General features: G+C 39.9%; 2 protein-coding genes and 1 long non-coding RNA gene across 7 annotated transcripts; 2 read left to right on the forward strand and 1 right to left on the reverse strand.

Moving 5' to 3' along the window:
• Window positions 1–70,279: 70,279 nt before the first annotated feature.
• LOC107818612 (ribonuclease S-6-like) lies at window positions 70,280–72,297 on the forward strand. The gene is made up of 2 exons (XM_016644653.2): window positions 70,280–70,714; window positions 72,187–72,297. Exons 1-2 carry the CDS (start codon window positions 70,280–70,282, stop codon window positions 72,295–72,297), a joined length of 546 nt encoding a protein of 181 aa, XP_016500139.2.
• Window positions 72,298–73,536: 1,239 nt separating this feature from the next.
• LOC107823653 (membrane-bound transcription factor site-2 protease homolog) lies at window positions 73,537–107,821 on the reverse strand. 5 transcript variants are annotated; one of them, XR_012703221.1, is made up of 11 exons: window positions 107,503–107,821; window positions 107,347–107,412; window positions 94,671–94,737; window positions 94,425–94,523; window positions 93,763–93,866; window positions 92,581–92,728; window positions 92,394–92,474; window positions 91,840–92,292; window positions 91,330–91,647; window positions 80,190–80,308; window positions 76,359–80,091 (listed from the first exon to the last, which is right to left on the reverse strand). XR_012703221.1 is itself a non-coding variant. In XM_075239746.1 (10 exons), exons 1-10 carry the CDS (start codon window positions 107,601–107,603, stop codon window positions 73,647–73,649), a joined length of 1,599 nt encoding a protein of 532 aa, XP_075095847.1. In that variant the 5' UTR covers window positions 107,604–107,819; the 3' UTR covers window positions 73,537–73,646. The 5 variants fall into 5 exon arrangements, 4 of the variants coding, with proteins under 4 accessions (XP_075095847.1, XP_075095849.1, XP_075095848.1 ...); XM_075239746.1 differs by lacking the exons at window positions 76,359–80,091; window positions 80,190–80,308 and adding an exon at window positions 73,537–73,808 and having other exon boundaries at window positions 107,503–107,819; XM_075239748.1 differs by lacking the exons at window positions 76,359–80,091; window positions 80,190–80,308 and adding an exon at window positions 74,867–76,352.
• A 19,628-nt stretch (window positions 107,822–127,449) lies between these two features.
• LOC142173351 (uncharacterized) lies at window positions 127,450–129,037 on the forward strand. Its single transcript, XR_012703115.1, has 2 exons — window positions 127,450–128,047; window positions 128,755–129,037. It is a non-coding gene; the product is annotated as an uncharacterized LOC142173351 (long non-coding RNA).
• The last annotated feature ends 15,142 nt before the right edge of the window (window positions 129,038–144,179 follow it).

Below are 144,179 nucleotides of genomic sequence, written 5' to 3' on the forward strand. Positions count from 1 at the left end.
GTTTTGATCGTGCAAGCGAGTTTGTATGATATTTTTAGACTTGTATGGATGTTTGGTTTGGAGCCTCGAGGGCTCCGATGAGCTTCGAACATGTATCGAGATGGTTTTGAACTGACAATGTATTGTTGGTGTTGATGGTGCTCAGTTATCGCAATTGCGAGCACCAGCCTCGCTACTGCGAAAGTGACATTGGGGGCTCAGATGTCGCAATTACAACTACCCCTTCACATTTGCGAAGTCAGCAGGAGTTTAGCTAGGTTCGCATTTGTGAACAATAGTTTGCTTTTGCAATGATGTCCAGTTTGCAATGGTGAATCCTCTTCTCGCAATTACGATGATGCATGAGGTTGTCAGGGTTTGCAAATGCGAGCCCTGGTCCGCAATTGGAAGGGCTGCAGTTGGTACAAAGGGCTGGGAGACGGGATTTTCAACACATTCTCTCATTTTTAGAGCCCTAGACTCGGTAGGAGGCGATTTGGAGAGGGGATTTTCATCTAAAACTTTGGGTAAGTGATTCTAATCTGTTTTTGATCATATTCCATCAATATATCTTAGATTTTAACATCAAAATCATGTGAATCAAAGTGAAAATTTGTGAAACCTTGTCAAATTTTTAAAAAATAAGAATTTGAGTTTTGAGAGTTGATTCGGACTCGAATTTTAAAACTGGCCACATATATGAACTCGTGGGGTCATGGGTAGTCGGAATCTACCATTAGACCCGGGTTTTGATCCCGCGGTCCCCGGGTTTGACTTTGGTTGACTTTTAAAAAAAGTGTAAAGATCTTTGCTTTATCAATTCTAATTGATTTCCATTGTATTGTTTGATGATATTAAGTCGATTTTTGGTTAAATGTGAGCCGTGTGGAGGCAAAATTTAGGGAAAAAGTTATTTTCGGGAGTTGAATTGGAATGGTTGATGTAAGTATCTTGCCTAACTTTGTGTGGGGGAACCACCCCTTAGGATTTTTATTGATTGTTTCATTTATGCTATGTGAAAGTCATGTACGCAAGGTGACGAGTGGGTACACGGGTTGTACGTAGTATTTGACCGATTTAGGCTACTTAGACTCTTTTCATGCTTTAGTTGAATTGTCATATCACGTTCTAAATTCTCATAGTCAATCTATTCTTACTTGTGTTAGTCTAACCTTACATGCCTTAAATGATTTCGTTAACACTTGTTCTACATCCTAATTGATAAACTGCTCTCATGCTTTAGTTGGACTTTTTGCCTCTTTTATCGTTACATGTTATCTCTTGCATTGTTGATTATCATTATTTGAAGTTATTGTTCATGTTATGTCTTTCATTATTGATTATCATTATTTGAAGTTATTGTTCATGTTATCTCTTTCATTGTTGATTTCCATTATTTGAAGTCATTGTCACACGTTATCTCTTCCATTGTGAGTTAGTCTTATTTAATATTGTTGTTATACATTATCTCTCTCATTGTTGATTTATTGGTGTTGAAGTTGTGAAAGCCACTGTCACGTTGAGGCTAAATTGTTATTGCTGAGACATCTTTCTTTTTGAGCATTTTACATTCATTGTTATTGTTGATATTCTTGTACATGTTGTGGTGGAACCATTGGCTATTGTTGTAGAAACATTGATATTATTTATTGTTGGCAAGTTGTGACCAATGAGGACTTGTGGTGCGAGTTGTTATTGTGATGTTATACTGATGCGCATGCGGCAGTATAAGGCTTGGAGTTAATGTGCATGCAGCGGTATAAGGTGGGACTTATGTGCGTGTTGCTCCTAGGGGAACTACGCGAAGCCACACGGCTTCATAAGGTGGGCCAAAGTGCGTGTAGCTATTTCAAAAAAACTGTTTCAAAACCTATTTAAATGACAGACTCACGCGGTAGTATAAGGAAAGATTATGATTGAAATTGGAAAATGTGAATACGAGGCAGTACCTCGGTTGATTCTTGATTTATACGAGGCGGTACCTCGGTTGTGATTCTTATTGTACACGAGGTGGTACCTCATTGTGATTCTTGTTGTTTATCTTATCTTGCAAAGAGTTTTGGTGGGAACATTTCTTGTTGTTTTGTTCTCCCTTGTTCTATCAGTTGTTGTCTGTATATGATCATTGTGGTTCTCTTTAATTTCTTCATTTATGTTATTTCCATGCATAAATTCTGGTATTAGTTCATGTTATTATCTTGTTTCGTATCAGTTATTTCTTTGCCCTCTATTATTATTCGTTCTTGTGTTTTCATACTGTTTATTTATATCCTAGTAGGTGTCTTTACCTGACCTCGTCACTACTTTATCGAGGTTAGGCATGATACTTACTGGGTACAGTTGTGGTGTACTCATACTACTCTTCTGCACATATTTTTGTACATATCCAGGTACGCCTGCCCTTGTCGGACGCTAGAGTTGATTTGAGTATCTGCTTTTGTAGACTTCAAAGTATACCTGCTCTACGTCCGCAGGCCTCGGAGTCACCTTCCTTATTCCTTATTTCCTGCTATATAATAGACATGTTAGTTCACTCTATAGAGCTTATGACTCAGTTCCACCAGTCTTGGGGAGTTTATTGGTGAGATTCTATTTCTGAAGATTATATTTGTTTATCAGACTTGTATTAGTACTTTCATTAATTATTTATGTCAAGTTGTTATTGAATGTCAGTCTTACCTAGTGGTAGAGACTAGGTGCCATCATGGTATCCTACTGAGGGAAATTGGGGTCGTGACAAGTTGGTATTAGAGCTCTAGGTTCATAGGTGTTACGAGTCATAAGCAGGTATGTAGAGTCTTGCGGATCGGTACGGAGACGTTTGTACTTATCTTCGAGAGGCTACGGAACTGGTAGGAAAACTTCACTTCTTTGATTCCTTATTGTGCGAATTGGTTGACTTCGAAAACTGAATCTTTGACTTTCTATTCTCTCACAGATTGTGAGGACACGCACTGATGGATCCAATGATCAGACACTTGTGCCCCCTACTAGAGCCGTGAGAGGCCGGGGCCAGGACAGAGGCCGAGGAGGGGCACGTGGTGCAGCTAGAGCACCTGCCCGAGCTGCGACAGAGGAGCCACTAGTAGCTCCGGTTGGGAACAGGCACCCGAGGTGCCTGTTTCCACCCCATCACTTCTGGAGACCCTCGCACAGTTCTTGAACATGTTTGGTACTTTAGCTCAGGTGGGGTTGATTCCACTTGCTCCAGCCACATCTCAGGCTGGGGGAGGAGCTCAGACTCTCACGGCCCGTACCCTAGAGCAGCGGGTCCATGTTGATCAGGTATCAGAAGTTATACCAGTACAGCCTGTTGTTCCGGTTCAGCCCGTAGTTAGGGCAGTAGCATCTGAAGAGGAGTAGCTTAGACCTTAGAGGTTCAAGAAGTATCACCATCATACTTTCAGTGGTTTGGATTTAGATGATGCACATGGTTTTCTATAGGAGTGCCACTATATTCTCTTCACCATGGGTATTGTGGAGACGAGCGGAGTTGCTCTCATAACTTTCCAGCTATCGGGAGCAGCATATCAATAGTGGCGAGTGTACGAGTAGGGTAGCCTAGCTGATGCAACTTCACTTACATGGACTCGATTTCAGAGTTATTCTTAAGAGAGTTTGTTGCTTAGACCCTTAGGAATGCATGGCGCACAGAGTTTGAGCAGCTGCGCCAGGGTACTATGACATTGTCAGAGTATGCATTCAAATTTAGTGACTTGTCTAGACATGCACCCGCCTTGGTTTCTACAGCCAGTGAGTGAGTCCATCAGTTTATCGAGGGACTCAACTATGGTATTAGATTCAGCATAGCCCAAGAGTTAGAGATAGATACCCCATATCAGCAGGTGGTATAGATTACATGGATGTTGGAGGGTATGCGAACCCGTGAGAAAGAGGACAGGGAGACCAAGAGGCCTCGAGGTACTGGAGGATTTAGTGGTAGCCACACCGCAGCTATAGCCTGTCATGGCAGAGGATATGTGAGTCATCCAGTTAATTCAAGACTTCCAGCTTCTAGTGGTGCTCCATTTATTCTGAGATGTTAGGTTACACACTTTGCTTAGCCACTTTCTAGTGCACCTCCTGCATGGGGTGCCTTCAGCGGTCAGTCCAGCCGATTAGGCCCGAGCTAGTCCCAGCATCTATGCCCACCGAGAGCTTTCTTTGAGTATGGTGATACCTGCCATATGGATAAAGACTACCCCCAGACTCAGAAGAGGGGACCTCCATAGACTACTCAGGCTCCACGGATTCAGTCAGGTCCACAGATTTCTCAGGTCATGATTGTTGCCCCAGATGCCGCTCTACCCACACAGCCAGCTAGGGGTAGGGGAAGGGCTGGTAAAGGTCGCTCTTGAGGGGGAGGCCTGGCCAGATTCTATGATTTTCCGTATAGGACGGAGGCAGTCGCTTCAGATGCAGTCATTATATGTATGGTTCCGGTTTTCCATAGAGATGCATCAGTCTTATTTGATCCGAGATCCACTTATTCATATGTGTCATCTTATTTTTCTCCGTATTTGGATATATCTCGTGATTCTTTGAGTTTTGTTATTTATGTGTCCACGCATGTGGGAGATTCTATTGTTGTGGACCATGTGTATCGGCCGTGTTTATTTGTTATTGGTGGTTTTGAGACTAAAGTTGATTTATTGTTACTTAGTATGGGATACTTTGATGTTATCTTGGGCATGGACTGGTTGTCTCCCTACCATGCTATTCTGTATTGTCACGCCAAGACTGTGACGTTGGCTATGCCAGGTTTGCCACGGTTAGAGTGGAGTGGTACATTGGATTACGTTCCTAGCAGGGTTGTGTCATTTCTTAAGGCTAAGCGAATGGTTGGTAAGGGGCGCAATGCTTATCTAGCCTTTGTGAGAGATGTCGTGTTGATTCTCCTACTGTTGAGTCAGTTCCGTTAGTGAAAGACTTTCTAGATATATTTCCAATAGATCTTCCGAGCATGTCGCCCGATAGGGATATCAATTTTGGTATTAACTTATTGTTGGACACTCAGCCCATTTCTATTCCACCATATCATATGGCCCCAGTGGAGTTGAATGAGTTAAAGGAGCAGTTGCAAGAGTTGCTTGATAAGGGTTTTATTCGTCCTAGTGTGCCATCGTGGGGTGGTCAGGTTATCATCAGCTAAAGATTTGGGATCTGGATATTCTGAAGACTGCCTTTAGGACTTGGTATGGTAACTACGAGTTCCTTGTGATGTCATTTGGGCTGACCAATGCCCTAGGAGTATTTATGCACCTGATGAACAGTATATTCCATCCATATCTTGATTCATTCATCATTGTGTTTATTGTTGACATCTTGGTGTATTCCCGCAGCCGGGAAGACCATGAGCAGCACCTGAGGATCGTGCTCCATACCTTGAGAGAGATGAAGTTGTATGCAAAATTCTCGAAGTGTGAATTCTGACTTGATTCGGTGGCGATTTTGGGTCATGTGGTGTCGAGTGAGAGGATCAAGGTAGAACCAAAGAAGATTGAAGTAGTGTAGAGTTGGACCAGACCGTCTCCAGCTACTGAGATTCGGAGTTTCCCTAGTTTGGCCGGGTACTATCGTCGTTTCGTAGAGGGTTTCTCATATATTGCTGAACCTATGACCAGATTGACCAAGAAGGGTGCTCCTTTCAGATGGTCCAAGGAGTATGAGGCGAGCTTTCAAAAGCTCAGGACTGCTTTGACTACAGCCCTAGTGTTGGTGCTGCCTATGCGCTCGGGGTCTTATATTGTCTTTTGTGATACGTCACATGTTGGCCTTGGCACGGTGTTGATGCAAGATGGTAGGGTGATTGCTTACGCGTCTCGACAGCTGAAGACCCATGAGAAGAATTATCTGGTCCACGACTTGGAATTGGCAGCTATTGAAGATCTGGCGGCATTATTTGTACAGTGTCCCTTGTGAGGTCTTTACCGACCACCGGAGTCTATAACATCTGTTCAAACAGAATGATCTTAACTTGCGGCAACAGGGATGGTTAGAGTTGCTTAAGGACTATGATATCACTATTCTATATCATCCTAAAAAGTCCAACGTGGTGGTCGATGCCTTGAGTTGAAAGGCGGAGAGTTTGGGTAGTTTAGTATATCTACCGGCAACAGAAAGACCACTAGCCCTAGATGTTCAGGCCTTTGCTAACCAGTTTGTTAGATTGGATGTTTCAAAGCCCAGTCAAGTTCTTGCTTGCGTGGTTTCTCGGTCTTCTCTATATGACCACATCAGAGAGTGCCATTATGACGACCACCATTTGCTTGTCCTTAAGGACACGGTTCAGCACGGCGATGCTAATGAGGTTTCTATTGGGGATGATGGTGTATTGCGGATGCAGGGCCGGTTATGTGTGCCCAATGTAGATGGGTTGCAAGAGTTGATTCTTGAGGAGGCCCATAGTTTGCGGTACTCCATTCATCCAGGTGCCGCTAAGATGTATCAGGATTTTAGACAGCACTATTGGTGGAAGAGAATGAATAAAGACATAGTGGAGTATGTAACTCGGTGCCTAAATTGTCAAGAGGTGAAGTATGAGCATCGGAGGCTAGGCGGGTTAATTCAGAGTCTTGGGATTCCCGAGTGGAAATGGGAGTGTGTCACCATGGACTTTGTTGTTGGGATCCCATGGACTCAAAAGAAATTTGACGTTGTTTGGGTGATTGTTGATAGGTTGACCAAGTCGGCCCATTTCATTCTAGTAGTGACTACCTATTCTTCAAAGCAGCTGGCACAGATCTATATCCGCGAGATTGTTCGACTTCATGGTGTGTCGATATACATCATCTCTGGTCGGGACACGCAGTTCACATCGTGTTTCTGGAGAGCTGTGTAGCATGAGTTATGCATACAGATTGAATTGAGCACAGCATTTCACCCACAAACGGACGGGCAGTCCGAGTGCACTGTTCATAAATTGGAGGATATGCTCCATGCATGTGTTATGGATTTCGGGGGTTCTTGGGATCAGTTCTTGCTGCTTGTGGAGTTTTCCTACAATAACAGCTACCAATCAAGTATTCAGATGGCTTCTTATGAGGCCCTATATGGGATACGGTGTCGTTCTCTAGTTGGTTGGTTTGATCCGGGAGAGGCTAATTTATTAGTCACAGATTTGGTTCGAGATGCCTTGGAGAAGATCAAGTTGATCCAGGATCGGCTTCGTACAGCCCAATCCAGACAGAAGATTTATGCAGATTGAAAGGTTTGTGATGTTGCATTCATGGTTAGAGATCGAGTCTTGCTCCGGGTTTCTCCCATGAAGGGTGTAATAAGGTTCGGGAAGAAGGACAAGTTGATCCCTACATAAATTGGACATTTTGAGATCCTTGTGAGGATTGGTGAGGTGGCCTAAAAGCTAGCATTGCCACCTAGTTTGTCTGCGGTTCATCCGGTGTTCCATGTTTCTATGCTCCAAAAGTATTATGGTGATTTGTCTCATGTTTTAGATTTCAGCACAGTCCAATTGGATGAGGATTTGACTTATATTGAGGAGTCGGTGGCTATCTTGGACAGACAGGTCCGGAAGTTGAGATCAAAGAACATTGCGACCTGGGAGATCAAGCATGACATGTGGAGTCGTTATCCTCATCTATTCATCAATTTAGGTATGTCCTTATGCACGTTTGATGATGAACGTTTGTTTTAAGAGGGGGAGAATGTAACGACCCGACCAGTCGTTTTGTGTAATTGCGCCCCGTTACCACTTTTTATGCTTCACACATATGTGTTTATGATTTTATGATTTGTGGGGGTGGTTAGTTTTGTTCCGACAATCTTTCGGGTAGATTTGGACCCTTTGATTTTTGACTTAGAAGCTTAAAGTAGAAATATTTACCAAACTTTGACTTTTGTGAAAACGACCTCGGAACAGTGATTTGATGGCTCTAATAGCTTCGTATCATGATTTAGGACTTGGGAATATTCCCCTAATTGATTTCGGAAGTCCGTAGGTTGATTTGTGTTGTTTTGCCAAAATTTGGCAATTTAAAATTGAAAGGTTTGACCGTAGGTTGACTTTCAGCTATCAAGTTCGGAATTTTATTTTTGGACTTGTAATAGATCCGTTATGCTATTTAGAACTTGTCTACAAAATTTGATACCAGTTGGAGTTGATTTGATAGGATTAGGACGTTTAGTTGTAATTCTAGAGATTCTTGAGCCTTACTTTGAAATTCATGCGTTTTAGAGTTCAACTCATACTTTTAGATGTTATTTTTGTGTTTTGATCGCGCGAGCGAGTTCGTATGATGTTTCTAGGCTTGTGTGGATGTTTTATTTGGAGCCCCAAAGGCTCAGATGAATTTCGGACATGTATTGAAATGGTTTTGAACCGAAGATGTGTTGATGGTGTTGCTAATGCTCAGTTATCACAATTGCAAGAACCAGCCTCGCAATTGCAAAGGTGACAGTGGGTGCTCAGATGTCGCAATTACGACTACCGCTTCACATTTGCAAAGTCGGCAGGAGTTTAGCTAGGTTTGCATTTGCGAACAATAGTTTGCTTTTGCGATGATGTCCAGTTCGTAATTGCGAAGCCTCTTCTTGTAATTGCGATGATGCATGAGGCTGTCAGGGTCGCAAATGCGAGCCATACATTGTAATTGTGAGGGTTCGCCAATGCAAACCCTGTGTCGCAAATGCGACAACTGCAGCTGGTAAAAAGGGCTAGGAGACGGGATTTTCAACACATTCTCTCATTTTCAGAACCCTAGACTCGGTAGGAGGCGATTTAGAGAGGGGATTTTCATCTACAAACTTTGGGTAAGTGATTCTAATCTATTTCTAATTATATTCTATCAATACATCTTAGATTTTAACATCAAAATCATATGAATCAAAGTGAAAGTTTGTGAAACCTTATAAAGTTTTTAAAAAATAAGAATCTGAGCTTTGAGAGTTAATTTGGACTCAGATTTTGAAAATGATCACATATATGAACTCGAGGGGTCATGGGTAGTCAGAATCTACCATTGGACCTGGATTTTGACCGGGCGAGCCCCGAGTTGACTTTTGTTGACTTTTTGGGAAAAGTATAAAGATCTTAGCCTTGTAATTGATTTTTCTTGCATTGTTTGATGATATTACGTCGATTTTGGTTAGATTTGAGCCGTGTGGAGGCGAAGTTTATGGGAAAAGCTATTTCCGAATGTTGAATTGGCCTAGTTGAGTTAAATTTCTTGCCTAACTGTATATGGGGGAATCACCCCCTTAGGATTGGTATTGATTGATTCATTTGTGCTATGTGAAAGCCTTGTACGCAAGGTGACGAGTAGGTGCACAGGTTGTACGTGGTATTTGACCGGCTTAGGCTATTTTGATTCTTTCCATGCTTTAGTTAAATTGTCATATCATGTTGTAAATTCTCAGAGTCAATCTATTCTTACTTGTGTTAGTAGCCTTACATGCCTTAAATGATTTCGTTAACACTTGTTCTACATCCTAATTGATAAACTGCTCTCATGCTTTAGTTGAACTTTTTGCCTCTTTTATCGTTATATGTTATCTCTTGCATTGTTGGTTATCATTATTTGAAGTTATTGTTCATGTTATGTCTTTCATTATTGATTATCATTATTTGAAGTTATTGTTCATGTTATCTCTTTCATTGTTGATTTCCATTATTTGAGGTCATTGTCACATGTTATCTCTTCCATTGTGAGTTAGTCTTATTTAATATTGTTGTTATACATTATCTCTCTCATTGTTGATTTATTGGTGTTGAAGTTGTGAAAGCCGTTGTCACGTTGAGGTGAAATTTTTATTGCTGAGACATCTTTCTTGTTGAGCATTTTACATTCATTGTTATTGTTGATATTCTTGTACATGTTGTGGTGGACCCATGGGCTATTGTTGTAGAAACATTAATATTATTTATTGTTGGCAAGTTGTGACCGATGAGCACTTGTGGTGCGAATTGTTATTGTGATGTTATACTGACGCGCATGCGCGGTATAAGGCTTGGAGTTAATGTGCATGCAGCGGTATAAGGTGGGACTTATGTGCGTGTTGCTCCTAGGGGAACTACGCGAAGCCACACGGCTTCATAAGGTGGGCCAAAGTGCATGTAGCTATTTCAAAAAAACTATTTCAAAACCTATTTAAATGACAGACTCGCGGTAGTATAAGGAAAGATTATGATTGAAATTGAAAAATGTGAATACGAGGAAGTACCTCGGTTGATTCTTGATTTATACGAGGCGGTACCTCGGTTGTGATTCTTATTGTACACGAGGTGGTACCTCATTGTGATTCTTGTTGTTTATCTTATCTTGCAAAGAGTTTTGGTGGGAACATTTCTTGTTGTTTTGTTCTCCCTTGTTCTATCAGTTGTTGTCTGTATATGATCATTGTGGTTCTCTTTAATTTCTTCCTTTATGTTATTTCCGTGCTTAAATTCTGGTATTAGTTCTTGTTATTATCTTGTTTCGTATTAGTTATTTCTCCGCCCTCCATTATTATTCATTCTTATGTTTTCATACTTGTTATTTATATCCTAGTAGGTATCTTGACCTGACCTCATCACTACTCTACCGAGGATAGGCTTGATACTTACTAGGTACCGTTGTGGTGTACTCATACTATGCTTCTGCACATATTTTTGTGCATATCTAGGTACGTTTGCCCGTGTCGGATGCTAGAGTTGATTTGAGTAGCTGCTTTTGGAGACTTAAAGGTATACCTGCTCTACGTCCGTAGGCCTCGAAGTCACCTTCCTTATTCCTTATTTCTTGTTGTAGTTTCATTCAGACAGTGATGTAATAGACGTTTTAGTTCACTCTGTAAAGCGTATGACTCAGTTCCACCAGTCTTGGGGAGTTTATTGTTGAAATTCTATTTCTGAAGATTATATCACTTTATCAGACTTGTTTTAGTACTTTATCAGACTAGGTGCCATCACGACATCCTACGAAGGGAAATTGAGGTCGTAACAAAATCTGAACATACGACTAAGTCTAAAATTACCATACGAACCTATTGGAACTATCAACTCCCGGTCAAACCTAGAAACTCTCCCAACCTTCAAATTGCCAACTTTCGGCAATTAGTGCCAAAGCCTTTTAGGAACCTCCAAATCTAAATTTGAACATACGTCTAAGTCCAAAATTATCATACAAACTTATTGGAATCATCAAATCACCAATCCGAGACCATCAACTCAATAGTCAAACCTTGGTCAATTCTAGCAACTTAAGCTTTCGAAATGAGACTAAGTGTCCCAAATCCATCTCAAACCTTCCCTAAGCCAGACCAACCCTCCTCGTAAGTCACAAAACAACAAACACATATGAGGAAAGAATCAAATAATGGAACGGGGCTCAGATACACAAAACAATTGGTCACGTTGTTACATAAATTTTGTCGGGCACTTAGCCCATATCTATTCCACCATATTGTATGGCACTGACTGAGTTGAAGAAATTGAAGGAGTAATTGCCATACTTGCTTGATAAAGGATTCATTAGACTGAGTGTTTCTCCTTGGGGTTCACCGTGGTTGTTTGTGAAGAAGAAGGATGGTACTATGAGAAACTGCATTGATTACCGGTAGTTAAATAAGATTACTATCAAGAATAAGTGTCCATTGCCTTGTATTAATTATTTGTTTGATTGGCTTCAAGGTTCTAGGGTGTTCTCTAGCACTGACTTGAGTTCGGGTTATCGCCAGGTGACGATTAGGGCTTCGAATATTCATAAAAAAGCTTTTAGGATTCATTACGGTTACTATGAGTTCTTGGTGATGTCATTTGTCTTGACTAATGCTACAGTAGCATTCATGGATTTGATGAATCGAGTTTTCAAGCCTTATTTTGATTTTTTTAAGATAGTTTTTATTGATGATATCTTGATTTATTGTCGTAGTAAAGAGGAGTATGAGCATCATTTGAGAATTGTACTTCAGACTTTGAATGAAAAGAAACTTTATGCTAAGTTCTCTAAATGTGAGTTTTAGTTGGACTTAGTTGCATTCTTGTGTCACATAGTGTAGATAGATGGTATTAAGGTTGATCCTATGCGGTTTAGAATTGGCATAGACCTACTATACCTACAGAGATTTGGAATTTCTTGGGTTTTGCAGGCTATTAGTATTGTTTTATTGAGGGATTTCATCCATTGCAGCTCTAGTGGCTAAGTTGACTCAAAAGGTGTTCCTTTAAGATGGTTTGATGAGTGTGAGGAGAGCTATCAGAAGCTCAAGATTTCTTTGATTACAGTCCTAGTATTGGTGTTTCCCACAGGTCCAGGGTCATGCATGGTGTGTTATGATGTTTCATGAATTGTCTTGGTGGTGTATTGATTCGAGATGGTTGAGTGCTTGCTTGTGTGTCACGACAATTGAAACCTCATAAGAGAATTATACAGTTCCTAATTTGGAGTTGGCAAATATTGTGCATGCACTCATGATTTGGAGACATTACTTGTATGGTGTGTCTTGTGAGGTCTATGCTAATCATCGTAGTCTTCAACACTTGTTCAAGCAGAAAGACTTGAATTTGAGGCAGCAGAAATAGCTTGAGTTGCCTAAGGATTAATTTATCACTATCTTGTGTACCATTTAGGTAAGGCAAATATGGTAGTGAATGCTTTGCATAGAGAGGATAAGAGTATGTGTAGTTTGGCATTTATTCCAGCTAAAGAGTGGCTTTGGTTATGGATGTTTCATGCCTTGGCTAGTAGATTTGTGAGATTAGATATTTCTAAGCCTAGTAGAGTTCATGTGTGTGGTTGTGTAGTCATGTTGATTTAAGCGCATTAAGGCTCATCATTATGATGATCCCTATTTTCTAGTGCTTAACGACTTAGTACAGCAAGGTGGTGCCAAGAAGACTGTCATTGGAGATGATAGTGTTATGCGACTCCAGGGTCAATTCTGTGTTCCTAATGTTGAGGGTTTGAACAAGTTGATACTTATGGACGCTAAGAGTTTGTGATATTCTATTCTTCTAGGTTCTTCAAAGATGTATCATGACTTGAAGTAGCACTATTGGTGGCGGAGGATAAATAAGGATATTATTGGGCATGTTTCACGGTGTTTGAATTGCCAACAAGTCAAGTATGAACATCACAAACAAGATGGTTTGACTCAGAAGATAGTTATACCGAAATGGAAGCGGAAGCGTATCATTATTGACTTTGTGGTAGGTTTTCCATGTACTTTGAGGAATTATGATGTTATATGGGTCATTATAGATAGGTTGACCAAGTACACGCACTTCATACTAGTGATGACTACTTATACTTCCGAGAGGCTAGCTTAGATTTACATCCGGGAGATAGTTCGTTTGCATGCCATACCTATTTTTATCATTTCAAACCGGGATACTCAGTTCACATCTCTCTTTTTGGGAGAGTAGTATAGTGAGAGTTGGGTAGAAAGGTAGAGCTTAGCACTGCTTTTCACCTACAGGTTGATGGTCAGATTAAGTAGACTATTCAGATTCTTGAGAACATGTTGAGAGCCTGTGTGATTGATTTTGAAGGTCATTGGGATCAGTTCTTTGCCTTGGCAAAATTTTCTTACAGTCACAGTTATTAGTCCACCATCCATATGGCTCCATATTAGGCTTTGTATAGTAGGGGGTATCGTTCTCCTAGTGGTTGGTTTTAACCTGGTGAGGCTAGGATGTAGGGTACAGATTTGGTACAAGATTCCTTGGAGAAGGTTAAGCTAACTCAGGAGAGACTTTGGATAGTTAAGAATAGAAAAAAGAGTTATGTTGACAAGAAGGTTTATGATATAGCACTCATGGAGGGTAAGAAGATACTTCTGAAATACTCACCCACGAAAGGTGTGATGAGGTTTGGGAAGAAAGGCAAGTTGAGTCTGAGGTTCATTAGCCCGTTTGAAGTGTTGGAGAGAATTGATGAGGTGGCTTATAGGCTTTCTTTGCTTCCTAGCTTATGTATATATAGAATTTTATATTTTTATGCTTCGGAAGTATCATGAGGATAAATAACATGTCTTGGACTTTAGCGCAGTGCATTTAGATGAGAATTTGACATATGAAAAAGAATCTATAGCTATTTTAGACAGATAGGTCCAGAAGCTAATGTCGAAAGGGATCGCTTCGGTGAAAGTGCTTTGCAAGGGTCAATTAAGAGAGAAGGCTACTTGCGATATAGAGTCAGATATACGGAGCAAAATTTCTTACCTTTTTGACAATCGAGGTACATTTCTAACCCATTCAAAGATGAACATTTATTTAAGAGGTGGAGAATGTAACGACTCAATCGGTCATTTTAAGTTTTAGAATCACATTTACCGACTTGATACTTCATGTAGGTTTATTGATATTTTATGACTTGTGGTATAGGTGGTTCGTTTCCCGAGAGGTTTAGGCTTGATTTGGACACTTAGCTCCTAACTAGAGGCATTATGTTAAGAGAGTTGACCAAAGTTAAAATTTGGGCAAACAGGCTCAGATTGGTAATTTAAAGGTTCCTATAGGTTCGTATGATAATTTTGGACTTATACGTACATTCTATTTAGTACTCGGGTGGCTCGGTGTGATTCGGACATATCTTGTGAAAATTGGAACTTGAAGAATTTAAGAAAGTTATTAATTTCATTTGAATCTTGATTCTTAGTTGTGATATTTTCGGATGTGCTTTAAGACTTTGGAAATGTTTGTGTAGGATATTCAGACTAGCTGGAATGATAGGGCAGGGTCCAGGTGACTCAGGTGAGGTTTGGGAGTGTTCGGAGGATGATTTAGAAATGGTAAAACTTCAAACAATTGTAGTCATACATTGGAGCTAAGGAGAACGCATTGTGTCCCCTCTTCGTTGCAACCCCAGAAGCGGACGCTGATGGGAGACATTGCGTGCACTATGGCGACAGTCTCCCGACAGAATTTTAAAATTTTTGCTTTTTCTTATATAGCCTCATTTTGTACATAAACTTTATTTTATTAATTTGTGAGCTACACAATACGGATTTGAGAGATTTTTGAAGGAGATTTCAAATACATCACTGGATTAAGGAATCCTAACTTAGACTTATGATTATAACTTAGATCTATCATTTATTTTGCTTCTAAATCAAGGAATCTAAAGGACAAAAAGAGTATTTTTTACTTTACAGTTAAGAAGATATATTTTAGAGTTTTGAATATTAATTTGAACTCGAATATAGAAACACTCGACATATTTGGACTCGTCAGGTTGTGGGTCAGTGAGATCTAACCTTGATCTCAAGTTTTGACCATGTAGGCTAGCATTGACTTTTTGTTGACTTTTGAGATTTAAGTAAAGATTGAAGCTTCATCCTTTGGAGTTGATTCCTACAGCTTTATTTGACCTTGTTGAGTATTCTTAGGCTAGATTTTGGGCATTTGGAGGCAGGGGATAGAGAAAAGGGCATTTTTGAAGATTAAAGCCTATTCCGGATAAGGTAAGTATCCTGGTTAATCTCGACTTGAGGAATGTTTTCCTCAAATAGACTTATATGTTTATTTATACATATTTGGGGATGACGTATATACGAGGTGACGAGTATATATGCAAACACTGGGGTTATACTATATTTGGGATAGATTTTAGATTCTTTATTTATTGTTTTGACATATGTTCTTCTTATAACATGTTCTATTTGTTGGTATAACTACTTGAGCATCCTTATACATGCTCGAGATCATATCTAAGAATTTGATTCCTTATTACGGCATGATGGACTATTTTGTATGTCGGATTATATGTCATCCTCGTTGTCATACTTTGTGCGCACGCCAATATATTTGTATACTTATCTCTCTATCCATATGCATACATGCTTATTTCTTGTACATAGGCATACATCCCTGCATATAATTTCTGATATAGACTGAGGTTGGCACGATGGAACAATTCGTGCGGTTTGATGACTGATTCTGAGATATTGATGATTGATTATGGAGCTATGATGCTCAGGCGCATGAATTTGGATTCATCTCTTTTGAGTCACATAACCCATTGTATATTGGATTGTGTGTGCGCGATGATATTAGACAGAGGGAAGGTGAAGGCGTTGGGAACTGGGAAGGTGTCAATTGAGATATAGTTTGAGTCTTGATCATGCATAGACATTCTAGACTTATGCAGATTCGGTGCCTTGATTTGTGCTTTTGATCAGTTTTATCTAAAAGCATGCTTCTCATCTCCTTCTTGATTGTGTAAATTATTATTTATATTTGTTGTTTTTTGCTTATTCCTCAATTTCTTGTACATGCTTATGAACTGAACATGTCATGAAAAATGAGTATCTTTGTCAAAAATCTCGCCACAAATTTGTTGGGTTTCGATTTGATTGTGTAAATTATTATTTATATTCGTTGTTTTTTGCTTATTCCTCAATTTCTTGTACATACTTCTGCATATTGTTTTATATGCATATCTTGGTATTGATCTTAGGGGTGCCTAGGAACTGGTTTTGGAGACTTCCTTATGAGGCGTTGTGCTTAAATTCGTAGCTTATAGAGTTTCCTTCTTTTCTATTCTACTATTTTCTTGTTCCAGACAGTACATTCATATTTGAGACTCAGTTGTATTCTACTTAATAGCTCATGACTTTGTACTATTATATTTAGAGATTGATATAGTACTTTTCGCATCTAGATGTTGATTTTAGACTTATTCCTACTTTTATCAATATTACATCAGTTGAATATTGTATACGGGTGAAATCGGGCCCAAAGGATGCCTCAGTTTACAATAAGGTAAATGGAGCAAGAGGCGTGATGACAAGGGACCGGAATCGAGGCAAGGATCCCCTCGAGCCTAGATCCGGGCAAATCGCCCGAACTTGGGAGTTCAGGGCCATGACCCCGGGTTCAATTCGAATCCCTAAGGCATCGTAGAGCACTACCAGGCAATCGAGCACGACCAACAATAGGCTGTGATATCCGTGACTAGCCGGACATCACGGCATGGATCTCGGCACGTATCGGCAGGAATCTGGTGATTGGTTAAACAGAAGAATTTTACCTTTTATGAAATTGTATTTAGAGTAGGACTCCCCTACTATTTAAAGAGGGGTCTGATTATTCATTAAGGATATTGTGACATGTATATCAAGGTAATATACTATTATTTTCTCTATTATTTAAAGTTCTCACTTTTGTTCATCAGTGCTCAGTTATGGTGAGTCCGGGATCGAGGGAAGATATTTCATTAAGGCTGTTATTGATTCCGGAACCTCCCCCCCCCCCAAGCGGTTTGACAATTTATTATGTCATATATCTGTTTAATCTAACGCAATTTATTGTTTGTATTGAATTAATTTGTGTATCGTTAAAACCACTTAGAAATTTAATTGTTATCCGTTTTTTAGGGTAAACAGTTTGGCGCCTACTGTGGGGCTAAAGATAATATTGTCAATTTGATACAAATTTCCATAACACATCGTATTTTACATCATAACACATCATATTTTCCATAACACATCATATTTGAGCTTTTACTTTCAGGTCAAAATTTAGAATGTCGAACTCTCAATCTGCCTCTTTGAACGTGGATGCTGATTCTGGCCTCCATGGAGAGAACAACAATGTGGTACCCAGTAACGAGGTGCCCCCTGTCGACCCCAACAGAGTTCTAGCCACGGACCCGATCGACGCTAACTCATATGTGGCCATCAATGCAAACTTGCCTACCGATCCTGAGAACAGCATCCGTGGGAGAGTCCGATCGGTGGCCCAAAATACACACGGCGGCGAAGGTGATGGGATCAACTTGCGAGTAATCTTCGAAATGTTGTAGGCTCAGCAAGCAGCGATAGCCCAGTTGCAGAACCAGAGTCGCGCTCCCCATCAGAGTCAAGCCCGATCCATCTCGGGAAAGAACTCACAGAAATGAACCAAACTTAGAAAGGTCGAGTGAAGCTGAAACTGGACCAACCCCGAGATCATAAAGATGCTTGAGGAACTGACAAAATAGGTGGAATCGGGAGAAACGAAAACATTGAAGATAATGACTAGAAACCTACAATTCCAGGGTCGACCAAATCCCAAGAGCACCACCGATATTGAAGGGCCTGGATTCTAAGAAGTTTGTTCAAAAACCTTTCCCTCCGAATGCAGCTCTGAAACAGATCCCAAAGAAGTTCTGCATGCCCAAAATTCCTAAGTACAAAGGAATAACTAATCCAAATGAACAAGTGACCTCCTACATGTGCGCCATCAAGGGGAAAGACTTGGAAGATAATGAGATCGAGTCCGTCCTACTGAAAATGTTCGGAGAGACCTTGTCAAAAGGAGCTATGATATGGTATCACAACTTACCCCCTAATTCTATTGACTCATTTTCTATGCTTGTATACGCCTTTATGAAAGCTCACGTCGGGGCCATCAAGGTCGAGACTAGGAAGTAAGACCTTTTCAAAGTGAAGCATAGAGATAACGAGATGCTCAGGGAATTCATGTCCCGGTTTCAAATAGAACGAATGGACCTGCCTCCAATCGCGGACGATTGGGCCATTCAGGCCTTCACCCAAAGATTCAATACTCGAAGCTCATTGTCTTCATAGCAGTTGAAGAAAAATCTGATAGAATACCTGGCGGTAACTTGGTCCGACATCCATAACCAGTACCAATCAAAAATCAAGGTCGAAGATGGTCAGCTCGGGGGCCTTTCCGGGTCCGTTTATCCCGTCAGAGCTAGTGACAGATCCAAAAGAGACATTGATCGTGAACCAATATCGAATAAAGACCGGTATTAACCATACAATGGAGATCGAATGGGTAATGGGTCTGGACGAAACTCTATGAGAAGCAAAAGAAGAAGCGACCGAGGTCAAAAATAATCGGGGACTCATGAGAAAAAGCAGTTTTGACAGACCTAAGAAAGCACTGAGGTTATCGGAGTACAACTTCAAATACACCAAGTGGCCTCGACCTTTACAGTCTGACCCTGCCCAAAGGGACCCCAACCTAATATGTAAATATCATGGCACTCACAGCCACAGAACTGAAGACTGCCGACAACTAAGAGAGGAAGTAGCCCGGTTATTCAACAACGGACACCTCCGAGAGTTATTGAGCGATCGAGCCAAACATCATTTCACTAATAGGGACTCCAATAAGTAGATCAAGCAAGAGGAACCTTATCACGTCATTAACATGATCATTGGTGGGGTCGACGTCCCCCATGGGCCGAAGTTAAAGCGCACCAAAGTGTCCATCACAAGGGAAAAACGGACTAGAGATTACGTGCCAGAAGGAACTGTATCTTTCAACGACGAGGACGCTGAAGGCATCGTACAACCACACAATGATGCACTTTAATGTCGATACTCATAAATAAATCTCGAGTTAAGCGTGTGTTAATAGATCCAGGTAGCTCGGCCAATATCGTCAGATCGAGGGTCGTAGAACAGCTGGGTCTACCAGACCAAATTGTGCCTGCAGTCCGAGTTCAAAACGGATTCAACATGGCATGTGAGACCACTAAAGGGGAGATAACCCTACCGGTGAACACTGCCAGAACCGTTCAGGAAATAAAGTTCTACATGATCGAAGGAGACATGAAATACAATGCTCTATTCGGGAGGCCATGGATTCACAACATGAGGGCAGTACCCTCGACACTTCACCAGGTGTTGAAATTCCCAACTCTAGGGGGGATTAATACAGTTTACGGAGAGAAACCGGCCATAAAAGAGATGTTCGCGATCAGTGAGGTGGTCCCGATATCTGCACTCTCGACACCAAGAAAGAAACCAAATAGCAATCACTGATATTGGTCATGACCGATCCAAAAAAACAGAGACGGGCGAAGATGATGATTACGGAGTTCCCAGGTCCTTCATAACCTCTAACGATTCCGATATGAATAAGTCAATGATTGAGGAGCTGGAGCAAGTTATATTGATCGATCACCTACCCGATTGGAAGGTATACTTGGGCACGGGGTTAAGTCCCGAGCTCAGGACAAAGCTCATTGAATTCCTTATAACTAACATAAATTGTTTCGCCTGGTCCCACCTTGACATGACAGGGATCCCGCCGGAAATAACTACTCACAAGCTAAGCCTGGATCTGAAGTTTCACCCGATCAAACAAAAAAGGAGGCCTCAGTCCGAAGTCAAGCATTCATTCATCAAAGACGAGGTATCTAAAATCCTTAAAATAAGCTCCATTGGGGAAGTTAAGTACCCGGATTGGTTAGCAAACGTAGTAGTAGTCCCTAAAAGGGAAAATAAATTAATAGTGTGCGTAGATTACAAAGACTTAAACAAGGCATGCCCCAAGAACTCTTTTCCTCTACCTAACATCGATCGCATGATCGATGCGACGACCGGCCACGAGATCCTCAGCTTTCTCGATGTCTATTCCGGGTACAACCAAATCTAGATGGACCCGGGCGACTAGGGAAAAACTTCCTTCATCACTAAATATGGCACCTATTGTTATAACGTAATTCCATTCGGATTTAAACACGTCGGTTTCACTTACCAATGCCTAGTAAATCGGATGTCCGGGGAGCATATAGGAAAATCAATGGAGGTTTACATTAACAACATGTTAATTAAGTCCCTGCAAGCAGAGGACCATTTGAAACATTTGCAAGAAACCTTCAACATATTGAAGAAATATAATATGAAAGTGAACCCGGAGAAATGCGCATTCGGAGTCGGGTCCGGGAAATTCCTCGGATTCATGGCGTCCAACCGAAAAATTGAGATCAACCCCGATAAGATCAAGGCCATAAAGCACATCACTATCGTGGATAATGTCAAGGCTGTTCAAAGGCTAACCGGGCGCATAGCCTCCTTGGGTCGATTCATTTCGAGGTCCTCCGACAAGAGCCATCGGTTCATCTCATTATTGAAGAAAAAGAATAACATCTCATGGACTCTGGAGTGATAACAAGCATTGGAATAACTCAAGCGGTACCTTTCGAGCCCGCCTTTGCTTCATACTCTGAAGGCAGATGAGCAGGTGTACCTGTACTTAGCGGTATCCGAGATAGAGATAAGTGGTGTCCTGGTCCGGGAAGAGGAATGTACGCAATTTCCTATCTATTTTGTTAGCAGGACTCTAGGCGAGGCCGAAACTAGGTATCCTCACATGGAAAATTGGCGCTCGCTTTGCTAAGTGCCTCTAGGAAGTTAAAGTCGTATTTTGAATGCCATCCCATCTGTGTCGTGACTACTTACCCGTTGAGAAACATAATGCATAAACCCAAGCTCTCGGGATGATTGGCCAAATGGTCCGTGGAAATCAGTAGGTACGATATCGAATATCGACCCCGAACCACCATCATATCCCAAATTTTGGCAGACTTCACACCGGCCCTAATACCCGATGTCGAAAAGGAATTGATGTTGAACTCGGGGACTTCCTCGCGGATCTGGACCCTCTTTACGGATAGTGCCTCGAATGCAAAAGGGTTCGGACTTGGCATCGTGTTAAAGCCACCGACGGGTAATGTAGTTAGAAAATCTATTAGAACTATAAAATGGACTAACAATGAGGCCGAGTATGAGGCCATGATTGTAGATCTCGAATAGGCTAAAAGCCTGGGGTCCGAGGTGATCGAAGCTAAGTGTGATTCCCTCATCGTGGTGAATCAAGTCAATGGGACTTTCGAAGTAAAAGAGGAACGAATGCGAAGATACTTGGATAAACTACAGGTAACACTACATCAATTCAAGGAATGGACCCTGCAACATGTACCCCGGGATCAAAACAGCGAAGCCGATGCTCTAGCTAACTTGGGATTGTATGATGATGAATTCAGCTCGGGAACAGTCGTACAACTCATGAAATCGGTAGTGGAAAAAGGCCACGCCGAGATAAACTCGACAAGCTTAACCTGGGACTGGAGAAATAAGTATATAGATTACCTAAAGACCGGGAAGCTGCCTTCGGACCCTAAAGAATTGAGAGCTCTACGCACGAAGGAGGCTAGGTTCAGCTTGTCCGAAGATAACACCCTATTCAGGAGAACGTTCGATGGCCCACTCGCCATATCTCTGGGACCGGGAGATACCGAATGTGTCTTGAGGGATATTCACGAAGGCACCTGGGGGAACCATTCTGGTGCCGAATCGCTGGTTAGTAAGATAATCAGAGTCATCTACTACTAGATCGACATGGAGAAAGATGCGAAGGAGTTCGTACAAAAATGCGACGGATGTCAGAGGCACGCACCGATGATCCACCAGCCTGGGGAGCTACTGTATTTGGTCTTGTCACCTTGGCCATTCATGAAATGGGGGATGGACATCGTCGCTCCCCTGCCATGGGCACCCGGTAAGGCTCAATTTATATTATTTATGACTGACTATTTTTCTAAATGGGTTGAAGCCCAGGCATTTGAGAAAGTCAGAGAGAAAGAAGTTATTGATTTTATTTGGGACCACATAATATGCCGGTTCAGAATGCCGACCGAGATCGTATGTGACAACGGGAAGCAGTTCATCGGCAGTAGGGTGAGCAAATTTTTCGATGACCATAAGATCAAAAGGATCCTATCAACACCCTATCACCCTAATGGGAACGGGAAGGCGGAGTCTACAAACAAGACCATACTCCAAAACCTTAAAAAGAGATTGACCGACGCCAAAGGAAAATGGAAGGAAATTTTGTCTGAAGTCTTGTGGGAATATCGTACGACCTCAAAATCTAGTACCGGGGCCACCCTGTTCTTGTTGGTCTACGGTGCCAAAGCGCTAATACCGGTCAAAGTAGGAGAACCCAATTTTAGGTTCCGGTATATGACCGAAGAGTCAAATGGTGAGGCTAAGAGCCTGAGCCTGGAACCATTGGACGAAAGGCGCGAGGCTGCCCTCATTCGGTTGGCCGCCCAAAAATAACAGATCGAAAAGTAATACAACTGGAGATTCAACCTCCGACACTTCACAATCGAGGACTTGGTGTTAATAAAGGTGACACTGAACACCCTGAACCCGAATGAAGGGAAGCTGGGACCGAATTGGGAAGGTCCATATCGAATTATCGAGATTACCGGCAAAGGATCATACAAACTCAAAGCAGGGAACAGTGAGCGACTACCGAACAACTGAAATGTAACTCACTTAAAATGATACTACTGCTAAGGTACGACCCCTTTCATTCTTTTCTTTACATATGTTGCGAATTGGACTAACACTTGCAGGCAACAGCCAAAGAATGATGCAGATATTAAGCCTGAAAGCACGTATTGCACTTTTTTCCCCTTGAACCGGTTTTGTCCCAAATAGGTTTTTCGGTAAGGTTTTTAATGAGGCAACAATAGATCGTGCTAACTTAGAATTGAATACCGGTTATGAACCGGAATCGAGGGTCACATCAACAGTATCCGAGCCCTCTCGATGATTGACCTCAAATACTTGGGGCCATTACCCTCGGATAATAATTTTAGCAAGGAAGAAAACTTTGTGCGTGAACAGTTTGGGCTCGGTAGATAGAATTCATTGTAAGGGCCAAACGATCAAATTAATCGTGTCCACATAGACCACTTAAGCCATAACACAAAGCTTGTAAACATTACAATCTTGTATATTGCACACATAAATGAAAGAAAGTTTCCACCTTGCTGATACATATTTTGTCCCTTAAAACTATTACATTTTGTTCCTTAAAGGATATCGAGCCCAAGGGATGCCTCTATCTGGATCCAAGAGATCACCCTCACTCGGGGACTTTCATCCAAGGAAAACTCGGACGGCTCGGGCTATCAAAACTCGAGGCACAGAAGCCTATTATGCAGTTCCTAAACCTAAAAGGCTACGGTCACCCCCGCTTGGGGACTGTCTTCCAGGGCAAGTTCGGACTGCTCAGGCTATCAAAGCCCAAAGGTACAAAGCCTATTATGCAATACCTGAACTTAAAAGGCTACGGCCAACCTAGAAACGGCTCGGAGACATCCGAAACCCGTAATCAATACATAAGGCCTTCAAAAATTCCAAACCGGTTCAAAGGATACCCTTGGCAAAATTATAATCTAAAAACATCTAAACAAGCACTTCAGGGAAAGCTTCCGGTCATACCAAGCCCCCACGAGTCTTGTTTGAACCTCCGAACAAGACCTTAGTACTACGTTTTATTCCGTGCTAAGGCATTTGAAATCTTTGCAACCATAAAGAGGAAACCAAAAGAAACGAATTCGAAAATTTCCAAAGGAAAAATAGCCTTATATACATTCCAATAAAAGTCTTTACAAAGGCCAATGATAACGGCCTCAACAAAATGAACAAGATCCAAAAACAAAAAAAATCCCTAAGGCGCCTAAGCCCGATCTTCACCGTAACCTACCTTGTCACCAGGGCCGTCAGGGTCTTCTTCATCCTCGGGTTCATCGAAGCCCTCAGAGCCCTCCTAAACATAGGGGTCAGCCAGCTTCTTGGCCTCGACCTCGAGCCCTTTCGCATCTTCAATCTCGGCTGATAGGTCGAAACCCCGGGCGTGGATGTCCTCGAGAGTTTCCCTTCGGGGCTGCCACTTTACGTACTCAATAGTGACTTTCAGGCGGTCTTGGGCTGCCTCGACATTAGCCCTGTACTAGGACACCATCTCCTCAGCATCACCCTTGGTTGTTTCCGACATGGACCTCGCTGTCTCGAGCTCCTTGCCAAGAGTATCCCGTTCAGGAGTGGCCGAGATTAGTTGAGATTTGAGGTCTTCAATTTGTTGAGCCCATGCGTCGGCCTTTTCTCTCGCCACTCGGAGTTGAAACTCCACTTCCTCCAGCTGCTCTTGTGCTGTTTCCTTCTCTGAGGCCAATCGGTCCATTTTTCCTTTCCATTTTTCCTTTCCAGCCTCGTTCATCTCAGCTCGGAGTTGGTCGATCCTGTCAACCTTCTGTTGTACCTGTGAGTTTTGGCCATTAGTTGCCACGTCTAACTTGTCATTACTAACTTCAAAGATATTTACCTGTTCCATCAGGTCGGCATGTTCCTTTTGAGCCGCATCCAACTCAGCCTGGAGACTCATGACTGCTTCTTCGTGTTGCTCGTTGAGAAGCTTATACATGTCCCTCTTCTCAATAAGCTCCTTGACCTCGGCCTCGAGCTGGTTAACCTTAGCCCGGTACCGGAGAAAAGTCTCATGATGAAGTACCGAGGCCTGTAAAAATATAAAAGACAATAGGCATAAGAGAGATCAAAAACTCAGTCTGAAGATGGAAAAGTGTAATGACGCCTTACCCAGTTTAGCATCTGTTGCGCTTCGTTGAACAAGCACGATGCATCCACCTCATTCCTCTTCGCCCTGACTTCTTCGGTTACCAGGCACCGAAGGTAGCTAGCTACTCCGACGGGGGCGGAAAGAACCCGGGCATCCTCTGGGATAGTGATGATAAATGACCGCTTCCGGCCAGGGTCCATGCTCGAGGTGGGGAACCGGTTGATTAATTTTAGGCTCGCGTTCGGCCCGCCGACCTCCGAGGATGAGCCTTTCCTTGGCACCTCTAAATAACCCAACCCGGAGAAGTCTTCCAGAGTAGTAGAGTTCACACCTTCAAAAATGGAATGGAGGGGATCATCCGTACCATGGGCCCCTTCGTTGGATCGCTCCTTCATCGCTCAGGCTTTGTCAAACATAGACTCTGTGAATGAAGGCGACCCCAAAATTTCTATGACATCGAGTGGAGCAGAACCGGTATCTCAAGAGATCTCGGCCCCCACCTCTGCACCATCCTCCTGAACCTGGGGGCGTTAGTCTCTATTGTTTTCCCCTCGACTGCCGCCTGCTCTTCGGGGAAAGATAGCTCGCGGTCCACAAAATATCGTTTTCCTCGGGCTCATCCCAGAGCCGAAAAAGCGAGTATGAGTCGGGCTCTCGGGAGCTGGAGCTCTCCTTCGACTTGCGGACTAACCGTCTCCTCGGTTTTTTCTTCTTTGTGATCGGGGAACTTGGAGCCCTCTCTCTCTCTTCTTCTCTCCTGTTGTAGCCCCGAGTTGTCCCGAAGCGGAGGGATCAACTGACAGGTCCTCTCCCCCTACTTAAGGCGTAAGCTCAAAGGTCTTAGGCAAGTGTGCAAAAAAAAGAGGGAATGAGAACATGATGTTGAAATGGGGGGCCTACTGTTACTTATTCGGGAAAGAAATCTTACCATGGGAACGGGCCTCCCAGCGGCCCTTTGAGAGTTTGTGTCACGAGCACTCAGAGTAAGGCATCTACGAGCAAATTCCCTCGATCCACTCCTTGAGCCGATGAATGGCATTTGGGACTCGAGTAAGGGGTGCATCACCATAAATACCGATGAGGAAAAGGGAATTAAAACATAAAAACGACATCTAATGTCGTCATTGGGACAGGGGATTACTATGTCCTTACCCACCCAGCCACAGTCCTTTCAAACCACAGAAAGGACGGCCTCGGTGATGGAGCAAATGTACCTCGATACCGCCTCGCAACGGCCTTGTACCGACGCAGGCTTTTCGACCTAAAAGTCATCCGCGACTGAATACCCCCCGGGGACAAACATTTTCAAGGGAGGCTCGGCTGCCGGTTCATCGGCAGCCACGCCCAAAGCGGGTCTCTCGAGAACAACTACGTCGGGAGTGGTCTCCTCGACTTCGATGGTCAGTCGTGAAGAAAAAGAAGCACCTTTTTGGGTAACAGTCTTGGAAGTCTTCGCCATTGATATCTAGAAAAAAATTTGAAAGTGTGAAGGAAGATTGGGAGATGAAAGGTAAAAGCTTGATGGAAAATCAAGCACGATGGCTTGGGTAGAAGATAAATAAAAGCTTGCAACTTGTTGAAAAGTCTTAAAGAACGAAGGTAAAAATATTGGAATATGAAGAAAGGCAGTGGTATCCTGAAGGTTCGAAGGTAGAAGTTTGGCCAAAAGTAAAAAATGAACGAAGGATGGAGCATTTATAGAGGCTTTGCGTCATTTCGCATCTAGGGAGTGCCTGTCGATGGTTGACATGCGTTCGAAGTCATTATGATGCGACTGACAGGACGTTTCGGGTTCTTTGTCATTTCTATCACGGCGTATTGAAGAAGGAATCGAAAGGCTCATGTCGTTTCTCGTCATTTCCGTAAACTTACCCTCCGAGAAACGAGGACACTATCTGTATACGGGTGAAACTGGGCCAATGGGATACCTCAGTTTCCAATAAGGTGAATGGAGAAAGAGGCATGATGACAAGGGACAGGAATCGAGGCAAGGATCCCCTCGAGCTGAGATCCGGGAAAAGCGCCCGAACCCGGGAATATCGGGGCCATTACCCCGGGTTCGATTCGAATCCAAAAGGCATCAAAAAGCACTACCATGCAATCGAGCATGACCAACAATAGGCCGTGATATCTGTGACAAGCCAGATATCACGGCATGGATCTCGGCACGTATCAGCAAAAATCCGGTGATTGGTTATACGGATATCTGGCACATATCTCAACCGGATATCCGTGAACAGTCTTGGAAGTCTTCGTCATTGATATCTTGAAAAAAGTTTGAAAATGTGAAGGAAGATTGGGAAATGAAGGGCAAATTCTTGATGGAAAATCAAGCACGATGGCTTGGGTAGAAGATAAATAAAAGCTTGCAACTTGTTGAAAAATCTTGAAGAACGAAGGTAAAAATGTTGGAATATAAAGAAAGGTAGTGGCATCCTGAAGGTTCGAAGGTAGAAGTTTGGCCAAAAGTTAAAAATGAACGAAGGAGGGAGTATTTATAGAGGCTTTGCATCGTTTCGCATCCAGGGACTGCCTGCCGATAGCTGACACGCGTTCGAAGTCATTATGACGCGACTGACGGGACGTTTCAGGTTCTTTGTCGTTTCTGTCATGGCGTATTGGAGAAGGAATCGAAGGGCTCATGTCGTTTCTCGTCGTTTCCGTAAATTACCCTCCGAGAAATGAGGGGACTATCTGTATACAGGTGAAACCGGGCCAATGGGACGCCTCGGTTTCAAATAAGGTGAATGGAGCAAGAGGCGTGATGACAAGGGACCGGAATCGAGGCAAGGATCCCCTCGAGCCGAGATCCGGGCAAAGCGCCCGAATTCGGGAGTATCGGGGTCATGACCCCGGTTTCGATTTGAATACCAAAGGCATCGGAGAGCACTACCAGGCAATCGAACACGACCAACAATAGGCTGTGATATCCGTGACTAGCCGGATATCACGACGTGGATCTTGGCATGTATCGGCAGTAACCCGGTGATTAGTTAAACGAAAGATTTTTACCTTTTATGAAATTATATTTAGAGTAGAACTCCCCTACTATATAAAGGGAGGTCTGATTATTCATTAAGGACACTGTAACACGCATATCAAGGTTATATACTATTATTTTCTTTGTTATTCAAAGTTTTCACTGTTGTTCATCAGTGCTCACTTATTGTGAGTTCGGGATCGAGGGCAGATATTTCATTAAGGCTGTTATTGATTCCGGAACCTCCCCCCTTAAGTGGTTTGACAATTTATTACGTCATCTATCTGTTTAATCTAATGCAATTTATCGTTTGTATTGAATTAATCCGCGTATCCTTAAAACCACTTACAAATTTAATTGTTATCCATTTTTTAGGGTAAACAAATATTCTTTACATTATCATGTTGTGAATTTTTATGCTTATTGGTTCATCTAGCATGTTAGGTTAGACATCATCACGACCTTGATGGGATTTTGGATCGTGACATCTCACCACTACTTTGTCATTAACGATCAATGGTACTCACTGATTACTCCCATATTCATTCAATTTTCCTACACTCTATGTGCAGATAGTGATCCGGATACCAGTGGAGTGCGTGAGTGAGCTTTCAACATTGACTTTAGACTCAACGTTGAGTTGCCAACCTCGTTCGCAGTGGCTTGATGTTTTTATTCTATTTATGTTCTATTTAGACAACTTACGTATCAGTTTTTTGGGCAGATATTGTATTTTTCCTTTTTAGATGCTCCTGATTAGTTTATACCAGGTCTTAAAATTATTTTGGTTTCTTTCGCATTGTATCGGATTTATGAATTTATTTATCTATATTATTCCATTGTTTATATTATTTTATCTATTTTAAAAAGTGATTGTGCTCTTTGGTGTTTTCGTTCGCTCGATCGAGATCTTGGGTGCCAATCACGACTTGGGCAAATTTAGTGGTGACATACATACTATTAGAGGTCTAGCTACGTGGATGAGACGTTATTCTTTTTTTGGGTTATGTATTAAATCTTTTTGACTCAGCATATGTCTAATGATATAGTAGAAACTATGTTTATGGAAATGTTTTGATTTTTTGATGATTTATTTTAAATGTATCATGCATGAAATCGATAGAATGATGTCTGATTTATTCAAGGCTTGTTGACGACATTGGGTGTCATTCACAGCTACACCGAAATTAGGTCATGACATTTGGAGTAGTAGAATAACCTCAAATGAAAAAATCTTAAATATCAGTTTATTTGATGTTCTTTGCCAACTTGAAAATTCAAGCAAAATCCAAAGATTTTAAAATTAATTTTGTTAATACTAATATTTAGGAATAGTAATTAACTCAAAAATATATTTACAACTTACAGTGATTGACCGAGAGAAGCCTTGGTTCAGAAAAAGGAGAGAGAATAAGCCCTAGCTCAAAATTTAATTTTTTTTGGAAAATTACCATTTATGTCCTCTCATAAGTAAGTTATTATAAAAATTGGCCAATTTACAAAATATTATCAATATTAACCAAATACCACCAATATTAGCCAATTAGCTATTTGTAGCTAAAAAAGGTCAATTTTTTATTTTTTTGTGTGGGTATTATTGGAATAGATTGGGTACATCTTAAGAAGTTTGAATCTCAATTTTTGATGATTTGGTAGAGTTTTGAGGTGGTTTGAATTGAAAATTCGAAGTAGAAGATGAACATGAAAAAAGATGATATGTGTATCATTTGTGTATCACATATGTATCATATATGTATCAAATGTGTATCACATGTATATCCATGTATACGCGTATATGAGATACATGCATGATACATGTTTGATATATGTGTCGCAGAAGATTTTTAAACTCGATTTGATCTCCGAACTTTGATACAGTCCAAATCACCTCCAATCTTGCTCAAATTGTGTTTATTGCCTCATCTATATATTTTCAACGAATTCCAACCATACCCCTTGGAAAAAAATCCCTTTTTGCCTAATTCTTTTAATATTTTATATCATTGATAATGAATTTTGACTACAAACTAGTCTAACTCGCCTTCAAACTTCGTCAAATTACCCCAACAGTGCCCATTGAAACAAAAATCTTCTTTTTTTTTTTTTGATGTTATATATCATTGATAATTTTTGGATATTTTCGGTAGCATGACTAAAATGACTAGTAGTTGATAAATAGTGTCTTTTTTTGTACATCCCCTGTAAAATTCCCTTTGTTTTTCTCTCCTAGCTAATGTATATTTATATGCTCAGGTACCTAGGAGGGGAGCTCCCATTGCAAGGTACGCGTGCCCACTTCTAGATTTTTTAGCTTTCTCGCGCGAGGGGCCTCGCTGACCTCTTCTCATTTCTGCTACACCTGGGACATTCCATGAAACATAGAGTGCGGTGCGCAAGCCACAATGAGAGGTCCTGAGAGTTATTAGTGATCTCGTCTATTTTAGTCATGGTATCTCAACTTAAGTTATTAGTGAGAGGTCCTTAGAATGGTTTTCTTAACCGATGTCCAAGCACAAAGCTCAATAAGATCTCAATATACATGAAATATCAAAGATTCCAAATTGCTGTAATTTTTTCCTCCATCCTCTATTTTGTTATGTAGGAAGGTAACAGTACGATATAGCATTTTATGAAGTTTCTCAAATTTATTACAACATCTGGATCACCATTTAAGACCTAACCAAGTTTTCCACCTGACTTTCAGATTTTTATGCTCTCACCACTGTCATACAAGACATTTATGTTTGGTGCTTCCCTATGATCTCATCAAAACTATTTTTCATAGACACGTGATCATACCCAACTATACCTTGTAAGAAGGACTAAGCGGTCGCTGTAAATATAACCTGGTTCAAGTCCGGAGTCGAATCCCACAGGGAACTAACCTATTTACTACAACCTTAAATAATGCTAATGATAAGCTCAGACAACTTTCAGATGCAATAGTTTTATGAATAATCAGTGGAATTTATTTAGCCAAGGAAAAATGACAATAAAATTAGCAATAATCAAGACTAAAATTGAATTCAAGGGTAAAAGGATATTAGGCTATTGATTTCCCCAATTGCCAGATTAATTCTCAACTCTTTAGCTATAATCTTGCCGTAATACTCTATGAGGATTATGAGTTCCGCGCTACCGTAATTACCTTTCGATCAATTACGATAATTTACTAGAAGCATTATCTCGAACTACTCTAGTTAACAATTTATGCAACTCAGAATCATCCCACCAAAGCTTCGTTATTTCTAACGCCACTTTTAAATTCAAGTAATTAATCTCTTAACTTCCCCAAAAGTGGTGTTGTTCAACAACAATCTAACCAAGTGTTCTTTCTCAAGCAACACAAGGTGAATAGACACGATTAATCGAGGGCCCTTTCAATTAACCACAATACAATACGTAATTGAACAATCATAGAACAAACACGGCTCAATTATAACAAAATAGAGTCAAGACTTCATCCAATAATTGGTTACATCAACCCTAGATAACAGATTTAGCTACTCATACTAATAGAAAACAAATCACTAAAATAATTCATAATCAACAAATAGAAGTATCAAGAAGAAGATGAAAACTCTTAGGAATTTTTCCGTCTTCTCCCCCTCGTTCTTGCCTCTAAAATCTTCTAAAAACAGCTCTCTCCCACTTCTGGGCAAGTTTAGGTTTCATATAGGTTTAGGTTAGTCGCCTAAGAAATTACATAATTAACCCTGCGTGTTTAGCTTTCGTCCGCCCGTCCGCGACTGCGGATTCGACCGCGGATCCGGCCTCGGATTTGGACTGCCTCACTGCCTTGAGTTCGCGGCCCACTCCGTAGCTGCGCACCTGGAGGGGTCGTTTCGCTTGCTTTTCTTGCTCCTTTTCGACCGGGCTAACCTTCGATTGCCCTTTCACATTCCATGTTGACTCCAAAATACTCGTTAGCTCCCTCCTAGCTCGGAGTAGCTCCTGCAAAGCATCAAATTCTTAATTAGAGCATTTTGTTATCTTTTAGCATTCAAATATCAATAAAGTGCGGCTAAATTAGAGTGTAAGTAGTTTCGAAATTGCATGAATATAGCCTACTATCAATACCCCACACTTAAACCATTGATCTTCCCCGAACAATCAAACCACACTCTAAGAGGCTTAATTTCACTGAGCGACTTCCCTACTCGTCACACCAAGAATATTTCACATAAATTGAGTACATTAGTACAACATTTACACCTCAAGAGTTGACTCCCTCTAGCCACGCAATGTTCCTAACTGGCTTACTTACTCTATATCAAAGGTCCAGACTTACCTCTCCTTCATGAATCAAGTGCATGCTCACAACAAAAGAGACTCATTTCACAATCAGTAAAATTCACACACACTGAGAAACTTTAAAAGGAACAGAACCCTCAGAAATGACATTCTTGTGCCACAGAAAATGCACTATAGGCTTGCTCGTAGTGTACGACTCTACTAATTGAGCTCACTCAGTCTAGGATCAAATAGGACTTTATTTGGATGTAATGTAGGTTATAGGTTGGGTAGGATATATTTGGATATATAATAATGACTATACCTCCCTAAGCACTTTAATACATTTATTTTACAATAAAGTCCACACCTAAGTTAAACCAATATTTTCATTTTTTTTTAACACCATATATACCACCCCCACACTTCTTCTTTGAGCACAATCACCTTAAAAGCCACCAAAGATTTATTACCAATCAACATCATATAGTATTAACAATGTTCTTCTCTTCTTCTTTTTTTTTCAAGTGGCCTTTTCCAACAAGATTTACCTTTCTCCTTATTTCCTAGTTCCACTCAAAAGCTCCATAAACTACCCCACACTTTATCCTTTATAAATTCATAGTATTTTCAGTGCTTACGAGAGGTAAAGAATTCAAAAAGATAGTCAATTCAAACAAGGGATAGGGCTTGTAATGTGGTTGCCAAGGAAACAGGATTACAAGCTCAACGGGGTTAACTATGGCACATAGCAAATAGGTGGGTGGAGTATGTATATATATATGGTTCAACAAAGAAATGCCTATATCACTTTCCAGACTAAACAAGACTACCATTTTGCTTTGCAGACACACAGGGCAAGTTCTAGGTGTTAAATGTCGTGCACAGAATATAACAAGCCTCCCACACACATGGCATATGATTCATTCCAGATTAGATCATCAAACACTCAGATCAGGGTATTTCAGCCAAATTAAGAATATACATTTTAAGGCCTTCTTACAAGAATCAACAAATGAGCCTAAGCGTCACACTAAAGTAACCGCTATATTCAAGGCATTACGAAATCAAACAAGGGTTCCTATTTTAATTCTGCCCATAGCCCATAAGTTCCTAACTAAAAAAAATAAAAAGCTAACTACACCCGGTTCAAACAAAACCCGCCCTTCATCGCCCTCTTTCGACGCATTAGAATCATTACTATGAGCTGCTCCTGGTGCCACCGGGTCTTTCCCGATGGTCACTTTGTCTGCCCGGAACTTTGCTTCTTTCTTTACCATGCCATCCGCATTTGGGTACTCAGTCACCCTTGCTGCCCGGCACAATCTAGTGATCGGAGAGGGGAAAAAGAACCCATACCTCTTCTGTGTTGAACGGACGAACATCTCAAACTGAAGAACCTCGGCCACATCGAAGTCATGGCCATTCACGAAGCACCATATCAAGGCTGCTCTTGGACCATTTACCTCTGTGGTGTTTTGGGGCGGCAGTAAGCGACTGTTGATGATGTACAACCAGTATTTTCCTTCAAAAGTGAGTGAGGAAGAGTATAGCTTCGATCCCGGCACAACCCACACTACCTCTTTGTCTGGTGCACAGATAGTTCTAAAAAATCTTGTTCCATGTGATGGGTTCTCTCCTGTAAGTATCATAGAAATCCTCCTCCCCATTGAATTCAGGCAATCGATACACTCTCCTGATGGCTTCTAACGAGGAATCCACCCTCGTGTGTCGCACAGTGCATATTCTATCCTTATGTTCGGGGCAGTTAGCATAGAACTCCCGAACAAGCATCAAGTTACCCTCCTCCGGCTCTTCGAAAAAGATATCCAATTTGTGCCTGATCAACCCCCGATATATATTAGGGCATTCATCCTGGAGGGACGCCCTGTCAATACCCCTTTCCGGTACAGGTTTTTTTAGTGGCCTTCAAACTGAAACGGTCTTGGCAGCTCTGGAGACAAAGCTGGTACGATCAAACTGAGCTTCACTGGTCTGTGCCCGTCCCCGAGATGAGCCTCCATGACCACTTGATGAGGCCCCGGTAGTGCGTATCTTCCTTGAGGGTTGCATTTTACCTACAAAATAAATACTACTATCAGTGGGTAGAGGAATATGTGTCCCAATGGCGGTTACTCAGACTTCACTCGTATAATTGGTCACAATTTATCTTCAACACTCATTAAGGCAAATCAACAAACAGGTAGTGTGCATATGTACCCCCAAGTCACCCAAAGACCCAATCAAACCCAACAATGGCTTCCTACAAATAAATCACTTCAAATAGCCTCCATATACCACATATAAACCACAATCCAAATTCCAAACAAAAGTACCTATGATTTTACTACCCTATACAGAAAAGGAAAATAAAATTAAAACAAAAATACTAAGAAAGAGGAATAAAATCATGTACTTACTTGGAGATCCTGAGAATAACGGAGGTTGGAGATCGGTTGAGTGGAGAAGAGAAGGAAGGAGAAGAGTCTTATGTTAAAAGGAAAATATGGGGGAAAGGAAGGGTTTGGGTTCTTGAGGTTAGGGAGGGCAGAAGAGAAGTAGTGGGGAGTGAGGGGTTTGGGGTGTTGAAGTTAGGGAGGGAAGAAGAGAAGTGGGGGGGGGGGAATGAGGGGTTTGGGTTAAGGAAAAGAAGGGGGTGGGGGATTAAAATAAAAAAAACTTACCTGGACAATCCCGGGCTTCCGCGGTCGCGGATTCTGAGCAGAGGGGGTCCCAAAATCAGCAGCCGCGGACGGGGGGCAGAACACAGGCCTAAATCCGCGGTCCAATCCGCGGCCACGGATCTCCGTCTCCAGCCAATTTTTGTGTTTGCCTCATTTGTTTACCTAGTCTTGGGTTAATTTCGACCCCTGAATCCTTCCGATGCACGTGATCTTTGCCCTGCACACTAGTAGGTCGGTCAAAGTCGTTCAAAATCAATTACAACAAACAAATTAAGAAAAATAATGGGTTGCCTCCCAAAAAGCGCCTAAGTTAACATCGCGGCACGACGATTTACAACAAACCATGGGTTGCCTCCTAGGAAGCGCCTGATTTAACATCGCGGCACGACGCATGCTTTCATTATCACTCCTCATTCGTGTACTGGGGCTCTTCCAAAGTTATTACCACTCTATCCCATTTCTCTTCGACCATTCCAAGGTAATGTTTCAATCTTTGCCCATTTACCGTGAACTTGTTTGTCCCATCTTCGGATTCAATATCCACAGCTCCGCTTGAGAACACTTGCACCACTCTCAAGGGTCCTGACCATCTGGACTTCAACTTACCCGGAAATAACCTCAATCTCGAGTTGTATAACAACACTAGATCTCCGGGCTTGAAGTTCCGATCTAAGATGTGCTTATCATGGATCATTTTCATCTTTTCTTTGTATAATCTGGCATTTTCAAAAGCATGGAACCTGAATTCCTCGAGCTCTTATAACTCAGTGACTCTGTTGGTGCCTGTGGTCTCTATATCCAGATTCAGCTACCGCAGTGCCCAAAGTGCTTTATGTTCGAGCTCTACCGGAAGGTGGCATGCATTTCCAAACACCAACTTGTACAGTGACATACCAATTGGAGTTTTGAATGTTGTGCGGTATGCCCATAATGCATCATCCAGCTTCTTCGCCCAATCGGTCCTTGTTGCATTCATTGTCTTTGTCAGGACACTTTTAATTTCTCTATTGGACACTTCAACTTGCCCGCTTGTCTGTGGGTGGTACGGTGTGGCTGCTTTGTGGCGAACTCCATACTTTTCCAACAGACGTGCGAACGCTCTATTGCAAAAATGGGTTCCACCATCACTGATTATAGCTCTCAGGGTGCCAAAACGTGTGAAGATGTTTTTCTTTAGGAAACTTGTTACCCCTTTTGCATCATTGGTTGGGAGAGCCACTACTTCGACCCACTTGGAGACATAGTCAACCGCTACCAATATATATTTGTTACCATACTAGCTGATGAACGACCCCATAAAGTTGATCCCCCACATGTCAAAAACCTCCACCTCTTGAATTGTTGTTATCGACATCTCGTGACGGCGAGATATGTTGCATGTCCTTTGGCATTCATCACAACTTTTGACCCAAGCATGGGCATCCTTGAACAGAGTAGGCCAATACAATCCCGATTCCAACACTTTTATTGTTGTCCGAATTCCTCCAAATTGTCCACCATATGGTGAAGCATGGCAAGCCTGCAAAACAGAAGGTTGATCTTTCTCGGGGATACACCTCCGGATCATGTTATCTACACATATTTTAAACAATAGAGGTTCGTCCCAATAAAAGGCTCTACATTCGCGGAAGAACTTTTTCTTTTGAATTGAGGAGAGTTCATAAGGTACAATACCGCTTGCTAAATAGTTAGCAATATCAACATACTAGGGCGTCTCCTCCATTGTCACAGCAAGTAGCTGTTCATCCGGGAATGTCTCTGTTATGTATTCAACATCCATTCTCTTTTCAGCTCCTTCCTATCTTGAGAGGTAGTCTGTCACTTAATTGTCTGTCCCCTTTCTGTCACGAATTTCCAGATCGAATTCTTGTAGCAAAAGAACCCAGCAAATCAAGCGTGGCTTTGACTCCTTCTTTGCTATCAAGTACCTAATTGTTGCATGGTCAGTATAAAAAATAACTTTTGAACCAATTAAGTACGACCTAAATTTGTCGAAGGAAAACACTATAGCCAGCATTTCCTTTTCCGTTACAGTGTAATTGAGTTGTGCACCGCTGAGCATCCTACTTGCATAGTAAATCGGGTGCATCATCTTGTCTTTTCGCTGCCCCAAGACTACTCCTATAGCATAATCACCGGCGTCACACATGAGCTCGAATGGTTGCTCCCAGTTGGGTGCAACAATGATGGGTGTTGTTATCAGTCTCTTCTTCAGCTCCTCAAATGCCAACCTGCAATCATTAGAAAACACAAAGGGCTGATCCATTTCAAGAAGTTTACATAAAGGCTTAGCAATTTTGGAAAAATCTTTTATGAATCGCCTGTAGAACCCGACGTGCCCAAGGAAACTTCTCACTGCCTTGACCGAAGTGGGCGGTGGAAATTTCTCAATCACATCAACTTTAGCATGGTCGACCTCAATTCCCTTACTAGACACTCGATGCCCCAAAACTATTCCTTTTTGTACCATAAAATAGCATTTTTCCTAATTCAGCACCAAATTTGCCTCCACACATCTTTTGAGCATTCTTCTTAAATTGTGAAGACAATCGTCGAATGAATCCCCCACCACGGAGAAATCATCCATAAACACCTCCATAATATCCTCCACGATGTCAGTGAAAATGGCTAACATGCACCGCTGGAATGTAGCCGGTGCATTGCAAAGTCCAAAGGGCATTCTCCGAAAGGCAAAGATGCATATGGACAAGTGAAGGATGTTTTCTCTCTGTCTTCCGGGGCTATTGAGATCTGGTTATACCCCGAATATCCATCCAAGAAACAAAAGTGGGACCACCTAGCTAACCTGTCCAACATCGTCAATGAAAGGCAATGGGAAATGGTCCTTTCGAGTGGCTATGTTCAGTTTCCGATAGTCCATGCAAATCTGCCACCCCGTGACTGTACGAGTCGAGATCAACTCGTTATTCTCATTTTGTATGACCGTCATTCCTCCCTTTTTTGGCACACATTGGACAGGACTGACCCAGTGGCTATTAGAGATGGGGAAGATGATACTCGCATCCAGCCACTTGATCACTTCCTTCTTTACTACTTCCTTCATATTTGGGTTCAGATGTCGTTGATGTTCCCTGGAAGGTTTGTGCCCCTCTTCCAGAAGAATCTTGTGCATGCAAAAGGCTGGGCTGATACCCTATATGTCTGCCATGGTCTAACCAATGGCAGTCTTACATTCTCTCTATCCATATGCATACATGCTTATTTCTTGTACATAGGCATACATCCCTGCATATAATTTCTGATATAGACTGAGGTTGGCACGATGGAACAATTCGTGCGGTTTGATGACTGATTCTGAGATATTGATGATTGATTATGGAGCTATGATGCTCAGGCGCATGAATTTGGATTCATCTCTTTTGAGTCACATAACCCATTGTATATTGGATTGTGTGTGCGCGATGATATTAGACAGAGGGAAGGTGAAGGCGTTGGGAACTGGGAAGGTGTCAATTGAGATATAGTTTGAGTCTTGATCATGCATAGACATTCTAGACTTATGCAGATTCGGTGCCTTGATTTGTGCTTTTGATCAGTTTTATCTAAAAGCATGCTTCTCATCTCCTTCTTGATTGTGTAAATCATTATTTATATTTGTTGTTTTTTGCTTATTCCTCAATTTCTTGTACATGCTTATGAACTGAACATGTCATGAAAAATGATTATCTTTGTCAAAAATCTCGCCACAAATTTGTTGGGTTTCGACTTGATTGTGTAAATTATTATTTATATTCGTTGTTTTTTGCTTATTCCTCAATTTCTTGTACATACTTCTGCATATTGTTTTATATGCATATCTTGGTATTGATCTTAAGGGTGCCTAGGAACTGGTTTTGGAGACTTCCTTATGAGGCATTGTGCTTAAATTCGTAGCTTATAGAGTTTCCTTCTTTTCTATTCTACTATTTTCTTGTTCCAGACAGTACATTCATATTTGAGACTCAGTTGTATTCTACTTAATAGCTCATGACTTTGTACTATTATATTTGGAGATTGATATAGTACTTTTCGCATCTAGATGTTGATTTTAGACTTATTCCTACTTTTATCAATATTACATCAGTTGAATATTGTATACGGGCGAATCCGGGCCCATAGGACGCCTCAGTTTACAATAAGGTAAATGGAGCAAGAGGTGTGATGACAAGGGACCGGAATCGAGGCAAGGATCCCCTCAAGCCTAGATCCGGGCAAATCGCCCGAACTTGGGAGTTCAGGGCCATGACCCCGGGTTCAATTCGAATCCCTAAGGCATCGTAGAGCACTACCAGGCAATCGAGCACGACCAACAATAGGCTGTGATATCCGTGACTAGCCGGACATCACGGCGTGGATCTCGGCATGTATCGGCAGGAATCCGGTGATTGGTTAAACAGAAGAATTTTACCTTTTATGAAATTGTATTTAGAGTAGGACTCCCCTACTATTTAAAGAGGGGTCTGATTATTCATTAAGGATATTGTGACATGTATATCAAGGTAATATACTATTATTTTCTCTATTATTTAAAGTTCTCACTTTTGTTCATCAGTGCTCAGTTATGGTGAGTCCGGGATCGAGGGAAGATATTTCATTAAGGCTGTTATTGATTCCGGAACCTCCCCCCCCCAAGCGGTTTGACAATTTATTACGTCATATATCTGTTTAATCTAACGCAATTTATCGTTTGTATTGAATTAATTTGTGTATCGTTAAAACCACTTAGAAATTTAATTGTTATCCATTTTTTAGGGTAAACAGTTTGGCGCCTACTGTGGGGCTAAAGATAATAGTGTCAATTTGATACAAATTTCCATAACACATCGTATTTTACATCATAACACATCATATTTTCCATAACACATCATATTTGAGCTTTTACTTTCAGGTCAAAATTTAGAATGTCGAACTCTCAATCTGCCTCTTTAAACGTGGATGCTGATTCTGGCCTCCATGGAGAGAACAAAAATGTGGTACCCAGTAACGAGGTGCCCCCTGTCGACCCCGACAGAGTTCTAGCCATGGACCCGATCGACGCTAACTCATATGTGGCCATCAATGCAAACTTGCCTACCGATCTTGAGAACAGCATCCGTGGGAGAGTCCGATCGGTGGCCCAAAATACACACGGCGGCAAAGGTGATAGGATCAACTTGCGAGTAATCTTCGAAATGTTGCAGGCTCAGCAAGCAGCGATAGCCCAGTTGCAGAACCAGAGTCGCACTCCCCATCAGAGTCAAGCCCGATCCATCTCGGGAAAGAACTCATAGAAATGAACCAAACTTAGAAAGGTCGAGTGAAGCTGAAACTGGACCAACCCCGAGATCATAAAGATGCTTGAGGAACTGACAAAACAGGTGGAATCGGGAGAAACGAAAACATCGAAGATAATGACTAGAAACCTACAATTCCAGGGTCGACCATATCCCAAGAGCACCACCGATATTGAAGGGCCTGGATTCTAAGAAGTTTGTTCAAAAACCTTTCCCTCCGAATGCAGCTCTGAAACAGATCCCAAAGAAGTTCTGCATGCCCAAAATTCCTAAGTACAAAGGAATAACTGATCCAAATGAACAAGTGACCTCCTACATGTGCACCATCAAGGGGAAAGACTTGGAAGATAATGAGATCGAGTCCGTCCTACTGAAAATGTTCGGAGAGACCTTGTCAAAAGGAGATATGATATGGTATCACAACTTACCCCCTAATTCTATTGACTCATTTTCTATGCTTGCATACGCCTTTGTGAAAGCTCACGTCGTGGCCATCAAGGTCGAGACTAGGAAGTAAGACCTTTTCAAAGTGAAGCATAGAGATAACGAGATGCTCAGGGAATTCATGTCCCGGTTTCAAATACAACGAATGGACCTGCCTCCAATCGCGGACGATTGGGCCATTCAGGCCTTCACCCAAAGATTCAATACTCGAAGCTCATTGTCTTCATAGCAGTTGAAGAAAAATCGGATAGAATACCTGGCGGTAACTTGGTCCGACGTCCATAACCGGTACCAATCAAAAATCAAGGTCGAAGATGGTCAGCTCGGGGGCCTTTCCGGGTCCGTTTATCCCGTCAGAGCTAGTGACAGATCCAAAAGAGACATTGATCGTGAACCAATATCGAATAAAGACCGGTATTAACCATACAATGGAGATCGAATGGGTAATGGGTCTGGACGAAACTCTATGAGAAGCGAAAGAAGAAGCGACCGAGGTCAAAAATAATCGGGGACTCATGAGCAAAAGCAGTTTTGACAGACCTAAGAAAGCACTGAGGTTATCGGAGTACAACTTCAAATACACCAAGTGGCCTCGACCTTTACAGTCTGACCCTGCCAAAAGGGACCCCAACCTAATATGTAAATATCATGGCACTCACAGCCACAGAACTGAAGACTGCCGACAACTAAGAGAGGGAGTAGCCCGGTTATTCAACAACGGACACCTCCGAGAGTTATTGAGCGATCGAGCCAAACATCATTTCACTAATAGGGACTCCAATAAGTAGATCAAGCAAGAGGAACCTTAGCACATCATTAACATGATCATTGGTGGGGTCGACGTCCCCCATGGGCCGAAGTTAAAGCGCACCAAAGTGTCCATCACAAGGGAAAAATGGACTAGAGATTACGTGCCAGAAGGAACCGTATCTTTCAACGACGAGGATGCTGAAGGCATCGTACAACCACACAATGATGCACTTTAATATCTATACTCATAAATAAATCTCGAGTTAAGCGTGTGTTAATAGATCCAGGTAGCTCGGCCAATATCATCAGATCGAGGGTCGTAGAACAGCTGGGTCTACCAGACCAAATTGTGCCTGCAGTCCGAGTTCAAAACGGATTCAACATGGCATGTGAGACCACTAAAGGGGAGATAACCCTACCGGTGAACACTGCCAGAACCGTTCAGGAAATAAAGTTCTACATGATCGAAGGAGACATGAAATACAATGCTCTATTCGGGAGGCCATGGATTCACAACATGAGGGCAGTACCCTCGACACTTCACCAGGTGTTGAAATTCCCAACTCTAGGGGGGATTAATACAGTTTACGGAGAGAAACCGGCCATAAAAGAGATGTTCGCGATCAGTGAGGTGGTCCCAATATCTGCACTCTCGACACCAAGAAAGAAACCAAATAGCAATCACCGATATTGGTCCTGACCGATCCAAAAAAGCAGAGACGGGCGAAGATGATGATTACGGAGTTCCCAGGTCCTTCATAACCTCTAACGATTCCGATATGAATAAGTCAATGATTGAGGAGCTGGAGCAAGTCATATTGATCGAGCACCTACCCGATTGGAAGGTATACTTGGGCACGGGGTTAAGTCCCGAGCTCAGGACAAAGCTCATTGAATTCCTTATAACTAACATAAATTGTTCGCCTGGTCCCACCTTGACATGACAGGGATCCCGCCGAAAATAACTACTCACAAGCTAAGTCTGGATCTAAAGTTTCACCCGATCAAACAAAAAAGGAGGCCTTAGTCCGAAGTCAAGCATTCATTCATCAAAGACGAGGTATCTAAAATCCTTAAAATAAGCTCCATTGGGGAAGTTAAGTACCCGGATTGGTCAGCAAACGTAGTAGTAGTCCCTAAAAGGGAAAATAAATTAATAGTGTGCGTAGATTACAAAGACTTGAACAAGGCATGCCCCAAGAACTCTTTTCCTCTACCTAACATCGATCGCATGATCGATGCGACGACCGGCCACGAGATCCTCAGCTTTCTCGATGTCTATTCCGGGTACAACCAAATCTAGATGGACCCGGGCGACTAGGGAAAAACTTCCTTCATCACTAAATATGGCACCTATTGTTATAACGTAATTCCATTCGGATTTAAACACGTCGGTTTCACTTACCAATGCCTAGTAAATCGGATGTCCGGGGAGCATATAGGAAAATCAATGGAGGTTTACATTAACAAAATGTTAATTAAGTCCCTGCAAGCAGAGGACCATTTGAAACATTTGCAAGAAACCTTCAACATATTGAAGAAATATAATATGAAGGTGAACCCGGAGAAATGCGCATTCGGAGTCGGGTCCGGGAAATTCCTCGAATTTATGGTGTCCAACCGAAAAATTGAGATCAACCCCGATAAGATCAAGGCCATAAAGCACATCACTGTCGTGGATAATGTCAAGGCTGTTCAAAGGCTAACCGGGCACATAGCCTCCTTGGGTCGATTCATTTCGAGGTCCTCCGACAAGAGCCATCGGTTCATCTCATTACTGAAGAAAAAGAATAACATCTCATGGACTCTGGAGTGATAACAAGCATTGGAATAACTCAAGCGGTACCTTTCGAGCCCGCCTTTGCTTCATACTCTGAAGGCAGATGAGCAGGTGTACCTGTACTTAGCGATATCCGAGATAGAGATAAGTGGTGTCCTGGTCCGGGAAGAGGAAGGTACGCAATTTCCTATCTATTTTGTTAGCAGGACTCTAGGCGAGGCCGAAACTAGGTATCCTCACATGGAAAATTGGTGCTCGCTTTGCTAAGTGCCTCTAGGAAGTTAAAGTCGTATTTTGAATGCCATCCCATCTGTGTCGTGACTACTTACCCGTTGAGAAACATAATGCATAAACCCAAGCTCTCGGGATGATTGGCCAAATGGTCCGTGGAAATCAGCAGGTACGATATCGAATATCGACCCCGAACCACCATCATATCCCAAATTTTAGCAGACTTTGTGGCAGACTTCACACCGGCCCTAATACCCGATGTCGAAAAGGAATTGATGTTGAACTCGGGGACTTCCTCGCGGATCTGGACCCTTTTTACGGATAGTGCCTCGAATGCAAAAGGGTTCGGACTTGGCATCGTGTTAAAGCCACTGACGGGTAATGTAGTTAGAAAATCTATTAGAACTATAAAATGGACTAACAATGAGGCCGAGTATGAGGCCATGATTGCAGATCTCGAATAGGCTAAAAGCTTGGGGTCCGAGGTGATCGAAGCTAAGTGTGATTCCCTCATCGTGGTGAATCAAGTCAATGGGACTTTCGAAGTAAAAGAAGAACGAATGCGAAGATACTTGGATAAACTACAGGTAACACTACATCGATTCAAGGAATGGACCCTGCAACATGTACCCCGGGATCAAAACAGCGAAGCCGATGCTCTAGCTAACTTGGGATTGTATGATGATGAATTCAGCTCGGGAACAGTCGTACAACTCATGAAATCGGTAGTGGAAGAAGGCCACGCCGAGATAAACTCGACAAGCTTAACCTGGGACTGGAGAAATAAGTATATAGATTACCTAAAGATCGGGAAGCTGCCCTCGGACCCTATAGAATTGAGAGCTCTACGCACGAAGGAGGCTAGGTTCAGCTTGTCCGAAGATAACACCCTATTCAGGAGAACGTTCGATGGCCCACTCGCCATATCTCTGGGACCGGGAGATACCGAATGTGTCTTGAGGGATATTCACGAAGGCACCTGGGGGAACCATTCTGGTGCCGAATCGCTGGTTAGTAAGATAATCAGAGTCATCTACTACTAGATCGACATGGAGAAAGATGCGAAGGAGTTCGTACAAAAATGCGACGGATGTCAGAGGCACGCACCGATAATCCACCAGCCTGGGGAGCTACTGTATTTGGTCTTGTCACCTTGGCCATTCATGAAATGGGGGATGGACATCGACGCTCCCCTGCCATGGGCACCCGGTAAGGCTCAATTTATATTATTTATGACTGACTATTTTTCTAAATGGGTTGAAGCCCAGGCATTTGAGAAAGTCAGAGAGAAAGAAGTTATTGATTTTATTTGGGACCACATAATATGCCGGTTCAGAATGCCGACCGAGATCGTATGTGACAACGGGAAGCAGTTCATCGGCAGTAAGGTGAGCAAATTTTTCGATGACCATAAGATCAAAAGGATCCTATCAACACCCTATCACCCTAATGGGAACGGGAAGGCAGAGTCTACAAACAAGACCATACTCCAAAACCTTAAAAAGAGATTGACCGACGCCAAAGGAAAATGGAAGAAAATTTTGTCTGAAGTCTTGTGGGCATACCGTACGACCTCAAAATCTAGTACCGGGGCCACCCCGTTCTTGTTGGTCTACGGTGCCGAAGCGCTAATACCGGTCAAAGTAGGAGAACCCAATTTTAGGTTCCGGTATATGATCGAAGAGTCAAACGGTGAGGCCAAGAGCCTGAGCCTGGAACCATTGGACGAGAGGCGCGAGGCTGCCCTCATTCGGTTGGCCGCCCAAAAACAACGGATCGAAAAGTAATACAACCGGAGATTCAACCTCCGACACTTCACAATCGAGGACTTGGTGTTAATAAAGGTGACACTGAACACCCTGAACCCGAATGAAGGGAAGCTGGGACCGAATTGGGAAGGTCCATATCGAATTATCGAGATTATCGGCAAAGGATAATACAAACTCAAAGCAGGGAACAGTAAGTGACTACCGAACAACTGAAATGTAACTCACTTAAAATGATACTACTGCTAAGGTACGACCCCTTTCATTCTTTTCTTTACATATGTTGCGAATTGGACTAACACTTGCAGGCAACAGCCAAAGAATGATGCAGATATTAAGCCTGAAAGCACGTATTGCACTTTTTTTCCCTTGAACCGGTTTTGTCCCAAATAGGTTTTTCGGCAAGGTTTTTAATGAGGCAACAATAGATCGTGCTAACTTAGAATTGAATACCGGTTATGAACCGGAATCGAGGGTCACATCAACAGTATCCGAGCCCTCTCGATGATTGACCTCGAATACTGGGGGCCATTACCCTCGGATAATAATTTTAGCAAGGAAGAAAACTTTGTGCGTGAACAGTTTGGGCTCGGTAAATAGAATTCATTGTAAGGGCCAAACGGTCAAATTAATCGTGTCCACATAGACCACTTAAGCCATAACACAAAGCTTGTAAACATTACAATCTTGTATATTGCACACATAAATGAAAGAAAGTTTCCACCTTGCTGATACATATTTTGTCCCTTAAAACTATTACATTTTGTTCCTTAAAGGATATCGAGCCCAAGGGATGCCTCTATCTGGATCCAAGAGATCACCCTCACTCGGGGACTTTCATCCAAGGAAAACTCGGACGGCTCGGGCTATCGAAACTCGAGGCACAGAAGCCTATTATGCAGTTCCTAAACCTAAAAGGCTACGGTCACCCCCGCTTGGGGACTGTCTTCCAGGGCAAGTTCGGACTGCTCAGGCTATCAAAGCCCAAAGGTACAAAGCCTATTATGCAATACCTGAACTTAAAAGGCTATGACCAACCTAGAAATGGCTCGGAGACATCCGAAACCCGTAATCAAAACATAAGGCCTTCAAAAATTCCAAACCGGTTCAAAGGATACCCTTGGCAAAATTATAATCTAAAAACATCTAAACAAGCACTTCAGGGAAAGCTTCCGGTCATACCAAGCCCCCACGAGTCTTGTTTGAACCTCCGAACAAGACCTTAGTACTACGTTTTATTCCGTGCTAAGGCATTTGAAATCTTTGCAACCATAAAGAGGAAACCAAAAGAAATGAATTCGAAAATTTCCAAAGGAAAAATAGCCTTATATACATTCCAATAAAAGTCTTTACAAAGGCCAATGATAACGGCCTCAACAAAATGAACAAGATCCAAAAACAAAAAAAATCCCTAAGGCGCCTAAGCCCGATCTTCACCGTAACCTACCTTGTCACCGGGGCCGTCAGGGTCTTCTTCATCCTCGGGTTCACCGAAGCCCTCAGAGCCCTCCTAAACATAGGGGTCAGCCAGCTTCTTGGCCTCGACCTCGAGCCCTTTCGCATCTTCAATCTCGGCTGATAGGTCGAAACCCCGGGCGTGGATGTCCTCAAGAGTTTCCCTTCGGGGCTGCCACTTTACGTACTCAATAGTGACTTTCAGGCGGTCCTGGGCTGCCTCGACATTAGCCCTGTACTAGGCCACCATCTCCTCAGCATCACCCTTGGTTGTTTTCGACATGGACCTCGCTGTCTCGAGCTCCTTGCCAAGAGTATCCCGTTCAGGAGTGGCCGAGATTAGCTGAGATTTGAGGTCTTCAATTTGTTGAGCCCATGCGTCGGCCTTTTCTCTCGCCACTCGGAGTTGAAACTCCACTTCCTCCAGCTGCTCTTGTGCTGTTTCCTTCTCTGAGGCCAATCGGTCCATTTTTCCTTTCCATTTTTCCTTTCCACCCTCGTTCATCTCAGCTCGGAGTTGGTCGATCCTGTCAACCTTCTGTTGTACCTGTGAGTTTTGGCCGTTAGTTGCCACGTCTAACTTGTCATTACTAACTTCAAAGATATTTACCTGTTCCATCAGGTCGGCATGTTCCTTTTGAGCCGCATCCAACTCAGCCTAGAGACTCATGACTGCTTCTTCGTGTTGCTCGCTGAGAAGCTTATACATGTCCCTCTTCTCAATAAGCTCCTTGACCTCGGCCTCGAGCTGGTTAACCTTATCCCGGTACCGGAGAAAAGTCTCATGATGAAGTACCGAGGCCTGTAAAAATATAAAAGACAATAGGCATAAGAGAGATCAAAAACTCAGTCTGAAGATGGAAAAGTGTAATGACGCCTTACCCAGTTTAGCGTCTGTTGCGCTTCGTTGAACAAGCACGATGCATCCACCTCATTACTCTTCGCCCTGACTTCTTCGGTTACCAGGCACCGGAGGTAGCTAGCTACTCCAACGGGGGCGGAAAGAACCCGGGCATCCTCTGGGATAGTGATGATAAATGACCGTTTACGGCCGGGGTCCATGCTCGGGGTGGGGAACCGGTTGATTAATTTTAGTCTCGCGTTTGGCCCGCCGACCTCCGAGGATGAGCCTTTCCTTGGCACCTCTAAATAACCCAACCCGGAGAAGTCTTCCAGAGTAGTAGAGTTCACACCTTCAAAAATGGAATGGAGGGGATCATCCGTACCAAGGGCCCCTTTGTTGGATCGCTCCTTCATCGCTCAGGCTTTGTCAAACATAGACTCTGTGAATGAAGGCGACCCCAAAATTTCTATGACATCGAGTGGAGCAGAACCGGTATCTCAAGAGATCTCGGCCCCCACCTCTGCACCATCCTCCTGAACCTGGGGGTGTTAGTCTCTATTGTTTTCCCCTCGACTGCCGCCTGCTCTTCGGGGAAAGATATCTCGCGGTCCACAAAATATCATTTTCCTCGGGCTCATCCCAGAGCCGAAAAAGCGAGTATGAGTCGGGCTCTCGGGAGCTGGAGCTCTCCTTCGACTTGCGGACTAACCGTCTCCTCGATTTTTTCTTCTTTGAGATCGGGGAACTTGGAGCCCTCTCTCTCTCTTCTTCTCTCCTGCTGTAGCCCCGAGTTGTCCCGAAGCGGAGGGATCAACTGACAGGTCCTCTCCCCCTACTTAAGGCGTAAGCTCAAAGGTCTTAGGCAAGTGTGCAAAAAAAAGAGGGAATGAGAACATGATGTTGAAATGGGGGGCCTACTGTTACTTATTCGGGAAAGAAATCTTATCGTGGGAACGGGCCTCCCAGCGGCCCTTTGAGAGTTTGTGTCACGAGCACTCAGAGTAAGGCATCTACGAGCAAATTCCCTCGATCCACTCCTTGAGCCGATGAATGGCGTTTGGGACTCGAGTTAGGGGTGCATCACCATAAATACCGATGAGGAAAAGGGAATTAAAACGTAAAAACGACATCTAAATGAAAGTGTACTTATGTTATAGATTTCACTTCTCAGGGAATGGCCTAACTTCGGTAGGGATCAGGTCTGTGGTCCTCACCTGGACAAAACGTCCATGCCAGCCCCGGTCCTCACCAATGCTCGAAAATGGGACTTTGCTAGCCCGGTGTACGAGCTTTATCAGTCCCCCCCTCCCCGGGAAGATTCGAGGACTGTACATGCAGAGTACATGATCGATGTTGAACAAACAGGAGTCGACTTTGTTCACAAACAATCGTAGGATTATTATGATCCTCTATAGTGACGGATGGATCTGACCGAGGCATATGTCATACCTCCTACATAAGTCCAGTATGACCGGGTCCACCGGTCCCAGTGTGAAGGGGTAAGTGTAAACACTCAAATACCCCTCTACATGGGTAATAATGTCGTCGTTGGGCCAGGGGATTACTATGTCCTTACCCACCCAGCCACAGTCCTTTCAAACCACAGGAAGGACGGCCTCGGTGATGGAGCAAATGTACTTCGATACCGCCTCGCAACGGCCTTGTACCGATGAGGGCTTTTCGACCTAAAAGTCGTCCGCGACTGAATACCCCCCGGGGACAAACATTTTCAAGGGAGGCTCGGCTGCCGGTTCATCGGCAGCCACGCCCAGAGCGGGTCTCTCAAGAACAACTACGTCGGGAGTGGTCTCCTCGACTTCGATGGTCAGTCGTGAAGAAAAAGAAGCACCTTTTTGGGTAACAGTCTTGGAAGTCTTCGCCATTGATATCTAGAAAAATATTTGAAAGTGTGAAGGAAGATTGGGAGATGAAAGGTAAAAGCTTGATGGAAAATCAAGCACGATGGCTTGGGTAGAAGATAAATAAAAGCTTGCAACTTATTGAAAAGTCTTGAAGAACGAAGGTAAAAATGTTGGAATATGAAGAAAGGCAGTGGTATCCTGAAGGTTCGAATGTAGAAGTTTGGCCAAAAGTAAAAAATGAACGAAGGATGGAGCATTTATAGAGGCTTTGCATCATTTCGCATCCAGGGACTGCCTGTCGATGGTTGACACGCGTTCGAAGTCATTATGATGCGACTGACAGGACGTTTCGAGTTCTTTGTCATTTCTATCACGGCATATTGAAGAAGGAATCGAAAGGCTCATGTCGTTTCTTGTCATTTTCGTAAACTTACCCTCCGAGAAACGAGGACACTATCTGTATACGGGTGAAACTGGGCCAATGGGATACCTCAGTTTCCAATAAGGTGAATGGAGAAAGAGGCATGATGACAAGGGACAGGAATCGAGGCAAGGATCCCCTCGAGCTGAGATCCGGGAAAAGCTCCCGAACCCCGGAGTATCGGGGCCATTACCCCGGGTTCGATTCGAATCCAAAAGGCATCAAAAAGCACTACCATGCAATCGAGCACGACCAACAATAGGCCGTGATATCTGTGACCAGCCAGATATCACGGCATAGATCTCGGCACGTATCAACAGAAATCCGGTGATTGGTTATACGGATATCTGGCACATATCTCAGCCGGATATCCGTGAACAGTCTTGGAAGTCTTCGTCATTGATATCTGGAAAAAAGTTTGAAAATGTGAAGGAAGATTGGGAAATGAAGGGCAAAAGCTTGATGGAAAATCAAGCACGATGGCTTGGGTAGAAGATAAATAAAAGCTTGCAACTTGTTGAAAAATCTTGAAGAACGAAGGTAAAAATGTTGGAATATAAAGAAAGGTAGTGGTATCCTGAAGGTTTGAAGGTAGAAGTTTGGCCAAAAGTTAAAAATGAACGAAGGAGGGAGTATTTATAGAGGCTTTGCATCGTTTCGCATCCAGGGACTGCCTGCCGATAGCTGACACGCGTTTGAAGTCATTATGATGCGACTGACGGGACGTTTCGGGTTCTTTGTCGTTTCTGTCATGGCGTATTGGAGAAGGAATCGAAGGGCTCATGTCGTTTCTCGTCGTTTCCGTAAATTACCCTCCGAGAAACGAGGGGACTATCTGTATACAGGTGAAACCGGGCCAATGGGACGTCTCGATTTCAAATAAGGTGAATGGAGCAAGAGGCGTGATGACAAGGGACCGGAATCGAGGCAAGGATCCCCTCGAGCTGAGATCCGGGCAAAGCGCCCGAATTCGGGAGTATCGGGGTCATGACCCCGGTTTCGATTTGAATACCAAAGGCATCGGAGAGCACTACCAGGCAATCGAACACGACCAACAATAGGCCGTGATATCCGTGACTAGCCGGATATCACGACGTGGATCTTGGCACGTATCGGCAGTAATCCGGTGATTAGTTAAACGAAAGATTTTTACCTTTTATGGAATTATATTTAGAGTAGAACTCCCCTACTATATAAAGGGAGGTCTGATTATTCATTAAGGACACTATAACACGCATATCAAGGTTATATACTATTATTTTCTTTGTTATTCAAAGTTTTCACTGTTGTTCATCAGTGCTCACTTATTGTGAGTTCGGGATCGAGGGCAGATATTTCATTAAGGCTGTTATTGATTCCGGAACCTCCCCCCTTAAGTGGTTTGACAATTTATTACGTCATCTATCTGTTTAATCTAACGCAATTTATCGTTTGTATTGAATTAATCCACGTATCCTTAAAACCACTTACAAATTTAATTGTTATCCATTTTTTAGGGTAAACAAATATTCTTTACATTATCATGTTGTGAATTTTTATGCTTATTGGTTCATCTAGCATGTTAGGTTAGACATCATCACGACTTTGATGGGATTTTGGATCGTGACATCTCACCACTACTTTGTCATTAACGATCAATGATACTCACTGATACTCCCGTATTCATTCAATTTTCCTACACTCTATGTGCAGATAGTGATCCGGATACCAGTGGAGTGCGTGAGTGAGCTTTCAACATTGACTTTAGACTCAACGTTGAGTTGCCAACCTCGTTCGCAGTGGCTTGATGTTTTTATTCTATTTATGTTCTATTTAGACAACTTACGTATCAGTTTTTTGGGCAGATATTGTATTTTTCCTTTTTAGATGCTCCTGATTAGTTTATACCAGGTCTTAAAATTATTTTGGTTTCTTTCGCATTGTATCGGATTTATGAATTTATTTATCTATATTATTCCATTGTTTATATTATTTTATCTATTTTAAAAAGTGATTGTGCTCTTTGGTGTTTTCGTTCGCTCGATCGAGATCTTGGGTGCCAATCACGACTTGGGCAAATTTAGTGGTGACATACATACTATTAGAGGTCTAGCTACGTGGATGAGACGTTATTCTTTTTTTGGGTTATGTATTAAATCTTTTTGACTCAGCATATGTCTAATGATATAGTAGAAACTATGTTTATGGAAATGTTTTGATTTTTTGATGATTTATTTTAAATGTATCATGCATGAAATCGATAGAATGATGTCTGATTTATTCAAGGCTTGTTGACGACATTGGGTGTCATTCACAGCTACACCGAAATTAGGTCATGACATTTGGAGTAGTAGAATAACCTCAAACGAAAAAATCTTAAATATCAGTTTATTTGATGTTCTTTGCCAACTTGAAAATTCAAGCAAAATCCAAAGATTTTAAAATTAATTTTGTTAATACTAATATTTAGGTATAGTAATTAACTCAAAAATATATTTACAACTTACAGTGATTGACCGAGAGAAGCCTTGGTTCAGATAAAGGAGAGAGAATAAGCCCTAGCTCAAAATTTAATTTTTTTTGGAAAATTACCATTTATGTCCTCTCATAAGTAAGTTATTATAAAAATTGGCCAATTTACAAAATATTATCAATATTAACCAAATACCACCAATATTAGCCAATTAGCTATTTGTAGCTAAAAAAGGTCAATTTTTTATTTTTTTGTGTGGGTATTATTGGAATAGATTGGGTACATCTTAAGAAGTTTGAATCTCAGTTTTTGATGATTTGGTAGAGTTTTGAGGTGGTTTGAATTGAAAATTCGAAGTAGAAGATGAACATGAAAAAAGATGATATGTGTATCATTTGTGTATCACATATGTATCATATATGTATCAAATGTGTATCACATGTATATCCATGTATACGCGTATATGAGATACATGCATGATACATGTTTGATATATGTGTCGCAGAAGATTTTTAAACTCGATTTTATCTCCGAACTTTGATACAGTCCAAATCACCTCCAATCTTGCTCAAATTGTGTTTATTGCCTCATCTATATATTTTCAACGAATTCCAACCATACCCCTCGGAAAAAAATTCCTTTTTGCCTAATTCTTTTAATATTTTATATCATTGATAATGAATTTTGACTACAAACTAGTCTAACTCGCCTTCAAACTTCGTCAAATTACCCCAACAGTGCCCATTGAAAAAAAATCTTCTTTTTTTTTTTTGATGTTATATATCATTGGTAATTTTTGGATATTTTCGGTAGCATGACTAAAATGACTAGTAGTTGATAAATAGTGTCTTTTTTTGTACATTCCCTGTAAAATTCCCTTTGTTTTTCTCTCCTAGCTAATGTATATTTATACGCTCAGGTGCCTAGGAGGGGAGCTCCCATTGCGAGGTACGCGTGCCCACTTCTAGATTTTTTAGCTTTCTCGTGCGAGGGGCCTCGCTGACCTCTTCTCCTTTCTACTACACCTGGGACATTCCATGCAACATAGAGTGCGGTGCGCAAGCCACAATGAGAGGTCCTGAGAGTTATTAGTGATCTCGTTTATTTCAGTCATGGTATCTCAACTTAAGTTATTAGTGAGAGGTCCTTAGAATGGTTTTCTTAACCGATGTCCAAGCACAAAGCTCAATAAGATCTCAATATACATGAAACATCAAAGTTCCCAAATTGCTGTAATTTTTTCCTCCATCCTCTCTTTTGTTATGTAGGAAGGTGATAGTACGATATAGCATTTTATGAAGTTTCTCAAATTTATTACAACATCTAGATCACCATTTAAGACCTAACCAGGTTTTCCACCTGACTTTCAGATTTTTATGCTCTCACCACTGTCATACAAGACATTTATGTTTGGTGCTTCCCTATGATCTCATCAAAACTATTTTTCATAGACACGTGATCATACCCAACTATACCTTGTAAGAAGGACTAAGTGGTCGCTGTAAATATAACCTGGTTCAAGTCCGGAGTCGAATCCCACAGGGAACTAACCTATTTACTACAACCTTAAATAATGCTAATGATAAGCTCAGACAACTTTCAAATGCAATAGTTTTATGAATAATCAGGGAATTTATTTAGCCAAGGAAAAATGACAATAAAATTAGCAATAATCAAGACTAAAATTGAATTCAAGAGTAAAAGGATATAGGGCTATTGATTTCCCCAATTGCCGGATTAATTCTCAACTCTTTAGCTATAATCTCGCTGTAATACTCTATGAGGATTATGAGTTCCGCGCTACCGTAATTACCTTTCGATCAATTACGATAATTTACTAGAAGCATTCTCTCGAACTACTCTAGTTAACAATTTATGCAACTCAGAATCATCCCACCAAAGCTTCGTTATTTCTAACGCCACTTTTAAATTCAAGTAATTAATCTCTTAACTTCCCCAAAAGTGGTGTTGTTCAACAACAATCTAACCAAGTATTCTTTTTCAAGCAACACAAGGTGAATAGACACAATTAATCGAGGGCCCTTTCAATTAACCACAATACAATAGGTAATTGAACAATCATAGAACAAACACGGCTCAATTATAACAAAATAGAGTCAAGACTTCATCCAATAATTGGTTACATCAACCCTAGATAACAGATTTAGCTACTCATGCTAATGAAAAATAAATCACTAAAATAATTCATAATCAACAAATAGAAGTATCAAGAAGAAGATGAAAACTCTTAGGAATTTTTCCGTCTTCTCCCCCTCGTTCTTGCCTCTAAAATCTTCTAAAAACAGCTCTCTCCCACTTCTGGGCAAGTTTAGGTTTCATATAGGTTTAGGTTAGTCGCCTAGAAAATTACATAATTAACCCTGTGTGTTTAGCTTTCGTCCGCCCGTCCGCGACTGCGGATTCGACCGCGGATCCGGCCTCGGATTTGGACTGCCTCACTGCCTTGAGTTCGCGACCCACTCCGTAGCCGCGCACCTGGAGGGGTCGTTTTGCTTGCTTTTCTTGCTCCTTTTCGACCTGGCTAACCTTCGATTGCCCTTTCACATTCCATGTTGACTCCAAAATACTCGTTAGCTCCCTCCTAGCTCGGAGTAGCTCCTGCAAAGCATCAAATTCTTAATTAGAGCATTTTGTTATCTTTTAGCATTCAAATATCAATAAAGTGCGGCTAAATTAGAGTGTAAGTAGTTTCGAAATTGCATGAATATAGCCTACTATCAACACCCCACACTTAAACCATTGCTCTTCCCCGAACAATCAAACCACACTCTAAGAGGCTTAATTTTACTGAGCGACTTCCCTACTCGTCACACCAAGAATATTTCACATAAATTGAGTACATTAGTGCAACATTTACACCTCAAGAGTTGACTCCCTCTAGCCACGCAATGTTCCTAACTGGCTTACTTACTCTATATCAAAGGTCCAGACTTACCTCTCCTTCATGGATCAAGTGCATGCTCACAACAAAAGAGACTCATTTCACAATCAATAAAATTCACACACACTGAGAAACTTTAAAAGGAACAGAACCCTCAGAAATGACATTCTTGTGCCACAGAAAATGCACTATAGGCTTGCTCGTAGTGTACGACTCTACTAATTGAGCTCACTCAGTCTAGGATCAAATAGGACTTTATTTGGATGTAATGTAGGTTATAGGTTGGGTAGGATATATTTGGATATATAATAATGACTATACCTCCCTAAGCACTTTAATACATTTATTTTACAATCAAGTCCACACCTAAGTTAAACCAATATTTTCATTTTTTTTAACACCACATATACCACCCCCACACTTCTTCTTTGAGCACAATCACCTTAAAAGCCACCAAAGATTTATTACCAATCCACATCATATAGTATTAACAATGTTCTTCTCTTCTTCTTTTTTTTTCAAGTGGCCTTTTCCAACAAGATTTACCTTTCTCCTTATTTCCTAGTTCCACTCAAAAGCTCCATAAACTACCCCACACTTTATCCTTTATAAATTCATAGTATTTTCAGTGCTTACGAGAGGTAAAGGATTCAAAAAGATAGTCAATTCAAACAAGGGATAGGGCTTGTAATGTGGTTGCCAAGGAAACAGGATTACTGGCTCAACGGGGTTAACTATGGTACATAGCAAATAGGTGGGTGGAGTATGTATATATATGGTTCAACAAAGAAATGCCTATATCACTTTCCAGACTAAACAAGACTACCCATTTTGCTTTGCAGACACACAGGGCAAGTTCTAGGTGTTAAATGTCGTGCACAGAATATAACAAGCCTCCCATACACATGGCATATGATTCATTCCAGATTAGATCATCAAACACTCAGATCAGGGTATTTCAGCCAAATTAAGAATATACATTTTAAGGCCTTCTTACAAGAGTCAACAAATGAGCCTAAGCGTCACACTAAAGTAATCGCTATATTCAAGGCATTACGAAATCAAACAAGGGTTCCTATTTTAATTCTGCCCATAGCCCATAAGTTCCTAACTAAAAAAAATAAAAAGCTAACTACACCCGGTTCAAACAAAACCCGCCCTTCATCGCCCTCTTTCGACGCATTAGAATCATCACTATGAGCTGCTCCTGGTGCCACCGGGTCTTTCCCGATGGTCACTTTGTCTGCCCGAAACTTTGCTTCTTTCTTTACCATGCCATCCGCATTTGGGTACTCAGTCACCCTTGCTGCCCGGCACAATCTAGTGATCGGAGAGGGGAAAAAGAACCCATACCTCTTCTGTGTTGAACGGACGAACATCTCAAACTGAAGAACCTCGGCCACATCGAAGTCATGGCCATTCACGAAGCACCATATCAAGGCTGCTCTTGGACCATTTACCTCTGTGGTGTTTTGGGGCGGCAGTAAGCGACTGTTGATGATGTACAACCAGTATTTTCCTTCAAAAGTGAGTGAGGAAGAGTATAGCTTCGATCCCGGCACAACCCACACTACCTCTTTGTCTGGTGCACAGATAGTTCTAAAAAATCTTGTTCCATGTGATGGGTTCTCTCCTGTAAGTATCATAGAAATCCTCCTCCCCATTGAATTCAGGCAATCGATACACTCTCCTGATGGCTTCTAATGAGGAATCCACCCTCGTGTGTCGCACAGTGCATATTCTATCCTTATGTTCGGGGCAGTTAGCATAGAACTCCCGAACAAGCATCAAGTTACCCTCCTCCGGCTCTTCGAAAAAGATGTCCAATTTGTGCCTGATCAACCCACGATACATATTAGGGCATTCGTCCTGGAGGGACGCCCTGTCAATACCCCTTTCCGGTACAGGTTTTTTAGTGGCCTTCAAACTGAAACGGTCTTGGCAGCTCTGGAGACAAAGCTGGTACGATCAAACTGAGCTTCACTGGTCTGTGCCCGTCCCCGAGATGAGCCTCCATGACCACTTGATGAGGCCCCGGTAGTGCATATCTTCCTTGAGGGTTGCATTTTACCTACAAAATAAATACTACTATCAGTGGGTAGAGGAATATGTGTCCCAATGGCGGTTACTCAGACTTCACTCGTACAATTGGTCACAATTTATCTTCAACACTCATTAAGGCAAATCAACAAACAGGTAGTGTACATATGTATCCCCAAGTCACCCAAAGACCCAATCAAACCCAACAATGGCTTCCTACAAATCAATCACTTCAAATAGCCTCCATATACCACATATAAACCACAATCCAAATTCCAAACAAAAGTACCTATGATTTTACTACCCTATACAGAAAAGGAAAATAAAATTAAAACAAAAATACTAAGAAAGAGGAATAAAATCATGTACTTACTTCTAGATCTTGAGAGTAACGGAGGTTGGAGATCGGTTGAGTGGAGAAGAGAAGGAAGGAGAAGAGTCTTATGTTAAAAGGAAAATATGGGGGAAAGGAAGGGTTTGGGTTCTTGAGGTTAGGGAGGGCAGAAGAGAAGTAGTGGGGAGTGAGGGGTTTGGGGTGTTGAAGTTAGGGAGGGAAGAAGAGAAGTGGGGAGGGGGGGGAATGAGGGGTTTGGGTTAAGGAAAAGAAGGGGGTGGGGGATTAAAATAAAAAAACTTACCTGGACAATCCCGGGCTTCCGCGGTCGCGGATTCTGAGCAGAGGGGGTCCCAAAATCAGCAGTCGCGGACGGGGGGCAGAACACAGGCCTAAATCCGCGGTCCAATCCGCGGCCACGGATCTCCGTCTCCAGCCAATTTTTGTGTTTGCCTCATTTGTTTACCTAGTCTTGGGTTAATTTCGACCCCTGAATCCTTCCGATGCACGTGATCTTTGCCCTGCACACTAGTAGGTCGGTCAAAGTCGTTCAAAATCAATTACAACAAACAAATTAAGAAAAATAATGGGTTGCCTCCCAAAAAGCGCCTAAGTTAACATCGCGGCACGACGATTTACAACAAACCATGGGTTGCCTCCTAGGAAGCGCCTGATTTAACATCGCGGCACGACGCATGCTTTCATTATCACTCCTCATTCGTGTACTGGGGCTCTTCCAAAGTTATTACCACTCTATCCCATTTCTCTTCGACCATTCCAAGGTAATGTTTCAATATTTGCCCATTTACCGTGAACTTGTTTGTCCCATCTTCGGATTCAATATCCACAGCTCCGCTTGAGAACACTTGCACCACTCTCAAGGGTCCTGACCATCTGGACTTCAACTTACCCGGAAATAACCTCAATCTCGAGTTGTATAACAACACTAGATCTCCGGGCTTGAAGTTCCGATCTAAGATGTGCTTATCATGGATCATTTTCATCTTTTCTTTGTATAATCTGGCATTTTCAAAAGCATGGAACCTGAATTCCTCGAGCTCTTATAACTCAGTGACTCTGTTGGTGCCTGTGGTCTCTATATCCAGATTCAGCTACCGCAGTGCCCAAAGTGCTTTATGTTCGAGCTCTACCGGAAGGTGGCATGCATTTCCAAACACCAACTTGTACAGTGACATACCAATTGGAGTTTTGAATGTTGTGCGGTATGCCCATAATGCATCATCCAGCTTCTTCGCCCAATCGGTCCTTGTTGCATTCATTGTCTTTGTCAGGACACTTTTAATTTCTCTATTGGACACTTCAACTTGCCCGCTTGTCTGTGGGTGGTACGGTGTGGCTGCTTTGTGGCGAACTCCATACTTTTCCAACAGACGTGCGAACGCTCTATTGCAAAAATGGGTTCCACCATCACTGATTATAGCTCTCAGGGTGCCAAAACGTGTGAAGATGTTTTTCTTTAGGAAACTTGTTACCCCTTTTGCATCATTGGTTGGGAGAGCCACTACTTCGACCCACTTGGAGACGTAGTCAACCGCTACCAATATATATTTGTTACCATACGAGCTGACGAACGGCCCTATAAAGTCGATCCCCCACATGTCAAAAACCTCCACCTCTTGAATTGTTGTTATCGACATCTCGTGATGGCGAGATATGTTGCATGTCCTTTGGCATTCATCATAACTTTTGACCCAAGCATGGGCATCCTTGAACAGAGTAGGCCAATACAATCCCGATTCCAACACTTTTGTTGTTGTCCGAATTCCTCCAAAGTGTCCACCATATGGTGAAGCATGGCAAGCCTGCAAAACAGAAGGTTGATCTTTCTCGGGGATACACCTCCGGATCATGTTATCTACACATATTTTAAACAATAGAGGTTCGTCCCAATAAAAGGCTCTACATTCACGGAAGAACTTTTTCTTTTGAATTGAGGAGAGTTCATAAGGTACAATACCGCTTGCTAAATAGTTAGCAATATCAACATACCAGGGCGTCTCCTCCATTGTCACAGCAAGTAGCTGTTCATCCGGGAATGTCTCTGTTATGTATTCAACATCCATTCTCTTTTCAGCTCCTTCTTATCTTGAGAGGTAGTCTGTCACTTAATTGTATGTCCCCTTTCTGTCACGAATTTCCAGATCGAATTCTTGTAGCAAAAGAACCCAGCGAATCAAGCGTGGCTTTGACTCCTTCTTTGCTATCAAGTACCTAATTGTTGCATGGTCAGTATAAAAAATAACTTTTGAACCAATTAAGTACGACCTAAATTTGTTGAAGGAAAACACTATAGCCAGCATTTCCTTTTCCGTTACAGTGTAATTGAGTTGTGCATCGCTGAGCATCCTGCTTGCATAGTAAATCGGGTGCATCATCTTGTCTTTTCGCTGCCCCAAGACTGCTCCTATAGCATAATCACCGGCGTCACACATGAGCTCGAATGGTTGCTCCCAGTTGGGTGCAACAATGATGGGTGTTGTTATCAGTCTCTTCTTCAGCTCCTCAAATGCCAACCTGCAATCATTAGAAAACACAAAGGGCTGATCCATTTCAAGAAGTTTACATAAAGGCTTAGCAATTTTGGAAAAATCTTTTATGAATCGCCTGTAGAACCCGACGTGCCCAAGGAAACTTCTCACTACCTTGACCGAAGTGGGCGGTGGAAATTTCTCAATCACATCAACTTTAGCATGGTCGACCTCAATTCCCTTACTAGACACTCGATGCCCCAAAACTATTCCTTTTTGTACCATAAAATAGCATTTTTCCTAATTCAGCACCAAATTTGTCTCCACACATCTTTTGAGCATTCTTCTTAAATTGTGAAGATAATCTTCGAATGAATCCCCCACCACGGAGAAATCATCCATAAACACCTCCATAATATCCTCCACGATGTCAGTGAAAATGGCTAACATGCACCGCTGGAATGTAGCCGGTGCATTGCAAAGTCCAAAGGGCATTCTCCGAAAGGCAAAGATGCATATGGACAAGTGAAGGATGTTTTCTCTCTGTCTTCCGGGGCTATTGAGATCTGGTTATACCCCGAATATCCATCCAAGAAACAAAAGTGGGACCACCTAGCTAACCTGTCCAACATCGTCAATGAAAGGCAATGGGAAATGGTCCTTTCGAGTGGCTATGTTCAGTTTCCGATAGTCCATGCAAATCTGCCACCCCGTGACTGTACGAGTCGAGATCAACTCGTTATTCTCATTTTGTATGACCGTCATTCCTCCCTTTTTTGGCACACATTGGACAGGACTGACCCATTGGCTATTAGAGATGGGGAAGATGATACTCGCATCCAGCCACTTGATCACTTCCTTCTTTACTACTTCCTTCATATTTGGGTTCAGATGTCGTTGATGTTCCCTGGAAGGTTTGTGCCCCTCTTCCAGAAGAATCTTGTGCATGCAAAAGGCTGGGCTGATACCCTGTATGTCTGCCATGGTCTAACCAATGGCAGTCTTACATTCTTGCAATACCTTCAATAGTTGCTCTACCTGCACAGCTAGCAAACCAGATGATATAATAACAGGCAAAGTAGAATTAGGCCCCAAGAAAGCGTACCTGAGGTGGGCTGGAAGCGGTTTCAGGTCCAGCTGTAGTGGCTCCTCTATTGATGGTTTTGCAGGTGGTGTTGCTCTCTCTTCTAAGCGTAGGGGCTCGAACTAAGGTTCCCTTTTTCCGGAATTCTTGACCTTCGAGAGCCATGACCCACTCTGCCAACCCTTCACCGTCCATCTCTTCCAAATTCATCAAGCAGGCTTCTAGTAGATCCTTGACATTAAGGGTCTCGTCCTCTTCTTGCAGTATCACATCTACGGCCTCCACTAGTGAGCAGTTTGCAAATTCACTGGGTCTCCTCATAGATTGTTGAACATTGAATATTATTTCTTCATTGTTCATCCTCATTTTCAACTCTCCAGTCTCACAATCAATTAATGCTCTCCCAGTGGCTAAGAATGGCCTTCCCAGAATGATGGGTATCTCTTCATCCACCTGACAATCAAGAATAACAAAGTCTGCAGGAAATACAAATTTCCCCACTTGCACTAGCACATCATCAAGAATTCCTGTCGGTCTTTTGACTGTGCCATCAGCCAGTTGTAGCAACATTGAGGTCGGCCTAGCTCTGCCAATGCCCAGTTTCGTATAGATTGCCAAGGGCATCAAGTTTATGCTGGCTCCCAAGTCACACAATGCTTTAGCAACAGCATAACTCCCAATAGCGCATAGGATAGTGAAGCTACATGGATCAGACACATTTTGGGCCATAGGTCTTATCACTACCGCGCTGCAGGTCTGTGTCAGAGTTACAGTGGACAGGTCCTGGAAGTCAAATTTCTGCGACATCAGGTCCTTCATCATTTTTGCATACCCTGGCATTTCCCTCAAAGCATCCATAAGTGGAATATTCAATTGAATCTATCGAAGCATTCCACGAATTTCATGTATTGATCATCTTTCTTTTGTTTTGCTAATCTCTGAGGGAATGGTGCAGGAATCAATCTCTGTCCATTACTTGATGTCTTTTCTTTGTTGGAAGCTTCTGGCACAAGAGGTGCCACCTGTTCTGAGACTTGTTCACCGTCCTTCTCCTTACCCTTGTCAACTTGTGCTTGTTCAATTACAACCTCGGTGAGCTCTGCTAACATATCTGCCTCTAATGTAACTGGAGTAGTTGGCGTAATCTCTCTCCTAAATTGAGCAACTTCTTGCTCTTTGTCTAAATCTCTTCCATTCCTGAGACTCACTGTCATTAGCTGATTTGGGTTCTGTTCCTTTAGGTTAATATTTGTATCTGCAGGCAATGTTCCTTAGGGGCAATTATTCAAGGCCATAGACAGCTGTCCCAGTTGAGTTTCAATGCCTTTGATTGCTGAATCATGTGCTGCTAACTTTTCTTGCATCTTACCATTTGTTCCAATGAGTTATTGCAGCATACCCCTGACTTCTACCATATTGTTGTCCTATTGTTGATGAGGTGGTTGGTAGGCCAACTGTTACTGGTGCTGCTGATTATAGCCCTGTTGCATTTGATAAGGCACAACTTGACCTTGTGGTCGTACGCCTCTATAATTGGGGTTGTGTTGTGGCAGGTGGGTCTGTACTACTGGTTTGGTGTTGGTCCCCATTGTTGCCCACCTTGCCTCTGACTTCCAAAATTATTGACATAATTCATGTCTTCTCTGAAGCCTTGATTGTCATTCTCTCCACTCCACGAGCACACATATGACTGGTTTATGCAAGGAGTGCACAATCCTCCATTCGTTGTATCAACAATGTGCACTTGCTTTATACCCATCTCATCAATTTTCTTTGTTAGTATGCTCATCGGAGTCATGAGAGCGGTTATGTTCTCTGCATGGGAATTGTTTGGGTCAAGAGCAACAGAATGCACTGTTGGTGTAAGTGTCGTACCTCTAGCCATCCAGCCTGAATTTTGAGCCATCTTGTCAAGAAGAACCTTGCACTCTGTGAATGTCTTGCTCAAAAATGCACCCCCAGCTGAAGCGTCTACATTGGCCTCTAAACTATCTGCTAAACCCATGTAGAATCTCTGTCCCAGCATCTGATCTGGAATGCTATGGTATGGACACTTCACTAGCATACCCTTGAACCTCTCCCAGGTTTCTTGCAAGGACTCAGTTGGTTTTTGCCTGAACTGCAATATCTCATCAATTTGCCTTGCATTCTTGTTGGCAGGATAAAACTTGTTTAAGAACTGTTTGACTAATTCTTCCCAAGTGGCAATGGAGTTTATTGGGAGTGAATTCAGCCAAGTTTGAGCCTCTCAGTCACAGAGAATGGAAACAGTAATAGCTTGATGGCTTCAGGAGTCACATTCGGCTGTCTTTGGGTCACACATATTGATAGGAAGTTCTTCAGATGTTGTTGTGGGTCTTCAATGTATGACCCGGAGAACAGTCCCTTATTTTGCAATAGATGCAGCATGTTGTTGGTGATCTGGAATGTCTCCGCTTGTATCTGAGGTATACAAACGGCGGTGGCTAAGTTATCAACAGTTGGTTGTGCCCAATCATATAGAGCAGCTTCTGGCACAAGAGGTGCCACCACTCCATTATTTGGGTCAACCCGATTATTCCGATTGTTTTCGTTGACATCGTCCACGTTGTCCATTTCAATTTCGAGTGTGTGTTTTTGTTGTAACTGTTTGTTCTTCTTGTTGGCTCGATTTAATGCCCCGAATGCTTTCTCGGGGTGTGAAAGTCCTTCAAAAAGTTCACCAGCCCTCGAAGAGCTTCTAGGCATACACCTGAGTCACAGGAGAATTCAAAAGTGAGAATTTGAATAAAAGATAAATTTAAACACCGTAAGAAATATATCCAAACTAAGAATCCTAGCAATTCTTCTGAGTTGTAATAAATAACACTGTTAGTTCCCCGGCAACGGCGCCAAAATTTGATCACGCCCAACTATGCCTTGTAAGAAGGACTAAGCGGTCACTGCAAATATAACCCGGTTTAAGTCCGGAGTCGAATCCCACAGGGAACTAACCTATTTACTACAACCTTAAATAATGCTAATGATAAGCTCAGACAACTTCCAGATGCAATAGTTTTATGAATAATCAGTGAAATTTATTTAGCCAAGGAAAAACGATAATAAAATTAGCAATAATCAAGACTAAAATTGAATTCAAGGGTAAAAGGATCTAGGGCTATTGATTTCCCCAATTGCCCGATTAATTCTCAACTCTTTAGTTATAATCTCGCTGTAATACTCTATGAGGATTATGAGTTTCGGGCTACCGTAATTACCTTTCGATCAATTACGATAATTTACTAAAAGCATTCTCTCGAATTACTCTAGTTAACAATTTATGCAACTCAGAATCATCCCACCAAAGTTTCGTTATTTCTAACCCCACTTTTAAATTCAAGTAATTAATCTCTTAACTTCCCCAAAAGTGGTGTTGTTCAACAACAATCTAACCAAGTGTTCTTTATCAAGCAATACAAGGTGAATAGACACGATTAATCGAGGGCCCTTTCAATTAACCACAATACAATACGTAATTGAACAATCATAGAACAAACACGACTCAATTATAACAAAATAGAGTCAAGATTTCATTCAAAAATTGGTTCCATCAAACCTAGATAACAGATTTAGCTACTCATGCTAATAAAAAACAAATCACTAAAATAATTCATAATCAATAAATAGAAGTATCAAGAAGAAGATGAAAACTCTTAGGAATTTTTCCGTCTTCTCCCCCTCGTTCTTGCCTCTAAAATCTTCTAAAAACAGCTCTCTCCCACTTCTGGCGAGTTTAGGTTTCATATAGGTTTAGGTTAGTCGCCTAGGAAATTACATAATTAACCCTGCATGTTTGGCTTTCGTCCGCCCGTCCGCGGCCGCAGATTCGACCGTGGATCCAGCCGCGGATTTGGACTGCCTCACTGCCTTGAGTTCGCAGCCCACTCCGCAGCCGTGCACCTGGAGGGGTCGTTTTGCTTGCTTTTCTCGCTCCTTTTCGACCGGGCTAACCTTCGATTGCCCTTTCACATTCCACGTTGACTCTAAAACACTAGTTAGCTCCCTCCTAGCTCGGAGTAGCTCCTGCAAAGCATCAATTTCTTAATTAGAGCATTTTGTTATCTTTTAGCATTCAAATATCGATAAAGTGTGGTAATTACATGCGTTCAATTTCTATCAAGTCATTTGCTGATTATCAAGAACGCACACATATAAGGTACCCAATCCATGTCAACCTTTGACCATGGTTGATAGCAATAGCATATGCAATCACTTACATTTCCCTTTACTTATGTCATTCTTCAAAAATATTCACAACAAAGACAACGTGCTTATAACAATCCTAGCCTCAAAAGCTAACTCAATGTCACAATGCACTCATGGCTTGATTACCCAACATCACAGAGAAATCTAATAACGTTACATATCCCTCGTGAAACCATGTGCCCTCACAACAAGAACAAGAGAGTAAGTTGAATCCACACATTTGAATCTCATGATCAAATATAGTTTAAGGACTCACATATATCAAAGAAAATATCTCGCTCTCATAAAGAAGTCCCATGCATGCAAAAAGTACCATAGGCTTGCCCATAATGCAAATCTCCACTAATGTAGGCTCACTCAATCTAAAATCAATTAAGATTTTATAGTGGTTGTAACGTGGGCTAAGGGACGGGTAGGATATATATAGAAAATAGTGGTTCACCCTCCTAAGCACTTTAACACATCACATAATAAACTTAAAGCGCAAATTCTTCAATCCACTTCACTTTCACAAACAAAATCACTCCCCAAAATTATTCTCTTTCTTTAAGCACTACTTCACTTTATACCTCACTAGCAATAACAAGACAATAATTTATTCACCTATATTTTTCCTTTCTTTTTTTTAGAATTTTCTTTCTTCTTTTTTTTTCTCTCAAATTCCGCTAGTGGTGTATTATTTTACAAAACAAATGCACATTTCTTTTTTTATTGGTTTCACTCGAAAGCCAACCAAATTTCCAACTTACTTTGCGCTCATCTCATAATTAAAATGCTTTCAGAGGTAACAGGATCAAAATAATGTCAATTAAGAACAAAAGGGTATCGGCTCGTAATGTGGGTACCAAATAAATGTCTATAGGCTCAAAAGGGTTTAATAGGGATAGATTTTTATTTGAGATAAGCACTAGGCTCAAAAAGGTCAAAGAAAGCCTAAAATCATTTTTCAAACCGAGCATCACCTAAAATTTTACTTCAACTCACATATCGGGCAAGTTCTAGACTCAATTACAATAATATGGACTACGCAAAACCTCACTACACACATGTCACATGACTCACTAAGGAAGGTCTCATTCCGACTATCAAATAATACAAGTATTCATGGAGCCACAAGATATTAAGCATTAAGCACAAAGTGAACAATAGTCAAGAAAACGAGCATAGGCGTCATAACAAGCTATCCAATCCATCAAGGCATCATGATTATCAAAACACATAGGGAAGATACTATACATGCGAGGTTGACCGGTTCAAAAGGGAAATGGGAGGAGATCCTGCCCGAAGTACTGTGGGCATACCGTACGACTTCGAAATTGAGCATCGGGGCCACCCCGTTTTCTTTGTTCTACGGAGCTGAAGCCTTAATACCAATCAAGGTGGGAGAACCGAGCCTCAGGTTCCAGTATGCGACTGAAGAGCCAAACAGCCAGGCCATGATCACGAGCCTGGAACTATTGGATGAAAGGCAAGAGGCTGCCCTGGTCCGGTTGGACACCCAGAAGTAGCAAATAGAAAGGTATTACAATCGAAGAGCCAGCCTCTGACACTTTCAAGTCGGGGACTTGGTGTTGATAAAGGTAACACTACACACCAGGAACCCGAACAAAGGGAAATTGGGCCCAAATTGGGAAGGATCGTATTGAGTTCTCAGAATAACTGGCAAAGGCTCATATAAACTCGAAGCGGGAAACGATGTACAACTACCAAACAATTGGAACGTGACACACTTAAAGCGGTACTACTGCTAAGGTATGAACTCAATTCCTTTTTAATTGTGTTATAATTCGGACTAACGTATGCAGGTAATCAGCCAAGGATGGATGTGGCTATTAGGTCTGAAAACACGTGTTGCACTCTTTTTTCCTTGAACTGGTTTTGTCCCGAAGTGGGTTTCTCGGCAAGGTTTTTAATGAGACAATAGTAAATCGTGCTACTTTAGATTTGAAGACAGGTTATAAACCAGAATCAATGATCGTTTGCATCAAATTGACAGTATCCGAGCCCTCACGAGTTTGACCTCGAATACTGGGGGCCATTACCCTCGGATTAAGATCTTTAGCAAGGGAAAAAGAAATTTTATGTGCTAAAAGCTAAGGTTTGGTGGTTAGGATTCATTATAATGGTCAAACGCTCATATGAACCGTGCTCACATAGTCCACTCTAGCCACGGCACAAGTTTTATATGCCTTCTATCATGTACCTTGCATATAAGTAATGAAAGAAATTTCTACTTCCCTTACACTTTGTTACTACGCATTTTTCTTCTTCGATCCTGGTCCTAAAGCCCACGGGCAACCCCTGCTCAAGGACAATCAAGCCCATGGGCTACCCCTACTCGAGGACTGTCGCCCGATGAAATTCGGACGACCTGGGCTACCGAATCCCAGAGGCACCAAACCCACTAGGCGGTTCCCAAATATGAAAGGTTATGGCCATCCTAAAAATGGCTCGGAAATGTCCGATGTCCGTAACTAGAAAGTAAGGCCCTTACGAAAAATCGAAACCTACCAAAAGGTTACCCTCGGCAAAAATATCATCTAAAAACACTTAAGCATCTTAAAAACCTTTGGTTTTAATGAGGGTTCGAAGCCACAAGTAAACCAAAGTTGCATCGAAGTCTGGCTCCGTTCTGACCTCTGAAAAATGGATGCTCCAGAATTACATCTGATTTTATGCTAACGCATTAAAAATAATACGCAAATAGAAAATTGCAAGTAGATGCTGGAAAAGGAAAGACACGGTATTTCCAGAAAGGAAAAAATTTTATGTACTCCAAAATATATTTACAAAGGCACGATAGAATGGCCTCAAAAAAAACAAAAAAAAATATACATAAGGAAAAACTGGAAAAGTACTAAGGTATCTACGCCTGGTCTTCACCGGGACCCGACTCGTCGCCAGAACCGTCGTAGCCCTCGGAACCCTCGGAGCCTTCGGGACCCTCAGGCTCGTAGAGCTCCTTTGCCTCGGCCTCGAGTCTCCTAGCTTCCTCAATCTCAGGCGATAGGTCAAAACCTCGGGCATGGATCTCTTCGAGGGTCTCTCTCCGGGATAGCCGCTTTATGTACTCAGTCTTCGTCTTTAAGCGGGTATCGGCTACCACCACATCAGCCTTATACTGGGCCAATATTTCCTCGGCATCAGAAGAGGTTGCATCCAATTTGGACCTCAGTGTGGCATATTCTTGCCCGAGAGCATCCCGTTCCGTGACAGCCGAGCTCAGTTGTGCTTGAAGATCATCATTTAGTCGAGACCACTTATCGGCTTTGTCCTTCACCACCCGGAGTTGGCTCTCGACCGATGCTAGCTCCGCTTTTGCAGCTTCTTTCTCCGAATCCAGCAGGTCCATTCTGCCCTTCCACACTTCGGTCGTGGCCTTGACCTCATCCATCTCAGCCCGAAGCTGGTCGATCAGATCTATCTTCTCTTGGACCTGCGAAGTTGTGTTGTTAGTCACCACGACTAGCTGGTCATTTTTAGCCTCAAAGATCTTTACCTTCTAAACCAGGTCAGCATGTTCCCGCTTCATGGTCGAGGCCTCCTTCTGGGCTTTTTCCGGCTCGGCCTGGAGAATCGGGAGGTTTTTGAGGGCCTCGTCCTGCTGCTCACTGTGAGCCATGTACAAGTCCTTCTTCCGGACCTGCTCTTTGAGCTCGAACTCGAGCTGGCTATTCTTCAAACGGTACCGGATGAAGCTTTTATGATGAAGAATTGAAGCCTGAAAAACTATGAAGTTAGTAGAGCACAACAAAAACCAAAGTGAGATTCACAAAAGGGTACAAAGGGCTGACTCCTTACCTGGTTCAGTGCCTGTTGCACCTCGTTGAAGAGGCTCGACGTACCCACTTCGTTCATATTTGCCTAGTCCTCATCGGTCACCGGGCATCGAAGGTAGCTGGCTATGCCCACCGGAGCAGACAGGACCTGGGCGTCCTCCATGATTGTAACAACAACCGTTCTCCTGCGCTCGGGGTCCACGCTCGGAGCAGAAAATTGCTTCACTAGTTTTGGGCTCGACCTCGGCCCGCCCTCTCCTGATGGCACATCCTTCTTCGGGACCTCCAGGTGAATCAAGGGTCCAATCGAGGACGAGGTCACTGTTCAATCTAAGTTCGAGCTAGGCCATAATATTACAACTGGTTCGATTGTTTATTTTGGCTTTAACTCGTTTATCTAATATTCTTGATTATTTATCTTGAATCAAACCACGTATCCTTAAAACCGCGTATAAATTTAATTGTTATCCGATTTAGGGGTAAACAATGATTAAAAAAATCCCATTTTCGAATCCATGATGCTTAATAGGAAAAATGTCCAAATATACTCCTAATGTTATAATATGTATTACGTTTGCCTTCGGTTTACCTTTTGCTCCATGAACCCTACTATTATCTTTTGTCTCGAATATGCTCCCACAAATGATTTCTACAGTGGAAAAATTCCACATTTGGTTGTTACGGTGAAAGCCACATGAGGGTATATTTGGGCCGTTACAATTCTTCAAGAGTATAATTGAACATTTTCAATTATTCAGTGGCGTGCTTTGAATTATTGAAGAGGGTATATATAACCCATTTTGATAGCTTATGGATAATTTAGATCTTTCGGTGGTCTGCATGGCTCTACCGCGGCAAATGTTAGAGCCAAGTCGGACAACAATTAGAGGAAGGTGCAAATATGGGACGAAATTAATGATATTTGATTTTCATGGACTGAAAGGTAAATGGCAAGAACTTTAAAACAAATCGAATATTTTAAGAGTAGATTTGAACATTTCCCTTTCTTAATTTGATGATATGAAGAAATTAGTTGGGTTAATTCGTAATTATCAAAAGAAGAACGGACAGACATTTCAAACCCATAACTAACGAGGCCATGACGACAATTATATATTATCCTAGGAAGAAAGAGATGAAACTGAGTTGCTCGAACTAGAAAATGTTGAAATCGCAGAACATGTTAGTAATCCTCATTATGCTTTTTGCTCTTTCCCCAGTTTATGCTTTCGACTACCTGCTGTTCGTTTTACAATGGCCACCATCTTTTTACATAAAAAATAAGCTGTATGAACGCTGGCCAGATTTACTTACCTCCGAAGTGGCCTGTAAGCAAGGCCAGAGTTTCTGGAAAGATCAATATATTAAGCATGGAACTTGTTGTGCTTCAAGCTACAATCAAGAACAATATTTTAATCTAACCATAAAATTGAAAGACAGGTTCGATCTTTTGAAAACTCTCGAAAATCATAGAATAATTAAACCTGGATCAACGACAACGAGTAACGCTAAACAAATCAGAAATGCCATCGCGACGGTCACTAAAGTATTTCCTAGCCTCAAGTGCTTTGATATTCAAGAAACGTTGTATCTAGAAGTGGCAAACGGGCGGGGCGGGGCGGATATGGCTCGGGTCGAAAACGTGTAATGAAAAAACGGATAAATTATCCGACCTGACCCATATTTAATACGAATAAAAAACGGGTTAACCGGCGGATAATATGGGTAACCATATTATCCATGCTTTTTGAATATGATCACTTTTGGGAGAATTTCTAGTCTCCCAAACCAGGGGCGGCTCAACGGTATCCGGGGCCTAAAGCCAAACTTCAACGAGGGGCCCTAAGTTTTTCATATTTAAAAATTCATTTAATAAAATTTTATTTTGAAGTTAATTTTTCTAGCTTTTTGAGATGTAATTTTTAATAATTTATTTATAATCGATTTCTTAACTAGGATTATATATATTTCTACTTTCTGGGATTATTATTTAATTCTTTTAGGATTTCCTAATTTTCTAAAAGATCTTTGTTAAACTCTCACCAACTTCTTCTTCTTCTTGGATTTAATTCTCTTCTACCTCAATTATATTAATGATTTGTTTATCTACCATAAATTCTTCCTATTTTTTGGGATTGTATTAAAGTTTCAATTCTTCTCTCCTTTTTTGGCCTTTTTAAATATGGGGATTCATATTTTCTTGTTGACATATTAAAATTCTAATAAATTTAAAAAGCTAATACATATACTTACAAACAAAAGATATAAAAAAAAATTTAGATGCAAAGTAATAAGAAAAGTATAGAATAATTGAACCTGGTTTAACAAATAGTCATGGATAACTTGATATATTACTTTTGCCGTTTCAATAGTTTTGGTGCAATTCCGGGAAAGCTTGACAAAAAAAGAGTTTGCAATTACTTTCTACTATCATATTTGACAGAATATTTATGAGACAGTGGACTTATAAGTTTGGAAAGGAATATAAAAGATTAAGTAAAAATCAGTTTAAAGAGAAAGTAATAAAAGTAACGTGGGCCATGTGATAATAATGATAATATATAAAGGAGGCAAGACATATATTCACACTTAAGTAACTATTCTTATTCCCAAATTATCTCTATTGGTCTCATAGTTCCCTTATTTATGAAAAATATACTTTTTTTTATATACTGATTTATTTTTAAAAAAAATCATCAAATACAGATATAACTATATAATACAGTATCAGAAAATTTTGGGGCCCCCCTAGATGTGGGGCCTCAAGCATTTGCTTGAGTGGCTTTACCATTGAGCCGCCCTTGTCCCAAACTTAAGTAATCATATTATCCATGCATTTTTGAATATGATCACTTTTGGAAGAATTCCTAGTCTTCCAAACTTAAGGAACCTCCAATTTGAGACTTTACAAATGTAAAAGTTAAACTCATTGGTTATCCATTATCTAAATGAATAATATAGTTCTTATACATATTTGACCCGTTTTTAAAAAATTCATTATCCAGCCTATTTTTTAGTAGATAATATGAATGGTTAACTGTTTTCTTTTAACCATTTTGCCACCACTAGTTGTATCTATGGGATATAAGCATATGTTTCAACCCACAGGCAACTAATGTGATTCCATGTCGTCAATCTTGGACATGTGACCCAATTAAGAGGATTACACTTCCACCATGAACAACTTCCTATTTATTTCATTATAAGAAATGCAAAACAGCTGGTCTATTTATCTATATTTTTATTATAGAATAATCCTTCACAACTCGTCCTCGATAAAATATCATTGGGAAGAATAATCGCTTCTACTCAAATGTCATTTTTTAGTCTATCCCGCGTTGACAATTCGATGTGTACCATACCGTCGTATTTAGGAAAGTAAACTGGCACAAATGTAGAGTCTTTTACACCCATCTGCATTCACTTAGTCAACAAATATATTGTCCTTGTAGCCCAAAAAATATAATATCCACTAGCTAAGCTCTAAAACAGAAACAAAATTCTCCTTCTCCTTGGCTCAATTCGTCTAATCTTCCTTCTTCTCTCTAACTTTTACCACACTGATACCAACCACTTATTCGGAGGTAAGGTTTGTGTCCCCCTCCTTGTTGTACTTTAGTTATATATATATATATATATATATATATATATATATATATATATATATATAATCAGCCCTAGGCACAATGCCTAGTGGATTCACCAAAAAACAAAAAAAAAAACAAAAAAAAACCTCTACTTTCTTTCCTTTACACCACAGGCACTTCCTCTACGGCTTAGAGAGAGATAACAATACAAGGTGAGTACTCTCTTCTTCTTTCAAAGTGTGTTTTTATTGAACCTCGAACATCAATACCCACTGATCTGGTAAATAGTTGAAGAAAGTTTTGAAAACCACCTTTGAAGCGTCCCTATTTCATGCATTACGTCAAGAACAATTGCATCATTAACTATCAAGTTTTCATCAACCTGCCTCTCCAAGGCCCAAATAATGGAGAACAGTTTTCCGATTAACAGATATTCGCAGGTCATATTGTCTGAATTACATCAGTTAATTCAGCAGCTAGATAAGGTAAATAGTACACCTCCCTAGAAACCACCGTATGCACTTGTCTGAAAAGAATTTTAACAGCATTTTAATTATCACTCAAACACAGATTATTTTGCACAAACAGGAAACTTTGACGACGAATCAAAAAAAAAATTGGTACTCTACCAAGTTGTGTGCTATTGAGTAAAAGTTCAAAGCACCCAACACAGCCAAAAAAGAGGGAAGAACAAAGAGTTGGTACATAGTAAACATTTTTTATACGAAAAATTTAACTCACTGACGAAAAGTGGAGGGTTTTTTTTTCTCCTTTATTTTCTTTTTGTGGGGTGCATGCAGGAAGAAACAAAAGAACATTTACCACGTTAATCTGTCAAAACATACATGAGCAAATGACATAATAATTCCAAACGCGCAGGGAGAGCAAATCTGTCTCCAAGCTCCACCCCTTTACAAAGAAGCAATATTTGGCAAAATTATCTCAAAATAAAACAAGGAAAACGTGAAGGAAGACAATAAGAATAGATGCAATGGTCCCACCCAATAGGAAATACTGAAGAATGGTTCTCCTCCTCCTGGAACTTAGGAACCTTAAGTAGTGTATAATCACCTCTGAGATGGCCTCACCATCAAGGAAATACACCTGGATAAGAAGCAGAGGTAGTTATGAAAACACGAATTGTACTTAAGTTGCAGTGGCCTATTGACCACTGTTCTAGGATTAAGGAATTATGTATTAAGCCACAATATTCTCAAAGAAGAAATATTCAAAAGAGAATGGTCATTATCTGCAATCGATTATCAAATATAGCAATGAGTCAACAAGGCGACTTAATCAGGCTAATCAAGTTAGTTTGCGAAAGGTGCTGAGGTTGCAAGCCACATCATGTATTCAAAAATAAAAAATCACCTATCAAACAGCAATAACATACAACTCCAAGGACTGACGAAAACTCATGAATAGCCATGAAGGGGGAAAGAGACAAGACAGTAGAGCATGAAAACTGAAAAGCAACAACTTCAAAGAGCCAAGACAAGCCTTAGAATGTTTTTCTTAACCGATGTCCAAGCACAAAGCTCAATAAGATCTCAATATACATGAAACATCGAAGTTCCCAAATTGCTGTAATTTTTTCCTCCATCCTCTCTTTTGTGATGTAGGAAGGTGACAGTACGATATAGCATTTTATGAAGTTCCTCAAATTTATTACAACATCTGGATCACCATTTAAGACCTAACCAGGTTTTCCACCTGACTTTCAGATTTTTATGCTCTCACCACTGTCATACAAGACATTTATGTTTGGTGCTTCCCTAAGATCTCATCAAAACTATTTTACAAAGAAACGCATGCATTCAATTTCTAGCAAGTCATTTGCTGATTATCAAGAACGCACGCATATAAGGTACCCAATCCATGTCTATAGACAATAAAGTGTCTGGCCAACAGAGGATCTAATGCATTGTCTGGTATATTTCATGCAGGAACGGCCTACTTTAGCAAAAGTATTGGCCTCAACCTTCCATAGAGTTGCAGATTTGATGTCATCTTATATTGACACCACTATATCAACAATTAATGAGAGCAGAAAACAGGTTTACAAGATGCTAGGGACATCATTGCCTTTTAACTTACTTTTCAACTTCCTGTAAAATTATGGCGCCACAATTCTCTTTATATTTTGCCCATGTGAGAGCAAATTTATTTTATTTTTAATGAAGTAAGGTATTGCATTATAGGCATCAAGAAGATGCAAAAGGTTACAATAGAAAACTTGGTTAACTCTTAATACAAAAAAACCATTCTAGAGCAGGGAGTTAACCAAGAGCAAAAGGGAAAGGCTACTAAACCATTGAGAGAGCTAATGAAATCTAAGAGGGGAATAGTATCATTTACAGGGTAAAGGTTACTCCAGCTGAAAAGACTCATCAAACATTTAGACTTCAGGTTACAGTTGGAAGTTGAAATGTCATCAAAACATCTACGATTCTTCTCTGTCCAGATACACCAGAAAATACATGCAGGGATCATTCGCCAGATCTTCTTGATGGATCTATCAACTTGCCAGAGGCTCCAGCTAACTGCTGCATCCCTAATATTCTGTGGGACTGTCCAACTGATTCCAAAAAGTGCAAGGAACATGTTCCATAGATCTACAGCCACTGTAGAGTGTAGTAACAGATGGTTAACCGACTCTGGGTTGAGCTGACACATGTAGCACCTATTTGCCAACTGAACAGGTTATCCTAGGTCAAGATAGCTTCCTTGAGGGCTGTCCAGGAGAAGCACATAACTTTAGTAGGGAGTTTTGTCTTCCTTATCAACTTCCATGGCCAATGTTCCATCATATCATTAGATGCACTTAGTTTACTATATCCTGCCTTCACTGTGTAGATACACTTATCAGAATTGCCCCACCTTAAGCTGTCTGAGACTTGAGGATTCCCTATGGCATCTTCAAGTACTCTGTATAGGTCAAATAGCTGATTTAGCTCCCAATCCTGCATGTTTCTTCTGAAGTGGGGATCCCATGTGTTCCCTGCTCTATTTTGAGCTATTGAAGATTCAGGGTCAGAAGCAATCTGATAAAGGCCAGGATGTGAATCTTTCAGAGGTTGATTGTTGAGCCACCTGTCCTTCCAGAATTTAATATTGTTGCCATTCCCAATCTTGAAGGATACCTCTTGAAAGAATTCATCTTTCAGATTGTTGATATGCTTCCATGGGCCAACTCCATGTGGGGCTCTGCTCTGCTTGGTGCACCACCTGTCTTGCACCCCATATTTGGCATTTACTACCTCTTTCCACATGCTTGTTGTTTCTTGAGCATACCTCCACCACCATTTCATGAGCACTCTTGTTGCGCTTGGTCAAAGTCTTGATACCCATATGAGAGCAATTTACTTTCCTTCCAGCAGGAAGCTAAAAGGATTGCACCAAGTATTATTTTTCCCCTCTGACATCTATGCTTCAATATTGCCTCTCCATAGGGAATTTGAGTAAGAAGTGGACTTTTGTTTGTTGGGCTTCTAGAGTGTATTTATTTTAATGTCATAATCAGGTCAAGTACTGATAAAGAAGCACTAGTGCACATTCACGTAGCCTTGAAAATTTTTACAGCAGTGTTCAGTCCAAGTGGTTGCAGACATACTCCTCCAGTGGTGAGTACAACTCTCTCACGACGGTCTGATTACACATTCAACTAAGCCATAAATACAATACTCCCTCCATTTCAATTTATGTGAACCTATTTGACTAGGCACGGAGTTTAATAAAAAACGAAAAACTTTTGAGAAACTTGTAATTTAAAATATGTCATAACACTTGTGTGCTTATAAATCTTTTGAAACTTGTGGTGCAAAACATGTTATACCATTTGTGTGGCTGTGAAAGTTTTTTATTAAGGGTAATATTAAAATCCTAAATTAAGAGTTCCCTTAATAGGACCAGGTTCATTCTATTTGAAACTGACTAAAAAGGAAATAGATTCGCATAAATTGAAACGGATGGAATATATTTTATAATCAAGAAGAATCATGTGATGGGAGGAATTAGGTCACCTAAAAATATACTTTCAGAATAGTATCACATGATAGTATCACCAAAATAGTAATGATAGTATAGTACGACTTGAAAATAGTAATGATAGAATAGTACCAACTGAGAAGTATCACCTACATAGTAAATAGTATCACTGAAAACAAAACTGATTTGGCAATGCCCTGATTAGTGATTTAACTTTCCAGATTAGCTTCCAAGGCCAATGATTAGTGATTGCATTGTGAGTTTAATTTTCCAGATTAGCTTCCAAGGCGAATGATGAGTGATTGCATTGTGAGTTTTAACTTTCCAGATTAGCTTGTAAGCTGCTTTCACGTAATACCTTCCTACATGTTCAGCTCCCCATCTGAACTGGTCTGGTACTAGGGTATTGCTTGAGAAGCCATTAAATGTAGCTAATAGCCTGAGTAGTTCCACAAATTTCCAGTCTTTCATGTTACTTCTGAATCTTATGTTCCATGTGTTGCCCTCCTTATTCTAGTAGATTGTTGAGTCTGAATCTCTAACCATCTGCTGATATATAGAAGGTAATCATCCATAAGAACTGTGTTGCCCAACCACTTATCCTTCAAAAATTGGATATGATGGTCATTCCCTAACTGCTTGTTCTGAGAGAACTCCTCCAAGAGTGTTTGCAAATTTTCTTCCAGACTCCAACTCCATGTGGTGCTCTTGATAATCTAGTGCACCAATGATTCTGAATTTCAAGCTTGGCCTTGACAACTTCCTCCAAAGGCTCTAATCCTCCTGTGTGTAACTCCAAGCCACTTCATTAACAAGCACTTGTTATGAAGAGCTAATTCCTTGATACCTAGTCCACCTTGGTGCTTTGGTAATAGGACTTTAGACCACTTGACCAGATGGAACTTGTGCCCACTGTTGTTAACTTCCTATAGGAAATTCCTCCTGATTTTATCAAGTTGTCTCAGAATCTTAACTCGTAGGATATAGTGACATATAGTAAGTAGGGATGCTGTCAAGGACATTATTGATCAAGGTCAGTCTGTCTCCCATTGATAAATACTGCAACCGCCAGAAGGCTAGCTTCTTTTCAAACTTCTCAATGACCCCAGTCCTTATATGTTTTAATTTGTATTTGGCCGCTAGTGGAACTCCTAGGTAGGTAGTCGGGTAAGACCCAATGCTGCAGCCTGGTATACTTGCCAGTTCTTCAAGATTTGCACCTCATTAACAAAATAGATTACACTTTTGAGCATGTCATGTGTAAACCGGAAAGAGCTTTACAAACAAGGAGGGTTAGGTTCAAATAAAGCACCTGATTTTTGTCAGCCCCACAGAAAATCAAGGTGTCATCTGCATAAAGCAGATGAGATATGTTAACTGAGAAACTTCTCCCAACTTCAAAGCCACTTAGCTATTCCAATTGCTTAGCTTTGTCCAATATTCTGCTCAATCTTTCAATTTCAAGTATGATAAGAATGGTGATAGAGGGCCACCCTGCCTCAAGCCTCTTTATGGGGAAAAAAACCAACTGCCTTATGTTGATCAAAATAGAGTACTTCACAGTGGAAATGTTGAACTTGATCCATTTGATCCACCTTTCACCAAATCCCCCATCTGTTCAAGGATGGATATGAGACAGAACCAGTTCAGTTGGTCAAAACTTTCTCCCTGTCCAGATTACATAGGATACATGCACCCCTCTGCTTCAATTGCTATCAAGAACCTCATTTTCTATTAATGAGGCATCTGTAATCTCCCCACCCACCCCCCATGAAAGCATTTTTGCTGATTTGAGACCAATTTCCCCATCACTTTCCTCAATCTTTTAGTTAGGACCTTAGCTAACTTGGATACACTGCCAAAGAGGCTAATTCTATGTAGTCTCCTAATTCCATAGCTCCTTTTTTCTTAGGTATCAGTGCAATGAAGGATGCATTACATGATCTAACCCTCCAACATTGTTGATGTTACGATTCAATGCTACAAGGATGTCAGATTTTATGAATTCCCACGACTGTTGGTAAAAGGCCATTGTATCCCCATCAGGTACTGGTGCCTTGATTGGAGGAGTTAATTGTATAGCTTCTATTACCTCCTCTTCAACAAGAGGTTCTTCCAGATCACACATTTCCTCTTCTGTTATGGAGGCAATGCCTTCAAAATTAGCAGCAGGTCTCCAATTATCTTGTTCAGTGTACAGCTTTTCATAGAAATCCAGTGTATCCTTCATCAATTCTTTATCCTCAATGATTTCACTACCAACCATGAGTTTGTCTATGCAGTTTCCCTTTCTGTGTGAGTTGGCAATCTTTTGATAGTATTTAGTGTTCCTGTCTCCTTCGGTAAGCCAAAGACACCTAGACTTCTGCCTCTATGACATCTCTTCTGCTTTGGCCAGCTACTGTAATTTAACTCTTAGGTTCATCATTTGGTTGGACTCAGATAAAGTCAATTGCCTTACTTCTGCAGCCTGGTCAAATGCCATAAGTTCATCTAGTTCCCTAATTTTCCTAGTTTTCCACCACCTCAAATTCTTCCCTATTCCAAGTAGTAAATGTTCTTTTTCAAGTTTTTCAACTTTTGCAGAAGGATGAAATCTGCAATATTGATGAAAGTGTAACTCTACGAACAGTGCTTCAATTTGTCCGGGAACCCTTTTAACTGTAGCCACATGTTTTCAAACTTGAAACCAGTGTTTTTAAGAGCGAGAAGCGCAAAAAAGCGACAAGGGCGAGCGAAGCACACGCTTTATTAAAGTGAAGCACAATTCTTAAAAAACATAATGTAACCTTGCAAAGACGCAATATAAAATTATAAATAATCAAAAAGTTCAATTGAAAAACTTAAAAGTAGGTACTATGTACCACCAAATCCTCCACAAACCATAAGACAAGCAAAATCAAAGCTACTAAATTACTAGAATCAACATCTTATTCTTCTACTCTTCTTGTTCTTCTTCAAGATTGACAAAATCTTGAATTCCTCTATTATCTTCATATTGCTCGTCATCTTCTTCTTCCCCCTCCTCTTTCTCTTCATGATCACTTTCATCTTCATCAATTAGGGATAGGGATCGACTTGTAGTAGCCACACTTTTTCCCTTCCTAATCGAGCTTGCACTTGAAGTATTCCCCCTTAAACCATAAGGATTCTCCCCAACTCCACTAGCAACCGCAACATCACCCCAAGTGAAATTAGAGTCGCCTTCAAATACCTCTTCATCTTCACAATTTTCGGGGACTCCGGTTAGCCACTCATTAGCCTCATCAATATTGTCCAAAAGAATTGGATCAATTAGATTGCGGTGGTTGTAGCGACGCCTCAATGCTCTATTGTATTTTATGAACACAAGATTATGGAGGCGCTTCAAGGTTAGTCGATTCCTCTTCTTTGTATGAATCTACAAACAAGATGTGTCAACTAATTAGTAGGAGTTGGGACAATTGAGATATAATTTACTTTATCTCAAAACACGAAATAATTCTTTTTATTTCTCACGTGTTCAAAAACGCTCCAGTTACTTTCACATCCGGATGAGCTACAGGTTAAACTTAGAACTCTGATGGCGAAAGTCTGTAAATCCGGAGTCTCCACACCATATTGGTCCCACCACTCAACTATACAAATAAAAAAAAATATTCAAGAGTTAATAAGTATAAAAAATACATTAAAGTTAGAGCTATAAAATATAGAAGCACTTGGTCATCTGGCGACTTCGTCTTTCTTTGTTTAATAGCAAGTCGGAGCTTAAAAAGTCCCTCGGTTGCCTTGTAAATAGCAAGTTGATCTACTATCTTTTCTTGCAAGTCTTCATCTGGGGTCAACTTGATAACAACCTCATGGAATCCTGTCCACACTTCTCTAGCCAATGAATTATTCTCATGCTGATCATAAAAGAGTGACGGGTTCAGAATAAGTCCAGTTGCATGCAAAGGTCTATGAAGTTGCTCACTCCATCTTGCATCAATGATCTGAAAGACCTTTGCATATAATGATGCTTGAATAGCCTCCTAGGACCTATCCATAGCTTCATAGAGGTAGCCCATTGGTGGTTTTTGCTCCCCATCCACCAAACGTAGTACTTTAACCAAAGGGCCACCAATTTTAAGAGCATGAAGGACATTATTCCAAAAAGAATAATGCGTGCAACATCTTTCCCCGCACTTTCCTTTGCAAATTTAGTCTTGCTCCATTCCTCTGAAGTGAACAACTTTCTCAAATTGGATTTTTGCAAGTGGATATTATGCAAAGTCAAGAAAGCAGTGGCGAACCTTGTCTTGCCCGGTTTCACCAAATTTTTTTGTCTGGTGAATCTTCTCATCATATTCAATAACAAGGGCCGCTGAGAAATATAAGAATGTACCCTAACGCCCTGGCCAAAAACTGTAGAGAAGGGTTTTTCCTTGAAAATGTCCCCGAATATTAAGTTGATATAATGAGCCGCACATGAAGTCCAATAGACATTCTTGTACGCTCCTTCCACCATGCCACCCGCTTTCACATTTTCACTCGCATTATCAGTGACCACTTGAACAACTTTGCTTGAGCCAATCTTTTCAATGGTGTTCTGAAACAAGGTGAACATTTTGATGTGGTCAGTGGATGAGTCGCTAGCATCAATGGACTCAAGAAATAAACTTCCCTTGGGAGAATTCACCAACACATTAATAATCATTTTTCCAGTTCTTGCCGTCCACTTATCCATCATAATGGAGCAGCCATACTTGTTCCACGCAACTTTATGTTCCTCCACAATTTTATTAGTCTCTTCCACTTCCTTATTTAGATAAGGACCTCTGATTTCATGATAAGTGGGAGGCTTCATTCCAGGTCCGTATTGACCAACGGTCTCAATAAAGTCTCCAAAAGTGCCAGTATAGTTGACACAATTGAAGGGGAGCCCAGCATCATAGACCCATCGTGCAAAAGCTCTAACTGCACGATCCCTCAAAATGTCCTTAGCAATTTTTTGTACATCTTTTCCACCGCTCTTTCCTTCCGTCTTCTTTGGGAAATAGCAATCTATAGGACCTTTAGTCCTACTCGTACCCGTCGATCCATGGCTTGAAGAGATTGCATCTATTCCCCGTTTTGTTGGAAGTGACAATTCTTCAATATCATCATCATCATCATCATCAATATTGGTCACTAATGGTTGATGACTCATTTGATTTTTTTGCTCCTTCTTCTCAACAAAATTCTTTATTTCATCCCTCACATCCGGTGGGCATTTCGGACAACTTGTGACGTTTCTATCGCCACCAATAAGATGGAATTTAAAGCGATAAATTCCACCCGTTGTAATCTTGTTACAAAACTTGCATACAACATTTGTATTCTTCTCATTAACTCTATCGCCATATCGCCAAGCCGGGTCTTTATCTTTCGATCTTTGAGACATTTTGAAATCCCTATTAAGATATAAGAAAATACATAATCAAATAAACTGAAAATACATATAATATATATAATAATTAATTTTATAAACCGAAATACACATTAAAAAAATCAAATAAACTAAAATATAACATATATAATTTTCTAAAATGAAATACATATAAAATTAATCAAATAAACTGAAAACATAACATATATATAATAATTAATTTTATATACTGAAAAATACATTAAGAAAATCAAATAAACTGAAAAATATAACATATATAAATAATAATAATTTTATATACTGAAATATACATTAAAAAAATCAAATAAACTAAAATATAACATATATATATATATATATAATAATTAATTTTCTAAAATGAAATACATATAAAATTAATCAAATAAACTGAAAATATAACATATATATAATAATTAATTTTATATACTGAAATATACATTAAAAAAATCAAATAAACTGAAAAATATAACATATATAAATAATAATTAATTTTATATACTGAAATATACATTAAAAAATCAAATAAACTAAAATATAACATATATATATAATAATTAATTTTCTAAAATGAAATACATATAAAATTAATCAAATAAACTGAAAATATAACAATAAAAGGGGGAAAAAAACAGAATCTAGACGGGTTAGAGATAAAAGGAAGAAGAAGAAGACGCTGAAGTCTGAACAGTCAACAGTGTGCAAACTGGACTGTCAGAGATAAACGAAGAAGAAGAAGGAAGAAAGAAGGAAAAAGAAAGAAAAAAAAAGCAGAATCTGGACGGGAACAAGAAGAAGAAAGAAAGAAGAAAGAAAAAAAAGAGAAGAAGAAAGGAGAAGAAGAAAACTACCTGGACTGGTCAGCAATGTCGATGAAGTTGAACCCTAGCTTTGGTCGACGTCGATCGAAGAAGAAAGAAGAAGAAATGGTCAGTTTTTGTCGATTTAGGGTCTGTTTTGTATAATAAAAAAACAGACCCAAAGTTTTTTATTTTAAAAAGGGCCCTCTGCGCTTTTTTAACAAAAGCGATCGCTTCATCGCTTTCATCGCTTCGTCGCTTCCTCCATTGAAGCGTGCGCTTCCCTCGGTCGAGTCGCCTCAGGCAGCTAGAAGCGACACTGGGTCGGGTCGCGTCGCTTCGCGCTTAAAGCGACGAAACGATCGCTTTTCTAAACACTGCTTGAAATAAGGAGTTGCTTCCAGATCCCCACTCTCCAATAATATTGGCCTATGATCCGAGATTGCCTTTAGAAGGGCAGTTTGTCTCACAACTCTAAATGGGTCATTCCACGAGCAGATGATAAACCTATCAATTCTGGATGCCTGTATGCGGTTATCACCTCTGTACCAGACTACCAGGTGTAATGAGCCACTTCAAGAGGTAAATAAATAACATCAAGATTCTGGATAATGTCTGGGAATGATTTCATCGCTGTGGATCTTCTGATGCAATTAAGCCACACTTGCAAATCTGCAAACATTGAAGTCACCTCCCAAAACCTAGTGACGTCACCATACTCCCCTTACCCCTACAAGTTCATTCCACATCTCTTCCCTTTCTCGATTAGTGTGAGGCCCATAAAAACCTGCGGAGCACAACCTGAATTCCTCTTGAATGCTCCCAAGCATATATGATATGGAGTAGGAACCCTGAATATGTCAATTTTGTTCTGTTACCTCTTATGCCAAATCATTACAACCCCTACCCTAGTTCTACATGATTTTAATTCCACCTAAGCCGCCCACCTGCTACCCCAAAGTTGCTGAATCATTCTACCAGACCAATCCTCTATCTCAGTCTCCTGCAGACACAAGATATCCACCCTCCACTTTTGAATGAGAGATCATTATTCAACCCTCGCACGTTCCAACTCAGAATGAATAGCTTCATCCAGAAAAGGAGTTATAGTGCCTACCCCTAATCCCACTAACATGTTTCCCTTTTTCATCATAATTGATTCCACGAACTGACCTTTTTCGTTCCTTATCCTTTGTTTTCCTTCTCCTTTCCAAACTTTTGCTTCGACTCTTCTTGCAGAATTAGGATTTGTCTTTGTTGCTCCATTCTTAGAATAATATCCCGGAGATCATGCTCAAACACGGTCGCATTAACCCCAAAGGCCTTGCATGGCTTCACAATAGTGATTTTAGTCCATTTCGAGGCCTCAATAAGAGAAGATCTGTGGATTTAATTTGGAAGAGTGAACGGTCTCTCTCTCTCTCTCTCTCTCATCTCACTCACTAACGGTCATCACTATCGGTCGCCTCCGCCGGTCGTTTTTTCGGCGTCACACCGATCTCCGGCGCAGGAAAGGTCTCCTCCTCTCGTTTTCTCCTTTTCTTTGTTCCTCCACTCTCCTCTCTCCCGCCCTCTCTTTCTCCTTTCCCTCTCTCTCTCCCCTCTTTTATCCCTTTCCCGATCCCCTTTTTGGGCCTAGTCGCTGGTTGCTGGCGCTCCCAGGCAGATCCCCTCTACACTCCGCCCTTTCTCTTTCTCTTCTGTCTCTCTCACACCTCTCCGCGCCTCATTTTCCGCCCATAAAACCTAAACTGCCGGCGACCACTGTCAGGCGGTCCCCGTCTCTCGCTTTCCCCCTTGTTGTTCCTCTTTTCTCTTTTCTCTTTTCTCCCCCTGCTCCTTTTTATCTCTCGGACCAGTCGCTCTCAGCAGAGACCTAGGCAGTCCGACCCCCATCCCCTTTTATTTTGTTGGACTCGTGTTCTTGTTTTATCTCAGCATGACAGAGGAGACAACTTTAGCCTGGCTTAAGCACCATTGCAAGGTTCGGTAGGCAACAACATTCAGTGCATAAGGGAGCGCATCCGTACATCTCCGACTATAATCCAGGTTCCATCTTTCTTGAATTGTATTGGCGTTCATCTCTTTCCTGTTTGCCTCACCGGCAATCTCTTATTGTGTATACATCTATTAGTTTTGGTTGCCTCCCCAGCAATCTGTAGTTGGACTGACTGCTCTAGGTAGACATCACTTGCTTGTGTTTCTGTACTTGCAATTAGGTTCTATCCCTCTTGACTTGTTGTTATTTGTTCCGCTCATTCGTATTTGCGTGCATAATCTTTACTTTTGTTTCTTTCTTATTTCCTCCCTGGCAATCATTAATTGTGTTTAATACATCTTTTTTTGTTGCCTCGCCGACTACCAGTTGTTGGATTGACTGCTCTAGGTAGACAACACTTGCTTGCTTTTTTGTCTTTGCAATCACCGTCTATAAGTTTTAAGTTATCGTCTATACCTTTTCAACTCTTTGTTTGCATAGTTGTAGATTATAAACGAGGTAGATTTGTTGCTCTAGTGCTTGCTTGCTCTACTATACTCGTAGTTGCACATTTGAGTTCTTAAGCTTTCGAATTCTTAGCTTATATTCTTTGTTTTCGCTATTTGCTATTTTAGTGTTAGTGATTACTCAATACCCCTTAGACTATAGTGGTCGTGGTGAACGATGGGAGAGTAATTTCATGTCCTCGGGTGGGGCCAGTGGCGGGGAGCAAGGGTGGGAAGGGGGATAAGGAAGCCTCTAGGCTGAGAGTTGGATCTTGGAACATGGGGACCTTGACGGGAAAGTCTATAGAGTTAGGTAAGATTCTTCAGAAGATGAAGATCAACCTAACATGCGTCCAGGAGGCTCGATGAGTGGGTACGAAGGCTCGGGATGTAGACGGGTTTAAACTTTGCTACTTAGGAGGCGTTGGGGGCAAGAACGAGGAAGGTACTTTAGTTGACAGGGACCTCAGGGGGCTCGTGGTCGAGGTTAGGAGGGTAAATAATAGGTTGATGAGTATTAAGCTCGTAGTTGGAGGGTTTACTGTAAATGTGATTATCGCATACACTCCTCGACCAGGAGGTCAAGAGGCAATTTTGGAATGATTTTAACGAGGTGGTGCATAATATCCCGCACACCAAGAAGTTTTCATTTGCGGGGATTTCAATGGTCATATTGGGGCTAATGCTAGGGGTTATGATTATGTGCATGGCAGGTTCGGTTTTGGGGATAGGAACGATGGGGGCACCTTACTGTTGGATTTTTGCTAGAGCTTTTGATTTGGTGATAGCTAACTCGAGTTTTCCAAAAAGGGAGGAGCACTTGGTCACCTTTCGGAGTTCGGTAGCCAAGACCCAGATTGATTACCTCCTTTGCAGGAAATGTGATAAAGGTCTATGCACCGACTGCAAGGTCATCCCAAGTGAGAACCTCACAACCCAGCATAGGCTCCTAGTAATGGACCTGTGATCAAGAGTAGGAGAAAGAGGGGGTTGTGCAGGCAAACTAAGATCAAGGGGGGTAATTTGACTAAGAACAAAGCTCAGGAGTTGGGGGAGAGGTTGCAAGTTGTGAGGGCGTTGAGGAGTAGGGGAGACGTGACTAGTTTGTGGACCACGACCACGAATTGCATTAGGGAAGCTGCTAGAGAGGTCTTAGGGGTCACGAAGGGCTATTTTGGGGGTCACAAAGGGGACTGGTGATGGAATAGAGAGGTCCAATGTAAAGTAGAAGTCAAGAAAGCAGCTTATTTGAAGCTAGTGAAGAGTACAGACGAGGAGAAAAAAAGGATATATCGGGGGTGTTATAAGAAGGCAAAGAAAGAGGTAAAATTAGCGGTTACGGCGGCTAATAATGCGGCATTGGGCGTCTATATGAGGAACTCGGGGGCAAAAGGCAGAGACAAGAACTTGTACCGGTTGGCCAAGATGAGGGAGAGGAAGGCTCGTGACTTGGACTAAGTGAAGTGCATCAAAGACGAGGACGGCAGAGAATTGATGGACGAGGCACATATTAGACGAAGATGACAAACATACTTCCATAAACTGTTGAACAAGGAGGGGGACAGAAGTATTATGCTGGATGAGTTGGAGCACTCCGAGAGTCGGCGGAATTTTGGGTATTGTAGGCGTATTAAGGTAGTGGAGGTGGAAGGGGCGATACGTAAGATGAGCAGGGACAGAACAACGGGGCCAGACGAAATCCTAGTGAAATTTTGGCAGAACGCGGGCCGAGCACGCTTGGAGTGGCTTACTGGTTGTTTAATATCATTTTTAAGACGAAAAGGATACCCGAAGAATGGAGGTGGAGCACGATGGTTCCGTTTTACAAGAACAAGGGTGATATACAAAATTATAACAACTATAGGAGTATAAAGTTGTTTAGCCACACTATGAAGATTTAGGAGATAGTGGTGGAAGACAGGGTGAGGAGGAGCGTGTCTATTTCCGAAAACCAGTTCGGATTCATGTCGGGGCGTTCGACTATGGAAGCTATTCATCTAGTGAGGAGATTAGTGGAGCAGTATAGGGAAAGGAAAAGGGACTTACATATAGTGTTCATCGACCTTGAAAAAACGTTTGATAAAGTTCCGAAGGAAGTTCTATGGAGGTATTCGGAGGTTAGCGGCGTTCCGATAGCGTACACTAGGTTGATTAAGGATATTTTTGATGGTGTTAGGACTCGGGTGACCACTATGGGAGGGGGGCTCGGAGCACTTTCCAGTTGTGATGGGGCTACACCAGGGATCGGCTCTTAGCCAGTTTTTTTTGTCTTGGCGATGGACGTTATGGCGCGGCACATCTAAGGGAAGGTGCCATGGTGCCTGCTATATCGACGAGACGTGATGCAAGTTTAACGCAAGGATGAAGGTTTGGAAACAGACCTTGAAGTCTAAAGGTTTCAAGTTGAGCAGGACTAAAATAAAATACTTAAAGTGCAAATTCAGTGACGGGACTCATGAAATAAACGTGGATGTGAAGCTTGATACTCAGGTCATCCCCAAGAGAGGTAGTTTCAAGTATATCAGGTCTATTATCCAAAGTAACAGGGAGATTGACGAGGATGTCGCATAATGTATTAGAGCGGGATGGATGAAATAGAAGCTCGCATCCGGTGTTTTATGTGATAAGAATGTGCCACCAAGACTTAAGGGTAAATTTTACAAAAGGGTGGTTTGACCAACTATACTATATGGGGCTGAGTGTTGGCCAATCAAGAACTCTCATGTACAGAAGATGAAAGTAGTAGAAATAAAGACGTTGAGAGGGATGAGTGGGCATACCAGGCAAGATAAGAATAGGAATGAAACTATTCAGGAAAAAGTGGTAGTTGCCTCCGTGGAGAACAAGATGTGAGAGTCGAGGTTGAGATAGTTCGGGCACGTAAATAGGGGAAGCGTCGATGCTCCTGTTAGGAGGTGTGAGAGGTTGGACTTGGCGGATTGGAGAAGAGGTCGAGGTAGGCCAAAGAAGTACTGGGGAGTGGTGATTAGGCAGCTTATGGCGCGGCTTCAGCTTACTGAGGACATCACCCTTGATAGGAGGGTGTGGAGGAGAGAATTAGGGTAGAAGGTTAGTAGGTAGTTGAAAGTTTTTCCTTACTGATAGTTTTAGTAGCACTCGTGTTCCTTCATATTTTTATATCTTTATTACGTCATGTGGTTTAGTTCGCTTCACTTACCGTATTCCCTGTTGGTATTATTTAGTACTACTTATCCCCCGAGTCGAGGGTATATTGGAAACAGCCTCTCTACCTTCGCGAGGTAGGGGTAAGGTCTGCATACACATTATCTTTCCCAGACCCCACTTATGGGAATATATTGAATTTTTTGTTGTTGTAATAAGAGAAGATTTGTCTATTAGCTGCATACTGGAATCACCCTCGTACCATGTCAAAGGAAGAGCTTTGCAGACTGCGTGGGAAGAGAAATTCGTATCTGAGTTGCTTATTGGAACTAATTCCATAATCGAGGGGAGAATGATAAGTGGCTAGTAGTCTCTGTTATGGATTAGCTTTATCATCTGCATCAGAGGGGCTAATTTTCGAGCTCTGTTTTGCCGAGGAGGCTATGAAGGACTTTGGTATCAAAGGGTATTCAGATCCAAGAGACATGGTTAAGGCATTAAATCGATTTGCATTTGTGTTGGGCTTGTGTCCAACTATCCTCCAAATTATCTTCTCTTTTAATAAGTTAAACTCTTTCAAATGGGCTTTTTTGGGGCCTTTTCTATAATTTTATTTATTTCCAAGCCTAAATATTTAACACCACTTGTAGTAGGCCATCTCCTCTCATTAGTCATTACCTTCTAAATTTGCTAACCCTTTACCATTTGGATTAACACCTGCACCAATTTTTAGACTAAAGTTGTCCAAGTGTTCTCCCACATGTGTAGCTGCTATCCTCGATGCATGGCTCGATGTACCTACTTCTACGGGCGTCCTCTCTACTTCGCCGAAGCTAGGTTTTCTGATCAGCTAGACTCTGGTGCGATGGTCCTCCAATAATGAAATTTCAAACCCCCAATCCTCCTTAATCAAATCCAACTTTCTCGGCATTTCTCCCTTGCTATTTTTCACACAGATACAATCTTGGAATAGATGCACCTTATGTTTGGTGTCTTCGTCAATTCCAATGAGACCACTACACTTGTAACCGACGAACTTGAATGTGTCTGAAGTCCATGCTTGGATAGAGATTCCAACAGCCTTCACCCACCTGTGATCTGACTTCATTGCTAGCATCTCTATTCCACTCACAAGAGACCACCATTGCAAAGTCAATCTTCTGTCATTCCAAAACCACTCACCAGCTTTGACGTTTTCATTCTGGACGGGAGTTCGAAAAGGAACTGATTATGCCCGATTGGTGACTTTAAGACCAGTTGTGACATGCCATCTGCCTATGAACCACCTCTAAATCACCTCTGCATCAGGCTGAAGTTGAATGACCATTGAACTAGCCAATGAGGCATTTCGAAAGGGAATGTTCATTTCCATGTTCTTCCTTTGGTGGATCTGGACATTGCCCTGTTGCAGCACTGATCTTAGTTGGCCATTGTGAAATCCTTACAGTTTCCTTATAAGGCCTGGACTGATCTGCGTAAAGATGGATCTTGGGTCTATATGTCCCTAAATACCCTTGTACTTCCTTGCTATGTCCACCACATTCTTTGTTGTAACTACCTTCTGTGATAATAATTGCATATTTATTATCCCCTACGATACATTCTACTCTAACGAACCATCTGCAGCTATTAAAATTCTGGACCACTCTGAAGGTGTAAGCTTGTATCTTCCTACCTTATCTCTTGCATTTATTACCGGACTGTAGTGAGGCTTGAACCAATGCTTCACATACCCATCGAAGATTGCTTTCATCAATCTTAATCTGGCTCATAAATCTTCTGTTGCGCTCTGTAAGGACAAACCAGCTTTCAGCTTCCTCATTAATGCTAACTTATTCAATGTTTTTTAGCTTGAAATAGAAGTGATTCCCCGATCCATTACTAGGCAAATATAGGAGTTTCATCGAGAAAGGACTATGCCGAAGTTTGGAAAGGAAGAGAAGAGAGAGAAAAGATATCTGGCACATATCCCAATAGAGATCATTTTTGAAAGAATTTAGTCCAGGTTTTCCTAAAATAGAGAAAATAATGTAAGAGAATGGATTCAAACACGACCATTTACAAATGTTTAACCCGCTTGAACTATCACACCAAGGTATTCCGTTCATGCTTCCACCTTAATAGTAGTAACATCTTTGGTCTTGTTTTTGACATCCTCAGATTGCAATGCCGTCCAATAGATGTTTCATGATTTCGTCATGGTATTGTTGCTAATCGCAGTAGCAAACAGGATTTTCTGGGAAAAAATGTTCTATCTGTGGAGTCTAAATAAAGTTTAGTAAGAAGCCGTTGGGAACAGGAATAGCATTTGCTTCCTATATGTTTAGGGTATCCCTTTTGGAGTACGATTAGGTAACATCAATACCTAGTATGTAATACTTTCAATTCCATAAAGTAAACCTATTACATGATAATTCAGTAATTTTCCTTCATTCATTGTTGAAATAATCATAAACTTGTGGTATGATGCCTGCGGAAACCTAATCCACAGTGTTTTCTTTTCATCTTTCCATAAAATCATAACTGTTTTTCCAGTCTTAAACATGCCTTGACTTTCATGTTTTCCAAGCTCTTACTATGGTTAATCTTTCTAAGAAATAACCCATTATAAGACCCATTTCATTCAATAATTCTCTATCCTTTTGGGCCCAAATCAGCACAATTCTGTAATCATCAAGCTGTTGCAACCTGCCCAACAAAACTGGTACTTCCTAACATCACATAGAGGTTCAATTGATTCTTATTGCAGAAAATACACAACAAGATATAACCACACGAGGGCTAAAAGACATCAGAGAAAGTTATCCTTTTCTATATGAGTACATACCGGCAAGCTGTTGAGAAGTGCAAGGGTCAAAGAGACATTAAAGGTGAACATCAAAAACTTTTCCACTACGTATGGAAGATGTGCACCAAATTTAGCTGACCAACGAGGTTGATATGAAGTCAAGAGAACTGAATGCTTCATTGAAATTACATCACCCACAAAAACAAAGGTCTTAACACAGGGGTTCTCCCTTGAGTTATCATCACCAAGCACATGCATTGTTCCAAGTTGCGAGCATTGCATAGGAGAAGGACTTGAATATGTTATCTCCACCCACGCCACACCGGTCGACAAAAGTGGAACAAAGCATGCTTTGTCCTGCAACAAAACATCAATTTTTCACCACGTGTTCAAATGCATTTTGAGTGTGATTGTGTTTGTTCTAATCATAATAACGCATCACAAACTACATGAGCAAATTTTCTTGGCAGTACATGACAAACATAAACACCTGGCAAAATGATATAAAGATATAGCTTCTTGTCTCAATAGGACACACTAAAAATTCACCTTGGAACACAAGCAGCTGCTCCTGTTGCTATGAATTCTGTCCCAACCATCACCACATTTCTCAAGGTTTAATATATCCGTCGCATATAAGCAGCGGAGTTCACCTCCATCCCTTTGATGGTTAACCTCAAGATTATCACCATCAGGCATGGCCTGATCCAAGCATGGAATGGTAATAAAAGGACTTAGTTCATCAGGACAAGAAGTTTCATTGCCTTTCAACGAAATATGTTTGCTTTCTTCAACCAAAGAATAGGGAACACAGTATCCTTTACCAACACTTCTTTGCATAGAGTTTCCAAGAAGGCTGTGATTCTGAGAGTTTTGATGGTGTTCAGTTAATAGTTGCGACCACTCCTGAAGATTATTGATGCGGATGCCATCCAATGATATTATGACATCACCAGGAGATAAATAGCCAGACAATGGCGATGTTGGAGACACATCCAGCACCTGCTCAACATATTGTGATTGGAACACATTAGCCACAACAATGCCTAATTAGGTTCCCCCAGTTTAGCACCTTACAGTGTAGGAAATTAATCCTCAATTACCATGGGGCCTTCGTCATGAATATAAAATGGATACAAGATCAAGGGTTGAACGAACAATGCCCAAGCACAAACAGCACAAAGCTGAAAGAAAAGTCGCCCAATTAGTTCAAAGAGTACATAATATGACAAATAAATGTAGATGGACTAGTATTCCTTAAAAAAACCAAGAGCTGCTACAAGCACCCACAGCTGCATTATGCCAAACGCCAGCACAGTATATACGAAGAGCAGAAACTTTGGATAATGCCAGCAATAACTCGTGATTGAATGCCACTAGAGCGCCTGGAAATAAAGCAGCCAGAAATACAGCGATGTACTCCATCTGTATGCCCTCACTGCTTTCCCAGAATGTAGTGCCTACAAAAGCAGTTGTGAGATTCGTGTACTGCTACTGCTAGGTCTCAAAACATGACAACTGATCAGGTAATGACACAATAATCAGCCAATTGTAAAATCAAAGATCGGGAACGTATGTAGTGCCTACAAAAGCAGTTGTGAGATTCGTGTACTGCTACTGCTAGGTCTCAAAACATGACAACTGATCAGGTAATGAGACAATAATCAGCCAATTGTAAAATCAAAGATCGTGAACGTTAACTGATGCATTTAACATGCTTAACGACATATCTATTATTCGCTGTGCAGCCATGAGGCTTATATACAAAAATTTCATAAAAGCTATTAATCATGCGTAGAAAAAGGCACAAAAAATGTTAACTGCATCTTATCCTAGAAACCTTGTGCCTCTACACTTTGATACCTCGTCTCCTCCAGCTTGATCAATTCATTGATGAAACTTTACTAGAAAGATGCATACCCCTCATTTCCCTCCAGCCCGAACACACATGTCGAAAACTTTCCACCATTCAGAAACATCTGGGTAAAGGAAGAAAATTCAGGATACCCGAACAAAAGCACCGAAGTAAGTGATGGGTGAACTGGAATTCATATTCTTGTCCTTTGAGTATCCATTAATCGAAGCATCAGTGGAAGATACATCTCTGTCAGTCTGTTCATGTAACGAACTCTCTTCCTCAACATACCCTGATTATATTGCTGAATAACAGTTCAAAATTCTCAATCATCTCTAAGTAAGCCTTCAATGAAGCCAAAGCTTAGATGCCCTGCCATTATTAATCTACCGGGACTGAAACCACAGAAACTCATCTACGGAGAAAATTATTCATCATCCTTCGTATATGCATTGTCCCACATGTATTATTTTCTCCCCTTAGTTCCAAAATTAGGAGAACTAATGAAAGAGTACAAGTACAAGAAGGAACATAATCTTTCAAGAAGATTTCCATGAATATATATAGCTACAATCCACATTGTGCTCCAAACATTTTAAAACAGTATTAGTCTTAACCTTGCAGCAGCTAGAGCGTGGCCAAGTTCATGCACTGAAACTGATATGATGGAAGATATGCACAGATATCCAATGTCAGCCAGTGAGATGGTCAAGCCTGATATCTGCGCCCAAAAACAAATGAAGCAGATGCAATTGTTTAGAGAACTCTTGATTTGAATGCAAATAGCTGTTTCAAGCTATTTGCCCGATAAGATAGCATAAGTCAAGATCATTTCACCCCTTACCTTATTAAGCCAAATAGACAACCAACATAGGTACACGTTAGAAGCAGCCTAAACAAGCATAACTTCTTGCCTAATAAAATAAACTATGCTCAAGAAAGAGAGCAAAAGACCAAAGGTAACGCTATCAATCTTCTCTACTCATTTTTCCTTTTCAGAGGGTTGCAAGTTTAATTGCATGAAGAAAAAGAGAAGAACTGGTATATGGGTCGAAAAAACACCAATGTCTGATTGGTAAGTAATTGACGTTCATTTATTTGCGACCTTGAGTTCTGTTTTTCTGTTCTATGAATGCCTAGAAATGACAGGGAAATCATTTACTTTTCATAATATTTTTTCCCCGTTCCTAGCCATGATGGTAATGAAGTACTGGTTTGAAGAACAGTAATCCAAAGAAAGACTGAAAACCAAGTGAGTTAATAATGTGAGAATACATACCATAGAAGAAAACCCAAACAGATATCCACTCATAACATAGCTCATCTGGATGTTGCCGTAATAGAGACATAGTATCTGGCCGATTTCATACAAAAGAATCTGGCAAGAATAAAGAAATGCTAATTCAATGGGCAGAAGTTAAACAAAATGGGGAAAGCAGATCCTTTTTCCTTGCTATTTTCAAACATTAATTAAATAGGAAATAAAAAAGAAATAAAACAATACTGAATCTAGCAGGTGACTGACCATAGTAACTGCAGCCAACATGGCAAGACTAAAACCAACACCCATTGAGAACCAAGCTTTCAAGCACCTGCAAGAAAAGTAGTCACTTAGCAAGGTGTGAAAGTTAAAACTTAGCCCAAACGGTACCCTACATAAGATTAAAAAAAGCTAAAAGTGCCGAGGAATATTATATATATTACATATTTAAACATAAATATTGTAATATAGTATAATATAACATATATACATATATACATATATAAACACGAACTATAGCATATAGCCAAATACAATGAGGTTTAGTGTCAAGACATTAAAACTTCCACAACCGCAAGGGGCGGCCTAGCAGTTGAAGAGTGAAAACAACCTTACAAACCAAGTTTTGAATTCCAATGGAGGCCACACAAGGTAAACTCTTCCCATTTATTTAATTTTTGGTAAATTAAGTTATCTAGTATTCATGTTGGTGAAAGATAGCAGGAAACCAGTGGACTAGACCAACCCAGCCACTATCATTATAAAAAAAAAAAAAAAGAAATCAAATAAGTTAGAATCTTACTTATTCAAAGAAAATAGTTAGGTTAGAAATTATAATCCAACCTCATTGGGCTTGCAAGCTTGATCTCATAGAACTAAGGCACTGCCTAACCTTCTCATATTATGTAATTCTTGTGTGCATATTGTGAGAAAACAAGGGAGGTGAGAGTTATTGATTACTTGATAATTTGATGAATAGATCCTAGCTCCCTCTTGTTTCTTTAGCTCTAGCTCTATCTTGTTTTCTTAGCTTCTTTTAAAGAGCTGAGATTGAAATCTTAAGCAGCTCTTAGTTTTTAAAGAATGCCAGTCAATCTACATTTGTTTGTCATTTAATATATATCACTTCTCACATTTTTCTTAACTCCTAGCTCACAAATCAAGTATTTTAGATATCTTACTTGTCCAGAAAAAGGTTTAGCTTAGAAATCTTAAGCTAACCTTAGTGGGTTCACAAGCCAGCTTTATCTCATAGAACTGGCTTTGCCAAAGCTAAAACTTCTTATAAAATATGAGTATATTGTGAAACAACACGAGCAACGCGAGAGTTATTGATTACTTCTTAACTTGATGTATGGCAGTGTTATCAAAGGCGAAAAGCACAAAAAAGCTCTAAGGTCCATTGGGGCTTTAAGCGCAAAGCGCAAATAAAGTGTGGGCTTTAATGAAAAAAGGCGCAACTGGAGAAAAAGTACAAATATGTATATGTAGTCCAAAACTAATAATTATAAGCATGAATAACAAATATATGGACAAAGAAATTGGAAAAAAATTACGATAAAGTGAAATATCAATTGTTTCATATCGTCTTTTCAGATTACACTCATTAACAAGGAAGAGTATGCCTTAGAGCCTTGATGCGATACTAAAGCGCCGACAAAGCGAGGCGAAACGCTCAACATGTTTTGAGCCTCGCTTCAGGGCTTAAGCGCGCCTTTGACAACATTTATGTATGCAATTTATAGGAGTTAAACATAATAGAAATGATATTTGTCCCATGCGGGACAATATCTAACATAGAATTTAACACTTCATACATTCTTATTTTAACATTAAAACTTAGCATTCTAGCCACTCCCAGAAACTCAAAAGTAAGAAAACTAACTTGAATTTACTTAGCTTGAAAACACTTAAACGTAAATAATTGCCATAATAGTTGTCGGAGGACATGCCAGATGCATATTCTCGAAAAAGCTTTATCATTCAAAATCCGTTAAAAAGCGCCAACAACGGGAATATAACTGACAGTCAAAACAATAACACTTTAGTAGGGCATACGACATAGGAGTGTTGCCGATAAATGCAAGCTACTTGAATCTCTAGCACAATCGTAAACTTCGATATTATGTAATAAAATCATAAAATAGGAAAGATGAGAATTATTGGCTACTTGACAATTTGATGAATACGAGGCTCGCCTATTTCTGGATGCTTATCACAAGACGCATATGGTAATTGTCCATGTGGGACTATAGAATATAAAAATTCACACTTCAAGTATTGTGTTTAGATCAATAAATAAGAAAACTTTATTGATACCATACCATACAACACTTACGTGATGCTGCACATTGTACATCCGAGAAGCATAAATATAATCCTTTCTAAGTTTGTGTGGAATATATTAATTCTACCTAGGTATCAGCCTCACATACATATGCTTTTTTTCAACCCTAATTTGTTTTTTGATTCAGCACCCTTATCAACCTTAATAAAAAAACAAAAGCAGACAATAGTATCTTAATCTTCAAATTGGAATTAGCATTGCCCTTGAAGAACCTGAGATTCCTTTCTCTTGAGATTATCCACCATATGCTGAGATTCTATTCCATAGCTTCTTCAACCCTTCCTTCAAAACCTTTTTTTTCCCAAACACCTCAGTGGCCCTTGAATGTTCTTTGGCAATACCATTCAGCCCCAGCATATCCAAAAATGGATGACATAACTATGAATTTATATAAGAAACGAGACAGACTCTCAGCTTCATGCCCACATAGATGAGCTGAAACACACTTTTTTGAAGATTCTTCTGTGTCAAGCAAGCATCATTTCCTATTAACCAAGAAAAACAACCAAGGTTGTATTGTCCCTTTATCTAGATTTGTTTCCAAAGCTGTGTATGATTTTGAATGTCACTTGCCATCAATTAACAGTTTAAATAATCTAACACAAAACTTTAGCACTAATAAACATATCAAAAAGATTTTAATGTCTTGGTGTGACCAAGAGGTCACGGGTTCGAGCCGTGGAAATAGTCTCTTGCAGAAATGCAGGATAAGGCTGTGTACAATAAATCCTTGTGGTCCGGCTCTTCCCCGGACACTGCACATAGCGGGAGCTTAATACACCGGGCTGTCCGTTTGGTGTATATATATTAACTGTACAAAAGCTGGTACAAATATCCATAATTACAAAAAAGGAAGATTTGAAGGGGAGCCTTGTGTAATTGGTAAAGTTGTTGCCATGTGACCAGGAGGCCACGGGTTCGAGACGTGGAAACAGCCTCTTGCAGAAATGCAGGGTAAGGCTGCGTACGATAGACCCATGTAGTCCGGCCCTTCCTCGGACCCCGCGCATAGCGGGAGCTTAGTGCACTAGGCTGCCTTTTTACAAAAAGGAAGATTTGCTAATCCTTTCTCTACTACAGGGAAACTAAGACTTCAACAATAGATTCAAGATCTTCCCTGAACTCTTGCTTACACCAAAAATAGAAAAGGGATAAACAATTCATCTTCATTTTCTGGGTAGTGCGGCTCTTTTCTTCAAAGCATCTTTGGTTTCTCTCATTCCAAACTGTACAACCAAATACAAGTTGGGACAATCTTTTATCTCTCTTTCTAATTGGGGGAGGTGCTGTATATGCTCCAACATAGTAGAACATCAAGTATAACCTAGGCATTGCCCACGTAATACCTTTCAGATTAAGGAAAATTCTTTGTATATGTTCAGTCTAAAAGATTTAATCTTGTAAAACGAATGTCACTTTCATGGTAACAATTTCTCCTATAAGTCTCATCTGCATCCCTCTTACTTCCATTGCCAAAGTAAGATCCTTCTTTTATCCTTAGTAATCTGAACTAACCAACAAAAGACCACTATTCCATCCAAATGTCTACTTGTAGAGACCCAACTACTTGTTCTCACTTTGCTTCACATCTCTCACCTATGGATTCTCTAAGTCTCATCCCATCATAAGAATTAATCAAAGCGGTATTTGTAGACCACCACTACAAACTCTAGAAGTCACACCTTTACAGTTTTTCATCATGGGCTTTCACGAAGAACAAGTTCCCCGCAAGATCTAAAGTTTCACTTAATTCAAGCATTGGGGTTCACTTGTTTGGTAAGCCAACAAGTGAAGCTATTTGGTTAGCAAGTTTTCACTAAATAACTGATAAAAAAAGATTGATGGATCAAATTCATGATACTCAATTTTCTTTTGTGCCTGAAAAGTTGCATATGATTATTAGATAAAGATCTATCCACGACTTTTGTGCTTAGAAAAATATTATAAGGTTAGATTTCTTCGTTGGATTTTTTCCGATAAGTAGCACTTGTGGGCTATGTTGCGCGGACTTTCCAAAATGTTACTGCAACTGTGTCGGATCCTCCAAAAATTACTACTTTTAGAGGATCATTTTCAAAGAACCCGAGCAACATAGCATGTGGGTTTTCTTTCTTTTTTGGTTCTTTTTCAATAAAGTAATAATTAAATGAATGTGGTGGAGAAATTTCCAAAATACATGTGGGTTTACAAAGTACATACTCTGTAAGAAAATATAATTCCCTACAAATAGCACTCCGTCATTAATGCTAATAGAAGCCTTTGTCATGCACCAAAAGTATAACATTGTTTTTCACCCCTAATAGAGCTTTCATATTCTCCTCCCTCGAAACACATGAAAACCAATGAAGCTGCATGCCATGTTCGACTTCTTTTACTCCATTTGAAGGTTGAACTTAATATCACGTCTTTAACTGTGGCCTACATCACAATGCGTTCGGAACATATTAAGCAATATCCACCATAACTTGTTTGCTACTTGATAATGCACAAAAAGATGAACCATATTCTCTCTTGACTGCTTGCCCATGTAAAACCGACTGACATGTCAGCCTCATTTTGCTCTCCTTTTGCTCGGGTTTCTCTACCATGGGGTTGACCCCGTTGCACCAGCCAAGTAAAAGAGAAGACTTTTCTTGGAGTTCTAGGAATCTCTATTAATAGATGACAAATCTATACCTTGTCACTTAAGAATTATGTGGTAGAAAGACAAAGACTTAACCAGCCCTTTCTGATCCATTCCATGCATCTTGGTTTAGCCAATGGGATGTTATATTTATAGTGTTAGGATAAGGTTTTTTTATATATAGTAATAGGATAAGGTTTGGAACTCATCCATCTTGCAATTTTGTGAATTTCTTCTTAACCTCATGTTCCACATGATTCCTCCCCAATATGTCGTGTATACTGATTAACATTCACTGTTTTATTGCTCAATATCGTGAATACTACAAGAAAGGCACTTCTTAGGATGTCTTCGTTGCATCCACTATGGCTTAAACATTATGTTGTTTTCGCACGTATTTTGGACTCTAATATTTTCATTAAACACTTCTCATACCTTCATGATATTTCTTAGTACATAGCTTTCACAGTGCATTTTGATGCTTTCGGTCCTTTACCCTCTTCTTGAACTCCAAAACTATCATTGTTTTACAAAGGGAATGCTCATCGTTGTCAAATCTGTAGATTTTAAGAAAAAGAAAAGGCTTCTTGTATTTGTGTATGTTTATATCCCATGAGCAAAGGGAATACAAAGCTCCTAATGCTAATTAAGGACATAAAATAAATCTATACAATCAGTCCAGCTATCAAATCAAATCTCCTGAAATCATGCTAAATCAACACTCTCCCTCAAGTTGGTGCAAAGATGTCGCACATGCCCAACTTGCAACTCAATGTATGGAAAGTTCGCTTGTTGAGACGTTTGGTAAACACATCAGCTAGTTGTTTTTCCGATGGCACATGAAACAAACCATCGACTACCAGACAAAGAAACAGTGTGGGTAGGATCCCATACATCAGAATGAATAGTCATAAACGGAGTTGTGCTTCTATTATCACTCATACGATAAGGGTTTCTAGTATGCTTGACATATTCACACGCATCACAGAACAAAGATTCAAATTGAGTCCTTGAAAACAAATCGGGATATAGCTTCTTCAAAACAAAGAATGATGGGTGTCCTAACCGTCTATGTTGTATTATTTCTTGGTTGACATCCTTACTTTCCCTAAAAAAAAAAGGCTTGACCAGAGTTTTGAATTCTATCTAATATATACAAGTCATCACGCAATCTACCACTGCCAATCCATTTCCCTGTTTGAAGATCCTGAAAAATACAATGATCGGGAAAGAACTCGATTTTACAGTTAAAGCTTTAGTGATGGCACTAACAGATAAAAGATTGACAAGGAACTCAGGTACATGGAGCACAGATGATAGTTTAATATTAGGAGTACAAACGACAGAACCTATTCCAAAGATAGGTGTTAAAGAACAATTCGCTATTTTTAACATTATCTCCTTTGAGAGACGGAGAATAGTTTTGAATGCCTTTAGAAGATCCTGTCATGTGTCTATTTGCACCAGCATTAACAATCAAAGAATTAAGGTGAGCAGCAAAGACAGTACCTGATTGCACATAATTGGATTTGGCAACATTAGCAGAGTCAAGTTTGGCTAGGAGGCGACGGATAAGCTTTTTTTCATTCGAAGACAAGATTTCTTTAGAAATCGTCTCCTTGAATGTCTCCATATTTTCATAAGGAGTTTGTGTTGCGGACAACCACCAAGAGAGAGAAAACTCGACCACTTTGATAAAAATGGAACTCTAATGTTGCGAGGGAGATAACTCATCTCAAAAAGGCAGGAATGGCTCTGATACCATGTAAATTATGAGAAAAAGAAAAGGCTTCTTGTATTTCTGTGTGTGTTTACATCCCATGAGCAAGGGAATTTATACAAAACTCCTAATGCTAATTAAGGAAATAAAATAAATCTATACAATCAGTCCAGCTATCAAATCAAATCAAATCAAATCTTCTAAATAAAATCAAATCTCTTGAAATCATGTTAATCAATAATCTCCTAAATCAGATCTCTTGAAATTATGCTAATCAACAAAATCACCATAACCATTTCCTTGAGAAAGTCTGGCGAACGATCTCAAATTCCATCTTATCGAGTAAAATATACCTCAACACTTGTGCCCTACCAAGGAGCATTATGAATCTGTAAGATCCTAACCTATCTTGCTGCGGAAAGGTGGTGGCTTTTTCTAGATAAGTAAAAATATTGTGAATATTTAAAAGAAATGGAATTGAATAAGAGAAAAAGATAAGAAGGAATAAGAGAAACAAATAGGAGAGAGCACCCTTTAAGTTAAGTGTCGAAGTAGAAAGATACTTGAGAGGATACAAAAAAGAAAGAAGACAATTGGGGAGGTCTAGAGGTTACTAAAAACCTTCTACGATTTCAGCGCTAGAAACTCCAACGGAACGAATGAAGTGGAAATACTTTGTACCAAAAAACAAATGAAACATAGCATAATGTTACCATAAAAAAAGCAACCTTATTTATAGATTTTTGCACCGCTTATTTTCTCTGTCACCCTTCAAGTGAATGAAGATAATATGCCATGATAGCAAAAATCCCAAAAGAAGGTCATATGGAGAGGTTTGGAGGTTAGAGGTATACCTGCCGCATATAGTAGGATGACTAAGGACATGTATAATGGAGCCAAGACACGGGTAAGGACAGTGGGAGGAGAAACCTGACACTTTCCAATCATGATGGGGTTGCACCAGGGATCAGCTCTCAATCCATTCTTATTTGCCTTGGTGATGGATGAGTTGACACGACACATTCAAGTGGAGGTACCTTAGCGCATATTACTTACAGATGACATAGTACACATTGACAAGATGTGAGGCGGTGTTAACGCTAGGCTGGAGGTTTGGAGGCAAACTTACAGTCTAAAGGTTTCAAATTGAGCAGGATTAAGACAGAATACTTAAAAGTGCAGGTTTAGTGACGTGACTCGGGAGGTTGGCGTGGAAGTAAGGCTGGATACACAAGTAGGAAGTTTCAAGTATATTGGGTCTATAATCCAAGGTAATGGGGAGATTGAGGATGATGCCACACATCGTATTGGAGCGGAGTGGATGAAATGGAGGCTCGCATCCGGCATTTTGTGTGATATAAATATGCCACCGAGACTTAACGGTAAGTTCTACAGAGTGGTTGTTAGACCGACCATGTTGTATGGAGCGTTACCCAGTCAAGACCTCTCATGTTCAGAAGATAAAAGTAGCGAAAATGAAAATGTTGAGATGGATTTGTGGGCATACTTGGAGAGATATGATTAGGAATGAAGATATTCGGCACAAGGTAGGAGTGGCCTTTGTGGTGGACAAGATAGAGAAAGCGAGGCTGAGATTGTTTGTGCATGTGAAGAGGAGATACGCAAATGTCCTAGTAAGAAGGTGTGAGAGGTTAGATATGATGGGAGCCAGGAGAAGTAGAGATTGGCCGAAGAAGTATTGGGGAGAGGTAATAAGGCAATACGTGGCACATTTTCAGCTTACTAAGAACATGACCCTTGATAGGAGGGTGGGGAGGTCGAGGGTTAGGGTAGTAAGTTAGTACGTAGTCGAGCGTATTTCTTTTCATACTTGTATTGATTTTCCATACCTATAGTACTAATGTTATTCTCGTATTTCCTATTCTTGGATTTCTATTACTACCTATTGTTTATTTTGCTTTAGTTATCTTATTTTTCTTGTTGTGGTTATTGCTTCTCTTTCCATGGCTTCTTTACTACTGTATTTCTTCTTAAAATCTATTGTGATTATGCTTTCCTTGAGCCGAGAGTCTATCGAAAACAACATCTCTACCTTTACAAGGTAGGGTTAAGGTCTGCGTACATACTACCCTCCCAAACACCACTTGTGAGATCACACTGGGTATGTTGTTGTTTTTGTAGCAATCCCAGTATAGGACTTACGATTTGTTGTAGATTATGGATGCTTGCTACATAGTCTTCCGTTGAGCCGTTGTAGGACTTAAGATTTGATATACGCTTCTTTCATTTATGATGTAATCATATATTACTATACAAGTATCAATGAGATGTTAGAGAGTATACAACAACTCATGGAGCAATTTACTTATCAAAATGCAGCAAGCATCAAAGCTACTGCTGTGTTGCACACTTTTCCACATTTGATATAAAAGGATATCTAAATCTAAAAGAGTTTATAAAGGTTTAAACTACACCAATTGTCTCAATATTTTAAAGTGGATGCGGAGACTCTCTCAGACTATCAAAGTCAATTTTGGTAAACCTGTACAACACTCATATATCCGCATTCAAGTTAGTTTGTGAACCAAAGAATCACGATACACGTGTACCACATACTAAGCTCTATAACGTCTAGATCGGTATAGGAGATCCAAAGGTTTCATAAAATCTTGGATTACTACACCCATTGCCTTAAAATTTCAGATTTAATAGTCAGATTTTTTCAATGCATCTTCATCAAGTACGTGTCTAAATTTCACCAAGTTACTAAGCATCTGGACATTTTAACTATGGATGGGAACAGAAAATTCCTCAAGACATCTCTAATTTCTCTCCCTTACAAGGTCCACAAAGTTCAAGTAGGGATTGTTGCCAAATCTTCCAATTTAGTCTTTGGATTGTTATTCATTCAAGCTAACTCAAATATGCAGCTTTAAGTATCCTAAACAATTCAAAGACATGTCTTGCATCCCCTTGCAACAATACAGTGTATGAAAGATACTTGACATGTTCCATTTCTAATTCTCACACAACACCCAATACAAAGTGAACCCCTTCTCGTGTTGTCTAAGGGTCAAGTAAGCTTCATGAAACACTATCCAGCCAAATGTAACATACTTTTACGGGGCTCTATTATCCATACCTTACCGGAGCCAATTCGTATTTATGTTCCTAGAGTTACACATATTGTAATAGCATGCCCTTATAGTAGATAGCCATTTCCCATCATCCTTCCACTAAATGGATTAACCCTATTTGTGATTCATGTTGTGTCTTTCATCCACAAAATATAAGTTAAATTTTCTATATTCAAACTTTCACGGTCTTCTTAAGTGATATTAGCAACAATTGACTCAGAACTCTCCTACAATGGGATAAAGGCAAGAGGTAAACAGAAAAGATCGGTGGAGTTAAATATATTGTATTACCACCTGCCTTACAGTAGATAGCCATTCTCTATCGCCTTTCCACCGAATGGATCAACCCAATATGTGATCTATGTTTTATTTTACAATTTCTACAAAATAGAAACTGCCAATCTCCTAACTTTCACAATTTCTTCTAGAAGTAAAAATTCAAGAATCGTGGACTTTATACTATGCTATAGTGGGGTCAAGGTAGGAAGCCAATAAAAATGATTAATAAATTCCTCCTTTGAAGGACTGAGCCTAAGCCAGGAACATGCTAAAAAATTTATATGCACACAATCACGATCTCGTACCAAATATTGGTTTTAAACTCTTCCGAAAAGTTTTTGATGTGCTTTCAAGAATCATAAGAAGAAAGAGCAACTTTAATGCCCAATCATTCTAGTAAGACATATATAGCGTTAATAATCTTTCTCTATGGAGCAACATCTTCATTATTATCTATACTTCACATTAAAAACCTCTCCATAGAGCATCATCTACATTGTTTTATATCAAAAACTATTTAAACAGAAACTCCTTATAAAGCTAAACGTTTGAGGTTGCCCACTCCGAGCCCCAAACCTCCCATTTTTTTTCTGATTTGAACAACACCTCCAACTTATCAACAAAGATTCATGTTGTTTGTTGTTTGTTAAGGGAAATGTAATTTGTTGTTACCTTCACAAGAAATTCCTTCTGATTCTATTCTGTCTAGCTGCTACACCACCATAGAGGAAATAGGAACAAGAGACGCGAAATAAATGGTAGTATAGTCCAGTACACCATTGATGAAGCCCAATCTACCTCCGAGTTTTTGTCCTCCCAAGCAGTCAACCTATAAATCACTGCACTTCCACTATGAAATCTAACAGGTTGCCTTCCTTTTCCTTCCCGTGTAGGTTCACCATTTCAAAGAGTCTTCCATTCGGACTCCCTCTAGACCTCTACATGGCCTAGAGAACATCTATACTGCAGTAGTGCCCCTCCATAGAGGTATCTTATTGATGGCTCCCCTCCCCACCCCACCCCGAAGGAGTCCTTCTCACCCTGTCTATCAACTCCTGCAGACTTCCATTAATTTGTAGCTGGGTTCTAATGTAGAACCAACATCAGCAACCAACTCTTTTTATGTTGTATGTTGTCACTAACTTCTTCTAAGAAATTAGTTAATGACAGCTAAGGACAACTAATGATATTGTTACTCATAGAGTACCATCATTGAAAAGCAATGAGATTAATCAATGCTCTATAAATAGTCATCCAACAACCCCAAAAAGAATGGCATGGTTTGAAGTAAGAGAGAAAATATATTGAGTTTTCAGTGCGAATTGGGACTTGATTTCTCAATGTTCCGGTAAAAAGTTACATATTTAGGATCCATAAAGCACTACAAGTCACAAACGTTTTACAGATGGTATCTAGAAAATATCTAAAAAGATCATAATTAGAAGGAAAAGATGTTTTATTGCCCAAAAAGTAATACTACCATTCTTTTTGGGACACAGAAGAATAGAATGGTTTGAAGTAAAAGTGACATATCTAAGTCTCAATGTGAATTATCGACATTTATTATTTAAATTTTTTGAAGGAATTTACATATTTAGAAACCACAAAATACTATGCATCAAAATTTTTATGGGCAATATTATCTAAAAAATGATTGCAAGAATCATAATCAAAGGCAAAACTCTTTGATTCCACAAATTCTAATAGTACCATTCTTTTTGGGACAAAGTTAGTACTCTATAAAATAACACCAAACAAAATAACAATTCTAAATGCACACCAAAAAAGCAACTCAAACATAACCTTAGAAGAACATTTCATGCATCAGGTTTGTACTTGGTAGATGATGCTCGTATCATTGAGATCAGACTCAGATTTTTGGATTTTCTTTACAAGTAAAGCTCAAGCCATGGACTTTGGGGCTTGGCTAGCCAATCTCAAGAGCCAAGCCTATAAGTTGAGTTAAGTCAGGCTTGGTACTTTAGGCTTGGGTAGGACAGGCTTGGCTAAGACAGTCTGCACTCCTAAAACCAAATCTAGTGCTTGATCTTTAAACTTTGGCACCAAAAACAGTACATCATTAAGGTTAGGAATATAGGTAATAATTAATGAGAAATTGATGACGTGTAATTGATATGAGCCTGATATGACAGGGAGATAGTGGTAAAACAAGGTTGACTAGGGACTGGCAAAATATGACAACATATAGGAAAAATGAGGAGTAAGCAGAATACTGCAAACTAAGGAAGGACAATGAGAGAGAGAGAAATCGCACATCATCTTAAGATTGGGGATTCCTATGCTTTTATAAATATGCAGATATGACAGCAGAAAAACCACTTCTGTTGAAAGTTAGCAGTAACTGCTAATCAACTCTAGGTACAAGTTTTAAATATATGGGGTAAAAGCTAAATTTGGCTGAGTGACAGCTGCTGCTAAAAGTTCGGTGACTACGTAATAGACGATTCTCAAAACCTGCCAGAAACACCATCTAACTAAACTATCAACCAAACACTGTTGAGAATAAGCTAAATAAACTCTAAGCATAATGCGCCTCCAAGTAACAACATACACTTTAACTTCTATTGCAATTGTACTTACTTCTTCAATTTATTTAACATAAAACATGCAGCAGAAAAATTCAAGCAACGATTTAGGACATTTTTTCAAATGTTACTAGGTTAGGCAAACTTCAATATTGAATTTTCAATCCCTGGAAAATAAAATCAGAAAAGCAATTGGTACCGAAAACCACCTTCCTCTACATACAAAGGAGCAAAATGTGCACCAGCTGCTAATTCCTACACATTAGGTATCAAAAAAATTGGAAAGCACTAACTATTTATCAACAAAAATAGGTTAAAAAAGGAGACCTTGAGTATCTTCGTCCGAAATGAAACAGGGGTTCGTTCAATATTGACGACTTGTAGTCACAATACCTGCAAATTTCAATATTCGATGGCCAATTCAAACACACTTTTTAAATGCCGCTAACAATAGGGGAAAAAGAAGAAAGATGTGATTCATACCAACAAGAGATAGTGTTGGATAGGCGATTGATGCGCATAGGCAATAGAGTCTCATTGCTTCTTTGCCATCTGCTAAACCTTCGAATTCGTCTGCCTTCCATATGTTCGTGTAGTAATATGTCACATATAAATTAACTTGTAAAATCAGAAAGGAAAAAAGCCTAAAATGGAGAGAAGCAGGATCTAAAAGAGCGAGTAGTAAGAAATCAAAGTATAAATTGTTATCTGGCTAACAGTTTAGGTGGATCCTATAGTAACATAGAACATCTTTCAACTTTCTATTAAATTTGTTTGGTTAAAGGTTTTTGGTACAAACCCTAGCGTTTATAGTGGCCGGAATTAGTCATGTTTGGCGCACGTGACTGTTCAGTACCTGATCTGCAGATCTATATCAATATACTATATATTAAAAGTAACAACGTTTTATCAAAATATCGTTCGCCTCTTTTACCTTTATTTTCGCACAATACAAAACATTTATTTGAATTATATACATTTAATTATTTTTCAAATATCTATAATTTCGCAATCAATTAAATTTTATGTATTATATCCTTCCTTATTTGAACTACTAATATAACTTATTTAATTTGTACTATTTCTTGGAGACTTTAATGAACATGGAATATTGTGAGAAAAATTACTTTTTCCCAAGTTTTTATTTATTTCCTCTATTTACTTTGCTACTGATCTAATTATTTTAGACTAAATTATATTAGAATAAATTTATTAGTTAAAAAATAACACAATAATGAACAATAAATATATGAACTTTACATACTAAATATCAATTATTCTTATGTCGTCCTATGCATTTGAATTTGAGTCTCCTTTTCCTAATATAAAGTATAAACATGCAAAAAAGATGATAATTTATTTGAGTCACAAAAACACATCTATAAAAAGAACTTTCTTTTATGTATATTTACCTTTGTCAACTTTCTTCATTAATAAAAGAATAATGTTAAAAAGAGTCTAAGAGCCCTTAGTATTTAATTTTTACTATTAGTTTATAAGGTAAAATCTTAACTAGCTTTCACATTTGACAAAATAGTAATTTAATCTATTTTGCTAAATTGTAGGAATAGTGATTTAATTATTTTCATAATATTTAAAAATAGTCACATAATTATTTTTCTAATACTTAGGACTTTGATCTGAAAAATTATGCTATTTAATTGGAGTCCTTCACATAAACTACATTTAGATTTAGGGTATTGAATTCCAATCACTTCAGAAGTATCATTTTTTAATATTAGGCTTACGAGTATCTTTTGTTATAAAATTTTAGTGGTCCTTACTTTTCTTTTCATGGTTTAGGAGTTCTTATTTTTTCCCCAGGTTTAGGAGTCTTTTTTCAAGGTTTACATGTATTTCTTTTAAATAATAGAATAGTCATTCAATTATTTTTCTTATATTTAAAATTTTGATATTAACTAATTTTTTTGTTATTAAATCATGCTTGGGAGTAAAAACAAATATCTTGCAATCACAAACATAGTAATCTCAAAAGTTTATTAATTCTATTTTTTTTTAAATTCGAGTATCAAGCTTAACTAAGAAAATATTTTAATTTTAAGAATATAAAAGAAAGAGAAGTATTGGTAAGATTCAGTAACACTAATGGTTATACTAACATAAAAATTCAGAAGTGGTATGTCATAGCGATTTTCTTTATTACTCTTAACATAGAATTTTTATTGGATAAAAATTATAATTATATTTAAATATTTAAAACTTGGGATGAACTAATATTAAGATTTGAATCAACAAAAATAAATTATTCTCCTTAACGTGAAAACAAAAAGTAAGCTCTTAAATTAATTAACCAAAGGAAATCTTTAAATTAACTAATTTGCAAAAAAAAAAAAAAAAATCAAGTCATTCTTTTCGATATTCATCATATAATCAGTTATAATATAGTATCAAGAATCAAATTGTAAAAGTACAAATATTAAATTATAAGGATGAAATATTAGAAGACAAAAAATATTTTACATGAGTTAGCATTAATTATTTTTATTTCTTTTGATATTCATTTAAACAAATGACAACTTCCTGTACTTTTTTATATGCTTAGTTATTTATTTTATCATATTAACTTAATGTATACATTTTAAAACTTAGTATTTGATAAGCTAATTTACATATTCCTTTTGTACATATTTTACTGATTGACGCTAGGCACACATGCAACGCTACAATAAAGTTAGTCTATATAATTGTGGTAAATAGAAGCGTGAGGTCGCACATCTCTTTGTCCAAGGAACTCACTTATCGTTTTTGCATTTATCTTATTTTTTGTAGCCCAATAATCTCTATAAGACTTCATATAACTGTTTCTTTATTAGATACCTTAATAGCTAATTATTGTCTCTTTCAAACTTTTTCCCTCCCCCTATAAATCCTCTTTTAATTATGTTCGTAGCAATGAAAACCTACATAGCAATAAAGGCAATAATTTACCCCAAATATCAATATTAATCAACAGAGAAGAAGATTCAACTTCTCTTTCATTTCCTTTTCAAAAATCTTTATTTCAATTAATAATGTACCCTTCTGAAACGATAAAATATGAAGAGGTTGATAGTACCTCTTAATTCTCATTAAAGAATCACTCTAGCTTCCCTTTATATCACCCACACATAACCAAATTCTTTAAGCTTACTGAAGAATAAAAACCAAATCATGTAAGCTGCCTTTCCTTCGTTTTCTCTTTGTTTTTGTTTTTCTTTTGTACATTTTTGTTCCTTACTTTTATTTCTAACCTAGCATATTTTGCTTTTCGTAATTTGTTTTGCTCTATTCTTCTTTTTATTTTTTCTTAGAGATTCTCACATGTACTCAAATTCTTCCTTTATTTTCCTTTATTTTAATAATCATATTTAGTGACAAAATCACCAGTGTGGCATTGATCGGATTGATTCGGTTTGATTTTAACTATTTTTATCCATTACACATAATTAGAGAGATTGTTTGCATCATGTGGTCTCTCAATGGTAATCTTGCAGAAAAATATGTTAATGGCAAATTCTGAAAAGTAAAAAAATTAAATTTAAAAAAAGACCCAATCTCGGCCAAATCGTCAGTGAATGAATGAAATTTGCTATCTCTAAGACTTCATATAACCATTTATTTGTTTCTTTATTAGATACCTTAATAGCTAATTATTGTCTCTTTCAAACTTTTTCCCTCCCCCTATAAATCCTCTATTAATTATGTTCATAGCAATGAAAACCTACATAGCAATAAAGGCAACAATTTACCCTAAATATCAGTATTAATCAACAGAGAAGAAGAATCAACTCCTTTTTAATTTCCTCTTCAAAAATCTTTATTTCAATCAATAACGTACTCTTTTGAAACGGTAAAATATGAAGAGGTTGATAGTACCTCTTAATTCTCATTAAAGAATCACTCTAGCTTCCCTTTATATTACCCACACATAACCAAATTCTTTAAGCTTACTGAAGGACAAAAACCAAATCATGTAAGCTGCCTTTCCTTCGTTTTCTCTTTGTTTTTGTTTTTCTTTTGTACATTTTTGTTCCTTACTTTTATTTCTAACCTAGTATATTTTACTTTTCGTAATTTGTTTTGCTCTGTTCTTCTTTTTATTTTTTCTTAAAGATTCTCACATGTACTCAAAATTTTCCTTCATTTCCCTTTGGTTTAATATCCATGTTTAGTGACAAAATCACTGTGTGGCATTGATCGGATTGATTCGGTTTGATTTTAACTATTTTCATCCATTACACATAATTAGAGAGATTGTTTGCATCATGTGGTCTCTTAATGGTAATCTTGCCATCACTATCATCCCTAAATCATTATTTAATTATGCTTAAAGTACGTAGTATTATTCTTCCTTCATCTAAAAATAAAATAAAGATATGCATTATTCTTCTCAATGAGACACTCTAAAGTTTCACCCGTTCTAGCGTTACAGTCTGAGTCCAGTCTTTATTCATTGATAAATATTCTCCTGTATTCAGGTTAACTCTATTTCCAATAGAACTAATCTCTTAGCTCTCCTTTTGATCATATTTTCGCTTGCAGTACTAGCACTACTATTATTGTGTACTCAAGAGGATACTATTACTCAATATTATATATTCCCATTTTATCGTTTTCCTCATTTTTTAACGTTTCTCTTTAATTTTCTATTTAATCCTATTGCAATAATAAGAGTTTAAACTATTGTTATTTTCCTCTCTCTTTTTTTGTAATAAAAAAAGCAATATTTATGTGTTGTCTAATGACTAAAAATAGTTATTATTTTTCCTTTTACTAATTTTCTGCAATGAGAAGCAATGGTAGTGTTATCTAATGATTATAAATAGTTGCATTTGGTGAAGAGGATAAGAAAATGAAGGAAATAGAAGAGGGAGCCGAGAAATGGATGAACATTGAATACAGAGTGCAGAGCGAAGAGGGATCGAGTGAGGGCATCAAATACTTATTTTTTTAAAACAACATATAACATCATTGTCTTTTTTTAGATGATCACCGTATTATCTTTCTATAGATCAAGCTAGACCGACTTTAGTATTCAATTTAATTCTAAAAAACTTCAGTTGTGTTTTTGACAACTAGTACTAAGGTTTACTTTTGCGAATGAAATTGTAAATGCTACAAATATTTTATTAACTTATATGTATATATATTAATTACTTATAGGTGTATATATCATATGATTCTTAAGGTATTGTATTTGACATGTATCAGACACAAATACCTATAAAAATATACGAGCTACTAATTTGCCTATAAAATATAAAGGCTACTAAACCAAAATTTCAATTTTAGATATGCTTTCGTTTTATAGGGATCTAATAAGATGATGTAAGACAATCCATTTGTAATAAAGTAGTGGATTCATGAATGTTATTACCGCGCGAAGCGCGAGTAAGCTTATATACTTGACTCAGTTTCAAGTTGTTTGTTTAGTTTAACTAAAACAATACTTTTGAAAGTTGAGTAATTTTAAAACTTTTAAAGTTAGTGGTCTTAAAAAAATCATAATATATGTTGGCTATAAAAGTTTCTCATGAAATAAATATAGGAACGTATTAATCTTTTCGAAATTGACTAATAAGAAGATATAGGAATGTACCAATCTTTTGAATATATTTCTATTAGTTAAGTGAAAAGAATTGTATATAATATTATTTTGTGTGACTTGAGGCCTCGATTATTCCGAGTTGATGTGACGTGGTTCGGCATGAGTTTTGGAAAGTTGAAAGTTGATTAGTTTCTTAGGCTTGAATCGAGGTGCGATTCGTGGTTTTGATATTACTTTGTGTGGCTTGAGGCCTCGATTAGGTCTGTGTTGTATTTTGGGACTGGTTGGTGTGTTTGGTGGGGGGTCTTGAGTATGTTTCGAATGAGTTTGAGATCTTTACCATATAGTTTGGCAGTTCTTGTCTGCTATTTTCGCATCTGCGATGTATTGGGCGCAGGTGTGAGTCCGCAGAGGCGGACCTGGGGCCGCAAATGCAAGGAATGGTTGGGGGAGGCTAAGCCCGCAGATGCGGCAATTTGAGCACAGATGTGTTGTCGCGGTGCGAAGGTACTTTAGCAGAAGCGGATGCGCATCAACGACGAGAAGTTCGCAAAAGCGGAGGGGCAAAAGTTACGTGACTTGCGCATCTACGATTGTTTTTCCGCAGATGCGATGTGTTGCTCCCAAGCGCACACGCAAGTATACGTGATCGAAAAGTAATATAGGATTGTAAGTCCAGATATCGTACCCACATGGACTTGTGATTAATTATCGACTAACTTAACTAAGACAATTAATCTATTCAAGTGATTTTCTAAAGTATGAATATTTAACTAAAACTAATCTAGAATAGTAAACTATGAAATTAAAGGAAACAAGTCTGCAATCTTAGATATGAATTCAATGGGAGAAAATATTCCAGAGATATGGGTTAGCTAACAATCCCGTTGAGTTTTTCACTTAAATCGTCTAATTAATTTATCTGGTTTATTGATTGACAGTGTTAATATTGCTCGTAGCCTTCTCCCGAAGTACTACTCGCCTATTCAAGTTAACCTAACGCCTATATTCCTATGGAATTAGGATTAACAAGAACGCATTAATAATTCCCGTATAATAACCAAGCAAGGCGATTAGGTATATCCCTATCCTAACCGCAAATCTGTTCCCGATGCTCGAGTTCAAGATCTTGCTCTACTCAATCTTATATGCAATCTAGAATTCCCTTTCCGGAGTTCAATCCTAGATTCATAGATAGTATTTAATTGGTGATCAAGCAATCAAATAATCAAGCACAAGATTGAATAAATAAACCAATATGATAAAATAATAAGAACAATTCAAGTTTCAAACTATAACGTTCATGTAGCACCCAAACTCTAGAACTAATAAACTATGAGATTAAAGGAAGGAAAAAGAAGAAAAACTAAGAATCCTTGCTCTAAGCGTGGTTTATGTTCTCCTCCTCCAAAGTGATATGTTCTCCCTCAAAAATATGTTAGATACCCTCCAAAATAGGTTTAGACTTGCTTTTATATGAGTTGGGGGGTCTTGGGCAGAAATAACCTTGCCCCAGGTGAAGTAGGAGATATTTTCCGTTACCAGCGCCCAAGGTAGCGTGGGGCGCTGGCAAATTGAGCATTCTGTAAACGGCGCCACAAGTGGCATGTGGCGCTGGAATTCAACATTTTCCATTTTTTCTACGTTTTGGCTCTAATCTCGCACCTTTCGCCCCCTATTGCCTCTGGATGATTCCTACATATAGAAATACCACGAATTAACATAAATCAATACATTTTACATCCGAAATCTACGAGACACGAGTAAAACATGAGGCGATATACATATAAATATATATATATATATATATATAGTAAAATATGAGGCGACATATATATAAATATATATATACTTTAAGCGAAATATCAACATCCCACACTTAGACTCTTGCTCGTCCTCGAGCAACGGGACTATCAACTACACCCCAACAACGTACACATCTCAACTAGAGAGGAGCATTTCAATTGTTTTTAACCATACACTCTACCCTTGACTATGATCGATACCGGCAATCAAGCACGAACATACAAATCTCACATTCTTCCCGTTTTAAACATGCCCAAGTATATCATTTCAATTCAATCAATTCAAACAACCTATCTGTAACCACCCTACCTCAAGAGCCGACTTGTTACCACTAAGCACCCACAACTCGCGCACTCACCCAACAAAAGAAATTTACAACATTACCAATCCTTCATGAGATCATGTGCCCTCACCAACAAACAAAAGAGTGAATATAAAGTAGTCCACACATTCAAGTATGCATTTGAATATAATTTAAGGACATCAAACAATTGAACAAAATTCGCTCACTCTCACAAAGAATTCATATGCATCCTGTGGTCGTACAATAAGCTTGTTCGTAGTGTACATCTTTACTAATCTAAGTTAGCCAAATCTAGGATCAATTAGGACTTTAAGGTTGTAATGTAGGCTAAGGGACGGGTATGATACATTTAGGAATAATGACTAACCCTCCTAAGCACTTTAATACACTACACTAAAATATCGAGCACATATTCTTCCCAACCAATTCACTCGTCATACTCCATATATAACATAACCCTCTTTTCAATTAAGCACCTATACATTTCCACTAGCACGAATTAGTAGGATTAGGAGATGTGTGTTTTTCTACATTATTTGAACTATTCTTTATCAGAATAAAGATTAACAGAATGGATTTCGGACAAAAGGAGCTACTGGAATTTTTCTACTGCAGAAGCTATTTTTGGACAGCAACTGGTGCAATCGCACAACTGACTTTGGAAGCTTATATCTCGAAATCTATAAGGAATCTGAAAATTATCAAAACATGAAAGTTGTAGCGCTTTGATTCTAGTTTCCAGAAAGTTAAATCACTCATCATTTGGGCAATTGTACAAAATGTTATGGTCGACTGAATGAAGGCTGGTTGCAGTTTATATTTTCCCGAAAATCAGGCAAAATCGCATTTCACACATGCGACTTGCCTGGACAGAATGCTTAAAAACGGGAGTTAGCCATTTTTACTCATTTTTGAATTTTGAGTCTCGGATTTGGGCGATTCCAAAGGAATTTTTCACGACTTCAACTTGAGTAAGTGTCCTATATCCAAAAGTGATTATATTTCATAAATCCATGGTTATAATCATCATTTATTTCAGATTTAAATGGAAGAAATCAAGATTTTTGCAAAACTTTTCAAGAACAAAAATTTTAGATTTGGAGGTCGAGTTGTTATCGGAATTTGATAAATTGGTATGGGTGGACTTGTAATTGAATGGGTTGTCGGATTTTGTAAGTTTCGTCAGATTCCGAGACGTGGACCCTACGAGCAATTTTTGAGTTAAATTTCGGATTCTTATTGAAAATTTGCATTTTCTTATGGAATTAATTTCAATAAATTTTATTGACTGAATCGAATTAATTGTGGCTAGATACAAGGCTTTCGGAGACCAATTCTCGTGGCAAGGGCATAGCGGAATAAAGAATTACACGGGTTAAGGTAAGTAATAGTTATAAATCTGGTCCTAAGGGTATGAAACCCCAGATTTTTGTGTCATGTGATTATTTTGGAGGTGACGCACATGCTAGGTGACGGGCGTGTGAGCGTGCACCGAGGGGATTATGACTTGGTCCGTCCCGTGAAACTGTAAAGTTGAATAACTTGTTGTTAGCTATATGCTCTCTATGTGTTATAGAAATTTGACTGTAAATCATGTTAGAAATCATGTTTAGATTATATGTTGGCACTGTAGGGACCCACGGAGGTCGTGTACATGTAGAATTATCTACTAAATTGTTGTTTTGTACTCAATCACAGTTTACATGTTATTTTATCTCAGTCCCTATTGTTCATTATTGATGCATCATATCATTGTTGTTTGGGCTGATTTCATGATTATTGAGAGCCCGAGAGACTAGAGAGATTTATAACTGAGTGAGGCTGAGGGCCTGATTGTGAGATATTATACTATAGCACGTGAGTTATCCGTGCATCACGTGAGTTGTCCGTGCGGATCCATATATTATACTATAGCACGTGAGTTTTTCGTGCAACATGTGAGTTGTCCGTGTGGATCCAGATATTGATACTATAGCACGTGAGTTGTCCGTGCGGATTATAGCGCTTGGGCTGTAGGAGCCCCTCCGGAAGTCTGTCCACGAGACCGGCACTCGGTACCTCACCTATCCTTGCATACCAACTTGCGACTAAGGGACTCTGAATATATAATGTCATACTTTGGTCGTGGGCCACATTGCAAGACAATTGCGAATGCTGACTAAACATCAATATAAAGCTGGGTCGACAAGGCCATCATAACTACTACGGCTAGCAAACCAATAAAATATATATAAAAGGCCTACAAGCCCAACATACTGCACTAACTGACAAGTTTTGTCTATAAGCCTCTACTGATGGATATACTATGATCGGAAATGTCACGCCCCGAGCCTGGGGGGCGAGACCGGCACCCGGTGCCTCATCTATCCTTGCGTATCAACTTGCGACTAAGGGGCTCTGAACATATAATGTCATACTTTGGCCATGGGCCACATTGCAAGACAATTTACGAAGCAAAATATAAAACTGAATGGAAACCAACGCGGACTAAACGTCAATATAAAGTTGGGCCGGCAAGGCCGTCATAACTACAACAACTGACAAACCAACAAAATATACATACAAGGCCTACAAGCCCAACATACTGCACTAACTGACAGATTATGTCTACAAACCTCTACTGATGGATATACTCTGATCGGAACAGGGCCCCGACCTACCCATAGCCTATATACATATATACACAAAACTTCTAGACCTGGCAACTCCGAAAGACGTAGAGCTTACCGATAAAGCTGAACTCGGGCAACACCTACTGAGGAGGTCTACCCGTCTGTCTGTCTAAACCTGCATGCATAAAATGCAGCATCCCCGGAAAAAGGGACGTCAGTACAAAATAATGTATCGAGTATGCAAGGCGATAAAATAACTGAAAGCTGCAACTGAACTGATAATATAATAACTGAAAGTAACTGGGAGTCAAAGATGATCTGGAGGTATACTTACCTGCTGATACTGACTCAACTCTCTCAATATAGTAAGTAAAATAAATGTCCGGCCTTACAAGGCTCGGTATATATATAACTGCTCTGCCGTAGTAGGCTCGCTCATAGGCGCTCGGCCAGACTAGGCTCTGTATCTCGACCAACTAGGCTCGCTCATAGGCGCTCGGCCACAGTAGGCTCGGTATATAACTTACCATCTGATCAGAGGTTGCTCATTATGAAACTAGGATAATGTATATAAATTCGGCGAAGTTTAGTTTTCATTGGCTCAAGTAATGGAGAAGATTGCTAACTATCTCGAATTAGTCGTCATCTTACGTGTTGTTTGTCAATTATTGATAGATAGAATATTAAAAGATCTTCCAGTGAAAATGTCAATTATGAATCCGATATGAAAACATAAAAAGAAGACTAGAATTGTATAGGAAACTACGCTATACTAGGATTCAAGATACTTGACAACTAAATAAAAGTAAATTAAAAAAAAAGCTTCAACCCTCCAATTTTGTGAGCCCAATTCATGCATTAAGTTAAAATAAATTAACTTATCTTTGTTTTCTTATTAAGAGATAATTCCAAGAAAAAAATTCCAGGTTTAGGGAATAGGGAATATAATTCTGAGTAATATCCACCAAAAAGATGCGGTGTATCGAGCTAGGTATCTTACATCTGGTACTACTAAATGTAGTTATCATCTTTATGCCCCGTTATCAAACTCATGTAGTTACGAGATCACGCCAAAATGAAGGAAGAGCTTAGCCTTAACATACCTAGAGTAGGGGAAAATCCGTATGATATTCTTGAGAAGGATTGCACCGTACTCCCTTAGAATTGCAAAATCCCGTTATTATTATGCTGTGCAATTTCGTATGAATTTCTTTACAAATCTAAGAACTGCCGTTGCTATTGTAACATGAAGTCTCACATGAATTCCACAATTTCCTCACTTTTGTTCCTTGTTTTGCCTTTCTATATAATTCCTTTGCCAAAAATGAATTTGATATGCCTTCAAGATAAGTTAGAGATGACTAATATAACTCCACTTCATACGTGTAAATGGCTTAAGAATGTTGTCCATGTGCCTACTAATTAAATTGTCTAAGGCAAGAGTCACTTAAATCTTACTCCACTTGCTGCCACGTGGGGGGGCTTTGTCCCCACCTACAATTATCCATAAATCCTTAATTACATGGTTAATCTCCCGTTAAACTAATAATTAATCAATTATTTACATAATTAAGAATTATCTCAAATTACTTAAAATACTACTCATTTTTAATACACTTTATACATCATACTATCATGGTCATATGGTACTTTGTATGGTACTAGTCCATAAATATCGGGTATTATAGCTCGGACCGTATTTTATCCCAAATTGCCAAACTTTGACGAAACTTATTTTCTTTGATTCGCTTACTCTCTCACCTTCACGAATTTACTTATTCCTTTTTTGAAATAGCATAATACTTGTAATCTCAAAATAATTTCCTTCTCGAACTTATGTTGATTAACTTACGACGAAACTTTAACGTATGAAAACGCGAGATGTAATATTCTTCCCCCCTTAGAAACATTCGTCCTCGAATGTTTATTATTAGAGACTTTGGGAAAACGTTACCACGGTCTCTTCCATACATTAGATTAAAACCAACCTATACGCAGCCGGAAAACATACTATACATGCCATACATGGCCAATGTCTATAAATAGAAACACTTGGCTTCACACAGCTGTCCATTATAAATTCTGAAAATCAACAATAAGAGCCTACCTGATGACCTACTGTCCAGAATAGAGCTGTGCTGAGGTATCCCACCTCGATCCATATCTTCAGTTTGAAATAGATGGGGGTATTTAGACTTCATTTCTTCCTCTGCTTCCCACACTATCTCTTCCACATTCTTGCTTCTCCATAAAACCTTCACGGAGGCTACCTCCTTATTCCGTAGCTTGCGGATTTGTCGATCTAGGATGGCAACCGGAATTTCCTCGTATGACAAGTCCTCTGTAATCTGTACATCATCCGTGGGCACCACCCGGGTAGTATCGCCAATGCACTTCCGTAACATAGATACGTGAAAAATCGGATGGACAGACTCCAATTCTGATGGCTATTCTAACTCATAAGCTACGTGTCCCACTCTCCGAATGATCCTATAAGGCCCAATATACCATGGGCTAAGCTTGCCTTTCTTGCTAAACCTCATCACGCCCTTCATAGGCGACACTTTTAAGAATACCCAGTTATTAACCCGAACTCTAAGTCTCGTCGCCGCACATCAGAATATGACTTCTGATGACTCTGGGCTGTCGACAGTCGCTCCCGGATAAGCTTTACTTTCTCTACGGCCTGCTGGACCAGGTTTGGCCCATATAACCTAGATTCTCCAACATCAAACCACCCTCTAGGAGATCTGCACTTACGTCCATACAAAGCTTCGTATGGAGCCATCTGGATACTGGAGTGGTAACTGTTATTATATGAAAACTCGATTAGAGGTAGATGTTCATCCCAACTTCTTCTAAAATCCAACACACATGCTCGTAACATATCCTCGAGTGTCTGAATTGTGCGCTCGGCTTGTCCACCAGTCTGTGGATGAAAAGGTGTGCTGAGATTCACCTGACTCCCTAGACCTTTCTGAAATGACCTCTAAAAATATGCTGTAAACTGGGCCCCACGGTCAGATATAATAGATACTGGTACCCCGTGTAGCCGGACTATCTCCTTAATATATAACTTTGCATAGTCTTCTGTTGTATATGTAGATCTGACCGGCAGGAAATGAGCTGATTTTGTGAGCCTATCGACTATCACCCATATGGAATCGAGCTTATGATGAGAACGAGGTAAACCCGTGATAAAGTTCATGTTTATCGCCTCCCATTTCCACGTCAGGATCTCTATAGTCTGCATTAGCCCTCCGGGTTTCTGGTGCTCTACCTTCACCTGCTGGCAACTAGGATACTGAGCGACAAACTCAGCAATGTTCTTCTTCATATCGTTCCACTAGTACACATCCTTAATGTCATGGTACATCTTCGTCGACCCAGGATGAATGGAGTACCACGAATAATGTGCCTCTGACATAATCCTGTCTCGTAGTCCTACTACATATGGAACACACAGATGACCCATATATGTGAGAACTCCATCTCCCTTGATCTCTAACAATGACTTCTTCTACTGCGGAACTCGCTCTCTCAACTCGACCAACTCTGGATCCTCATACTGTCTCTCCTTTACTTCAGCTATGAGAGATGCTTTTACAGTATTTTGGAGTACAACTCCATCATTGCCATAGTCTACTAACCGAACCCCCAAACAAGCCAATTGATGAATTTTTCTAGTTAAGTTTCTTTTTTCGGCCTCTACATGTGCCAAGCTACCCATAGATCGGCGACTTAAGGCGTCTGCTGCCACATTAGCTTTGCCTGGATGGTAGAGAATGTTAACATCGTAATTTTCAATAACTCAAGCCATCGCCTTTGTCTCAAATTCATTTCTTTCTGCTTGAAGATATATTGCAGGCTTTTATGATCTATACATCAACATGAACGCCATATAAATAATGCAGCCATATCTTAAGTGCATAGACAACTACAGCTAATTCGAGGTCGTGGGTCGGATAATTCCGTTAGTGCTTCCTTAACTGCCTTGAAGCATACGCTATTACTTTCCCATGTTGCATCAGGACACATCCTAACCTGACACCTGAGGCATCACAATACATGGCATAACCATCTGGACCCTCTGGAAGTGCTAGAACTGGCGCTGAGGTCAACCTGTTCTTAAGCTCTTGGAAACTCTGCTCGCAAGCCTTTGTCCACTGAAACTTAGTTACTTTCTGCGTCAACTTTGTCAATGGTGCCGAAAGGGAAGAAAAACCCTCTACGAACCTCCGGTAGTATCCTGCTAAGCCTAGAAAGCTATGAACCTCTGTCAGAATGGTAGGTCTAGGCCAGGATTTCACAGCCTCAATCTTCTGATTGTCTACCTTTATACCTCCATCGGATACAATGTGCCCCAAGAATGCTACAGACTTCAACCAGAACTCACATTTAGAAAACTTAGCATATAATTTACTATCATGAATGGTTTGGAGCACCGCTTGCAGGTGATCTGCATGCTCATCCTCTGAACGTGAATAAACTAGAATATCATCAATAAATACTACCACGAACATATCTAAAAATGGACGGAATAGGCTATTCATCAAGTCCATAAATACGGCAGGCGCATTCGTCAACCCGAAGGACATGACAAGGAACTCTAAGTGGCCATATCGGGTCCTGAAGGCTGTCTTGGGAATATCTTTCTCCCGAACTCTGACCTGGTGGTACCCCGACCTCAAATCTATCTTTGAAAAGCATCTAGCTCCCTGCAACTGATCAAACAAGTCATCTATCCTTGGAAGTGGATACTTATTCTTAATAGTTACCTTGTTCAGCTGCCTATAATCGATACACATCCTCCGCGAGCCGTCTTTCTTCCGTACGAACAATACCGGTGCACCCCAAGGTGAGGTAGTGGGCCCTATAAAACCTTTCTCCAGCAAATCTTTTAACTGCTCTTTCAACTCCTTCAATTCGGCAGGTGCCATTCTATACAGAGGGATGGATATTGGTTGATTTCCCGGAAGTAAATCGATGCCAAAATCAATCTCTCGCTCTGGAGGAACACCTGGAAATTCATCTGGAAATACATCCGCGTACTCTTTTACTACTGGAATAGACTGAAGTGTAGGTATCTCAGCATATGCATCTCTAACTCACACAATATGATAAATGAACCTTTTTGCGATCATTTTCCTCGCCTTCAGATAGCAAATAAACCTACCTCTGGGTGTCGCTGTATTACCTACCTGTTCAAGGACTGGCTTACCCGGAAAATGAAATCTGGCTGTCTTTGCTCGACAATAAACTGTGGCATAGCAAGCTGTCAACCAGTCCATGCCCATGATAGCATCAAAATCCAACATCTCTAGCTCAACTAGGTCGGCTGAGATGTGACGACCACAAACTGTTACCTACAACCTCGGTAAACCCGTCTAGAAATAATCGATTCTCCGACCGGTGTAGATACGGCAAGAGGATCACTTAGTAATTCAGGCACTATACGAAACTTCCCGCGATAAATGGGGTAATACACGATAAAGTAGATCCTGGGTCTATCAAGGCATAAGCATCGTGAGAGAAAATGGTCAACATACCTGTCACAACGTCTGGTGAAGACTCCTGGTCCTGTCGACTTGCTAAAGCATAGCTACGATTCTAGTTACCACCTGAACTGGAACCTCTACCTCTGCCTCGACCTCTACTTGCCGAAGACTGAGATTCGCGCCCTAAAGGATGCACAGACATAGATGATCCTGTTGTTGAATTCGCTGGTTATGCCATACCCCCAGAATCTCTATTTGGGAAATCTCGCATCATATGCCCTGGACGTCCACATGTATAACAAGCATCAGAACTGGCTCGGCATTGGACCAAGTGTCCTCTACCATAAATATCACACCGCAGCGGAAATGACCATGTCTGCCCTGAACCTCGTTGTCGCTGCAAACCTGATGCCCGTGAGCTCTCACCTGGTCCTGACTGAGTATAACAGTCATACCTGTAACCCTGTAACTGAGGTGGTGGAGGCCTAGGTGGCTATCCGAAGTACTGGGGCATATAACTACCTTGAGACTGCTTCTGAGACCTGGCAAATCTCATCCTCTTACGCTGCCCTGACTCAGTCCTCTCCGTACCCTACTGCCAAGGCCTACCCCTTTCTATATTCTAGGTGAATGCCTGAATTCGGGATATATCCATACTATCCTGTAGTGCAGCGGTGGCACATGCCTCGGTCAACTTTGGGGCCAACCCTGCTATAAACATGTGGATCCTGTCCCACATAGTAGCAACTATGGATGGTGCATATCGGGCCAATGAGTCAAAACGGAGACTATACTTTCGAACACTCATATTGCCCTACTTGAAGGCTAGAAACTGATCGACTCGAGCCTGTCGGATCTCCCGCGGTAAGTACTAGTCAAGGAAGGCATCCGAAAAATTCTCCCAAACAGCTGAAGGTGCATCACGTCCCCTGAACCTCTCCCATCCCTCATATCAAAGGATGGCTATATATCGGAGTCGAAAAACTGCTAGCTCAACTGCCTCTTTCTCTGTGGTATGCATAACCCGAAAGATCCTGTGAAGCTTATCTATAAAATCCTACGGGTCCTCCCTCTGATCTGTCCCCGTGAACTCTAGGGGACTCAAAGCAATAAACTCTCAGACCCTTGAACTCCTAGACCCCTCAGAAGATCCTACACTAACGGGTCCCCTAGCCTGTTGATGGGTAGCTACCAACTGTGTCAACAAATGCACCGCACTCCTCAAGTCCTGATCTGATGGAAGCGGAGGGAGAATTAGATGTGCGGTCTCCCTAGGAAAATCCTCATGTGGTAGAGGAGCCGGTAATGGCTGGGTAGGGGTTCTCTCTGGGCCTCCGATTGGGCCCCATCTACTGGGGGTACCCTGCTAGTCCCCTCACCTACCACTGTATCTCTCCTCTGGCTAGCCGTAGTCTTCCTAGTCATCATCATCTATGCATGCAAATGCCAACGTAAGTTTAACTCAAATTTCCTATAACTCAGTTCTACAACACGATTTAGATTTGGAAGAAGGGTAACCAACTCCTGAATGCCCTGTAGTCCCCTGCTTATATAATGTGGTGTACCACACATCTATAAACAAGACCCTACTAGACACGGCTTGTAGACTCCCTAGGACATAACTGCTCTGATACCAAGTTTGTCACGCCCCGAGCCTGAGGGGCAAGACCGGCACCGGTGCCTCATCTATCCTTGCATACCAACTTGCGACTAAGGAGCTCTGAACATATAATGTCATACTTTGGCCATAGTCCACATTGCAAGACAATTTGTGAAGCAAAATATAAAACTGAATGGAAACCAATGCGAACTAAACATCAATATAAAGTTGGGCCGGCAAGGCCGTCATAACTACTACAGCTGACAAACCAACAAAATATACGTACAAGGCCAACAAGCCCAACATACTGCACTAACTGACAGGTTATATCTACAAGCCTCTACTGATGGATATACTATGGTCGGGACAGGGCCTCAACCTACCATTAAACCTGTATATATAAAATGGACTCCAAGGTATCGACCTGGTAACTCTGAGGAAGTGGAGCTTACCAACCAAGCTGATGTTTGACTTTGTCTACTGGGAAGGTCTATCTAGCTGTCTATTAGTACCTGCAGGCATGAAATGCAGTGTCCCCAGAAAAAGGGACGTCAGTACGAAATAATGTACCGAGTATGCAAGGCGATAAAATAACTGAAAGCTGCAACTGAACTGATAATATAATAACTGAAAGTAACTGGGAGTCAAAGATGATCTGGAGGTATACTTACCTGCTGATACTGACTCAACTCTCTCAATATAGTAAGTAAAATAAATGTCCGGCCTTACAAGGCTCGGTATATATATAACTGCTCTGCCGTAGTAGGCTTCGCTCATGGGCGCTCGGCTATGCTAGGCTCTGTATCTCAGCCAACTGGGCTCGCTCATAGGCGCTCGGCCACAGTAGGCTCGGTATGTAACTTACCATCTGATCAGAGGTTGCCCAATAGGGGCCTACCCATCGATTATAGCTTGATGGTAATGAAAATACTGTAATACTGTATATATTGATTATCTGCTCTCATGACTGGAAAAAAGAAAATACTCAATTGGATATGAAGTCCCGATATATATATATATATATATATATAAATTAATCGTCATCTTACCTGTTGCTTGTCAATTATTGCTAGATAGAATATTAAAAGATCTTCTTCCAGTGAAAATATCAATTATGAATCCGATATGAAAACATAAAATGAAGACTAGAATTGTATAGGAAACTACGCTATACTAGGATTCAAGATACTTGACAACTAAATAAAAGTAAATTAAAAACTAAAGGCTTCAACCCTCCAATTTTGTGAGCCCAATTCCTGCATTAAGTTAAAATAAATTAACTTATCTTTGTTTTCTTATTAAGAGATAATTCCAAGAAAAAAGAATTCCAGGTTTAGGGAATAGGGAATATAATTCTTAGTAATATCCACCAAAAAGATGCAGTGTATCGAGCTAGGAAATCGTGTGTTATTGCATAATAATCTTCTTCAAGTAATTTTTGTATGCTTTCCAAGCATCTTCAAATACATGTAATACTTGGTAGTTTGCCTTTGTGAAATGGCACTTTGAAGCTGCCATGGATGGAGCAGGAAGATTGAACCTTGGTGGCTATATGTGTGCCCTCAAAACATTTGTTGTGATAACTAGGAAAAACACGTTATGTTCTCCCTTTTATTCTAAGAAAAGATCAAGATTATAATTGGTAAAAAGAGTTATCCATTTTAAAATCAAATATATCTTTTAAATTGTAGTATATCATATAGATTATTTCTAATACTTGAACCAAAGAGTTCTCAAATTTTGCCACCTTACCAAATAACATTATGAGTTATGTAATTGGGGTAGGTTTGCTGCCACGTTTGGGGGGGGGGGGTTGGGCTTATCCAAAATTAACACTTAATTCCTTAATTAATTTGTTAATCCTCCATTAACCAATAATTACCCAATTATCCACATAATTAGGAATTATCTCAAATTACTTAAAATACTACTCAATTTTAACATACTTTGTATACCTTACTATTATGGCCATGTGGTACCTTGTATGACACTAGTCCATAAATACCGGGTATTATAGCTCGTACCATATTTTATCCCAAAATGTCAAACTTCGACGAAACTCATTTTCTTCGATTCGCTTACCCTCTCACCTTCACCAATTTACTTATCACTTGTTTGAAATAGCGTAATACTTATAATCCCAAAATAATCTCATTCCTGAACTTACGTCGATTAACCTACGACGAAACTTTAACGTACGAAAATACGGGATGTAACATCTCATTTTCGAGCTTTCATCAATTTACTTATGGCATATTTCCACGTACGAAAACGTGGGGTGTAACATTATTCCCCCCTTTGGAACATTCGTCCTCGAATGTTGACTGATGCACTTATTATTTTCATAACTTATGTCTTTCGAATACTTTAGTACTTTACTTGCCATCTAGGCTGTTACATCCCGTACTTTTCTACAGAGGATTTGTGACCGTAAGATTCCGTAAGTTTAATAGCATTGATACAGTTAGATATTATGTTAATGTGGTATTTTTTTTTAAGTGGAGTATTTTAGTAAAAGTTTTATAAGTATAATTTTGGATAGTTACCATTATTACTATTTTTGAATATGGTAAATTATACACATAATATAAGAAAGTTTATGAGATTTTCTTTATTGTAAAAATAGAAGTTATTTTCTCACAAGAAAAGAAGGTTATCTTTTTACCATTTTAAGAATTAAGCGTACGAGAATTTGTACTCTTTATATGAGATTAGAAAAATTATAAGTTGAGAAAATATATGTATTTTACATGGATGTTTTGATAAAAATAATAGTGTAGGTATTTATTTTATATGGTACCACATGACCATGATAGTAAAGTATATTTTATTAAGTTATATAAAGTATGTTAAAAGTGAGTAGTATTTTAAGTAATTAGAGATAATTGGTTGATTATTGGTTAATAAAAAATTAATTATTTAATTAAGAAATTAGGGATTAATTAATTAAGATGTCGGTTAAATGTCGGCGATGGATAATCACCAACGTGGCAGCCTTGCATTATTAAATGATGACTCTTCATTTTAGGCAACCAAATTAGATAACACATGGACTATATTTCTTAGTCAGTCGTAACTTTGCCAAAAATTTATTCCTTTCCCTCCATTTCCGTTTCATAGAATCTTTCATCTAGAACTATTCAACAACTTCTTCTTCAAATCATTCTTTTCTTGTACAATGCACTTTGATACTACACACTAAAAAAACAAAAACACAAAGTTGTTTACTTCCTTCCTTTAGCTTACTACTGTCTTTGTTAAATATTAGAATCTGGTTATTTGAGAGTTGAGTTTAAGATATCTTGAAAGGAGTTATTTCTTAGTTGCAAAAAAAAAAAGAGGGGGGGGGAGAATGAAGCTCATAGTAGAAGTAATAGATGCTCATGATCTTATGTCCAAAGATGATGAAGGATCAGTCAGTCCATTTGTAGAAGTTGATTTTGAAAACCAACTTACCAAAACCAGAACAGTCCCTGAGAATCTCAACACCATTTGGAACCATAAACTCCTCTTTAATCTTGATGATATGTTGTTTCCTTTTTCAATTTCTCATTGCCAAAAGATGAGTTACGTGACCTTCTGATAATTCCCTAGTCGACAACACTACCTTCTATCTCACTGGTTCATGCGGCTCAGGTCTCAATTGCTTAAGGGGTTCAGGTATGTGAGGCTATCCCCTTCATTCTTTTGCACGACTCCGATTGTACATAATGTAATGAACGAGCTCCCAAAGATACTCTACTCTTAGAAGCTAGCAGTACTTACATTGCTGCCCTTCTTATGAAACGATTGATATTGATGTTACTTCTTTTATTCTTATATTATCAATGTTGTTGATAGTTTCTGATTCTTATAAGATTCTTGATGAAGAGTTAATCCTAATAACGTGTATGAAGGATACCGACCTTACGTCACTCCAAAAGGTTCAAAATGTGATTCCAATGAGTCCAGCATGCATCATATATATGTATCTATTTTACTCTACCGAGTCGCGCTATAGTCGGCCGGGTACGACACCTATTGTGCAACCACTGATCAGTTGGGTTTTACCGAGCTCCACGTGGCCGGGTACGATTCTACCGAGCCATATGATGGCCGGGTATGTTTTACCGAGCCTATTACGGCCGGGTACGATATGATGATGGTGATGCCCGTAAAGGCGTATGTTTTAAAAGTTTATGTATATATATGTATGTATCATGTATTTCATGTCAGTAGCCCTCAGAGGTACCCAGATGTCACATGTTGTATATTCTCTATCCCTGTTTACATTACTGTTCTTACTTATGCTTTCCTGCCTTACATACTTAGTACATTATTCGTACTGACGTCCGTTTTATTGGTGGACGCTGCATGTCGTGCTGCAGGTCCTGATAGACGGGTAGAATCAGTTTGACAAGCCCTCATAGTAGACGAAATTGGTATTCAGCGAAGGATCAGTAAGACTCCACCTCATTCGGAGTGCAACCGAGTCTATGAGTCATCGTGTCAGAGTTTTTTTACAGACCTATGGGTACGCCGGTACCCTATCCCATTTGATGTCAAATAATCTTAGAGGCTTTGTAGACAGAGGTTCATTTTGTACAGTATGTCAGAGGCCTTGACGGCCCATATGTATTTATGTTTTAAGAAAAAAAAATGTTTCTGTGATACAGTGTTTTCCCACTTACGCTTTTACATTATGAGTCGTGGCCATGTTGGCCCATGATAGATACAAAAGGAATGAGTTCAACCAAATCGACCTATGTATATTCTAGTTTTGGTCGAACGATCATGAGTTACAGAGTGGTTTGCTCGGGCTAGCATGGCACCGGGTGCCAGCCACGCCTCCCCAGGTTTGTGGCATGACATAGGCAATTGTTCTGTGAATAAATTCAAAGGCCAGAGCATTCCCCCCTCTAGGCCTCTTTCTCACGCCACAACTTGTGGTCGGAATCCTTCCAATCTCGTAATTGTTGCTACCTTCCATCATGCAGCATGTACAACTCTGACCTTGTAAGTGTGCATATGCGACTCTTCTCTCCCTTTTCCTCTAGCTTTTAGAAAATCTCTAGGCTTCACTTTGTATACATATACAGAGCTTGATAAGATATCCCTCTGGGCATCTATGGTATACTGAAGTTCTTTGCTCGGTACTTTGTTGAACTTACCAATATTGCTATATCTTGTTTCATAAACCCGGTTATCTATCCGCATGATTTTATTGCATTTAGGTAGGTCATACTATACCGTAACTCTTACTTTGATTTATCGTTACTGAGGTCTGCTACCAAACTTTAGGTTACTTTCATTGCTTATCCCATATGTATAAATCTAAGTCCTTTAATGCTTCTTCATTACTGGTTATCTTAAGAATGATGGTCTAATCTCATCTCATACTTTGTAACTTTTATCCATCCATTGTTGATTCACCTTAATACCGATAACTTGACCTCTTATGTAACATTACCACTAGGGCTCACGTCTCATCGGGGAATATTTAATGATTAGACTGATCCACCCGGGGGCGATACTATACTTCCATAACCGTATTTCATAGCATTACAATGTGATTTACCTTACGTGGGTATCGTAATCTTGTACAATTCATGAAATCATTACTCAATCGCAGGCCCAAACGTCATCCCTCATCTATCACAATTATCCCTTTATTCTATTACCAGGGCAACATTACATCTCTTCTAAATGCTACTAGTCTTAGACTCATTTGAGTTCATTCAGGCTTTACTGAGCTTTCTATAACTTAGAGAAACCATCAGCTCTCTCGTTTTCGTGGGTTTAATGCCGAGGACTTATCCATTCTCGTCACCTTCTCACTCACCCTTTCTTATCCTTACCCTGTCTTCCTAAAACTTTGTCGCTTTACCATACTTTAGCTTGCGACCTACACATATCTAATTATATTACTCGCAACCTTCCTTCAACTTGCTTGCACCATAGATTTTCTTGTGTTATTCTGGAACACCAAGCGAGACATCACATCGTCTTTAACTCTTCTTTACTTTCTTAACTAGACCTCTCAGTACCTAGAAACCATGAGCTTGAAAATATGCAACTGACGACGTCGCTATCACTCCTAAATACTGAATCCCAGTGCATCTAGCCTTCTATATGAAGTATGAACTACTCACAACCTTCTGCTTTTGAGTATCTCGTACGTTGTCCACCTTTGCCTTACTTTCCTTAAAGTCTCATATCACATATTCTATCTCTTTCATGACCTCCCTTCCATACAGGTATAATTCACATCCATGACTTGAAGCTCTATTACAATACTTGCACCTTTGGTGCATACACAATCCGGTGGGGGCTTCATAATGACTTCTTATGAGGCTCAAACTTTTCTAATTGGATTTATCGTAGAGCCGTTATAGAATATGGTTATTGTGCTATCTCTCTTGTACATCTGATATTAAGAGTGATTTACTTGGTTGACGTAACTCTTTAGTTTTCTCTTCCTTCTGATCAGCCTTTATGTAGGCTTAAGCTATCTTCTGATCTGCGAGTCCTGGTATTAGTGATTACTCTAGCCTTTCATGGGCGTTATGGAATATCCATTATACAATCCTTTAACAATTCAATCCTTTGTCTATGACCTGGGCTCAATTCTTTCTTTTAACTTATACCAAAATTTTCTACGGCTGTATGATTGTCAACGTATATGCTGGATGTATAAAACTCCGAACTCTTAAGTGCGTTCATAACGTCACTAACTCTGGATCATTAATTGAATAATTCTTTTCGTTCCTTCTCAGATTTCTTTAAATGTAAGACATTACTTTTCCTGGTCTTTATGCCCCCTTGTTGCGTGCATACTTAACTTATCTTAGTTCCCACGCATGTTGGAATTCCATACCTCTCATATGATCTTGAATATCACTTCTGATTTTACTTCCCGTTTATTAGCCACGGTAGGTGCCACTTTCTTATGGAGTACATATAATGTTATTGTGAGACTGTTGTTATAAGACCATTCCCTATTTAGGTTACTGATCTTAGGTTGAAGCCTTATTCCTTATTTCCTTAGCAAATCTTTTGTTGTAGTACTTAGGGATACCTTCTGGCCCTAGTAAATATGCGAGCTTATTACATCGTATACCCAATGGAATTCTTGATGTTCGTACTCACCTATAAAATTCCTTAGTTACTTACCTCCATACTTATGTGCTTGTACGGTTGCTCCTGAATTGAAGTTTTGACTGTCTTCCCATAACACTCATACAGTATCTTTAACTAACCCAACTCCTATATGAATATTTCTCAAGGTCACAATGTCATATCTGCGAGACTGAATTCCCCATATTGGGGTTCACTTTGTTTATCTAGCATGATCTATTGATTTGTCTGTATCCTCTTATCTAGAAATAACTAGGCTCTTCCTGAATCAACTACTAATTATTCGTTGGCCTACTCTCATATCAATATTCCGCATAATCTTTCTTGGGTTATTTCCTTTGTCTTAACTTATGTCTCGTACTGGCTCCTTATTTATCAATAACATCTCGGGCAGGAACTCTTACTTCCTTTCTTTGACGTCGTGTTTATATAATGTTCTGGAATCGTAGCATATACGTAGTAGTTGAATAAGTGTAATCTCATTTCTTTTTCATTTTTACGGCATTCTTCCTTTACCATTCCATGATTGCTAGAACCACTTAATTCTGATTTCATGCCACATCACTCCATATTTCCCCCTTTAGGGGAGTACTAAGATTTAGTGCTATGATGATCTACGTATAGATGTTTTACCTCTTCATCTTTGGCATCTTTTCACATTATCAATGACCCTTACTCGTTTTGTGGTAATCCTTTGAAGGGCATGGAGCTTAATGATCCAGCTGAACTCGGGCAACACCTAATGCGGAGGTCTACCCGTTTGTCTATCTGAACCTGCACGCATGAAATGCAGCGCCTCCAGAAAAGGGATGTTAGTACGAAATAATGTACCGAGTATGTAAGGCAATATACTGAAAGCTGAAACTGAACTGATAATTTAATAATTGAAAGTAACTGGGAGTCAAAGATAATCTGAAGATATGCTCACCTGCTGATACTGACTCAACTCTCTCAATATAGTAGGTAAATAGCTGTCCGGCCTTATAAGGCTCGGTATATATAACTGCTCTGCCGTAGTAGGCTCGCTCATAGGTGCTCGGCCATACTAGGCTCTGTATCTAGGCCAAATGGGCTCGCTCATAGGCGCTCGGCCACAGTAGGCTCGGTATATAACTTACCATCTGATCAGAGGTTGCCCAATAGGGGCGTGCCCATCGATTATAGCTCGATGGTAATGAAAATACTGTAATATTGTATATATAGGCTCTCTGCTCTCTTGACCGGAAGAAGACAATACTCCATTAAATATGAAGTCCCGATAAGGAGAATATTGTAATTTATGAGACTAGGATAATATATATAAATTCGGGAGTATGAACTTCTCTTTATGCCTCGTTATCAAACACATGTAATTACGAGATCATGCCAAAATATAGGAAGGGCTTAGCCTTAACATACCCGAACCGATTCTCTTGACAATCCCTCTAACACACGTTAATTGCAGCAAAACATGTAACGACAGATCGAAGTAGGGGAAAATCCATACGATATTCTTAAGAAAGATTGTACCGTATTTCCTTAGAATCGCAAAATCCCATTGTCGTAGCGTTACAAGGCCTCATATGAGATTCCTTTTGAGAATTCATCCATTAGCAAGTCTAGGTATTTCCCCTTAATAAATTAGGGGGTATTTTATGAACAATCATTTAGGAAATCGTGTGTTGTTGCATATTAATCTTCTTCAAGTAATTTTTGTGTGCTTTCCAAGCATCTTCAAATACATATAATATTTGGTAGTTTGCCTTTATGAAATGGCACTGTGAAGCCGCCATGGATAAAGGAGGAAGATTGAACCTCGTGGCTATATGTGTGCCCTCAAAACATTTGCTATGATAACTAGGAAAAACACGTTATGTTCTCCCTTTTATTCTAAGAAAAGATCAAGATTATAATTGGTAAAAAGAGTTATCCATTTTAAAATCAAACATATCTTTTAAATTGTAGTATATCATATAGATTATTTCTAATACTTGAACCAAAGAGTTCTCAAATTTTTCCACCTTACCAAATAACATTATGAGTCATTTAATTGGGGTAGGTTTGCTGCCATGTTGGGGGGGGGGGGGGTTAGGCCTATCCAAAATTTATCCACTTAATTCTTTAATTAATTTGTTAATCTTCCATTAACCAATAATTACCTAATTATCCACATAATTAAGAATTATCTCAAATTGCTTAAAATACTACTCAATTTTAACACACTTTGTACACCTTACTATTATGGCCATGTGGTACATTGTATGACACTGGTCCATAAATACCGGGTATTATAGCTCGGACCGTATTTTATCCCAAAATGTCAAACTTCGACGAAACTCATTTTCTTCGATTCGCTTACCCTCTCACCTTCACGAATTTACTTATCACTTGTTTGAAATAGCGTACTACTTATAATCCCAAAATATTCTCATTCTCGAACTTACATCGATTAACCTATGACGAAACTTTAACGTACGAAAATGCGGGATGTAACATCTCATTTTCGAGCTTTCATCAATTTACTTATGACGTACTTCCACGTACGAAAATGTGGGGTGTAACAGAGCGGGTGTTGATTCTTTCGCACAGTTGATTTTTCGGAGATTCAGAGGTAGCTGCCGTGTTTCGCAGACCTTATCTCTCCTTCCCTATCTCCTTGTTTACTGTATTTGGTCTCAGACTATTATAGACCATATTTTCCAGACTTGTATTCATATTAGATGCTCATGTACTCAGTGACATCGAGTTTTGGGAGTGTTTATATATGTATTTGTGAGTTTTTCTTCCGCTAAATTTAGATATTATGTTTTCAAACTTAAAAGATATGGTGGTCTATTGAGATTGTCAGCTTGCCTAGTATTGAGATAGGCGCCATCACGACGGATGAGATTTTGGGTCGTGACAAGTTGGTATCAGAGCTTTAGGTGACATAGGTCTCACGAGTCATGAGCAGGTTTAGTAGAGTCTTACGGATCGGAACGGAGACGCATGTACTTATCTTCGAGAGGCTGTCGAAACCTTAGGAAAATTTCACTTTCTTGTATTCTATCGTACGAAATTGATTCAACTTCAAACTTTGAATTCCTTCCACGCATTCGTGTGCGCATGTGAGCACTAAGTATCAATTGTGCATCGCTGGCTTGTGATTCTATGAACAAGGTTCGAGATGTGTATTTTGTATTTTAGTGATGGGCCAGTCTGGAGGACTTGAGACCGGGGTTAGACCGCAGCTTAAGCTCGGTAGCTTCAGTTGTAACTCGTACATTTTGACTCATATGTCCGGTAATGTCCCTACGAGTGGAATACTTGGCTCGATCAGCAGTGGAAGTGACTATATGATGAGTATGATGTGAATGTGGCATGTGTCAGATGGGTTGAATGTGACGAATAAAGTTTGCTTATGACTCAAGAGTTTGCTATTGGGTACTTGATTTCTGACTTGATTTGACGTATAGTCTCGAGTTGTGAGTGTATTGAAGGATCTTTCACGTTGTTAAGTTGTGGGACAAATTAAATTCTCATGTCTTGTCAATGAGTTTGGACTCAAAAAGAGTAAGTGATTGTGGTTGCGAATGGGCATTTTTAATGTTGATGGCTCGAGAAAGATGATCTTCGAAGAGGCTTAGAGTCGGTAACATTTTATTGGTTCAGGTGCGACAGAGATGCATTTTGATTCGATACAATAGTTGGGCAGCAATGTGTGAGGGAAGACATGATGGGAAGTGTTTCGCGGTGGTTGAAGTACTAGCAGGCTAAGTAGGAGAAGTAGAGGTTGAGAAGTTGCTTAAAGGAGATGATTTAATCGAAGTAAGAGTAGAAGATTAGCATATAGATTCTATGGTAGGGTAGTCGCGCGCCTTGAGGAAGTGTAGAACGGTTTTGAATCGTGATAGAATGTGATTTGGCCTACGGACTTTATTTGGAGTGATGGTTACTGTACGAAGAAAGATTGAATATGGCAGAAAGGATTTTGTTTGAAATAAAGAGGGATGTGAAGATCTGATTATCGTTTCAGGCGCAATATGACTTGAGTTCGGAAGGTATTCTTGAACTTTCAGTTGATGTAAATAGGGAAAGTGCAGACTTATACAAATGGTGGGCGAGCATGAACTCAGAAGAATTTACTGATTACGTGGCCGTTGCACCCAGTGCAACGTCTTTGGAAGATGTCGGTAAGGAATTCCACAGGTGGGTTATCTCCTGTGAGCAGTTAGCAGTGGTATGATGTTGATGAAGCTTCTGCGAGGTATATTACTTGCTACCCGGTAAGAGGTCGAGTGTGTGACTTTGGCTGGTGATTCAGAATGTTCATGAAATGCTTAACAAAAGACTTCGAGAAGTCTAGCGGGTTAACGATGCGAGATCATGGTAAGGAGAAATCCTTATGGGTTCTAAGTTTATACAATTGCAGCTTAAAGCTAAGTGGGGGAGCCTGTTATTGACAATTTGATTTCAGGATTATGTGTTAAATTTTAGTTTTGGTCGGAGACATACTTGTGGATCAGTTATGACTAGCAGAGATGGAAATCGAGGATGACTCGAGTAAGGAAATTCCTGAATACAGGTTATATAGGACTTTATAGAAATACAAAAATCATGGAATGATTAAATTGTTATTTTGAAGAACGTAGTGCGCACGAAGTATGAATTTGATTGGTGGTGTTAAGCCAGAGTTACTTCTTTGGGGGTTATTGTGCTAATGGGGCTTGTGCCCTTCGACCCGTTTGGACGGTGCAATTTGGATTTGAGCAAAGTGGGTGATTCCCGAGAAAATTCTAATGGGTTTGAGAATTATATATATCAATTGAGAATGTTTCCGGATTTGTGTATGTATAAAATCTAAGATTTGTATTTGAAGGTGTCGGGACTTGAGTTAATTTTGTATGACTATGTATTCTATATTTCAGTATAAGAAAGGAAAGAGGAACAATTTTAAATTCACATAAGGTATTTTAAGAGTGAGTGTTACTGTTGTGGTATTTATGGGGTAATTATGATGTTGTGAGACTTTACAGAAATTTTGGTGGTAATATTCTTGGGTTTGGTGACATGCGTGACTTGGTCGAGTCATAGGAATTTAGTTCTGATAGCTTGATTAGGTGCAAATAGATTTTTTTTTAAAAAGTGCTCTTGATAGTTCTTACCATTGTTTGAGCTCGATATGTCCTACTAGCGTGAGGAACATGTTGTGTATTGTGATTTTCACCTGTTTGTGAGTAAGAGGAAGGTTTCTAACTAATCGGGTAGGTAAATTACTGGTACCTCAAAGTTGATAATAAAATTCTTGTGCTTGTCACATGATGGCATGATAGATGTGGTGTGTTGTGCGGGATTAAGATTTATATGTACAAGGTGGCAGTTTATTCTTGAAGGGAAGGTCACAAATTCTAGACAGAATGGTCAGTGTTATATATTTAGATGAATGTTATAACTGTCCGGTAATCCTTGAGAAGGGTGCGCATTTCAAAAGGGCGTTGTGCTTTGATTTACGAATGTTCATTGGTATTGCGGTACTCACCTGGTTGATAGCCTGCTGATATTCAAATTATTGCTATGTGGCACGGAAGAAATTTGAAAGTATTCCTCATGGGAAGATTGTGCATGAAAGATGTGTTAGTCATTCGAGTGCTGGAGTTGGGATCAATTACAGTGGTTCATGTGTTCTATGAATTTGGAGACTGGGAGTTCTCCGAAGCATACTATTTCAGGGTTGCGGCATGTTTGAGGTGAGAGTTTTATTTTAACTCAGTGGAGGCACTAATTGCATTAATTATTTGTGATAACTGTGCGCCAATAGTGCGTACATATGGGAGGTTTGAGCATTTATACTCGAAAGAATGCTTAGGCAATTATATGCCTAGAGTTGACTATTAAGCGTAAAGTTATATTGTTTCTCGTATTCGTACCTTTGTCGAGAACTATCTGGACTACACTTGAGGTTACAAAGAGGCTAATTCCCTCAATAAATTGGGGTAGTTACTATTTCTGCGTTAACTTGCCGATTTGAGTGGTGATAACACACTTTGCACCTGCCTACTCTATGCCGTGTTATTTATATCAGTCCAGGAGCACAAGAGTCTTATTTCAATTATCATATCCATGTGCACTTATTGGATTGATCCTTTATGATATGCTTGGACTGGAGACTTGTGACCATGCCGTACGGGTGATGTTAATGTGAGCTCTAGAAGAGCTGGTTACTGTTATTAAATTCGTGTGTCTTGATTCTACTATGTACGATGGGCTCATAGCATTGCAGTTGTAGTGGTGCTTGTTGAACTTGTGAAATGATTCTCTTCTTTGAGACATTTCCTATTTTTGGGTACACGGATTGTGCAGTTATGGCTTGAGTTATATTGATGTGGTGTGTCTGTGGGATAGTTGTGTTTAATAAAATAAGATCATTGGACCTTAAATGGGTACTATCAAGATTGATTATGGTATATTCGGGAGGATAATATTGAAAGTCGGCTTAGGAGAGGATTATGGTTATGGTTGGGGAGAGAGAGCTCCATGGCTAGTTGATCTGATGAGTGGTTATGAGTTTTTGATTGATTTTTTCTTTCATCATTGACAGTGTACAAAGGTTTTGGAGTGAGGTTATGTTGAATGCAGGATTTTATACTAGTACTTGGTTGGGTTTGAGTAGTTACTGTGATCAGTAATTGTACTACAAGTATGCGAGTTGTGTAGTATGTTATGCGATTAGATCTGGGATTATGCTTATGGCTGGATACAGCTTGTTCAGGCTTTTACAGTGTGTAGATGTGAGATTCGAGTCTTGAAAAGAATTCTGGATATTAGAAATTTGGCTCCAAGGTTTTTGGGCTAAGGTTAAATTAATGATTTTCAGTTATGTTGTAAGGTCGGGCCTATATAAAATAGGGTGACATGAGATCACCCCGAGTATGTGCATGGTAAGGTGGAATAAAGATTTGAAGGTTAAGAACAACTCTTGGCACGTTCGAGGAGGAACGCATGTTTAAGTGGGGGAGAATGTAACGACCCGACCGGTTATTTTGAGTATTACAACCCTGTTTTCCCATTTACTGCTCAATTTATGCTTTACAGTTGTTATGTAACTTACCGGGTTAGTTAGTTCGGGCCCGGAAGGAATTCGGAGTAAAACGGGACACTTAGTCTCATAATTAAAAATTTAAGTTAGAAAAGTTGACCGGATGTGGACTTATGTGTAAACGACATCGGATATGAATTTTTATGATTCCAATAGCTCCGTATGGTGATTTTGGACTTAGGAGTGTGTCCGAAAAATTATTTGGAGGTCGGTAGATGAATTAGGCTTGAAATGGCGAAAGTTGAATTTTTAGGAAGTTTGACCGGAGAGTTGACCTTTTGATATCGGAGTCAGAATTCAGTTCTAAAAATTTTCATAGATCCATTATTTCATTTATGACTTGTGTGCAAAATTTGAGGTCAATCGGAATTGATTTGATATGTTTCGGGGCAAAATATAGAAGTTGGAAGATTTGAAAACTCATAATTCGATTCGATGCGCGATTCATAATTTCGGCGTTGTTTGGCATGGTTTCAAGCCTCAACTAAGTTCGTATTGTATTTTGGAACATGTTGGTATATTTGGTTAAGGTCCTGAGGGCCTCGGGTGGATTTCGGACAAAAGGAGCTGCTGGAATATTTCTGTTGCAGAAGCTGTTTTTGGACAGCAACTGGTGCAATCGCATAGCTGACTTTGGAATCTTATATCTCGAAATCTATAAGGAATCTGAAAATTATCAAAACATGAAAGTTGTAGCCCTTTGATTCTAGTTTTCAGTAAGTTAAACTATTCATCATTTGGACAATTGTACAGAACGTTATGGTCGACTGAATAAAGGCTAGTTGCAGTTTATATTTGCCCGAAAATCAGGCAAAGTCGCATTTCACACATGCGACTTGCCTGGGCAGAATGCTTAAAAACGGGAGTTAGCCATTTTTACTCATTTTTGAGTTTTGAGTCTTGGATTTGGGCGATTTCAAAGGGATTTTTCACGACTTCAACTTGGGTAAGTGTCCTATATCCAAAAGTGATTGTATTTCATAAATCCATGGTTATAATCATCATTTATTTCAGATTTAAATGGAAGAAATCAAGATTTTTGCAAAACTTTTCAAGAACAAAAATTTTAGATTTGGAGGTCGAGTTGTTATCGGAATTTGATAAATTGGTATGGGTGGACTCGTAATTGAATGGGCTGTCGGATTTTGTGAGTTTCATCAGATTCCGAGATATGGGCCCCACGAGCAATTTTTGAGTTAAATTTTGGATTCTTATTGAAAATTTACATTTTCTTATGGAAGTAATTCCAATAAATTTTATTGACTGAATCGAATTAATTGTGGCTAGATACAAGGCTTTCGGAGACCAATTCTCGTGGCAAGGGCATATCGGAATAAAGAATTACACGGGTTGAGGTAAGTAATAGTTATAAATCTGGTCCTGAGGGTATGAAACCCCAGATTTTTGTGTCATGTGATTATTTTGGAGGTGACGCACATGCTAGGTGACAGGCGTGTGGGCGTGCACCGAGGGGATTGTGACTTGGTCCGTCCCGTGAAACTGTAAAGTTGAATAACTTGTTGTTAGCTATATGCTCTCTATGTGTTATAGAAATTTGATTGTAAATCATGTTAGAAATCATGTTTAGATTATATGTTGGCACTGTAGGGACCCACATAGGTCGTGTACATGTAGAATTATCTACTAAATTATTGTTTTGTACTCAATCACAGTTTACTTGTTATTTTATCTCAGTCCCTATTGTTCATTATTGATGCATCATATCATTATTGTTTGGGCTGATTTCATGATTATTGAGAGCCTGAGAGATTGGAGAGATTTATGACTGAGTGAGGCTGAGGGCCTGATTGTGAGATATTATACTATAGCACGCGAGTTGTCTGTGCGGATCCTTATATTATACTATAACACGTGAGTTGTCCGTGCTTCACGTGAGTTGTCCGGGCGGATCCAGATAATACTATAGCACGTGAGTTGTCTGTGCGGATCCAGATATTGATACTATAGCACGTGAGTTGTCCGTGCAGCATGTGAGTTGTCCGTGCAGCATGTGAGTTGTTCGTGCGGATCCTTATATTATACTATAGCACGTGAGTTGTCCGTGCGAATTTAGATATTATACTATAACACGTGAGTTGTCCATGCGGATCTAAATTTTGGATTCTTATTGAAAATTTGCATTTTCTTATGGAAGTAATTCCAATAAATTTTATTGACTGAATCGAATTAATTGTGGCTAGATACAAGGCTTTCGGAGACCAATTCTCGTGGCAAGGGCATATCGGAATAAAGAATTACACGGGTTGAGGTAAGTAATAGTTATAAATCTGGTCCTGAAGGTATGAAACCCCAGATTTTTGTGTCATGTGATTATTTTGGAGGTGACGCACATGCTAGGTGACAGGCGTGTGGGCGTGCACCGAGGGGATTGTGACTTGGTCCGTCCCGTGAAACTGTAAAGTTGAATAACTTGTTGTTAGCTATATGCTCTCTATGTGTTATAGAAATTTGATTGTAAATCATGTTAGAAATCATGTTTAGATTATATGTTGGCACTGTAGGGACCCACAGAGGTCGTGTACATGTAGAATTATCTACTAAATTATTGTTTTGTACTCAATCACAGTTTACTTGTTATTTTATCTCAGTCCCTATTGTTCATTATTGATGCATCATATCATTATTGTTTGGGCTGATTTCATGATTATTGAGAGCCTGAGAGATTGGAGAGATTTATGACTGAGTGAGGCTGAGGGCCTGATTGTGAGATATTATACTATAGCACGTGAGTTGTCTGTGCGGATCCTTATATTATACTATAGCACGTGAGTTGTCCGTGCTTCACGTGAGTTGTCCGGGCGGATCCAGATAATACTATAGCACGTGAGTTGTCTGTGCGGATCCAGATATTGATACTATAGCACGTGAGTTGTCCGTGCAGCATGTGAGTTGTCTGTGCAGCACGTGAGTTGTTCGTGCGGATCCTTATATTATACTATAGCACGTGAGTTGTCCGTGCGAATTTAGATATTGTACTATAACACGTGAGTTGTCCATGCGGATCTAGATATTGATACTATAGCACGTGAGTTGTCCGTGCGGATTATAGTGCTTGGGCTGTAGGAGCCCATCCGGAGTCTGTACACCCCCAGTGAGCGCGGTTACCCATTGAGCGTGAGTGCTGGGGGCTGAGAGCCGAGTGGTTGAGCTGTTGTGATGAGTTGAGTGACTGTTGCACTGAGAGGATGTACTTTCTTTTCATTTGTTGTTGCATTTACATGAACTTGAACTGTATAAAATTGATTTGACCTAAACTGCTAGATTTGAAAGCATGTTTATTCTTTGCTGGAATTACTGAAGGTGAACTATAATTGTGTAGCTCGTCACTATCTTCAGTTCTTTATTATTATTGTTACTTACTGAGTTGGTTGTACTCATACTACACCCTGCACTTCGTGTGCAGATCCAGGTGTTCTCAGTCATAGCAGGTGTTGATTCTTTCGCATAGTTGGTTTTTCGGAGATTCAAAGGTAGCTGTCGTGTTTCGCAGACCTTGTCTCTCCTTCCCTATCTCCTTGTTTATTGTATTTGGTCTCAGACTATTATAGACCATATTTTCCAGACTTGTATTCATATTAAATGCTCATGTACTCAGTGACACCGAGTTTTGGGAGTGTTTATATATGTATTTGTGAGTTTTTCTTCCGCTAAATTTAGATATTATGTTTTCAAACTTAAAGGATATGGTGGTTTATTGAGATTGTCGGCTTGCCTAGTATTGAGATAGGCGCCATCACAACGGGTGAGATTTTGGGTCGTGACAGTTCCCCATCCATTGACTCCTCCATAGGCTCGAATGGATCAATTCTCGTGTCACCAACCAAGCACAATATTGAAAAGTGGTCAGAATGAGGTCCAATGCGCTCCAACTCTAGAATCGCTTCACTTTTAACATCCTCACTTTTGCACACTTCATCAACCTTGGCATCATTAATAATATTTTGGTTGAATAGTTGAAATTCCTCTTTCTGCTTCACAAGTTGGCCAGTATCCACAACAATTGGTTGTAGGGCATCAGACGCCTCAACCTTTTTATTCAATTGAGCTAGTTGAGCTTGTTCCTCTAGCCAAGATTGGCTCACGATATCTGCTTCTTCAAAGTTATCTTCTTGTGGGAACTCACTCTCTTCGTCAAGTTGAGGTTCTTCTTGAAAATTGGCCACTAATTCGTCCATTCTAGCCTGCAGTCCTTTGATCGATAAGGCAGCCTTTTTGTGAATTGCATCTTGTTGCTCGAGTACTGGCCTCATCATGTCCATAATACGAGCAACGACTTCCATATCCTCCACTTCATTGCTCCTATCAAACTCATAAACATTATTAGAAATATCATAATAAGAGCTATGATAAGGATAATAAGAATTAGGACAACCATCCTAATTGCCACCTTGACCACCACACACATTACAAATGTTCCACTCATAAGATTGAGATTCACAATTTTGCCTCAAGTGTGATCCTCCACAATATGGACAAGGATCATCATAATAAGAATAACCAATATTCGACTAATTCTCATTCCAAGATGCCATGTCAACAAAGATAATAAAATATTAAACTAAGATAAAAATAAAAAACCCGAATAGACAAAAAGTAGAAATCTAATCTAGTAAAATAGTTAATTTCTAAGTCCCCGTCAACGGCGCCAAAAACCTGTTGCTCCCAAACGCACATGCAAGTATACATGGTCGACAAGTAATATAGGATTATAAGTCCAGATATCGTACCCACATGGACTTGTGATTAACTATCAACTAACTTAAACTAAGACAATTAATCTATTCAAGCGATTTTCTAAAGTATGAATATTTAACTAAAACTAATCTAGAATAGAAAATTATGAAATTAAAGGAAACAAGTCTGCAATCTTAGAGATGAATTCAATGGGAAAAAATATTCCAGAGCTATGGGTTAGCTAACAATCCCGTTGAGTTTTTTACTTAAATCGTCTAATTAATTTATCTGGTTTATTGATTGACAAGGTTAATATTGCTCGTAGCCTTCTTCCGAAGTACTACTTGTCTATTCAAGCTAACCCAATGCCTATATTCCTATGGAATTAGGATTAACAAGAACGCATTAATAATTCCCGTATAATAACCAAGCAAGGCGATTAGGTATATCCCTATCCTAACCGCAAATCCGGTCCCGATGCTCGAGTTCAAGATCTTGCTCTACTCAATCTTATATGCAATCTAGAATTCCCTTTCCGGAGTTCAATCCTAGATTCATAGATAGTATTTAATTAGTGATCAAGCAATCAAATAATTAAGCACAATATTAAATAAATAAACCAATATGATAAAATAATAAGAACAATTCAAGCTTCAAACTACAACATTCATGTAGCACCCAAAACTCTAGAACTAATAAACTATGAGATTAAAGGAAGGGAAGAGAAGAAAAACTAAGAATCCTTGCTCCAAGCGTGGTTTATGTTCTCCTCCTCCAAAGTGACGTGTTCTCCCTGAAAAATACGTTAGATCTCCTCCAAATTAGGTTTAGACTTGCTTTTATACGAGTTGGGGGTCTCGGGGTCTTGGGCAGAAATAACCTTGTCCCGGGCGAAGTAGGAGATATTTCCCGTCGCCAGCACCCTGG

The sequence above is a fragment of the Nicotiana tabacum genome, chromosome 19 (genome assembly GCF_000715075.1).
Source record: "Nicotiana tabacum cultivar K326 chromosome 19, ASM71507v2, whole genome shotgun sequence".
Taxonomy (NCBI): Eukaryota; Viridiplantae; Streptophyta; class Magnoliopsida; order Solanales; family Solanaceae; genus Nicotiana; species Nicotiana tabacum.

What these genes read in the sequence shown, in the direction of transcription:
- LOC107823653 (XM_075239746.1), bottom strand. Translation starts at nt 107,603, where the DNA reads ATGGAAGGCAGACGAATTCGAAGGTTTAGCAGATGGCAAAGAAGCAAT. An exon ending in CACGCTCTAGCTGCTGCAAG is followed by an intron (nt 92,729 to 93,762) that starts GTTAAGACTAAT and finishes CTGGGAAAGCAG; the next exon opens with TGAGGGCATACAGATGGAGT. An exon ending in TTCATGACGAAGGCCCCATG is followed by an intron (nt 92,293 to 92,393) that starts GTAATTGAGGAT and finishes TATGTTGAGCAG; the next exon opens with GTGCTGGATGTGTCTCCAAC.
- LOC107818612 (XM_016644653.2), top strand. Translation starts at nt 70,280, where the DNA reads ATGTTGAAATCGCAGAACATGTTAGTAATCCTCATTATGCTTTTTGCT. An exon ending in AAGAAACGTTGTATCTAGAA is followed by an intron (nt 70,715 to 72,186) that starts GTGGCAAACGGG and finishes TGCCACCACTAG; the next exon opens with TTGTATCTATGGGATATAAG.